Raw genomic sequence first — 120720 nt, forward strand, 5'->3', positions numbered from 1 at the left:
TTCCATCACTTACTCCAAATATGACACTGTGCTCTATACTATCAGCCAATGCAGTATCCATGGCAACTGTGATTGTTACAGTAACACTATCAGTAGTTGTAAGGATACCAGGAGGTACCAGTTGGACTTGTAGAACACGTTGATAGGGTCTTGCAACAGTAGGAAAGATTTCCAAATATTGAGGATGAAGGGAATGTGGTCCAGTAATGATTGAATGGTTCTGTATCCATTGAGGAGTCATCAGTTGATGGCAGGGTAGGATGGTTTCTTTCATGCACACCTGATAGAAAAGTATATGACTTTAATATCTTCTCCCCATGCAGTGATGGATCCAAGTATCCCACTTTGAGGAATTGTAACCACTACAATCTACCTTAAGTAGTGGCAAAATATGAGTAGTTTTGTCTTCAGCTTCATCTGGGTTTTAAGGTCAATAACTGAAATATTCTGGTACATATAGCCATAACTTCTACACACTCTTATAACTATTGTGGTATAATTTGTAAGTAAAGACTAAAGACAATGGTTGTATATGCATCTATAATGTGAGTGCATTAACCAATTAAATCTAGAATGTTTCATATATATATATATATATATAGGGAAGCAAGCTGTCCATGCATTATTGCTAATGCATAGCTACCACAATGACATATTGTTGTGCAAATATGATCACTTATGGCATGTTTGCATACCTTCTTAGAGACTGCTGTTTGAGCAAGCCAACACAGTTACTACAACCATTAACATGATGCAACAAGATTAGTACCACATATCTGGCCAGTGTTGCATTTATATAAATCTATATTAGGTAATAGTGATGAAAGGGGTAGTCCCACAACCCATTTGCACAATAACTTTAAAGATTCTTGGAGCTCATGAGCTTAATCACAATGGATAATTTATCAATAATATTGATCATTGTTGTTTGCCCTCCGGCAAAGATGAAATTAACTGCATTTATCAGACTATTATATACGGCTATGGTACAGTGTTGTTGAGTTGTGACAACGCCCACGCTAATAATATAGCAAGCATGTTCAAGGAGTTTGTGACAGAAAAACAGATAGAAGAAGTGAAGAAGAAGGGTCAAGAAGAGTGGGAGAAGGTTAGGTTATGTATACTTCAGTCAGTAGATTTTCATATAATGAATATACAATACAAATGGAAGTATGTACATGTATATGATATCTAATTGCATATACGTATTACCAGGTAGTATTGAAATGTTTGTTTGTTTGTTTGCAATTGCATGTGCCTGTGCCTGGTAAACCATATATTGACTTGTAAATAAGGTTGCCCATAGGAACGTGAAATTTTGCTATGTACGTACATTATATCTGATACGACCAGTACTATTGCTTGGCAGACATGGCATTTATGACACGAGTACATATATGCATGTGCAACAGCTTGGTGTAATTTTAAAGTGATAGGTTAACACAAGAGGAGTAATGATTAGTCCAACTTGAGAATCTGGAAAGATGTACACTCCTTAACTTCTTACAGATTTGGATATAGCTTCATAAATAAAATATCCAGGACTGTATGGTGTATGTTGGCATGGTGAGAAGTCAATGTAGCTATGTAGTTGGTTCTGTCAGAAACATGGAAGCCAAAAAGATGTGCTATCACTTACACTGTACCAAACATGGGATTTGACTATCAGCCAGTACAATACCCATGGCAACTATAATTGTTACAGTAACACTATCAGTAGTAGTTAGGATACCAGGAGGTATCAGTTGGACTTGGTCTCCAGTAGAAAAAAGGATCTAAAACAGTAAGAGAACATGTGATCCTGTGATTGTAGAATAGTTTTCTATCCATTGATCAGAGGAGTCGGTCAGGAAGAATGTTTTGTTTTTCATGTACCTAGATAAGTGTATGTAAATATGCTGCCATTACATATATACTAACTTCCATTAGCAATTTAGCAAATAGCAATTAATGTTCTAGCCAGTCCAGAAAGATCAAATCACCACAGGGTCTTCTGCTGCATTGGCTGAATTTTTATGTTAAGGGTTTACTGAGCATCCTGTATTCACAGCCTCCCTATAGTGGAATAGTACTGATGTCTCCTTACATACTAGTACTGACTGTATAATGTACACATTGGTGTAATACATGAAATGTGTTGACAATCTGCTATTGATGACTTATTGCTAAAATGCAACCATGCAGAAGCTTTATAGTAAAGTCCCTGCACTATATATTTATCATAAGTAAATGATTCTGAAAACTTAGTATGAAGAGTTCATAGTAGCCAGCGGCGGAGCAAGTAGTTAATATGAGGGGGGGCTGGGCTGACCCAGACTTATTTCTATAGTTTGGTAAGGTGAGACCAAAAAAGAAAAAGGTCACAACCAACTGACAAGAGCTTTCCACCTCACCAGCTACCATTTCTAACTGATCAACTACATAAAAATCCTTACATAGCTCGCCACACACTGACTACTTTATTAGAGTGACTGCTCTATTAGAGTATCTCGATCTTTATCACGGTTTTCAGCCCCACTCCAAGAAAGATAATTTCGGTGTGATATCATTCTGAGGGCTCAGCAGACCGAGGGGGGCTTCAGCCCCCTAGCCCCCCCCCCCCCCCCCCCCCCCCCCCCATGATAGTAGCTATTCATTTTTACACTTTTTAAGTAGTAATCTTAATTGTGTTATATGCCAGTGGTGCTAAATTATTTACTATAGTTACACATATGTATATTCACAAACTTTCAAGGATGTATGCAGCTACATGTAGCTTCTGAAGTAAATATTGGATTTTTATTTATAAAAATGCTCATACATAATTTATCAGAGAACATTTGCTTTAAGGGTTTGTTTGAAGTAGAGTATGTATGTTGATACATAGTGTCTTCAAGAACAGTAAGTTGAATCTCAGTAGCATACACAGTGCAACACATTTCATTTAGAGAAAAAAAGATGCATAGCTGATTATTGTCCAAACATGCTGCTACCCAACACAGAAACCAGCCTGATATCTTATGTGAATGTTATTAAAGAAACACAGAAGTACTAGTAGAGATAAAGCAGTTTAATACTTACTAAGAAGTAAAGAAGAAGGGTCAAGAAGATTTGCCATACTTACTTACTTTTATACCATGCAATGTTTTACATCAAATGATAACACTTACTAATTTTATTTTTACAATAGCTTAATTTAACCTGTGGTTACCACTTTTTTTTTTTTTTTTAAAGTTTCAACTCGGTACTTAGTAGTAGGCACTGACTTACCTTAGAAAATTGAAAGTTTTGAGTATGCTAGCATGCTGACATCAGTACAACTGGTGTGGTGATTGCAAACATAGACAGACTAGACACCATACTTATCTATGCCAATGTAATCTGAAAGACAATGCATCATCTCTCACCAAGAATATTAAATGCACATCAACTTTCATAATGCCCATATGTGTTACTCCTTCTTTCCTAGTAGCTATAAACAAGAGGAAGTGTTATATGTAGATAAATGAATTAATGAAGTTGAAATTTTGCTACCTTGGTTGTTCCACCATGAGTACTATTGCATTAGCGGCATTCTAACACATTCTGGTTAGTTTTTGTATACTGTATAGATGCTACTTCATTGAGCTTACATTCCCCATCCTGGTAGTACCCGCCTATTTCCCATTCCTGGTCTTGTTCCTCAACTTCCTACTACCAGTTTTACCCACCCTTGTTAAAGTTATTTGTCCACTTTACATGCAGATTGTTGACGTTCTACTTTCCCTTGCGGTAAACATGCTTGACTTGGCAAGCCAGATTAACTGAAATATCTTACTGGCACCATCCACATGCATGTCAAGTTACAATCCATGTGATATTTTAATTGTTTTGTCACAGACATAGCAGACAGCATACATGCCAACTTCTTGGTTCTATTTTTAAATTTTGGTTTACTGCTATACTCTATATATGGCTTACAGACAAGTTTATTAGGTAATGCAATAGATATATAGCACCAATGAAAAGCTGTATACTGTATTACAGGTAACCTGTAAGTATGCACAACTATTTTATGCATGTGCTTCTCCTTAGATGCATGTGACATGCATTTTGTAGCATTTGAGCTGCAGCTTTCTACACCATGATAGTAGCAGTAGTGGTAACTACGTGTGTTTTAATGTCCTTTCCTAGATATCTGGATATAGTGATTGTATTTGTTAATGCTGACAATAATTAATGTGCAGCAACATCATGCCAACATGCAGGCATACACTGATATATCATAAACCCTGTTATGATGATATGAAATGTACATGTAGTGTGTACTATGTCAGGAAAGGAACAAAAAATAGTATTAGTAAGTGTATGAAAATATAGCCACAAAAGTGTCTAATTAAACATTATTCCATGAATGTGCCACACTACACATTAATTATGTTGCTATTATTCCAGTTTAGTATTTACTGTGATATACTTGATGTGATATTGTTCGCGTGACTCATGACGATGCATCTCAAAGTACAAACTCTTGGTCATGTCTAGTTTACGTTGATAATTAGCAATATTAGTGTAACCTTCATCATGGCAGGATCCCCATTGTTCAGTTGGCCTGAATTGCATTTTGGCTTCACTGGAATATTTTCTTGAAGCCACTAAAGGGCCAATGACATGATTTACATTTTGAAAGAGTCCAGTACTGTTGTCTGCCTCAATGTGTTGACATGGTGATTAGTTGGTTTGATCAATAAGAAAGAAACCAACAAATGATTGCCCATCACTTATACCAAATACATGCAGGATCATGGTCTCTGCTATCAGCCAGTACAGTATCCATGGCAACTGTGATTGTTACAGTAACACTATCAGTAGCTGTTAGGATACCAGGAGGTATCAGTTGGACTTGTAGAGCAAGTTGCCAGAGGTCTCCAGTAGTAGGAAGAATCTCGAAGTACTGAGGGTGGAGAGCATATAGTCCAGTAATGGTAGAATAGTTTTGTATCCATTGAGGAGTCGTCAGTTGATGGTAGGGTAGGATGGCTTGCCTCACACATACCTAGGAATAATACATAAGTAAAACTTTCAAATACTATAGATTCCAACTTCTTGCATGCATGGCAATGCATATTAAGGTGCCATAGTATAGCTTAGCCTACAGAGGAGGATTTAGGGAAGGGGCCATGCCCTACACCTTCAGTAACTCCTTAACAGTCTTGCTGATTGTGCATACCTAACACTTATATATTCAAATCTGTTCTTGATAAATTGCTATCCATACAGGCACATAGCACAACGGGAACATCATCATATCACTGTGTAAAACTCACAGGATGAGTATGTAGCTAAACGTAGATAATTATACAATCAGTTATAGTCTTTGGGGAAGAGGTGAGCAGATAAATCAACATGGGAAACTAGGAGGACTAGAGACCCTCACATTAAAGATTTATAGAACAGCCATGTACTCTAATAAAACAGTCAAGAGTAGCATAATCATAGGCAACTATTTAACTGTTTACCAGTTTAAATATTCTAAACAGAGTTGCCAACTCCATTTACACCCTGAAATTTTCTGAAGGTGGAACTCATACAATTCGTGTTGTGTGATAATATTCATTGTCAAATCTAAGCAACTTAGTAATCGTCTCTTTAGAGCTAGGCATTCTACTGAACACTTTTGATACTACAACTACTCTTAGAAGGATGTAAGCTGCATAATTAATCTTTAGGTTGCCATTTTTGGTGAATAATACATTATTATTATGTGCCATACTTATTAATGATATTAAACCTATAGTAATACCAAGACTTTATATATTATAAAGCAAAAGAGCTCCCTTGCTTATATATATGAACTCTTGTTTATTATTATCCACACAAAAACAGCCAAGCTGTGAAAAAATGGTGCGGCCTTAAAAAGCCTGGGTGAAAAAAGTTGTGAAATCAAAGATGGCGGCCAAGAAATGGCTGCAATGATGTTAATGCTAATAAATTTTAACAATGCACACAGCCATTATTAAAACTTTTTAGCATTAACATCATTGCAGCCATTTCTTGGCCGCCACCTTTGATTTCACAACTTTTTTCACCCAGGCTTTTTAAGGCCGCACCATTTTTTCACAGCTTGGCTGTTTTTGTGTGGATTTCACTCTTTTTTGTACTTTATAAGGCCCCAAAACCAGCCTGTGGCTGACTTTGAGGTTTGTTTTCACTCACATTTCTTCTTTTCTATGTAGATACAATGATGATTATTGAAGACAGACTTATAAATGTATTTCATTGCATGATTTAATTCAATATTTGACAATGTTATTGTAATACTCTAATAGAGTGCACATTTTTTGAGGACTTCTAATAGAACATACATAGAATGTTCTAGAACAATCTAGTACTTCTATTGGTAGATCTATGAAATTACAAACGTTTGATTATGAGCAGATTTCAATTAGAAATTTCATTTATAAAGCAGAAATTAAGTGAAGTGATCAGCCAAGGTAGCAGTGGTTCAGTGGTTAAGGATGCAGGTGTTAGGTATGGAGGTCCCTGGTTCGAACTCTGGTAAGTTTTTTTTCGACATTTTTTGCACACCTTTTTACCCCGCGGTGACTGTTCTATTAGAGTATTTCGATCCCGCGATTTTACACATGCTTAGTTTTTGCTTTATAACTTTGTCGCTGTAACTCTATTACTATTCAAACTATCAAAAGGCACTGCTACGATGACCAGCCTATCTATACACCAATTTTCAAGCTATTTTTATACTTGGTTTACCCTGTATCCGTGACAGAACTTTGATCTTTTTTTACGTGAATAAACGCTCATAACTCCTTGAATATTACTCAGATTCAGAACAAACTTAGTACGTGAATCCGCAGTTACACGCTCTTCATTTGTGCCAAACGTGGCAATCGAGTTACACGTTTGCATTTTATAGTAATTTTTGCTAAGTGTGCGAAAAGGCTTTCTTGGCCTTGATATACAGCAAGTAATCTCCTATATAGTTATAAATAGCTGAGCACCCAATGATCAGCAAATACATGTAGGCACATATACCTTCTTATTGGCTAATACTTCATCAGGAAAGCAACTTATTCCCAGCATCACAGATACTACCACCACTAACATGATGCATGAACTTTATAGTTGTACAGCTTACTGCACAAACATGAGATTATGTATGAAATCATTGAAATGCTGCATGTGTATGGCATAGTCCCACACATCTCTGGTGGTTTCCCTGTAGCATCGCTACCAAGACCAAGTACTGACAATGGCCCTAACAATGACACCTTCACCTACCCCAGACAGCTGACATGGTTGAGAAAACTATATTGTCCACATGTCACCTGCTGATCTGTTCTCCATACAACCCACCAGGGTGAGCGAGATTATTGAGGATATGCCCCACACTGGAGCACCCTCTGTGGTCGAGAGCAATAACCAAATCCGGACCGATGACCTGCCACCCCCCACATCGGCAAATGTCACTGTAAATCTAACCACATTCTTAAACAAATTTCGTACAAACATGCTCCAAGCTCTGTACAATATTCACGATATCACAAATGACTGTCTATCTACACATCTGAACATCACTACACACAGAAACAATAACCAATGTCTGCAGATCATTTATTGACTTGATGGGTCCACCTGTATAGACCTACAAGTTGTCTATGACCCCCTCCATCAACTGGTCAATAGTCACTATTAAAAGAAAGTCAAGAACCACATTAAACTGATCTGTATAATAGTGTTTTAGATGTGCACAGACAACTGAACATATAATGAATTATTCCATAGAAAGAATTATAGACTTTCTAGTTAAATCAATAAGCTGGATGACCCTATACATGACACACAAATTCTCACCTGATACACCAAGTGAGACCACCTGTCTCCAGAATACTCTAAGAAGTAGCATCCCGGATGATAACACACAACACAGCCGCCTCACACCTGTACAGCACTCGCCATAACAGACACTTCACAAGACCCATTGGGTTGTACTCAACTATCCAATTTGTCTGACAGTACTGACACCATCAATGGTCCTAGGCATAATAGAAAATCACTGAGAGATCAATAACTCCACACTTTAATTTGCACATATATATATCTGTAAGAATATGTCTGCACAAATAATTCAAATGATCCCCAAATTGTTATGGGAACAGGTGATAGTGTAAAGGTCTAGGAACTGACTGTTCGTGGATAGGTCCCCCACTGTCATGTCCCTGCTGTAACTTCTCTAGATGGCCATCCTACTTCTGTAGATGGTGTCTAGTTTAGTGCAACCTGTCTCCATCAGAGGCCCTAATAATACAATGACAATAACAATGACAACACTAAGTACTTGGTCATCACATACCAACATGACCAAGTTCTCCATATTCTTATTCTTCTGGCCTCTAAACTTGTGGATAAATTTGTCAGCTATTCATCTAACCACATGTGTATGTTACATGTGTATGTTAACTGGCCAGGCTTATGAGCAAGTGAGGACTTCAAGCAATTGTCCCATCAAACCTACTCATTACCTAGTTACAACACTCTATATAGCTTCACTGGAACTTAATTTGCCTTTATAGACTCAGAACATAATTTCAAGAAAGCTATAGATCTAAAAAGTAAAACAAAACTAAGTACATAAAACTACTTACAGAATTGGATCATTTACAAATTACAGAATTGGACCGTTTATGAAACAGTTGAAATTAGTGTGCTAGAACACTACCGTCTGTCATGATCAAACCTTCCATCAGAAAAGCTGTACAGTACTTGTCAAGCATGCATGGTGATGTATATAGGGAGTTTGAATTTCAGCTTGTTACACTTTTACACTTTTCACTCTGGCTAACCTTTTGGTACAACCTTTCTTCTGTTATGTATTCTTTTCCTTTCTTAGTACCATTTCATGTAGCCTTTCTCTCTCTCTCTCTCTCTCTCTCTCTCTCTCTCTCTCTCTCTATATATATATATATATATATATATATATATATATATATAGGCAACTTTTTTTAAACACCAATATTTTCTCTCTTAGCATTTTGTACCTGCCATAGGCAATAATACTGAGAGCTTGATTTATTATTTGGTCTAGATACATGTATCATTCATACAATTATGCATTTTCCCAAGGCTGGCTTGTGATTGGCTTTGGGGCTCAGTACCTGTTGCCATTATTATAACAACACATTATAGTTATGTTACTTTATTTCTTCATAATATTTCTGTTCTGCAACATCAGAGAATAACAGCCTTATGTGCACATAATGTACTGTACAATAGATGAGTGTTCTATTAGAGTCATTATCTCAATTATGGAGATGACTGTTGCTACTTATCCATGTTGTATCTACTGCTGAAATATTAGCTGACTGTCCATCTGTCAGATTAACGGTGCATGTACACAAGCCAATATTTTCTCGACACACCCATCAATGGTCATATGAAACCAACAAGTGTATACAGTGGAACCTCTCTAATACAGACATTTTGGGACCCAGAAGTTTTGGCCACATTTTGTTGTAATATAGAGGTTTTCCTCTTTCAGAGGTACAAAGTGTAATGACCAGACCAAAATTTTTGTCCTTATTATGGACTTTTTTTTTCTATTGTGACCTTAATTTGGGGAGTTTGTTAAGAGAGGTTCCACTGTAATTATGAAGAATGCATAATCTATAGATTCTTATAAGCTGTTGAGGTTTGGATCACAATAACTCTATCTCATACTTTCCTTCCCCATTCTATCTATTAAAAGCAGCATTTTAGATTAGTCAGGTATACAATCACTTTAGGTGAATAATTTCTGACAGAGATATCCAAATCAACTATCAACGTCAACCTAAAGTCCCATCAGAATGGTATGCACATTCCGTATTAATTCTGTTGAGAATCAATCTAAATACATAATATGCATTCCAGCTGGTTCTTAAGGTAAGTGCATTACACCACTACTCTACCACCTGATACCATGAAGTTAATATTTCCTTGATTCGAATTACAAGGTGTACTTGTATTCTATTTGTAACCAATGAAATGCTAATGAAAGTCCAACACAATTATTACACTATGCAGTGACCATAGACAGGGCCGCCCAGAGAAATTAAGGGGCCCAGGGCAAAGAGTTAAAGTGGGGCCCCAGAGGCAAGGAGGTTTCCATTCTGAATCACAACTTCACCCAAGTTATAAGTTGAAAACCAAAAAAAAAAAAAAAAAAGTCACAACCTCTTGACAATGACATATCTCCTTATCTATATAGCTTGTTACACTGCTCCTCTGAAGAGTACTGTGACTGCTCTATTAGAGTATTTATATCTGACTGCTCTATTAGAGTATATCGATCTTTTAAACAGGTATTCAAGGGGCCCTTCATGGGACCTCCTGGGGTCCTTTTCAGGTCGGGTCCAGGGCAAAATGCCCCAGTTCCCCCCCCCTGTGGGCGGCCATAGAAGTGTAAACTACAGCTGTCTATAAAAAGCTGTGCTTTGTAGAGTGGTGTATTGTACTGCACTATTTTATTGAAGCTGCAACATGTTGGTTATTGGAGTATTTGTACTACTGGGAATGACTTCTTTTCCTGCTGGAGTGTGTGCAACCAAGAAGGTGAGCTTGATTATCTGTTATTGGCACATAGTTGGACCACACTGTAAAAAATGAAGTGTGCCAGTCACACTGCAAAAGTGTGTCTATTACGACATTTATTGGTGTGTCAGACACACTTCATTGTTTACAGTACAAAGTTGATGAGGTTATATTAGACTTTTATATACCACTTCTGTTGATATGTTATATATATATATATATATATATATATATATATATATATATATATATCTACACAAAAACAGACAAGCTATCAAAAAGGGTGCAGCCTTTGATAGCCTAAGTGAAAAAAGTTGTGAAATCAAAGGTGGTGGCAAAGAAATGTATAAATTTTAATATTGGCTATGTGCATTATTAACATTATTTTATTAGCATCATTGGAAATGGCTTCCACTTTTAATTTCACAACCTTTTCTTCCAGGCTATTGAAGGCCGCACCCTTTTTTAACAGCCGTTTCTTTGTACTTTGTTATTGCACTTGCTGTAGTTGATTTGTATGAATTTTTGCTGTTAGCACTGCATGTTGCCCTAGAGATGCACCCTTGTACAGCATTATAGTTGGCGTAATCCTTGAATAAAATTATTAATCATGTGTATAACTTTTGCAATTAGGTGTGTATAAAAGAAACCATTTTACCCTACTATCAACTGATGACACCTCAATGGATACAAGGTTATGCTACCATTAGTGGACCATATGAAGTTTTTCCACAGTATTTTGAGATCCTTAATACTACTGGAGATTGGTATCAAAATCATCTGCAAGTTCAGCTGGTACCTCCCGGAATCCTAAAAGCTGGTGACAGTGTTACTGTAACAATGATTATTGCCTTGGATACTGAACTGGCTGATAGTCAAGATCATGACATTGCATTTGGTATAAGTGATAACACATCTTTTGTTGGGTTTACACAATTTGATAGAGCTGTTGACCTTGGGGTATCACCATGTCGCAGTATAGAGGGAGACCGGGACAATGGAATTCTTCAAAATAGGGTTATATTAAATGGTCCTTTAGTAGCATCAAGTATGTTTTCTAGTGAGACCAAATTACAAATCAGACCAGCTGAACAATGGGGATCCTGCCACACAGAACACGATGAAGGATACACTAATATTGCTAATTATCAACGTATTCTAGATCTCAGCAATGGTTTGTTTCTTGAGATGTATAGGAATCAGCCTCACGAAGTATATCGCATCAAGTACATTGCAACAGATGTTGAACTGGATTAACAAAAACTATATCATTGTGCAATGATTATTTTGTAATTTTGGTCATGTATGCATGTATAGGCTATAGGATGTCATGCACAGAAGTTGAACATACATAACTATTGAGTATGGTATTATTACAGGATTGCGTTTTATCTTAAAAGAACTGTAAATAGTACTGCACAGATGTCACAGACCCTAGCTACTATAAAGTTGTAGACAGTTAGGGTTACAAAAACATGATCCTCTGCAGAAATTATGATTATACAGAACATATATATGCAAGCAAGATGCACAACACTTATGAGTACATCCAACTCAATAAACTTATTTCATAAAACTTATTTCACTTCGTGATCTGAGTGATGGGAGTGATCTAAGTGATCGGTTAATAAACTTAAATCTTAGAATAATTCTTCTATTTTGCATGGATCAATTTTTGGCAGAGTGGTCTTCTTCTCATGTATACTCTTCAAGCAACCAAGTACACTTGGCATTAAAATCAGTCAAGAATATCTGTCTATTAACACAATAGAAATATTTATGAACAGCTGTTTCACAGATCTGTATAACACAAATGAATTCCCAAGCTTCCTTGTCATATCTGAGTGCATTAACATACGGACTACTGTTCTATTAGTGCAACTTGTAATGTTACACAATTACAGAATACCTCATAGTTATGCTGCATACAACCTTAAGTGATCATATGCATTTTACCTATTCAAACACCAGATACCTAGTCCCATAGATATGTAGATAGGGTTTACAATGATTGCCAAGAGACAAGTTAGTTGTCACTGCATGTAAATGCAGTAATTACTGTCCAGCATACTTGAAGGTGCATGGTGGTTAGAAATTATCACTGTAAAAGTCACTGCAAATCAAGCCATATGTCCACCAAAAGAAAATTAATTGCTGCATCATGTGATCAAAATGATTGTTGTATGTGTTAAGGTCCATGACCTTGCAATAAGAAAATTCTGCTTTGTGAAGTTTATTATATTAAGGAAGACATTCACTAAAGCATGAAGACATGTAGCTAGTTTTGCTCTTTATGCAAGCAAAATGTGGATATGAAATGTACAGTCAACAAAGTCACATGCAAATTCAGAAAATTTGGATGCAAATAAAAAATACATGGAGATCTAAAGTAGCACAGTTGATGGACTGTGGGAATATATATTTAGGAAGGAGCCCTTTAAACATGTATAATGCACTCACTATAATTATGTTGGCTACTTTTGTTTTGTTTATTGACATTTTGTAGTTACATACCTTAGCAGTTAATCAGTTCCCCAACAGGAACTGTTCTCTTCCTTTGAATGCTCAACAATTAGCTATGTATAAATTTGACAATGAAGAATATGTTACCAACTTAATATAATTATATTATGTTTAAACCATGCAGGAGCAATAAATTTATGTACCAAGTACATGCAACTGTATGATTAGATGTGTAGTAAAGTCATTTGAATTCTATTTACACTTGTATCTATGTATATTCAATACATTTCTAGTCTGCTAAGCGGTTTGCAAACCTCACGCTTGGTACAAGAGTACAAGAAGCATAGCTACACTATGTAATGGAAAGTTTTGTTGTTAGAGAATACTTTGGCATGCACAACTATATGTATGGTGTTATAAAATCAGTGATTATGCATGAGGTTAAATATACATATACCACTTTCATACCTCACTTCAAAGTATAAATGCCATGCATATAGCACTGCACTCAGAAATGTATTAACGAGAAATGGAGGTAACATATGAAAATATAACGGGCATATTTTGGTATATAAAACCTCCACTTCTCAATAATGTTCCCAGAAATCATCAGAGTGGCCCAACTGTTAGTGCATATAAATATAACCGTGTTACAACTACTACATGCACATATGCATATTTCTCCAAATGTAGAAGATGATTGATTCATTCTATAATTTGTCATCATTCAAATGCCAAGCACTATATACTACTGATCAGAAAAGAACATATACTAAACAAAATTTACTGGAATTGCTTACAATGCTTAACTGTGTGTTTCAGATGCATTGTGGCAATTGTAAACCAACTATAGCCACTTATACATATAGTTCTTGAACTATGCACGTGGAGATTTCTTGTGAACTGAAGTTCAATGTATGCAGTGACCTACACATGTGGTAGTTACAAGCCATTTGTGTAGTATAACAATATACTGTCATTTAGTGCAGTCTTACTACAGATACTACAGAATTGAGAAAGTCACTGATGACACATTCTATAAAGATAAACATATGACTGACTGGCATATAGTGACTGCTGACATACCCGGCTACTTCAATGAGTATGCATGTAGTTGTTGTATAGCATTCACCCATTTCTTGTTCCCTTATTTTACTAGATATACCTATGCTGCATTTGGTAGGATTTACTGTAACAACAGAAGTATTAAACATTGTTATATCAAGGTGTATTACATGTAAACTTTTAATTTTTGTCTTTTAGGTTCATGGTTTTTCATTATGAATGATAGATATTTTTTAACAACACCTGGGGCAATATCTCCATGAGGAGACTTGTAATATACAAGTGAAATTAATATGTAGCTATGTCCGTGTCTTAAATTCACATGTCAGGTTTAAAGTTAGCCACTGTGGCTTCATGATAAATTACCATTCAAATCAGTCTGTAACTTGAAACTGTCTGGCATTACATGCACTATGCCTGTGGTGTTGCTGTACTATCTAGCGGAATTTCATATGTGTACATATTTAGTCAGCCATTCACAAATATCAGAGTTAGCACACATCACTGTGCAAGTCTATGTAGCTGTAGAGCTAACTGTATTTTGAGATGATGTAGTTCTAGTAAGCAGAGCTTAGACTGTGATTACAAGGCCTCCAGTCCTGTATGGCTTAAATTAGCTACACTACTACATATATGGCTTACAAATAATGAAATTAAGACTGTTGTCTGTATTGTCCTTTAATGTACTTGGCTGTGTATTTGAGTTAGTGCAATAACATGTTAGAAACTTGTGGCCAGATTAACTTGTAAGGTTCTAAAAGCATTCTTACAGTATGTATGGTTCATTATATTACAGGTTTCTATATGGAATTTGTAGATAGCTAATTTATACACAAAGTTTTGGGTTTCTTAACCTTGATAATCATGTTTATGAATATACTTGGTTGCTTAGTAAAGTTAGTGCAATAAACATTTGGCCATATTAGTTTGTGAGATTCAGAAGGAAATTTTTAGAGACTCTCTTCACTGCTGTTAACAGATTAAGTCATATACCAACTTTTAAATTACTTAACCTTAATTGTCATGTTTAGTTTTAGTCTGAGGTACTTTACTGTTCTAGAAAACAGCACATACGTTTGTCTTAACTAAATATGTCAGTCAACCGAGACTAACATAACTAGACTAATTTAATGCTATCATTCCTGTACTTGTGTGAGTGTTGTGATCTGTTACACAATGGGCAATATACACCCAAAGCAAAAAACCGAAATTGCAAAATACACAACTCAATTTTAATTAAATGAAAAGTTTGTAACTTTGTATATGTAAAATCTCTTCAAGTCATAAACCTTAGAAGACACTTACTTCACATCAAATCCTGAATTAGAAAATTATGTACAGTTGTATTCTGTGTCATGCTAAATATTAAACAAAAACATATTTTCCTCCTGCATGGTTAGCTACCCATTGTTTACTATAACATTAGTGTATCCAATATGTGATCCAGTCTGGGAAAAAAACCAGTCTTATCACCTATTTAAAAGCATCAAGAAATGCCAGTTTTAAGTATTTATAGTGTTATAGCTCGCCAATGGTTGAAGCTACATGTACTGAATTTTCACACGTTTTACACCAATTACTTACGTTATGGGCCATTCAGGTCTCAAAACTGGCTTAAATGAAAGGAAATTCACAGCACAGGTATTTATTCAACACCATGCACGGAGCTGTATAGCCACATACTAGTGTCTGAACATATTTTATGGCTACTATATCAAAGAAAGGTTCACATAAGTTCTAACTATATTATATAGTTATACAACGACCACGAGTGCTCTGCCTGATATAAACGCACGAGCCTGAGGGCCGTTAGGCCCGAAGGCAAGTGCGTTTATACAGGCAGAGCACGAATGCACGTTGTATAACTGTTATGTACCACTCACCTAATAGGTGGGGAGAGTCTCACAAGACAGCTGTAACACTTATAAAGGCCAGGTTTCTAACATCGATTGTGGGTAACCAAGCCAGACGTTGCGATGACGTTCCCCCTGCAGTACTGCAGCGAGTACTGCAGCCACCTGAGATAATGAAAGCTAGTACGCTATGGGTTATGCATTTGCTGTTCGACTCTCATCATGTAGTGCTCAGCATGCCAGCGTGCCATATAGACTAAGCACCAGACTAATCACCATAGTGATTCTCTCGAGTGAAAAAAAGCAGCTAAATAGACGGTTTAAGTAAACAAAACCTAACTACTAAACGATACTAGTCTAATTCTTGCTATTTACATTGGCTAAACTCGAATCTGGTGGCATGACAAAACTGGTTCCCACAATCGAACATAAAGGTTAGTATTATTTAGAATATATTTGTTTTATTGAGTCATTGTCGAAGTGGACTACTGTAGGCGGGGAAAGTTACGCGTGGGAAAAGTTTCGCGAATTGCACTCTACTTTTTATACCGGCGTAAAAGTTTCGCGATGCTGATTTTGCATACTGATTTATTACTGTACAACTAATACAAGCATGTAGAAGCTAACCGGCGTAAAAGTTTCGCGATAGCTACTGGCAATTGCAAAATTCGCGAAACTTTTCCCAAGCGTAACTTTCCCCGCCTACGGTACAGTTTAATCTGGGCTAAGATGGCACCAGACTAGTAAGGTGTATAAATACGTTTTATATGTAAATTAGAGTTGTGGCCACCCGCGTTGGCTTTTTCAATCGCCATTGGCTGCTTGAAAACATTATACGTATTGGTGACGTTATGGCCCACAATCGACCTTTACATGTCAGGCTATAAAAGAATTCGAGTGATCTGTGAAGTGTCTTTCCACATATTAGGTGAGGTGTCGTAGTGGTCTTCGCCACTGGTACTTGTGCTATGCTGCACAAAACTGCAGCCAGTGCAATATATCTTATAATGCACTCGTTGTGGTCTACAAAACCGCAACCAGTGCGTTATAAATTATAATGCACTTGCTGCGGTCTGCAGCAGTGAAATATGCAAATTATGGCACTGGCGGTGCCTTTGAACTGCCCACGCAGAGTGGTACATCATGAGCTATAACACTAATACTCACTATGTAAGGTTTTGAAAATGTAGAAGAAACCTATATCACCAAGAGACAGTTTTGATTGTGAGATTCAGTTTGTCTCAATTGAGAGTCACAGAATGCTCAATTGTAAGTCACAGGAGACCCACAATGTAAAGTACATCTAGCTCATATAAGTTTATATACTTTTTACTACAGTATTCAATACTAAGAAGCATTAAAACTGCAGTTTGTGGAATGCAGTAACAAGTTGTCAGCACACTTGGCAGTGTGACGTACAGATGTGGCACACTTGGCTGGATGTTGCACTACTACATCACATTTGTAGCACTAAGAATCCCTTTGATCTGAGGAGTGAAAGCGTTACATATGTCTTTATCTGGTAGTTCAAAGCATGACGGTTTCTGTAACAATAACTATTTTAACTATATATGCACTACATGTGGGTTATCCGTCTAACCACATTATGTGTCAACCTCTACAAATGTACATTTATTATGTTTATTGCAACTGGATAAACATGCAACCTCATAATTATGACCGTACATCAGCAAAAATACTTGTACCTGACAAATTCTTCATACCAGATTAGTAGTCATTTATCAAGTTTGGGTTCATGGCTTCATGCATATAGTTTGGTTTAATGTGAAGCTTGATAACTACCATAGCTCTAGGCATTTGAAATTTGACACTGATATGATTGTAATAGCCAGTATATTCTAAGACAACAGATTTTAGTTGTATACTACTTCAACTGACCTGTAACACTTTAAGAATGGTCTACACAATTCATTCATCCCCTTAACTTTACAAGAAGGTGTTTCAAGAAAGGTTATGCATGTAAAGTAACATTTTAATTTCAACATTAATGTTTTATGGTACAACAAAATAAATTGCATGTGCACATGCAGGAGCTAATTTATTAAAAGAGGATAGCCATGCATGAGGGTCCACTAGTTCAGCTACAGATGTAGACAACCTCTCTTGCTTTATACTTATTTTTATAATTCCTATACTCAATTTAAAGTCTTAATTTCCCTTGCACTTGCTGCATTCTAGAATTTACAGCTAGCTATACACATACTCAAAAATTTATGTATACACCTAAAGCTAATGTTTTATATAATGGAAAAGTAATTTATTTTCTGGAAGAAGTAGATGACCAAAATACTCTAATGCAGCAGTCAGGTAACTGACTATTATGCTCTAATAAAACAGTCACTCATTTGTAATTTGATTACCATGGATAAGCCTAACCTCTCTTCAACATCTCATCATGACTTGCATATTGCATGGTAGTGGTCTTAATCAATTATGATACTGGAATGGAAATTTTGAGGTCTTTTAAAGTGATGACATCATAGGCTGTTATTATAGCTAAATAAACTTTAGTGATGTTCTACAATGTGTAGCCATCACAAGTACAAGGAACATTTCTAGCACTTCAACATTTCTTACAAATTTTATATTAAATTCTTCTAATTGGTCAGCTAATCTTAAGAATCACAATGCTGCAAATCAGCAAAACGGAAAGGCAAGGCTTTTTCATAAGAAATATCACAGTAGCCATAAAGTGACATTTCTTTGTATTTCAATAGCCTATAAAACTAACAAGGTATTTGGTTACACATTGCACCAACTTTAACACAGGATAAGCCATTTTGTAAGAGGGTCAAGCTGGCAAGGTTTTCCCTACCATACAATGCACAGTAGGGAAAACTTTGCCATTTTTCATGTACAGTTAAGCATTGAATAACACTTACCTATATGAAATAAGTAGGAAAGAAAGACTACTAGTTTATTTCCATATCAGCCAAGCAGTGTTTGACCTTAAGGGTTCTAAAATCAAAGGTGGCCACAATGATGTTAACTTTCAACAATACAGCATCATGTCATTATTAAATTTTATTGACAATAACAGCATTGCAGACATTTCTTGGCTACCACATTTGATTCAAAACTTTTATAATTTTGCAGGCCAAACTCTTTTCTTTTTCACAGTTTGGCTGTTTTGGTATGGATATTATTTACAATAATTTTCAAAGTAAACAAGTAAACTACATCATCTTTTAAATCCACAATACTACAAGATGTAGCTAGTGATGGTGCACCATTGCAATTGGCTGTGAATTGCACTACCGATATGTAAAACGATGGCGCATAAAAAGAATGTTTAATTCTTACATAACGAAGACTCATTGTAACATCACCTTTAACCTCAAGACTTTGTAGCTATAAACATACATGATATGGTTTCTATTGTTTACAAGATCCATTCATATACGCTCTTAGCTACTGAGGTTGCATGAAAAAGCTAGGTATATCTACGGCAAAAAGATTTGAGTGGGCTGCACCAACATACATTGTTGTATACATATCAGTATAGTGTATAATATACACATGTTCTACTTTCACATCTCAGATCAAAGGAAAGCCAGTGCATATATTTCACACATGCCAGTGTAAACAGTGCACTAGTCTTGCTAAGACAGTGTGTATATCTCAAGATATTGCTATTATCACGTTTAACTCATTGTGGCCCTCAGGCAAGTGCGAATATACTAGTCAAAGCACTCATGCCCATTACATATTAGTCTTACATAATTGTAGGCCAGATTGTCCATATTCAGTTAGCCCTTGATTAAGCACTTCAATTATATATAGCCAGTATATAGTCATTATAAACATATTATAAGCATTCTCTGCTTGTATGTTAATGTAAAGTGGCCATGCACTATATATATATGTCGAAAGTCCTACACTTATACAGTTATATTCAACACCATTAATTTCCATTGAAATTCAAAATGATTGTTTCAATAGAGATGTCAAATGATTTATTGGGAGTGCTGCACTAGGGACCCATGCATGAAAGGGTTAAAGGCTTAAAGCCAATCTTATAACACTGCTGATTGCAGACAAACTCTCACGCCATCAACGTGGGTATCCACCACCAAAGGAGCCACAACAGCTTATATGTTAGAGTATCTTGATACACTTGTTGATGTTTTGGGTTATACTGATCATACTTGGGTTTCACTCTATGCTGCCATGATATCATTTCATACTACAGTTAATACTTTTTAAATAAGGAAGTTAGACAATCCTACATGTAAGCACCTGCACAGAATTTTGTAACTAACCAGGAGATCCTGACACTATCCTGCAAACATTCACTAGACTCTTCTAGTAATAACACTTAAAAGTGTTCTTCGAACAACACCATTATCTACACCAATGTCTTCATATGTGGCCAAGGACTTTTAGTACAAGTAAATTTGCATTCAACTTAGCTAATTTCAAATGACAATAGGTTTAATGTGTTGTTAAGCTCATGTTAGCTACTTTAGCTTCGTGCAGTAAGATGACAAACTTTTAAAGCCTGTGAACATGCTGTACCACCTGGCATAATAATATGTAAAATGTATGGTATATACTATTTGTATGGATCACAAATAATAAAATTAGGTCTGGTATCTAGCTATATCATCTTTTAAGGCTGCTTAGCAAGGTTAGTATATTAATGATGTTAAAAACTTAGTCTTGTAAGGTTCTAAAAGCATTCTTATAGTATTACGGGTTTCTTTTTTAAAAATTGTAGAGACTCTCTTCCATAACAGACAAGCTAAGTGATAAATACAGGAATTTTAAAATTATATTTACGAATTTAGCTACAGAAGAAATATCTGTTACTTTTGATATCACATCCTTACTGATTAGCATTGGACAGCTACATAATCATTATAAAACATGCCAGTCTGGAATGCTATTGACTGTTATGACCCAAACTAAATGCAAGCAAGAAAGTTAGTTAAAATGATGGTTTCAATATAGTTGTGAAACAAAAGTGGTGGCCAAGAAATGGCTATTGTTATTGCCAAGTATCAATAAATAAATGTAACAATATTGTGACTTGTCATGATTGATGACAACTAACATACTAACATTAATAATAATAATAATAATAATAATAATTATTGTCGTTTTTGGCTGCCAAATTTGCATGGCACCTTTTTGACAGCTTGGCTGCCTTGATTGACAGTAGATATAAATTTATCATACACAACACATGTATACATATGTTCCCAAGCTGGCTTATACAAACTGCAGTACATTACTTTAGTAATATTCAATTTGCTGCTGCTCTGCAACAAGATTTGCTGAATGCTATATTAGAGAATAACTGCCCTAATAGAGTCAACATCTCCCTGTGTGTGTACATAATGTACTGTACAATAGATGAATGGTCTATTTGAGTGTGCTTGAATGGTAGGAAAGTTTTGGAGATTACTATCTGCTTGCTGCTATAAGCTGTTGACAAAATAAAGGACATTCAAACCATCCATTAATAATTATTAATGGTCCATCCTATTCACTCACTCACCTAAACTCTGACATGAACATGTATAAAAGTGTCTGCAAGTGAAAGAAACAAAATTTCATATTGCTGAATCAAAAAACTAGTACATTTAACTGCTTTGGTCATAGTACGTAAACAATAACATATACTAAGAACATTATGACAACCTCTATACAAGTGACAAATGTGTTCATATGTTGCAGCTGAATTATGTGCAGCCTCAATTAAATTCCAAAAATGTTTTTGTCTCAGAATCTTATACCAGATTAGTATATCAACTGATTCACCAACAATGGGTTCATGCGCATAGTTTGATTAATGTGAAGCTAGCTAACCACCATGGCTCTAGGTGTGTTTAAGCATCAACATTGATGTGATCCTATACTGTATATCTGATTAGCCAGTTACTGCATATGTGAATTATGGTATGAGGAAACTTTGAGTGTCAATGTCTTTGAATAATCTAAAGCAATACACTTTTGGTCACATACGGCTTCAACCCTTTTAGAAAGGTTAACAAATTATTTCATGTTTTGTTCATCCCTTTAGCATTACAGAAAATTAGCTTGACCAAAAGGTAATTCAAAAAAAGTTAATGAGGAATGCATGTAAAATGAGATAAGACTTTGTACATGCATATACCTATAATCCACCCAATGTTCTCCAACAGCAACATGGCATGCTACGGAATGAATATGCACATGCAGATGTGTGTGTGTACGTGCGTGCGCATGCGTGTGTGTGTGTAGAGGCAGCATAGCCAAGTAGTTAGGGCATCAGCCTGGTATTTAAAAGGTTTCTGGTTTGATTCCCAGTTACACCAAAGGGGAACTGGTGGCCTGGTGTCAACTGGGGAAGCAGCCCACCCAGCTGTAACATCGATGCGTACTTGGTGTGAACTGGGGGAAGCAAATGCCAACTGTCCATGTCTCACATAGTGAATGAAGGTCCAGGTGGGACTTCAGGTGTCCAAGCCTTCACCTGTGAGACATGGTACAGCCTCCTGTGAGCTACTAGTCCTGCCCCAGAAGGATTTTTCTGCACTGGCTCCTAGCAACTGAATAGCACACAGGTGTCCCAGTGCTGGCTCACTGGGTAGGTGTGACTGTGCTAACACGATAGCTGAAGGCTTTGCTTTTGTGTGTGTGTGTGTGTGTGTGTGTGTGTGTGTGTGTGTGTGTGTGTGTGTGTGTGTGTGTGTGTGTGTGTGTGTGTGTGTGTGTGTGTGTGTGTGTGTGTGTGTGTGTGTGTGTGTGTGTGTGAGAGTGAGTGAGTGAGTGAGTGAGTGAGTGAGTGAGTGAGTGAGTGAGTGAGTGAGTGAGTGAGTGAGTGAGTGAGTGAGTGAGTGAGTGAGTGAGTGTGCATGTGTGTGTGTGTGTGTGTTTAATAATGCTCTCAATTGGTATAGTTTAGCCCAGGATTGCTTAAACTAGAAGGTTCTGGAGTTACTAGAGATCCTACTATGGTCACTGCTTGTGCACTGGTCGTGGCTATGCATAGAAGGACTATTAATTGCTCTAGAATTTAAATGCACTATTGTAAGTAGCTACCATGCTGGTCAACCTTGGCTCATCCACCAAAACAGTCTGAGTTCTACTGTGGATTTGGCAGAATTTTTTACCATAAAAGTGACCTCACCAGCACCAAAAATACTGTTGTTAAAGTTAACTACTTCAGTTCTTTGGATCCTGGATCCTGCCATTGTCTCACAAACTCACAACATGCTGAAAAGATGAAAAGATGCACCAAGAGGAGTTTCAAACAACCTTCATTGAAATACTTAGAATTTGATTCCTCTCAGAACTTCTATGTAGCAATTTATGCATCAATCCATCATTATGTGGTATGTATACCCTATACGTGTCAAACAAACATCGATTGCTAACTGTATTAGTAAGGTTAGGTAATCCTAAGGTTGCAGCACAGGTTGTTGTCAGACCTGGTCAATAACAACAATAACAATATAGTTTAGTGATTCCGATGTGGGTGGGAGTGAGTATAGGCAATATTGGCTACTCTTAGAAAAGATCACTTAATATCTGCAATTTAGCTAATTACCAAGTGAAAAGCCTGCGTGACTCACTGTGACTTCAATAATCAGCTCATTTATGATAGCTAAAAGAGTGGAGATCCGATGTGGGAAGGAAGGATAACAAAGGAGTGGCCACCATAATGAACAGGATATCCTAACATAGGAAGGTGTTAAGTACAAAATCAGCTTTTGTAATGTTGTAGAAAGTGTAGCTATTGCAGACACAAGGAAAGATCACTTCTAGCACTTCAAGATTTCTTATGAAAAAATCTTTTTGACAGATTAACAAATTATGATTCCTCAAATTACTCAGTTAATCTTAGAATCACAATAATATTATAGCAAATCTATTAAAAGGAAAGGTATGAATTTTCCATATCACAGTATGTAATGTTTCCTTGCATATTTTAATGGCCTTATATAGCTAGTAAGGTATTACACTTATGCTAATATAACATTGTGATTGGCCTCATTGCTAAGAGGGTCAAATTGGCAAGGTTTTTCCTATATTATACCATGCATGAATCATGGTTTTTGCCTACCAAGTCATATTCTCAAGGTGTATTTGAAGTCACTCTGTCATGTTTGTGTTAGCAGCACTTGTGCTCCTGGGAATAATCTGTCTTCCTGAAGGAGTCAACGCCACCAAGAAGGTAACATCGATAATATATAAACTTGCTCTGAACATAACATTTAACCCTATACTTGTATTGTCATCCATTAGGTATGTATAAAGCACACCATCTTACCCTACTATCAACTGATTACCCCTGTGTGGCTTCAGCAGTATGCTACCATCCTTGGACCATATGATGTTCTTCCTCAGTACCTGGAACTTCAGAATGGTACTGGAGTTAGCTGGCAACAAGCTCTAGAAGTTCAATTGGTACCTCCTGATGTCTTAACAGCCAATAGCAGTGTCACTGTTACAATCACTATTGCCATGGAGACTGAACTGGCAGACAGGACAGATCATGATTTCACATTTGGCATAAGTGATAACACATCTTATATTGGATTTATTCAGTTTGACAAGGACAATTACATAGATTATTCACCATGTCGACGACATGAGGGAGATAAGCTTAATAGACTTCTTCGAAATAGGATAGAAGATAATGCTCCCCTAGTAAATTCAAGGACTCTTTCTAGTGAGACCACACTGTGAATCATACCAGCTGAACAATGGGGATCCTGCCACACAGAACACGATGAGGGATACACTAAGATATCTAATTATGAACGTAGTCTAGACCTCAGTAATGGTTTTTTCCTTGAGATGTACCGTCATGAGGCTGATGAAATATATCACATTAAGTACATTGCAACTGATGTTGAACTGGATTAACAATATATAATACATGCATATTATATACATTATGCAGTGACCATTTTGCAACTTACACTATAATACATAGGTTAGGAATGTCATTGTACATGTACATTATGCTGATACATTCATTAAATTTTGATGTCAGATGTGTAACTATGTAAGTCAAGGCTCAGTCTAGCTCCTTTTGATCTTAAGAGACAATAAATTTAAAGCCTAAAGAATATCCATCACTTGGAAGATCCGTTTCCATCCATCATGGCACTTGGCTTGAAAGAAGGACCAAGAATTTTGATCAAAACGCAGCTGGTATGATTTTGTTTTTCAAAATATGAACAACATTAAGCCTTGAATCATTTTAAAGGCTTACAACTGATTTGCAACATGGCTCTTGGTGGAGTTTAAATAATGCAATGCATTCCATGCATGTTCTAACATTTTCATGCATGTCCTAACATTTTCATTTGTTATCTGTGTCTGTCCATAATACTTTAAACTCCACCAAGAGCCATGTAGCAAATCAGTTGATAATGGTGTGTGCATTTATCATGCCTTATATAGTTTGGATAGTGGTTTGTATGTACTTCAAAACCTCACTTGTCCTGTCTACTGGTTGAATAAGTATGGGACCCTAGCTTATGAGTAAAGCATGTAATGAGAAAACAATAGTATATCTGCATACATGCAGTAAATAAAGTAAAATACAGTATAGAAAATAGTTATTTAGAGATAAGACCAGTTTGCACTATGAAAGCCATATCAATATCTGCCACTTTAGCAGCTAAGAATGCCTGTATTGTACATATTGCTATGTTAAGATCCTCCAGTTCAACAACCTGTGAATATACATTGTAAGGTATGTAGTATAGCTACTAGTTACCCTAGCTACCTCTTGTGTTGGCATCCCTGCATCAGCAAACTCCATTGTCAATTTCTTGTTACCATCATCACTGGTGTTTCTCAGTTTTTGAAAGGTTTTGTGCCAAACAATGACCTGGAAAGAGTTATATACTCTATTAGAATGTATAGCTCTTTAAAGCACTATTGATAACCTGACTGCTCTATTAGAAATGTTTTAGTGCAACAACTTCCATCTTTCACTTCACTGTCACATATAGTACGTACACTGTACACTGTATAGCTACACTCTCACATTGTCATTTGGTCTTTGGATCAACAACCCATGATCATAGTCAACAATGAAATTGACATTTTGCCCTTTCCATGATGCTTGAAACCTTGCACTCTGAGATAGGCTTGTTAACACACATGAGCACACAATGGTGATTTCCTTACCTGTTGTTGCTTTGCAGTTAAAGCAGTTGCACATTGGATGCTGTTAGTCCATGTTACAATATCATCATGACGTTCTGCATTGTGTACATATGCTAACTTTTTCACCATGTACTGTCTTCTTACCAAATGAAATAATATGAGAATCACCAATCCCTGCTATCAGCTTAACACACTCAGGTCGTACAGTCTGTGCAGCCTACAAGACAACATACACTATAATACTTTAGGCACTAGAGCCTATTGTGCTTTTGATTTTGTTATTATCTTTGTCTTGCTCTGCTAATAATTTTTTATTTAGTAATAGTATGGAATTATTTTATCAACACTCAGTCATGTCAAATAGATACTTGGTTGATCTATTAGCTATACTTATTGTTCTATTAGAGTTGTTTGGTCTGCTCCTGTGATATGAATTAAGGAATGGATTTATTATAGTTTGGCATACAAAATGCTTTCAGTGAATACCTGTAGTAATTCAGTTGATATCTCAGTGAGTGCATATGACCTCTCTGGTCTCATCCATTCACTGACTGTGAGCTGTAAGATATTGTCACATATTGTAATGGTGTGTGCTACATACCGGTACTGTTGAAAACATTTCGATATGAGATCGTCTAAGTACAAGGAATTTCCTTTTCCAATTGCTCCACTGAGGATTAGCTGATAGTTGCTCTTGTACAAACCCCATGTGAATTATCTGTGATCATAATAAATTCCAGAATAGCACATTTACTCAAGTTACTTTACCTTTTCTTCACATTCAATCATACGACTGTTTTGAGCTTCCACCTTCATAAGTTTCCAAACGTTAACACAGCTACTATAGATAGTGTGTAGTTATTACCTCTTGTTGGTTTAGTAGTGAAATATTATTGTAAATGGAATCATACCACTCTTGCCTGTCTTCTTCTGACCCATCAAAATATAGCACAACACTTTGTCCATCCGCACTAACAACTTCAAAAGCATTTTGCCTGTATATATGGGATGTGGCCAAGTTAGGAATAATGCTAATATTAAATTATAGTACCTTTGCTCATTAGTTCCTGCTTTATACTTAGTTATTGATGCTGTTGTTAGTGGAATTTCATCATGGACAACCCACTCTGTATGGTTCTCCATATTAAGTGGTTTAATCTCTACACTCTGCAAACATATAGCTATTACAAGTGATGTACATACTTATGTGTATCTGCATGCTTATAAACAGTTTGAGCTACCACTCACATTTTTATCATCGCCATCATCATTGCCATCATCTTTACCACTGTCACCATCATCTGGCTCATCACGATCTTCTATATATTGAGGTGTTACTAGCTACCACACTTTCAGGACATACGTACTTATCTTTCTTTTTGCCAAATGTAATGTGATGTATTTCCCTCCATCGTGAATCATACCAGCCTGCCAAAAACACACAAATCATGGATCCATAAAGAAGTATATTGAACACATACCGCTTCTTGATGTGTCTTGCCTTGAAGTGATTTTCCATTCACAGATAAAATTAAATCATTTTCAAAGATCATTTTGGAATTGTCAGCTGCAATTAATATGCATTCAACTGAATGATGGTGTAGCTATATGAGTGTACCACAGTGAAACTTTGTTAGCCATCCATGGGACCAGTGATATAGGTGGCCCTATTACCATAAACCTCCGCAGCCTTAAAACAAAATGGCCTTACTACTTGTTGTAACAGAAATCTACAATTGACATAAACACTATGACTATAATAGCAGAGTTTAATTTATCACAGTAAATATACCAATTATTCTGGTGCATAATGACTTGAAAAAGCATGTTGGAATAATAGGTATAGACTTTTTTCGTAGTTAAATTATACACTTAGAAGTATATAACAACTTTTGCAATGATACGTTGAATGCCAACTCAGCTGGTCTCTATTGGGCAACATTGTATTAGTTTTACCAGTTTGGTCCTGCCGTATGTGACCACTGGATAATTAACAAAAAAAATATACTAAAACAGAAAATGCATCTAGACTTTCTGAACAACTTGCTCTCTATAACAAGGTGGACTCATTATTGAGGTGGCCACTAAGTAGGCCTGTGCTGGTTAATCATGCCAATTTGAATGTGCCCTGTTCCATGATAGATTCTGCATTCTGGAAACCTAAAGTTTCAATTTCTTAATGTTTCAAGTAGTGTGTAAAATCCAAAGGGGTTTCCTGAAACTCCTGGAAACCCCCCGGTACGCCCCTGAATTTAGGCAAGTAGTGTTAACATCAGAAAGAATTGAAGGTACAAAAGAGAAAGTACTTACTCTAATAGAACACAAGGGACAAATACACAGATAAACGAACATGCATTCAGTTGGCATGCCCATACCTGCCCTATACCAATCAAATGTGTTAGCTACTATTATAATTTTCCAACAGTGAATATGCATTGCTGTGAAGCAGAACCAGGAAGCTATGAACTTACTATAGCTATGCACAAAAAAAAGTATGCATCAAAAAGAAAACAGGTGGGATTCAGACTTGCAACCTATGCTGCAGTAACTGCAACAGCTTCAGGGAGGTGCCATACCAGCTGAATTGTTTGTCCTGTGGTTTGCAATGTAATGCAGCTGAAGTTTTCTCTATATCATGGCCTTCAACATGTTGTAGCAGACAAAGGAAAGTACGTAGACACTCACAATAAACTTTTTGAGATAGCCAGATGATGAGTATTTCATGTTGCATGTAAATCATGTTGATAGGTGCATAGACTGGTGAGTATAAGCATCATCAATATCTAACATTTGAAAAAGATGTTATGACAAGGTGCATTGAGAAGAAAAAAACTGTGATGGGCAGGAATATGAATTCAGGACCTTTGGGTTAACAGTTCTATGCACTAATACTAGGGTTGTTTGTTCATGGTTTAGGCATGCAGGGATGTAGCTCAAGTTTTCCTCAACACCAAAGCCTTCAATGCTCGACGAATGACAGCGGTTAGAAACTTCATTGAAAAGTGATATAATTCTTAGATGATGAGTGCTTTGTTTGACTCAGCAACTGCTTCGATACATGCATCAGCTTGTGAGGTAATTGTCTGATGTCAAAGGAATGTAGACAGACAGATAGCTTTTTAGCTTTATAGAAATGTTTGAATGATTTATTCTTTTAACATAGTGATTTCAATATAGCGACACAGACTGGTGTGTCTATTTTATAAGACTGGACCAGTTGGACTGAAAATTGCAGTTTTAAAGTCTATTATATGGATTGGATTTACAACTAACCAGAAATATCTATAATTAAATGGAGTTAGGTACAATATTTTACTAAATATATGACTTGCCGTGCTATATAGACAGTGAGATAGTTATAAAGCATCACTAGCGATGGTGTTTTCTCCCACTGACAAGATCTAATAATCTAATAGAGCAGTCAACTACTGTCACATCTTATAATCTCCTCTCCTCCCTTTAAGGTAAGACCAATGACACATGCCTTATTACATTCTCAAGAGATCGCCAATGACCTGGCACTCTCATACTCTATCCAATTATAAATGAGAAATCTGGAATTATCTTACATATTGCATCTTTTCATTATATTAGTATTAATGACTTGTCACAGTGACTAAAATCATAATCAAAATACTTTGGTGCTGCTAGCTCCTTAGCAAAAAAGTAAGGGTATGGCCATTTCAATACGTAAACTGCTGGTTACGTCAGATGATTGTTCTCCAATTCAAATAAAAGCATTGCTTTGCCAAGGCAATTTGTGTGCTAATGGCATTGGCATGCATTAATTGGCTAGCACCGAATTCTAGCACTAGAAAAATGATATTGGACCTGTATTTCACCAGACTCTTACTTTTTTGCGATGGGGTCCAGACTAGACCAAGACATGATGGCTTTGACAATGACTGGCAGACTGAGTAGCTATGACAACTATTTGGAGCAATGGACTGTCAGATATTTGATCATGTTGCTGTGTAAAAAACATTTTGTGCTCCTGTTGAGACTACTGTTGTCTACTGTCATTTTGGAAGAAAAAAATTTAATGTCATATTTTCACAAATATTTATTGAAATGCTAAAATGTCTGGGACTCTCATATTTGGGGTTTTGCGACTGTATGCTGTTATATAGCCTTACTCTGCCATGGTACTAAATGCATTACACTGAATAAAAAAATGTTGTTTGACCCAGAAAATTAAAGAGCCCTGTACATTGCAGCAAACCTGCACAGAGTTTTGTAACTAACCAGGAGATCCTTTCACTATCCTGCAAACATTCACTGGACTCTTCACGTCTACACCACCCTATAGGTACATGTGATAACACACAAAAGTATTTAGAAGTCAGTGTAGCTAGACCGCTGGAAACTTACTGCCACATGGACTCCAACAATTTCATCTTGTCCTTTTTGCAACAGGACTCTTCTTTCCTAAAAAGACAAGGAAAAACTGGAGTCATTTTGCTTATTTCTCAATACCTGTTCTATCTCAACATCTTCCCCAAGTCCCAGTTGTACATTCCTCTTGAGAATTTGCAAGACATCGTCATTCAGCGCTGCTTGTATCTCCTCTTTGGCTTCCAAGAATAGTAGTCCAACTTTATTCTGTAAAAGCAATCAGTATGATGATCACGATCATGTCCCAGCTCCGCCCCTCAAGCACCGGTCTCAACTGACTACGATAATCGCGTAGCTGCCGGTTATATATATTACTATGTGTGTGTAATGTATGTAGCTAAACTATTTATGTAGTACTCTTACGTGGAATGGCATTAGAACGGTTGTTTATCCAACATCAGCTATATCCTATTTTTTTCGAGCGAAATACTGGGCGTGACTACGTTTGAAGCAATGACATAACTTAGTAGTCGTGAAAATTGTATAAATGAATAAAATAAGTTACATGCTACAAGTTGTCATATACTGATAGCGAAAGTGCATCATCCAAAACTGGCATCTTCAAAGGCAATCCATCCATAGCTAATAACCAGTAGGATTCTGTCAATGTCTTTTTCTGCCATGAAACTAGATCTGGGCACCGCTCAAAGTGAAATCCTCCATGTTGTTGTAGAAGATCTCTGCATGCTTTACTCACTCTGATTTGCAATGCTAAACCTGATGCACATAAGTTTTGAGCTTCTTTCATTGTTGGACCAAACAACTTATACTTGGGAACTTGTCTAGAGCCTTCAGCTGTTTGCAGACCAACAATTCCCCCCAAACAATCACCAGCATGCAGAGCAACACGCATCTGAAGACGATAATCTGGTTTACTGGGTATTGTAACTTGTGTTGACATGCTCATCAACTGCAGAGCACCTACTGCTAGTATTGCAGCATTTTTAGAAATATTTGCTGTTTTCTTGGGAGTAACTGCAGCTCTATGAAGATCAGAAGAGTTAAGTTTTCCATGATGATATATTTCATGACCGTCAAATGCTTCGTCACCAGTTTCGTAACAACTATCGGTTAGTGATATCGGAGTTTTTGTATCGTATCTTCCAGACATCTGCCTACTCTGAGTTACTGTTTTATCATTTCTATCCTCGGTTCTGGTGATGCCACAAACAGCTGTGCAGCTATCAGAAGATCTCTCCATTAAGAAAACAGACTTGTTTGAGAAAGCGTCATCTATGATGGCATGAATATGATCCACTAAATTGATGACTTCGTGCGGCGGTAGATCAGAGACAAGAGATGAGAAGCCCACTACATCACAACAAGCAATTGCCACTGATGAAATGATCTGGCTGAATGATGCATTGTCCCCAGATAAACTGGATGATTGTCCACTAAGCAATGACAACGGCAGTTCACTGAACATCAAAGCAAGTGATCGGTTTTTCTCCTTTTCTAAATTCTCACTTGTAATTGAGAGCTCTTTCTCTGCCACCATTAGTCTTTCAGTTAGCTCATCGTTTTTAGCTTTAAGCTCTTTGATCTTGGCATCTGCAGTTTGTTCAAAGTGGTTCTGTTCTAGTGCAAACTCTTTTTCTTTCTCTAGTACAGTATCTCTTGTCCTTTCAAGTTGCCACTTCATTGCAGTAGAGGAGGGGCCGTGCTTCGACCGTGATGATACGCTGGAACCTGCTCCCATCTACTTGCAAATAGCCCAACCCCACGCCCAATCCATCAGTTCGACTTACTCGTAAAACGGCTCGATGAATCTACTATACGGAAACTAGCTAGTTATGCTCTTTATAAACAATCTGTAAATACGATAAAACTTAAGCGATGTTTTAGTCAACGTACAAACGATCTCTGTTTTGACGAGTTGCTAGGCAGCCATTATTGGAATTGCGCATGCGTAGAAAGTTCTCCTGAAAATAATGGCAGACCAACCGTAAGCATGTTGTCAGTAATCTTTACGAACTGTTTGTTGTAGGATGAATAATCACTTACTTTTCATCATAACGGTATTTTAAAGTACATCTTTTTGTTTTCGTAGAGCAGAGAAGCTTCCCACGGTTCCCGAAACGCTTCTTAAGAAACGGAAGAGGCAACAGGCTATTCGAGATGCTCAAGTGAAGGCCAGAACGGCATTGTATAAGGCAAGTGGAAGTGTGCGTGTTACAAAAAATTGTTGCTGTGTTTGTTGAAAGAAAAGAATATTTTTTGGAGATGTGCGTTTATTGGAATACCACGTGTTTTAGAAAAGGAAAGAATCTCGAAGAGTGATCTTCAAGCGTGCAGAGCAGTATGTCAAGGAATACCGCCAGAAGGAATCAGACGAAATAAGATTAAAGAGAACTGCCAAGAAACATGGGAACTTCTATGTGCCTGATGAACCCAAGCTAGCCTTTGTGATCAGAATTAAAGGGTATGATAGTAATAGCATGTTTAATATCATTACTACTTGTTTGTGTTTGTAGTATAAATGGTGTGAGTCCGAAGGTGCGCAAGGTGCTTCAGCTATTACGTCTACGCCAGATCAACAATGCTGTGTTTGTGAAGCTCAACAAAGCATCTATAAACATGCTGCGTATTGTTGAACCCTACATTGCTTGGGGGTGAGTACTATATAGTATTGTAGATACAATGGGACCTTTGAACTTTTTGACAACCTCTGTTCTTTGTTGAAGGTGAAATCTTGGAATGGGTCTTATGAGGTTCCGCTGTATTCAGTTGTCTGTGTTGATACCCCCAGTACTTAGTGTTTTATGTACATTTGATAGATGTGAAGTAAAAAGAATATAATGCTTCTTGTAATTTCACATGAAGGCTGTGTGTGGGTACATTGCTATTTCTTGGAGTGAAAGGTAATCTATGGTACCTTTCCTGCCATTGAAAACCAAATCCTGATTTGGGTACTGACCACTAAAATGTTCTAACTGCAAATGCCATGAAAAACGTAGTGTGTATGTGTGTGCTGAGTTTACTATTCTTGGAGTGAAAAGTACACTCTACCAATGAAAATTATTTCATGTACGGAATCCTAAGGGTTAACCACCCATTGCCTATAAGTACATGCATGCATACACAGCCATACTAATTTTTGTATAGAATTCACCTATTAATGTATTGTCCCACTACCAGTGTTGGGAGTAACACATTACATAATATTATTACTTTTGTGATAACTAAGTAATATAACGAAATACGCTAGAAAAACGGGTAATATAACTCGATTTACTTTACTTGCAAATGTAACGGGTTACCTAAGTAATATATTACTGTAATGAGTCTAATATTGCGTAATATTATTACTACAAGTGACGAAGTTACTAATCTCGTTAGTTAATTTCTACCTAGCCAAAACGAAGTAACGAAGCCTACTGAATGAAGCTTATTCACCAGCTTCTTACTTATAACCAAGATTTGCACATTGTCCAACAACGCAATCATGTCATGTGATAAAGTGGTAGTTTCACACGTGACAGTTTAAGGCTGTGGACACAAAGTAATATAATATGTAATATTATTATAGTTACTTTATTTTATGGGCAATATGTAACTGTAACTAAATAGTTCAGTTGCAAGTAATATGTAACTAGTTACTTTTACAAAGTAACTTGCCCAACACTGCCCACTACCCCAGGTATATAGACACACCTCAATGTCTAGTGCCCCCCAAACCTAGTGTGTCAAATCTCCAGGTGCAATTCAAGGATTTAGCAAGGTAGAAACTTGGGCACTTGGTGAAGTGTCCCATGGTGGGATGACAGTTTTGCATGTTAATTCTCCCTGTAAAACCCCACTTATGTCCAGGGGTAGTGGGAATATATATCAATAGGCACATAGCAACAAACACCAAATGTATGTAAACTTCTCTTGTATGGTTTTGCATGTAGTATAGACATACCAAGGTGATATTTTGCTTCCTTTACATGAACTGGGATGTGGTTGAGGTGATGTGAGACTTGTGGATTAATTGTCAAATTTGGTAGTACCGTATAGTAGGGATCATGATTGACCGTAGTCTCGCAATATCTTCCTTAGTAGTATTGGTTGACTTCAATGTAATTTGAAAAGTTACAAAATAAATTATTACAAAATTTGAACCAAGTACCCCTCCACGACTTTCCGAAGGTTGGCTGTTTGGCGCATACCCAGTTCCCTGAAAATGGTATGGGAAAACCATATACCTGCATGTCTGTCCACACACCCACATGAGCAAACAAGCTTTTGAACTACAGAAAATAAACCTTCATGTCATGAATATAGGCTGTGTGTATGTAAGTGATTATTGTTTCAGTGACCATCCACACTCCCTTCAAGTAAACTTACATTCACTATAGTACTTAGTCGGGGTGTTATATCAGGCATTTAATGACTGAAAATAATTTAGCAGGCTTTGTATTTTACCAGGAATGACGTATCCTTTGCAAACAAGTGTCAGACCATTACAATAAAAAGTGCTTAATCCTTTGACAACCAATGTCCAATACCAATATATTGGATGCCAACACGTGGACTTGTATAAACTCTTATAACTTCGTAGCCGCTCACACTAAAGAATTCACTAACACCACACTATTTACCATGAACTAAAATAATACCAAGCATCGCTTCAGTCAAAAACATCTCCACTATTAGATTGCTAGTTTTTCCATAATTACTCTACTCCCACTACTTTGATCTATATATCTCCATCATGCTTTGTGTATGCTAATATTGATGAGTTCGATACTCGTGATCAAAAAATCATTATTGTGATGCAATAATCACTACTTTATTAATATTGTGAGGTATTGGTAGATACTTATACGATATTAAAACAATAAGAAGTGTTATATCCCTACTGTGCTCAAGATACCACAAAGAAGAGCACAGTAGGGATATAATACTTATTGTTTTATTGTGATTTAATATTGTGCACTACTCCAGCTTGTTTCAGTACTTTTTATCAACATGCTATGGTCCCTGCTGTAGTTGAAAATTTGTGTACTTGTTAACAAAAAAAAAGTAAAATGAAATCATGACTGTCACGTATACTGCATCAAAAGAAAGAAATGGCGCCATGCGCCCCAGCTACCAATTATCGTCTGATAAGTGAAGTATTGATCATGCTTTCTTGTCAGCTATGTTCAAATCATTACACAGCATTACAAATAAAATAAAATAAAATAAATCAAGAATGGTTTGAAAAGCACCTCTGCAATCAAAGTAGCCACTATGAAAAATCTGTTATAAAGAGAAGCCATCATGTGCTACCTCCAGATTGACACCTTTCACTGTCAGCCAAGGTGAATGGGACACAAAGGAGGACACTGGTAAGTCCGTGAGGAATGCATTGTATGTACTGCGGTATGCCAAAAGGCACGTGTCCGGCTGAAGCGACATTGGACAGTGAAAAAATCAAGTCTGTAGCTTTAGCCATTATCGAGTTGCACGTGTCTGAAGGCATCAGTCAGTCAGTAGAAAATTCCGTTTAATATAATTTTAAAAAAGTTCCATAGCAGCTCGTTGAAAATCTTTCAGGTTGATCTAAAGGCTTGTTTGGGTTTAGTTTTACCTAACAAATTGTCATCAGGGAAAAATGAGCCTGGTTTTTGGGTGATGTTTTCATTGGGCCAGACCCACTCCACTCCTTTGTGGTCCCTACTACAGTGGAACCTCTCTTATCCGGGGGGTCTGGTACACACTACTGTCCGTATCTCAGAAATGTCCGTAACTAAGAATAACATGCTATTATGCTAAAATGACTAACTTAAATACAAGTAATGTTGTTATTGCTATCAGTTAGTGGTATGCAGTTTAGTGGGCAGAGGGGGAAGTCACTACAGAGCATTCATGGTCACTCCCCTGGGCTGTAAAAATCCACCTAGCAACCAAGTGGTAGTTATATTAGTAGAATAAACAAGTCACCAAACAGACAAACAGCAACCTTTAGGCTCCCTCCTTGTGTTTTCATCTAAACCAAACTTCATTATGGTCAATAAACTACAAGCCACATGACTAATTTGGGCTGTCCAGACAACAGAGGTTCCTGGATAATAGAGGTCTGGATAAGGGAGGTTCCACTGTATACAGTACTATCATCACTGTATGATTGCTTGAAATTTGATTGAAGATAATTACTTTTCAATTAAAGTATAATCACAGTAGCTATCATGACAGTGAATTTTCTATTATCGCTCAGCACTAGCTACATTCGAACTTGATTCTTCAGTGACAGAAGAATCTGGTGACCGGTGATCATAACTTTTGAAGCCTTTGAGTTTAGTCTTTTGAAGAAACCATTTGATTTAATAGAGATTCCCTTGTACTGACCAAAAATCAAAAAGCTAAGTAGGCTCATCATTCCTTCACCATTCCAAATTGCTGCATTAGTCATGCATGCCACATAAAGCCATAAGCACTGCTGTACATTTTAGGGGCTTTTATTTAATTCCTTAAATTAGCCACATGGTAGATAATAAAATGCTTGTCTCCACAAGGCTAACAAAGCGATGAAGAGGATGGATGACACTATTCTTTATCACTTACGAGCAGAGTACCCAGCCTTCCTGATCATTAGAATTGACAGTAATGGAGTTAGCAATGCTGCCCATCAGGAAAGTTGGGTCACACATCGTAAGATACTTTCATATCCTCACCAAGTAACTTGACCATTTGTGCTTCAACTAAGCTGAAAATGTGGACAATGTCACCAGATGTGATCGAGTGTGGGCAGCTGGAGACGAGGCTACTTCAAGCTTTACAGTAATTCATGCTTAAATAAACTTTCCAGCTGCTAAAATGAGTGTTGCTTAAAAGATCTTACTGGCATGACAAGATATACAGTTCATGTACAAAACCTGCTTACAGTCCAAATTTAGGACTGCAAAGAACTACAAGTTATTGAGTGCGTAGGTGGCTGGGGATGAGACTTGAGTTTTAAGACATTGATTTTGTTGTAATCTAATGCTTGTAATCCCCCCTCCCTGTCAGATTATTACACTGTACGGTATTGATTTTATACTGATAGACATGTTTTGAGGGTGCCTAGACAGTAGATACATTTAGACACACATACCCTAGTGTACTGTGTAGACAGAATTTTATAATTAAGTCTGCATGTACTTAACCAATCTACCTGGTTTCAAAGTGGTTGTGCAAATTTCCTGAAAAATCAGGAAGTACACTGTTGTTTCTTTGCTGCTGTTTCCACCACTTGTAGCAGGTAGAGTGTAGTAGGCTAGCTAGATATTCACTGCTTCACTGTATATTTCCACTGTTTCAACAAAACTTCAAAAAACAGGTACTAACTACTTTTTGCAATTGTTTAGCTCAAGCTGAGCAGTACTGAAACATAAAATCTATCACACATCTCTTTGGTTGTGTAACTGCTGTGACGAGAAGTTGGCTAATAGTACTGCTGCTGAAATATTAGCTGATGCCATTGTCACCTGTTGCAAACAATATTTCTCCAAATGTCCACAGACACGCTGTGTTCTTGTTCAGTACAGAACACAATAAACAATGTAAAAGGAATATCCACACCTTCAAACAGTACATTTCCTAATGCATTTCCAATCCATTAGGAATGCATAGCACTGCCTTATTTGGTTGACATGAACATAGTAATTTTATATGGATGTAACATTCAAAGACATTTATGTGATGTTTTGCTGTTTCCATCCTCTGTAGTTATCCTAACCTAAAGAGTGTACGAGAACTTGTTTACAAGCGTGGGTTTGGAAAAGTTAACCACCAACGGATTGCTCTATCAGATAATGCCATCATTGAAAAGAGCCTTGGTGATAAGGGCATCATTTGCATGGAGGATTTGATCCACGAAATCTACACTGTTGGAGAACACTTTAAGGAGGCAAATAATTTCCTCTGGCCGTTCAAACTAAGTAATGCTCGTGGTGGATATAGGAAGAAAACAAATCACTTTGTTGAAGGTGGTGATCATGGCAATCGAGAGGATTACATCAATGGCTTGATCAGACAAATGAACTAGTTGACATGGACAATTGTGTATGCAATTATTCACATGTCTGAAAATAATTTTGAAGTATTTCACTGTATAACAAATGTGTATTAGGGTTTATATGGGGTGGGTATGAGGGATGCAGAATACTACACTGGAACTTTTTCACATACACTTTGAGGAAATAGTGCAGTGAAGGTTTCCTACTACAAAGGGTAGGTTTTGTGTTTATGATCCTTTGAGAGTATCTGGTACAATGTAATGCAGAATTTATTTGTCAACAGATATACTACTGCGAGTAGCATGGTGACCAGATTTACAAAAAGGGGTCTTAATAGAATGTGTGCAAAAAGTGGGGGGAACTAAAGAAAACTCCCTGTCCATCACTACAAACATAAGTTTGGTACAAACCGTTACAACACTAGCTCTAGCCAATAACACTATTTACATAAGTCTCTAATAATACAGTATATTTCACTTTTTACATAAATAATTCATATACATAAATAATTCATATACATAAATAAATAAGAATCACTCTGATTATTGTGACTGAGATTTAACCATCTCGATACCATTTTCTTTACTATGTTCAAGTTCATTGATTTTATTACGGCTGCACAAAGTCACATCAAAGAACACCCACGTGCAGACAGCAAATATGGAGGATAAGATTCTAATGCCAAGCATTAAACCAAATATACGAAGACTCAAATCGTCATTGTTATATACCCAACAATTTCCCCTGTCCCCACATTCTTCTTGCCAGTACAAACATGATCCATCAAATAGTGCACCAACTATAATGGGTGCAGGAATACTACCCAGTACCCTGAAGAACACTGACTGTACCCCTAGAGCTAGACTTCTGTGTTCATCCTCAATGCATCTGTAAAACACATGGCAGTTGGTACACATTGTATTAGAGGCTTTTACTCACCTTAGAGTGACCACTACATTAGGGATCTGACCTGATAAACTCATGATCAGTCCCAAGGCAATCGTCGACAGGTAAGGGATTAGTGCCTTACAGCCTGTGTCACAGTATTCATTTTCTGCAGTAGACTGGCCAGGGATACATGTGCAGTTCTCAAATACTGGATCCTAAAGATTGTACACAGAGAATGTATACAACCGCTCCCTAGTAACAACAGACCATGGTTTTTCCTCTAGATTAAGATGTCATCAATGAAATATAAGACAAACAAGTTGGTGGGTGTAATAAGGTGACTGTTCTATTAGGGTATTATTTATAGTACTAAATACATGCCACTCAGAACATTTTACTCTCTGATAATGAATATAAGGTTATTTATTAGAATAGTGTATTTACTTGGTTAAATGCTGCAGCTACTATTAGCCTAGTGTCAAAAACAGTGTGGCTACTATTCAAGGACGGCCACTATTTGAGGTTGGCGTTTATAGCATAAGCAGGTCATAAAGTGATTTGGTAGCCACCACTGGGTCTGGAATTTCTTTTTCATGTTTTAGCTGACTCCCTGTATTCACAGGCTTTAAGCCTTCTTCACAGGTCCCCAGTGGGATATCATTCACAATGTACACTAAAAAGGAATTAGCAGATGAATGGTACGGCCTCAAGATACATGATGTAGAATAACTATTGCTCTTTTCCTTGCTGAGAACACTACTGAGTATACTTCAGGATAACCTACTTCACTTTCCTAACTGCAGAAACACCTTAGAACAATCAAGGTATATGGATTCAATTAGTAGCTATGGTGTTTATTCAAGGGTGGCATTTATGTTCTATCATTAAGGGCACAGTGTGGATTCAAACGTGTGAATAATTTTGACTGCTGTATTTTGGTGACTGTTCTATTAGAGTATAATCTTGATGTTTACCATATAGAGGGAAACAATGGCGGGGGTAAACTTTGGCGAATGGCAAGCTAAATTGCATTTGGCAAAATTAACCTTTGGCAAATTCAAGCTCAATCTAGCTATAAAGATGCTAATCTGAGGTGCTACAAGTAATTGGCGGGCTAAACTTTGGCGAATTTGTAGCAAATCGCCAAATTCACCAAAGTTTCCCTCTATACGGTATAACAGTACACAATTATTGATACCTGGGTTTGGGACAAGGTACCATTCATAGCTATGCTTCTGTTGAATAGTCTTGGAGATATAATGCTAGACAGTTGGATCAGCAAGAAATATGATTTGTATATCGTAGCAGCTACACAGCAACTAAATAACAGGTACTTAATATATAACATAGGCTATATTATACGAAGTTGGGACTTGACTCTGCGTGTTCACTATGAACAGGAACTTTACCAAGGTATAGAGTTTTCTTTACATTCTTATGTGTATGCAAAGAAGAAGGCCATTCCAATAAAGAAATGATGATGGTAAACTTTGTTTCCATTGCAAACAAGTGCCTTTAACTGAACTCCAATCAAAGATATTCAAACTACACACAGACAAATCCAATGGTGTTATGGGATTTATTGATCTAACTGTTTCCAAAGCAATAAATGCATGCGTCTTTAATGTAGCACCCATAATTTTTAGCAAAACAAAATTTTGTGAACAAGGTGAGTTTTTGCTCAGCCGGTCACATATACTACTAGCATACACCCTGGTGTTTAAACACTAGAAAAAGGAGATATATTAGGTTTGCACTTTTGCCTTTATTACAAACATTTCAGTCTATGTACTTACATCTTTTGACATGTGATCATCTTTATCACAGCCAGCTCGGCATGGTGAAAAATAAGTTATGTCATCAGATCCACACACTGGTTCAAACACAGACGACTTGCAGTCACAATCACTGTTACAAGAGTCGTTCAACCTCAAGTCCCCTGATGTGCTATTACAATTAAATAGATATTTTACAAGACATTTTGTAAACACACGCAACTACCTGTTGTGATAAGAAACAGTTATACCAGCAATATCATGAGTTGAACATCTCAGAAAGAAACCGGCAAGAAATATAATCGATGTCACATTGATAATAGCATAATACAGAGCCAATCTCTTTGTAGTTGGCTTAAAAAAGAACACTAAAAATGCACCTGTCAGTGGAACAAAAGAAACATGATACAGGAATTCATCATGAAGTTGCTCACCTAGCATAATGCCTAGCCCAGCTGCTGGTATTGCAATTGCTCCAAATATTAATCCACTGGATGATGCATTGACTCCAAATTGTGTCTCAATGTATTTAGGTGAAAATACAACTAGTCCAGACACTACAAATATTTGGGTTGAGTAAGCAAGAGTTATGAATAGAAACGGCATATGTGCCAATAATTTGAGAACATGGCGAGGAAGATCTTTTAGTTTCACCCGATAAACTAGGTCCTCCTTAGTTGCTTGTCTACTTAGCTGCTGTGACATCTGCTTAATCCGCTCTTGTTGTATAAAGTCTGTGTCTGAATACTTCTCAGGAAACATGAAAAATAGAATGCTTATTAATATGGAAATTGCTCCACAGATAATATATCCTATCCACCAAGCACCCACCCAACCTGGGTCTGATTCTTCAAGGGTGGTCTCTGTTGAAGGGTCGACATACAGTTTAAGAAAACCACCTCCAATTCCAAACCCCAGTGCTGGACCTATCACTGCTAAGGAATAGAATATACCAAGCCAAATGGGAGCACGTTTAGGATGAACAATATCATCAATATAAGATGTTCCTATTGTGAAGAGTGGAGCAGCTCCAATTCCAATTAGAATATTTGCCAATATAAAAATAAAATAAATGCTACTTGATTCTTTACTACAGTCAGGAGAGAAGTCATTCTCATCACCGCATGCCTCAAATGTCAGATTGGCATCTTTCCCAACATCATAATCACCAGCAATAAACTGTGGAAATGCAAACAATAGTGCTCCAATTCCCTGTATGAATACACCAGCTCCCAACCACTTGGGTTTATGGCTGGTGCCACCAAAATAACTGATGAACACTACCGTCACTAATACAGTCAAATCAAAGGTACTTGTCATCATTCCAAGTTGTGTGCTAGAAAATTCATATCGTGTTTCCAGTGATGATATAACTACTGACGTTAACCCTAAAAAAGAAATAATATAACTATAATCATGGTGTATAAATTAACTAACTAGCTAGTCTGGTGAGTACTGTCATGTGATACTTGCAACGCTGCCACACCAAGAGTTAATAAAGTAATAATTGATATGGTCAAATGATAAACATAACTACCAACTTTGGTCAAATTTGTATAGGTAATCACACACATTTGAGTGCAATTAGGGAATAATTGTACGAGTAACAGTCAAAATTGCACGAAGCGAAGCCGAGTGCAATTTTGGCTGTTACGAGTACAATTATTCCATAATTGCACGAAAATGCGTGTGATTGTCTACTAATCACATAGTGACCACCCTTCGTGGTTTGTAGTACACATCTATCCAGTTCTATGTGGCCATTAACTTCTACCAGGTGATTGCATCATCCTTCTTTGTATTACATCATTTGTTGTTGCACTTAAAAGGCTTCACGTGTCAGCAATTCTGATTGGCTACTCAAAATGACTACATATGTTTAATAGGCTTCTATTGTCAGCTTATTTGATTGGCTATTCATTATATCACTTTCTTGTTGCACTTAAAAGGCTTCTGTTATTCCGCTATTTTATTGGCTACTTTACAGTGCAATTACAGAAACAAGGCCATGCAATTTGGGATTAATTGCACTCCTACTATTGGGACTAATGTATGGCAAATTAAATCACTATGTGATTAGTACCTTTACTGGTGTGATTGGTGTTGATTACTGTTACTACACAAATATGAACACTGGATTCTGACAAAAATTGTTGTATTTTTACACTTACACATGATCACCATCATGTGATATTTGATTGGCACAGGAAAACTCATATTTTTCTTAGTGCCCTTTTGCTGCATTCTTGCTACAGCTGTATACTTTAACTTAACAGTGGGTAATATCACTTCACAAATTTGTTTACTTCCACTACAAATCAGGTGTGTTTAATGGAATATTGCGTCTATCTATTGTCACATGATTTTAGTTGTACCATGGCCATGAGGGATCTGCCTGATATATATGCCTAAGCCTGAAGGCATGGGGGCAAATCCTGAGTGGTCATGGTTAGGTGACAAGACAAACCTACATTCACTCCAATAGTTTTATAGTGCCAGTTTGGGACATTCACTAGTGTTCGTTTCAACCTACTCACAACTAAAAATGAACCAGTCTGGCAACTAGTGCTATACAACAACTTGTGGATTCAAGAGATATTTACCAGAGCATGGCAGTCAGAGTAAAAGTGAAAGTGGTAAAGCTCAATCCTAACACTGCTGAAGGAAGCTCACATTTTGAGATGCTATTTGAAGGTAGTTTTGGGCTGTAATGCTGTGCTAGCTAGCTGACAAGTGTTCAATGTTAGGGATAAACTGGACACTGACCATAAAGCACTTCAAAGAGAAATGCAATCAAAACTGAATATAACAGTGTTTACCATAAACAACAAAAGCTTGGTGTGACTAAAGTTTGGTGAATTTGGTGAATCGAGGAACTTTATTTGCAATTTTGCTAAATTTATATTGGCAACACGGTATATTCATAAAACCCTTATATCCGCCAACCAGTTTTGCATGCTGATTTGCCAAACTTAAGTTGCACCAAACTTTCATTATTTACTATTATTAGAGACGCTTAATAAGGACAGAGTGGACATGAAGCTATTCTGGGTGAAAGACAATGCTATTTCTATCAATTGTTGCCACTACACAAATGCCTAGTACTGCATGTTCAGTATTGAGTTTTTATTAAAGTGGTGAAGCCCTGGCCTCACTGGTCGCACCTACTCTATATGATCCCTTGCCAGATGCTCTTGCATAACATTCTCTGTTAAATTTCAGAAGTTCAAGATCCTACATTCAAATTTATTTATCGTATAGCAGGAAAGTTTAGTGGGAGGAAACTTTGGTGGTGAATTTGCTGTGATAGGATTTTGGCAAGAAAAGGTTTGGCGAATTTGCTATTAGCTAATATTGTACTGTTCAGTGGATTAGTTTGGCGAAGCACCAATCATTCACCAAAATTTCTTGCTATATGGTATGTGATAGTACTTTTAAATATTAAAATACACCAGTTTTGAGAAATCTGATACCTCTCTTTTGATGATCATTTGTGGCAGGTGGTGTCACTTTACTAATGATATAGAATGATGTCAGCAGGTAGCCACATTCACTCTGTCAGTTGAATAGCTTGCAAAATGATTAAATTTTAGCTCTTCATGTAGAGCATTTCTTTCCTAGTCAGACAAAAAACACTATGCGGGCGGGCGGCTATATTGTTAAAATATATTATTTAATATCAAGGATATTAAAGGGAGCCCATTAACTCCTAATTGCTTTTTTCTCTTAGATTCAGGAGAGCTAGATTCAAGGTTTGGTGTGATTTGAAATATTTTATTGGGATTCAACAAGATTCAAACCTCTAGAAGGTTAGATTCAAAGTGTTGCAGACCCCTCGTGCTTCCTACGCAGCCAGGAAGGCATTTGTCATGCTCGTGGTGACACATGCTATATAGCACTAGCCTGACTCTGTACCATCAACTTCAACAGTGCGAATTTTCCGAATGTTTCACACAAATTAATAGAGAATGGGACTTGTGTTCATTAATGTATCTCAAGTTTCACCAAGGCTACTTGAAGAGATCCACTGCTATAGTCTTTTCGCATTCACCTGAGCCCTCGTTTCTTGTTAATAACTTTTGTTACATGGGCCAGCTGCCCAAACATTTAGTAGCACTGTGAAGCCCCTTTAAACACCAGGTCGAAAAAGCGCTAAGAACAAGTGAGTTATGAGACTTTAAAAATATCCCATACATTTAGTATTGACGATTCAATGGAGTGAACATGTGTTCACCTCTTTGATATTACTATATTTGGCGGGGCTCAGGTAAATGCGTATGACTATAGTGTTACAGGGCCGGAGGAGGGAAATTGAGTTGGTCAGGCCATTGACTATAATGTTGAAATTGCTACTATATACATGCCAATGAGAGAGGAGCTGTTACGCAGTGTGCCAAGTGTGAAGCACGAGCATCCTAAGGGGGTCTGGGGGCATGCCTCCACAGGAAATTTTTGAAAATTAGACACTCAGATATACAATTTTAGTGATATTTCACTGCTAGCTAGCTATATAAATATGCTCAAGCCTATCTGTTGTTCTTCAGACTTTCTATACTATGTATAATTGTAGACCTGACATACAGGGGACACAGCATGAAACTTGCTGTATGGTTCATTTAGTTATAGCTAGCAATTAGAAGTTCAAGGGGGGTCTGGGGGTGCAACCCCCAGGAGCTGCAGAATTTTTGCAATTTAAAGGCTTGAAAATGCCTTAAAATTTAAAATTGATGCTAAATTTTAAAGTAAAACTAGCTAGCAACTTGCAACTTTCCCCCCAAATTTCACAGCAGCATGGCCCCCTTTAGCTAGGATATAATTACTATACAGTGAATTCACACAGCTACAATAAAAAGCTACATAGCTACAAAAATACAGTATACTACTATACTGGTTTGTATGAAGTGAACGGATCATCACGTAAATATACTGGTGGACCATCACGAGACCAATCAGTATTTGAAAATGGCGCGATGTGAGTGAGACTGAGAGTTTGTTCAGTATCTCGACAGGACAAATGGGTAGTTGAAGAGGAGTGATTTCTACTCAACATCTCATCCAGATGGCCACCATGTAATGTATGGGTGTACAGCTTCTTGCCGTGGAATAAGTCATCTGGTTTGTCACTGCCAGCCCTTCGCGCAGTAAAAGAAACCAAGAGAGACAAGCCAAGGAATGCTAATGATTATTTTATGAAGATTGAATTGTGATATAGATGTCTAAGTGTGCTGGTTTAGAATCAAAGAAGGCACCTGCCTTACACGTGATAAATGTCAACTGTCAGCACACGTGATACTGTACGTAGAACCCACAATCATTTCTGTACAAAACGATAAGAATGCTATGCTGTACTGTAAGGTAATTGGAGGTACTATACGTGTAGTTGCTTTAGTTAGGCTGAGAAACTAGGTAACTACTCGTGCCATGCATTTTCAATAACATCTGTAAAATGTACGTAGCTACATGTAGATCTGATCATCCAAAGATTGCATGAGAGTAATTTAGTTCGAGCTGGTCAGCTAGTTGGTTCAACTCCAGATTATTGGTCCGGCTCAGGCCTGACCAACCGGACCGTCTCCTCCGGCCTTGTGTTAGGAGCCATGCAGTAAATAACATAACATCTGAAACTCACATCAAAGTCCACCTATCCATTAATACACCATGACACTAGTCTTTATTCCAATGACATGACCACACAACTCCCTGCCAGTAGTAATATTTAGGTCACATGACTATCAAATGCAATAATAAGTTTCCATGCGGCTTTAAAATTACCATTCGGGCGGGTGACAGGAAACAAGGAATCTACAATCGGTGGCCTAAAGTTGACAAGGGACAAAACAGCCAGTTGATACATGTACTTTTGATCACTAAAACTGTCTTGATTTCGCTTAAAAAGAGCCTTGAAATCTTGAACATCAACCATAAAAGCCTAGCACAGTAGCTACATTCTCATGTTGCTAATAGTTTATAACTTCAAAGGTATTTGATTACTGATTATGTGGTCATCTTGATTGCTTGATTAACTGCAAAAAAATCCCACTGATTGCTTATACCTTGATCCTGGTTGCAAGTGTTTTACTGTGCAAGAAAGAAGTGACCACCCTTTAACTATACAGTGTATGAGCTACATAGTATTTACCAGATACAATGGTTCCTTCCACCAGACAGTAGATATTTAATACAATCAGAAAACAGAACGGTCTAGCGAAGATCTGCAAACAACGTGGCCGCCAACCAAATATCCCGAAACCTGTCTCAATAGAAGTGGCCTCATACTTATCACTATCTCTGTTCAACAGTTCTGCTCCGCCAGTAGAATTGTCAGTAGGCGACAAGTCACCAAGTGCCGCACTCATAGTTCGCTTGAAACAGAAAGAAAATGACGTAATCAAGTTACACCCACAATACCGTACACATTAGCGCGGGGGCGGCTGGACAAAAGATTCTGTATTCAGAGGTAGCTAAGCAGGGCGGCTTCATAGTATTTAATATATATATAGCTGGATTTATGCATCCATTTAGTAACACGTGCACAACTATTGCATTGCTATCTGAAAATGCTTTAAGTTTTGATGGCTAGCTATATTAAAGAGATTTTTAAGCCAGCCTTTAGCTATTAGCCAAGGGTATTTCTTTCGGTCATTTCACAAAAAAAAAATTGATTGGAAAATAATTTTATATTTTGCTGAACAGTTTTGATGATAATGTGTGTCTTAAGCAAGCTTTCTTTTTAATCTACAATAATTGTGCAGTATAATATAGTTGTGCAAAATTGGGCTCTCACAAATTGAATACCATGCATGCATTACTGCATGTAGCTGTTGTAATGGTAACCTATCTGATTGGTTGTGTAAACATGTATGTACTGAGTACTGTATTAATGTGTAGCTGCAGGGCGTAAACTGCATGTTCAAATATTTACAGATTATAACCTTTTATTGAGGAAAATTGTGAACACAAGCATGAGGAAGTCGGTTTGAATATGAGAGCATGCACTATTGATCAGCTGCGTGTGTGTATAATTTTAAATGAAAACAATTAGTCCTACTGTAAGGAGAGTAATTAACAGTTGAATATTAATAAACTACACTTAGCTGCAGTTATCAGGGCCTACAATTAGACTGTGCATACTTTTAAAAGTGAAATGGAAGGAGGGATGTAGCTATATATAGGCTGTATAAATTAACTGGAAACTCATGACCATGTAATTAGATGGTGGGTGGCTTCAAAACTGTAACATAATACTGATCTGCAATGAGCCAGATATGATTTCCTCAATAAAATTCATTCAATAGGATGACGTGCACAATCAACATTCCTTTATTGGCAGCCATGAATCTATTTTCATTTAGGTACACAATATACGTATAGGCTGAAGACTTTCTGTAATCCTCCTTACAGGTCAACTATTAGTTTCTTATCCTCAAATACTCAAAATAGTAGTGCGGACTTTATTTTATTAACTAGATAGCTGAACTTATAACTAGCTAAAATTACTCACAATGCAGTTTTCTTAGACTGCTCTAGCTAGTTACCAACTTTAAAGGGTGCTGAATGACTACACTCAGCCATCAGTGATGTAAAAGAAATCCTTGATGTGGTAAGAAAAATGGCAATGCAGGCAGGAATGATAAACTGACAATTAAATTTATCATTTGTAATTTTCTGCACAACCAAAATCAAAAATAATTATACTGCAATGACTTGTAACAGACTATAGGTATAGTGTACAGAATGTTGTATACATGGTAAAAATGTATAGTATGGAAAAATAATGAATAAGTCACATATCTGTGTCCTTCATAACAATTGGATTCACATCCTTCATTTCATTCTCATTTTCTTCATCTACTCCGATGCCACGATTACAAAGCGTCTTGTTGAAGAATCCCCAGGCTAGAAATCCAAATGCAACAGATATTATTCTAACAGCTACGGTTATAAGAAATAATCGCAGGCTAAGGTCCTCATTGTCTAGCACGTAGCAGTTCCCTCTGTCGCCACACTCCTCTTGCCAAAAAGCACAAGATGAATCAAATATAGCACCCATTACAATAGGACCGGGTATAGACCCAAAAATTCTCACAAACACTGACTGTATTCCCAAAGCTAGACTCCTCTGTTCATCTGCAATGCATCTGTCCAAGAGTGAGAACAATGTATAAGCACATTCACAATCATACACTTATTGTCATCAACTTAGCATGTAAGTACATATTATTTACCTACCTTAAAGTAATTATAAGGTTCGGAATTTGCGTTGCCATATTGGTGATTAGAGTAATTGCAACAACTATCAAAAATGGAGCAAGGACTTTACAGTTTTCATCACAAAATCCACGTCCAGCTCTTCCACTGGGAGAAGTACTACATGTACAATTCTCAAACCTTGGTTCCTATAAAATTCATAAGAACACAATCATAACATGCCTATATCGTGGCTATTGACATTGACTATCAGTGTCAGTAAGTATCACCATGCATGCCATTAATATAAACTGTTCCCACCCATCACTCAAAACAACTTAAGAGTCAAGCACACTAGTTGTATGGTTGTATTAGGTGAGTTTACATCTAGGTTCCTGCTTGGCTTGCATTTATTAATGTAGAGCTCCAGCGATAAAAAGAAACACAACGGTAGCTATTACAACATACGCAGCTAAGTGGGAAAATCCCTAAATTGGCACATTGCCTATGCTGTAATAGAATATAAACCTCACTACGTAGTATTATGAACTCTTGGTAATAACTACCATTACTCTTGTCTCTTTTTTAACCATGCGGGTGATAGATTGATAGTACTCACATCTCTATCACCATTCAAAAGGTACTTATCACAACCAGCTCGGCAGGGAGAGAAATAGGTGATCCCATCAGAACACACTGGTTCAAATATAGTTGATTTACAGTTACAATGACTGTTGCAAGTAGCATTAAGAGTCTGATCATCAAATAGTGTGCTAATTGTCAAAGGAAATCACACAAGTATTAATCTACATACCATTAACACAAATAATAATTTATAGTAAATTTGCACAAGGTGTTTCTAGAGTTCCATAAATGGAAATATCAAATACTTGGTGCTATCATCGTGCAATTGCAAAGTCACATCTGTAACCTAGTTGCTAAATTATGTAATTAGTTAGCATGTTTACATGTAGAGAATCTTTACAATTTTGAGGCTTTGAGATTGCTCTTTATTGTGTGGTACACTTGACTTCTTATGGCCTTTTCATAAAGCAAGCAATGCAGTTTGTGTAGCATTAGTGCTTACAATGTGGTCACACCAACATCCATTGCACGTGCATTTGAACATTGTGTAAACATCATTCTGTTCAGTTCTCTAATGACATGACAGTTCTACACTTTTTTAAGAATTCAATATTGTTTTGTGCTATTTGCTAGTGTGATTGTGCGACCTTTGAAGGTAGGCCTTGGATGCAAGTCATGCACTGTCAGCATTTAAAAGCAAGTCAACTGTACTCAATCGAGTGGTTTATAGGTTGACTAGTCTGAATATGTATTACCACATCCACATAGCCCATAAACAGACTAGTCTTAATAGATATGTGCAGGCAGTTACATGTGATAACCACACGAAGAATTTACCTATCAGGATAAGGCACAGTTACACCAGCAACGTCATATGTTGAACATCTTAAGAAGAACCCAAAGAGAAACACTGCTGATACCAAGTTAATCACAGTGTAGTAAAGCGTCAACCTCCTTGTGGGAGGCTTCAGAAAGAACACCAGCAGTGCACCTAAAATATACAGATATATAACGTATGCTCATAACACACATGAACCAACCTAATATAATTCCTGTTCCAGCAGAAAAGATTGAAACTGCTCCACTTACTAATCCAGCAGTGGAAGCTGTAAAGCCAAACTGTGCCTCTACATACTTGGGAAAGAACACCACAAGCCCAGCCACTACAAATATTTGTCCTGAAAATGCCAATACCATAAATAAAAATGGCAAGCGGGCCATTAAGTCAAGAAACTGTTTTGGAAGATCTTTCGGTTTAGGCCACTTATTTAAGTCCTCCTTTGTAACTTGTTTATTACGTTGGATAGACATCTGCTTAATTCTTTCTTGTTGTATATAATAAGTGTCTGGGTAAGTTTCAGGAAACATGAAAAAAGGAACTGACAGTACTAGAGACAGTACACCAAACAACACAAAGCCTATCCACCATGCTCCTACCCATCCAGTGTCGGTCTGTTCAAGAGTAGTTTCTGTCCAAGGATCAACATATATAGTGAGAAAAGCACCACCCAATCCAAAGCCTATTGTGGGCCCAACAACTACAAGAACTGTGAAAATACCAAGCCAGATGGGGGAACGATTAGGATGAACAATATCATCTATGTATGATATCCCGACTGTAAAAAGTGGTGAAGCTCCAAGTCCCAACAAAATCATTGCAATGATGAACAAAAAGTAAACATTGTTTGAATTATCATCACATTCCGGAGAGAAGTCTGAAGGATCACTGCATTCTTCCAAACTTAAATTTGCATGTTTTCCAATCTTGTAATCTTCAGTGACAAATTGAGGAAGTGAAAACACTAGTGCACCAATTCCTTGTATGAAACAACCAACTCCCAGCAATTTGGGCTTTTGTCGTTTTCCACCAAAATAGCTGATGAAAATTGCAACCAAGACAGTAACAAAATCAAAAGTGCTTGGTAACATTCCAAGTTGAGTACTAGAGAACTTGTATCGTTTCTCCAATGATGACAATGAGACAGGTATTAAACCTAATAGTTACATGTAACACATTGTAAAGGTTGTATAAACATGTATTTCTAATACATGATCACAAGACACTGATTACAACTCCTTGTTTATACATAGCACTTAAAGTTTCATTCATATAGCTACATAGTTGTCTGCAAAAATAACACTTCAATTTAGCCATAGACAGGACAGAGATTTTGTTGTGGAGGGGGGGTTGAGGGTGGCAATACATTTTAGGATAAAACAGTGTTTAAAGATCAGGTTGGCATAGCTGGATATTTGCATTATGAGTCAAGTTGGATATCTCCTTAGAATAGTTTTAAGATTATAATCTGTTCACGTTCACCTGAGCTCTCATTTCTTGTTAATAATTCTTGTTACAAGGGCCAGCTGCTCAAATAGCTGTGAAGCCCTTTAAACACCAGAACTGTTTAGCAAAAAAGCACTTTGATACGGGCAAGAACAAGTGAGTGCGTTATGAGGCTTTAAAAATATCCCATACATTTAGTATGGACAATTCAGGTGCGCAAACATGTTTACAACATGAAAGCATACTTGTTCCAGTACGGGAGTGAACGCATGTTCACCTCTTTAATATTGCTATATTTGGCGGGGGTCAGGTGAATGCGTACTGACTATAGACTCCCTATCCTGTGATTGAATCTAAAGGTTTTTTTGATAGCTAGCTATTCAAGTGTGTGATTTGAAATATGTGACTGGATATGCGAAAACCCGACATAATGGTGCATTTTTCAAATTCTTTATTATTGAATATTTATAATCTACTTAGCCGAGTGTATGCTCTGGCCAAGTTTCAGCCTTGTATGCCAACAAATTTTAGAGTTACAGCCCTACAAAATAGCAGCAACAGAAGGGTTGATTTGTACAGCAAGTATTGGGAAAATAAATTACAGTTGCTTACAAAAACGACTGTAACTTACACATGCAATGTAGTACAGAGTTGCAACTTACACCATCGTGTTTGCCATGAATAGGGGAGTCCATTACATGGTAGGTTTTTTCTCCTACCACCTTTCTTCACTACATACAGAGACGAAATCAGTGAAGAAAAATCGATCGTATATGATCGCTTCGACGTGATGTAAACAAACGCCCATAACTCATGTATCCTTTAGGCTACTACTACTACTACTACGAAACAAAGAGTTTCGAACTCCCCTTGAGTAGGCGAATAAGATGATATCCATGTTTTTATCATTACATGCTTTCTTCACAAAAAACAAAGCATAAAAAAATTTAACAAATTATTTTTCATCTATGTAAATATTTTACCCATTGCAATCAATAAATAGCCTATACTGAAAATTTAGGCTTGCGCTATTATGTCAGGCTTTCGCAGATCCGGTCACATATGTTAACGTCAGTTTTCTTACCTGTTTAATAGTTAAGTGTGTTGAGTATTAATTTTTGGAAGTAAAATGAGGCGGTACCATCATAACACACAATAGAAAGTTAACAATCTTTTATTAGAGTATAGGACTGTTTTATTAGAGTATTTCAACTTTTTGATGCATACTATCCAATTGTGACCATCTTTTATATTCTCAGCATTTACTGGGGATATACCACTCTAGTAAACTAAGAAACTTTAAGCAGTAAAGAGAAGGTTGAATACTCAGCATTTATGTATAGTTTTCAAGGAATGGATTACTGAAGTTTTAGCCACAGTTGGAATTATAGTGTAGGAAGGGCAAAAAATTGATTTGTACAGCGACTATACTGGATGAACTATTTTGCAGCCATAAGTTCTGTTTGTATTGATTTACAGAGTTGGAATTTATCTTACAGTATTTACCTTGGATTGGCAAATTAATCAAAGCATAGTTTTATTCTTGTAGTCACTTGTGCATACATGTATGAAGGTATTTACGTGAAGAAATAACCATCTTCTTTACATGTTTACTGCATTGTAAGCACAAATACACCTGACACCCATATTGTTGGGGCTACAGAAGATATTCAAACTCTTCATGAGCAGGCAAAAAAGATGGTGTATAGGTTTAATCAATTGGAACTTGCTTTCCTGAGTATTGGCTTGATTGAACATATTTTTTCTTTGTATAGCATGGTATAATTTCACCAGTTTTCTGAAAAGCATGCTTGTGCAAACTACACAGATTTTTACTTAGATGGTCACAACTGTCAAAGTAAAAACTTCTCTAAGACTTTCATTATACAAGACAGTCATTACTGTGCAGGTCTGTGACTTATTTTTCTATCTCGTTTTAAAACCAAAACAGCTCAAATTGGGCTTTCTTCATCATTGGAACATCATTCCAAACACGAAGCCATAAAATATCATGCTAAAAGGTTGAGATTTGCTCACATACAAGGTTTGTTGCTAATCAAACCTGTTAAGCCAGGAAGCTTAACCTGCACTTAAAGATTATGGTTTTCTTGTGATGATTGGTATGCATGGCCAAGTCATTGGGATGCGCTAACCATCAAGCCTCACAAAACTGAATTAGATAGAAGTTGGCTACAAAGAATGGTAAAACAGGTAGGTAAAAACAGAGGACCCAAGGACCACGAGGATCCAACTCTTCTTAATTCTATACACTTCACAATATTCTATACCTGTACTAGGTTCCTCTACAAGTAGTTTTACATGGCCAATCCCATCATGGTGTCTCATATACTAGTCTATTACAGGGTGTATGTCACCTATATTTCAGGGAAATAGCGATTACTAGTTAAGTAAGTTTCAGTCCAGCAGCTCGACAACCAGACCTCATACACTGTGATGTGTTTGCACAATGTTTCTAAACTTTAGTAGCTTGGCAACATATTAGACTAGTATGCTCATCGTGTAGCAGGAGAGTGACCTATAAATGGAGTCAGCTTCAGACACTTCTTCAAAGACGTTTACAATTTCTAATTAGAAACATCATGTGAGATATCATGACAGGGGAAAAAGTGGATTGGCCATGCAAGACTACTTGCGGAGGTATCTAGTACAATTGCGAAGTGTACAAAATTTCAAGAAGAGATGGATCCTTGTGGGTCCCTGGGCCTTGGTCCCCAGGTCCACTGTTTTTACCTACCCTGGTAATGGTAAAACAGCCTTGCTCAATGCTGAGGTTTATGAAATAATTTATTTGTAGGTGCCATACTGTCTGTATGTGGTTGTGGGAAGCTGCTAAGTGCAAACCAAAGCTGCTGACCACCATATGCCAACATCATTATATCATTTGACTACTGCAATGTAAACATTACATCATTTGACTACTGTGCACTATAGTGAGCCAATCACATATAAGTGGAAGGAAAGGTTAGGAATTTTGCAACCTAGTAGGGAATGTTATAAGTAACTAAAGAGTTCATAACCCGACGTAGGTATAAATTTAATACCTACTTTATAAATGTCAGTAAACCAGTGGCATGACCAATTAAATTTGTACATCAGGTGAATTAGTATATTTACTTTACTAGTTTGCAAAATTCCTTCCACTTATTGGTCTAGTTTATATGGTCAAGAATGTATAAAACTTGAAACAACTTCCCTTTCATATGTATATAAGTGCAAGTGACTATTTGTGTGGGCAGGCACCTCTAAAATAAATGGCTTCATAGTAGGACTTAATTCAGATTATTCTTTATGCATAAATTAAAATACTGCATGACGTTCTGCCCCAAAGGGCATGACAACAAGTTAAATCAATCGTTAAAGAGGGTGTGCCCCAAAATTACATAGTACATGCATATTTATGTGAACAATGCCTTCGAAGTTGTTAAGTGCAAACAAAATATTGGTGAAGCTATTAGGATTCAGACTGCAAATCAATGCTTCCAGGGTAGAACGAAGCCATGGTTACTGATTAAAGAAGAAAGCGTAACGAGATACAAAGGTAGCACTATACTTCAGACAGTATTCCTCTTGTGGAATTGCAAAAGGCATTAGTCTTGCATGGCCAGGCCACGTTTCAATGGGGTGTCACTCCCATAGCCTCTGTACTATGATCTGCAACCATGGTCAAAATAAAAGATCAATGAGCAAGGATGATTTTACACAATGGACAACAATCAAGCTGTTCCCTCAGCATGTGCGGGTAAAAAATTCATGAAACTATAGCAAAAATAAACAGAGCCAGGTTAGTTGTCAAGACAAATTTTTGGCAAAAGTCCATCAAAATCAAAAATCAATTCTGACCAGCTTTGACCATGGTCGCAAATTTATGTCACACAGTATCTACTGGAATGACACCCACTTGACTTTTTGTGCTTAACAACTAGAAATTACAAGCGCTTACTCCAAAATATCATACAGTATGGTTTTACTGTACAATAAGAATTGCAAAGGTTTGTACTTTCTTAATATATATATTCAGCTTCACAATACCTTCATGGTGTCTTTGCAGTATTGGTTAGGCGCAACCAGTACCTTCAGCATGATCTGAAAATATTGAGTATATATTCAATGTACTGACTGACTGACTGACTGCCTGACAGACTGCTGTCTTCAGACAAGTGGAACTTGATAAGGGTTAGGGATACGTGCTTGAGTTTTTTCGTTGTTTGATGTCAATTCAGCCTGACAGGTGCCTTTTGGCATACCACAATACGTTCAATGTATGTTTCATGGACTTACCTGTGTCCTTCTTTGTGTCCCATTTATAGTGCAAGGTGTCGATTGGTGGTAGCATCACATGATAGCTTCCCTACATTTGTGACAAGGATTGTCCAAGTTTTCTGTTGTGACTGGATTGATTGCGAGGTCCTTCTTGTAGTGTTTTTTGTTTGTGCTACTGTGTAACGGGATGAAAATAGCTGAAAACGAAACATACGTAATGGTCACTGCTTTCAGATGAAAACAATAATAAGCCGGCATCATTAGTTCTTCTAATGCAGTATGTGCAGATTCATCAGCTATAATAATGTTACAAAAAGGTAAACAAACAAGCACAAGGAAAAATTAGGGATCAAAAAATAAAAAGTAGTAAAACAAGGGAGATCTGCAGACTATACCAGTGCTGGATATTTAAGTCAGTTATGGGTATAGACTGGGGTTGGGCAAAAAATCATCAATATTGCCTAAGCAAGTGCTCACAATACCATTATCACATGTATTTTGCCTTCGCAATATTATCGCATAGACAATATTTATCGCATTTCGATATAATCATCACATTTATCATGTATTTTGTGTCTCTTCTAGGCCTCATATTTGATACAGTTCATGCATAATTATTGCTAACTATGTCAATTGGTTAACTTGTTAGCAAAGAAGTTGTGTTTGTAAACTAATTCTTAGTGAAAACAAGCAGTCGTATGGATTTTTCAAACTATGTGGTTGTGTTTCAATTTTCACATGCAATATTGCAATAATCGCATTAAAAGACTCATGCAATAATCGCATTAAATGACTCATGCAATACCGTATAGCAGAAACTTTTGGCGAATTTAGCGAGTATGCATGGAATCATCAAAATTTTACTCGCCATTTTTCTAAACACTGAAAGTGTAGTAGACGCTGTCCTCCATCAGTGAGTGAATATTGTTGAGTGGTTAGTCTTTCGCAAGTGTCCAATTGAATACAGTATGGTTTTAGAATAGGTAATAGCTCGGGCAGATGCAGAATTCAGCTGCCCATGCACATGCCTCGCCACTCACGTTCCAGTCTTGATTACTGACTTAGCGAGCTACCGGTAGTGCATGTTGTTTTTGTTATAGCTAGCTAGCTATTTACATAAGAACGTGTTGATTCGAATGAGAGGCCTTGAACTGTAGTACTTCGTCTGTAGACATCGCAGAGCTTCTTTTCCCACGCTGCATTCGCCAAAATATTATTCGCCAATTTCGGTCAATGATAAATTTACCAAAAATTTCTCCCACCAAAATTTTCCGCTATCAGTAATTGCATGTCACAAATTCAATATCACCCAATCCTAGACTATAGACTGAAGTAGGGATTAAATGTTCACTAGTATATCTTCAGGTGTAGGCAACCTACTTGTTTCATTACTTTTTAATACTTTGATCCCTAATTGAACTAAAAATTCTTAATTTTCCTTGTACTTGTATAATTTCAATCAATAGGAGAAAAAGTGGTTTGGCCATGCAAGACTACAAAAGGCATTTCTTTAATACAAACTACAATAGGCACATAGCTTCAGTTGTTTATCCTATAGCGTTATCTGAGCACAACAGTGAGTGAGTCAGTGAGCATTTTGGCTTTAAAAGCAGCCCCGCAATTTCTTATCTTTTGTTCTCTGCTTTCCACAATTATGCTACATGCACAGCTTAATAACACTTTTCCCGCAAACAAAGAAGTCCCAACCCCTTAAGAGCAGTTCTATACAGTTTAGCAGCTATTCATCTTGAAAGATGAACTTTTGGCTATCATCATATCTACGTGACAAGTATACAGCCTCATTTCTAGAGTAATATTCATTAAACTCACTGATGACTCTTGGAGGATTGCAGTATCCTCGGCTATTCATCCAACAATCCAATGTCTGGAAACAAAATACTTCTAAACTAATTAAATCTAAAACATGGGATTGATTCCTTCTGACTTATTCATTGAAATAAGTCAGAAGAATTAGTCCTTGTGCATATATAGTACTGCTGCTAAAGTAGGGATCGCCCCAATATTGAATGGCACCCGCCAATAATTCTGCCTCTAAAAATCACACTAGAAATGACCACAGTTACAATTAGTATGCTGGACAATATACATTTTTCTTATGTCATGAAAAAATTTATTCGCAATATGTATTATAGTCACAGTGTATATACCAATATTTGACATGCATGTTTATTGTCTTTTTTCAGGTGATTTGTCAAGTACATACTATACTGCACACATTACACAGAAACATGGCCACATAGTACACAAATAATTATAGCCTATAGCATCATATGCATTTTGTATAGCTAATTTTAAGCATGCCTGGTTTATTGAAATTGTTTCAAAAAACGTGTGTGTGTGTGTTTGTGTTTCTTTGTCTGGCCACACCGCACTTGTATGGTAATCAAGTTATGTACTAAAAGTAGCCAGTGTGAACACTCTGTAGACTCTATATTAAACTTATAGGCAGGTAAGCTGTGCTCTGAGTGTATATTTTGTGAAATACGGGTGAAACTGGTTTTGAATATGATGTGAACAGTCTTACTAGTGTGCTTTATGGGTGTTTTAGTGACTGAAAAACAACAGCGCAAGCCTTGTAGGTGTAAGAACCAAACAAATAAACATCTCTCACAATAGCTCAATAAAGTTTAAATGCCAGACTCAATAATGTACAGTGGTTACATGGTACATGATGTAATGTTATGTAGTTATATGATGTCATATAGTTACAATGATTGTGGGACACATGCATAAATGTTTAAAAGTTAATTACATTAGTTAGTTAATAGTTCTACATACTACATAGGTTACCAAAAATTGCATGTCTATTGTGCAATAGTCGTCACGTGAACTCCTGCAAGGTTTCCAGAAACTAGTTCAGCACGATCAAGATACTCTAATAGAGCAGTCACCCCGATAGAGCACTCACCCTAATACAACAGTCCAGCATGTGTTGAAACAAAGTATATTTGAATAACTGTTAAAACCACTGAAAATGTCTTAAATTCAATCTCATGGCACCTATTTTTCAAAAATTTCCAGGAGAGGGGGATGCCCAGACCATCCTAGAATTAGCATGCTTTGCATACATACTACTAGCAATGTAAATTTTGAGCACCCCCAACTCTAGCACCCTTCTGCCTCCTATGAAAGGAATAGTACTAACTGCATGGGCAGCTGGTTTATGTGCATCAACTTGTTTAAAAAAAACAAGTTACAATGCTCAAATCTTTATCTTAAATTCTTCATCTGCAGTGGCTCTTTGTGAACTACTGCTCGGCCTATTGGAGTCAATTGCCCGGAAAATTGACAACAATATCTGAAATTTGGCAGTCAAATTTCATATTTCAATCCAAATTTCAGTATATTCTCTATTTCAACGGTAAAATTTCATTATAAGGCCATCATTATTAATTTCCTTGTTTCCTGTCACCGCCCGCATCAATTTTTAGGCAGCCGCATCAAATTTTAATTATTATTTTGATTATAGATCACGTGAATGCACTATTTTATGGTAGAAGGAGGCACAGAGTGACCAAGTTTTAAGGTAAATGCATTAACTGTACATATAAACATAGCAGAAGGGTGGAAGTGCCTCCACTCTTGCTCAATAGGGTGCATGGGTGTACAGTCCCGGCAGCTTTCAAGATTGAGATACTCTAATAGAGCAGTCAGAGACTGAAATAAGAAGAGTCTAGTGTATAATTAATAATCACCTCCTGCCTGCATCAGTTTTTGTTCCATTGGTTGACGGGAAATAAGCAATATAATAATGATGGCCTAACGGTCATCAAGTGACAAGCAAGATCTTAAAATACGGAGGCTTAAGGCAGAAATTTCTTAGGCCACATGTGATGTTATGGAAGAACTTTACCTGGAAAACAAGCCTACAATTCTGAGACAGTTCATTGTGTGAATAAGTCTTACTAGTTAAAAACCTTACCTGTAAAGTGTTAGAAACCATTAAATTTCTACTATTATTCAATATACTGTTTGTATTAAAACGTAACTGCCTATGGCCTTAATCAGAGTTGGGGAAGTTACTTCATGAAAGTAATATACTACAAATTACATATTGCTTTTATATCAGTATAATATATTACAGTTACATATTACTTAGAATAAAGAGTAACTTAATAATATTATATTAAGTTACTAACTTAATAATATTAGCTACAAATATTAAGTTACTAATTTATAATCATGCTAAGTTACTTTTATATTAAGACAGCTAAGTTAAAGTTAACATATAAACCACATGCAGTCATGTGATGCACATCAGTCACGCGTATATGTAACACCTGAGCACCATTATAGATGAAAGGTTAATGGATTAAGGTGATTAATTAATAGTAGAATGGATAATTGGTAGTAAAATCCATTTATAATGCGTTACTTGTTCATCGTTACTAGTAGTATCATGCGTTACATTGCGGTAAAGTTACTTGTTACTTTTTGCTTCTAGTTACTCGTTACGTAACATTATTACTTTTTTCGTTACTAGTAATGAATTATAGTTTCCAAAAGTAACTTAAAGTTATATTACCGCATTTCCAAAAGTAACTCATTATATTACTCAGAATCGTGAATTGTAATATATATTACATAACGCGTTATATTACATAACGTGTTATCCCATCTCTGGCCTTAATTATGTTGAACAATTGTACACAGTTTTACCTTGTTTTGTTAAAATATGCTATAATTCATACAAAGTTGTGCATACCGTATAGCGGGTTATTGTAGCGTCTGAAATTTCCCACGAAATTAAAAGATAGCGGCAGAAAATTTAGCGATTGAATGGCAACGTTATTAAATTTAAATCTTGCTTTTAATTACGATACGCACAAAAATCCAATGTAGCATCACTTGTAACAAGCACAAATCAGTTTGGTTTCAACTAGCAGAAGTCGTGGTGCATGGCATCATACATGCGACTGTTGCATCACTTTGTCAGCTGTCGTTCGCATCCCCGGTTGTATCCATTGTTACACATAGTTCTGCAAGGGCTGGGAGAAAGATTTTAATAGAGAACTAGACCTTGCTAGCAGGTCTGCAGGCTACATCCCAATCATTTTTAGTTCGAGCCATTAGTTAGTTCAGGTCATGTGCACCTTTCCTTATCCGCACTTCTTGCTTTGACTCGCATTAACTGTTCACAGCATTATCCCTGGCTTTAGCTGGGCAAAAACGTATCTTTCCAGACTGCTTAGTGATGAAGCTGTGACCTTAGACTAAATGACACGATGACATTATTATCACGGTGCCAAAATTCTCACGAATTCAATTTTAGTAAATAGCCCCAAATGCTAAAATTAATTCCTTGCTATAAAAACCCACTATACAGTATATGATGCTATTAATACATTGCATGCAAGGTTATCACATTGCCTAATTGCCACATCCTGCTACAAATTATGACCTCACTCATGGATTATAAATAAAATTAATAGGCTAGTCAATACAGAAGAAACCTTTAAAATGCTGTATGACAGGAAATTTTGACAAAGGAAAAGACACTTTATCAGCTTAAATGTTGGCAGAAATCAAGAAATTATACATTTAAACAAGAATATTAGCACTTATAGGAATTAGACAAATTATTTCAACAATACCTAATCCTAATTTTAAATTTTTTATATATCTATTCTAGATGAAATTTTTTGGTACAGAGTGATTTCAAATTTCAATGAAATAAACATACCTCAAGTTTCAGTTTTAGCTACAGTACCTGTGAAGGAAATGGGGTCTAGCTAACAGGGGACCACAGGAACCTTGACAAAGACTTTCAAAAAATGAAATACCCAGTAAACTACTCCAAATATAGCTCAGCCATTGTCAAAGCCATTGTCAAAGCCATTGTCAAAGCCATCATCAAAGCCTTGCTAAAAAGTCTAGTCTTTTGTCGAGTCTAGTCGGCTTGTAACTAAGTGTGTTAATGGACGGAAATGAAGATAACCAAGTTTGTACGTGATTCCAGATTTCAGGAATCTAAATATTTAATGGCTTTCTCAAACAGTGTAGCTATGAGAGTCCCACAAGGGGTGCGACATCTTCGCAAACCTGTACGTTATTTGAAATCATTTCGTGATTTGAAACCTGATTTGTGATTTGAAACTTCACGCGTGATTCCTGGAGGAGACTGAGTGTGGCCCCGACTAGACATTGGGTGACCTGCAGTTCGATTCCTGGGGCTGGAGGGATTTTTTTCCTTACTTTGGCCCCTTTTCTGTTACACCTTTTCAGCTATAAGTCACTAAGTCTAAGTCCTTGAAATTAGGTTAGGTAATCCTAAGGCTGCAGCACATGTTGCTGCAGACCTTCAGTGCTGGTCACTGTAAAGCATTAATACAATACAATACAACAATGTTGTAGTGTGATTTGTGAGGTTATTACAGGGTTCAAAGACTAGTATTGTATCACTGTGAGGTTGTATTGTTTAGAAATATGTTTTTGAGACTAGTTTCAAACAGTTTAAATTATTTGCGTGGGCGAAATCGCTCGGATTTGTTGATTTGTAATTTGGTAGCTGAAGGGTGTACGTGATTTGTAGAGGTGCCATACTCCCCCCAGAGTCCCAGGTTGTTGGCCCTTTGATATCAACTATGGCCAAGGATAGAAAATGTTGGATGTGTAGTTTTATCAAAAGTGTAAATTGGGGAGGCCCAAATGCGGGACCTTGACTACTAAATCTTTCTGGCTACGCCCCTCGCTATGCCCTTGACCTTGTAACGACTGTGATCATGTCATAAAATATTACCTCTAGATTTACACTACCCGGTATTTTTGTCATGTTTTCGTGTTATTAATTACCAACTTCAATAACATGCCTTACACGACCTGTTTGGCATACAACATCATCAATATATAAAGGATCTATGATATACCTGATACAATAGCTCCTTCGGCCAATGTGAGAGAGTTAAGAACAAGCATGAACCAGTATGGCTTTGCGAAAAACTGCATACATCGCGGTCGACAGCAGAAAAGGCTGCACTCGTGGGCACCAGGTTTGGTACCGTCTGTTTGATCTATCTCTATCAGTTCGTCCTTGGTTGTTGTGTCCATGTTGTTCAATGTCTGGCGCGGCCGCCCCTTCGATAAGAAGTCACCAGCGCGCACTAGCTGCAGCTTATAAGCGCCAGTAGGGTCTGGCCGAGACTATAGTTACTGAGTAGATTAATGTGATAACGGTAAACCTCACCACTACATGTGGCGGTTGCTGCGGTGCGTTCACTAACAAGTCAAACAATTGTTAATAATTCTGTTAATCAATACAACAATCACCAGCACACTCAAGATTACAACAACTCATGATAATTACAATCACGCGACTCTTTATACTCTACGTTACATCACTATAAGAAGTCTGTTCATTACGTAATACCACATCTCCCCCTTAAGAGAAACGGCGGGGGGGACGAATCTCAGTCCCAGTTTGACTTCTAGTCATCATTCGGTGAGGCTCTTCTGGTTCTGACAGTTCTTCATGAAACCCAGCATTAGATTCTTGAGGAACAACTCTTAATTGGATTCTGTTCCTCTGAAGTTGACCTGAAGGAGTCTCTACAAGATAGGATCTGGGGGTTTCTGCTGAAGTAACCACTCTGCCCGAAACTGGACCATTATCAGAGTCTATCCAAACGGGAGTGTCATCGGGGATCATAGGTAAATCCTTGGTCCTATGACGTTTGTCAAAATTGTCCTTCTGTTTCAGCTTGTATGTGGCATCAGACTTCTGAAATTCTTCCAAATAGGTCCATTGAGGAATCAGCTTACAGTCTGCAGTAGGAACACAAGTTCGGATCTGTCTCCCCATACTCAATTCAGCTGGGCTCCTTCCACACCAGGGAAGAGGTGTTGACCTATAAGTAAGCATCGCCATGTATGGATCTTTACTGTTTTTCAGTAAATGTTTAACAGTTTGAACCATGCGTTCAGCTTGCCCATTACTTTGGGGATACTTGGGGCTGCTTGTGATGTGACAGAATCCATATTCATTTGCAAACTGAGTAAACTCTAGAGCTGAGAATTGTGGACCATTATCGCTGCGAACTACTTCCGGGATTCCATGATGTGAGAACACATTTTTGAGGTGGCTAATGACAGCTGCTGAGGTAGTTGTAGTCAACTTGGTTACTTCAGGGTACCTTGAAAAATAGTCTACTGTTAACAAGTACTTGGTACCTTCCAGTTCAAACAAATCTGTCCCTATAATTTGCCATGGATAATCTGGGAGTGTCGACTTGATCAGGGGTTCTCTCCTTTGTTGGGATTCTCTAGCACATGTGGGACACTGACGAACTATCTCAGCAGTATCCTTGGTAATCTCAGGCCACCAAACGGAGCACCTCACTCTGGCTCTACAGCGTTCGATCCCTTGATGCCCCTCGTGAATCTTTGCCAAGGTCTCCTTTCTTAAAGAAGAAGGAATAACAATACGCTGGTTATATAATAGCAAATTATTATGAAGCGAAAAGAAACTTTTCACCTTCCAAAATGCACTCAGGTCAACATCTGTAGGAGATTTGGCAGGCCAACCCTCTAGGCACCATCTTTTCACTGTCATGCACGTCGAGTCATCATCCTGAGCATCTTTGTACTGTTTCAAGCGATGCTCCCCAGCTGGTAGAGCTGCTACTACAGTATCAACAAACCATTCTACTTCTTCTTGAAGTTGATTGTCACAAAGTGGGGATGGTGCTCTTGATAAGGCATCAGCTGTAGTCAATAGCTTTCCAGGTACATGTGACACAGTGTAATTAAACCTGGCCATTCTGAGTCTAAAACGAAGAATTCTAGGAGGTAAATGGTCAAGGTTTTTGGCATTCAACAATGGGATGAGTGGCTTGTGATCTGATTCTATTAGAAAGTGAGTACCCAGTATGTAGTTTGCAAATTTGTCACATGCCCATGTAACTGCCAGGGCCTCTTTTTCTATCTGGGCGTAGCGACGTTCAGTCTCCGTCATGGAGCGGGATGCGTACGCCACTGGCTTCCAGACTTGGCCTGACTGTTGGAGGAGAACCGCACCCAACCCGTAGGAGGATGCATCAGCAGATACTTTGCTGCTGGCTTCAGGGTCATAGAGTGCCAGGACTGTTGGTTGTGTCAATTCAGTTTTAATTGCTATGAATGAATCTTCCTGTGTTGGGCCCCACACCCAAGCATGTGACGGACTCAGTAACTCACGTAATGGCTGACTAATTTGGGATAGCCGGGGAGAAAATTTCCCTAACTGGTTAGCCATTCCCAGGAACCTGCGTAGCTCAGTAACACTAGTAGGGGGTTTCATATTAGATACTGCTGCAATCTTCTCTGGGTCTGCTCTGATTCCTTGACTATCAACAAGGTGTCCCAGGAATTTCACAGATTTTTGGTTGAATTCACACTTAGTACGGTTCAGGGTGACATTAGCTGACTGTAGTTGCTGAAGTACTGCCAACAATCTAGAGTTGTGTTCTTGTGGGGTGGAACCAAACACAAGGATATCATCCATCTGGCATACTACCCCTTGCAGACCCTCAAGAATTCTCTTCATTCGTTTCTGAAATAGTTCTGGGGCACTTGTGATGCCAAAAGGCAATTTGTTAAAACAATACCGCCCAAATGGGGTTATGAATGTTGTAAGGTGGCGAGAATCTTTGGCAAGAGGAATTTGCCAAAACCCACTATTGGCATCGAGTTTGGAAAATATAGTGGCACCAGCTAACAAGGCTAAAGTTTCATCTACTTTGGGCATCGGGTGTACTTCTCTGAGAACACCTTCATTCAATTTCTTCAAATCGACACAAATTCTGATGGCCCCAGATTTTTTTGGAACCACCACCATCCCAGCACACCATGGTGTGGGCTCGTCAACCTTAGAAATAATACCACCAGACTCCATTCGAGTTAATTCTTCTTGGACTTTCTTACGAAGCGGTAGTGGTATGTTACGAGGGGTATGAAGAGAATGTGGCTGTGCATCATCCTTGAGTTTAATCAAATATTCATCCCCTAAAGTGCCTAAACCTCGGAAAACTGTGGGAAACTGGCTGTAAATGTCCTCAGCAACCATAGTATGAATTCTGCAAATGAGCTGCAGTGCTGTGATGGCTGGTAATCCTAAGAGGTTGTGTCTCAAGTCCTGTGCTACGAAGATTTCCTGTCTAGATGAAATCTCTTTGTTAGACAGAGCACCTGTAAATTGTCCCAGTACAGTCAACTTTTGGTTGGCAGGTCCTGACAATATCTTAGAGGGCTTCTTCAACTCTGTTTTTGGAAGTGCACGGTATGTTTCCTCTGATATGGCTGTTACTGCAGCACCAGTGTCTAGTTTGAACTGAACAACTTTGGTATCCAGAGTCACTGTAACATACCAAGACGATTCTGAACTGGTTGCCATGGCATCTAGGAATGCAGTATCAAGGGACAGTTCTTCAACAGGAGGTAGTTTCTCACTGGGTGTGGTATCTACAGATAATTCATCAGTGGGTGAAGTGTCAACTGAAAATGTTTGTTTCTTAGTCTTGGAAAAACAAAGTGAGCTGTAATGCCCTCTTCTGTTACATCTGTGGCATGTGGCACTGATAGCTGGGCGTCTGGATTCAGTGGAATGGAATGGTGGACTGGAATGGTGGAATGGACTGGACTGGAATGGAATGGTGGAATGGACTGGAATGGTGGAATGGACTGGACTGGAACAAACAATGGAATACCGATAGACTGACCATGGACTCCGACGCTTCTTGGATTATACACAGCTGTAGCGTCCCTGCGTCCTGAGCACAGTGAGGGCGCGAAGGGTTACTAAATCGCTTGGTCGCGGTGTCTAACTTATTTAGATTATGGTTTAAATCACGTACCAAGCGTCTGTTCATCATCTTCTGAATCGTGCTCCGACGTCGACATAGCTAGTCACTTTCTACATTATCCACTGTACATATCTATACGGATGTCGACTTGTAATAATTATAATCAATTAATTAAGAGCTAGCTAGATCACGTGCAGCTGAAATGCCAATTACATTTGATTTGTTGAATCGACTGTGTGATACATTACAACTGAACTGATGTACGAAAGTCCCAGCATAGATAATACGTGCTTATATTATCTATGACTCCAATCCATTAGGTGGCACTTATCTCTCAAACTCTTAGCGCATGTATTATTAATTATCGTTGGTTGTAGCTGAGCGTGCATTATTATAATTATATTGTGTACTGTGTAGGTATGATTATAATGCACAGGTGTAATTATAATTGTGTCCAAATCATTAAAAAACTCAGTGTAGCTATGCGGGAGCGTTAACAATGTTCTGGGGTACTGGTCTCGCGTGGCCAGACCCTTTCCGCACAGTCGCTTATCGATTGGAGATTATAAGTTTTGTATTGGCATCACGCTGACTTCTGCCATACGTACTGGTATATACCTACGTAGTCTATAATATCTATGGTGCTGAGTATAATCCCGGCAGCGTCGGAGTCCATGGCCAGTCTACCGGAATAGTCTACCGGAATTCCACCAGTCCATTCCACCATTCCAGTCCATTCCACCATTCCAGTCCATTCCACCATTCCAGTCCATTCCACCGTTCCAGTCCACCATTCCATTCCACTGAATCCAGACGCCCCTGATAGCTGGACACTTAACACCTTCTGGATGTCTACTGTGACCACACCTACTGCATGCTTGTGCAGATTGTTGTCTGTCTGGCAACATGCCTCCTCTGAGTTGTTGTGGGTGGGGTGTGGTTTTTCCACCAATGGCTCTCTTGTTGGAATACTTGGATACAGCATCCACTACTACAGGATCTTGCATGGTCCCTTCACCTTTTAACTGACGTTGCTGATCTTGTACAGCTTCGTTCAAACGTACTGCCTTCTTAGCTTTGTCGAGCGTTAGTTCCGGGTCGAGCTGAAGGCGTTTGGAAATGGCTTCATCTCTTATTCCAACAACAATTCTGTCACGGAGCATCTCTTCTGTTAAGTTTCCGTACTCACAAGTCTCTACTAAGGCATAAAGCTCGGAGATGTACTGCTCCACCGTTTCACCAGGTAATTGGTTGCGACGATTAAATTTGGCTCTTTCAAAAATTACGTTCCTTCTAACTTTGAAGAACCCGTCAAGTTTGGCCAGGACAGTGTCATATTTCTTTCGTTCTTCACTAGTAATTCGCGTGGAAGTTAGAACGTTGTCCGCATTTTCTCCCATCGTATACAACAGTGTGCTCACTTGTCGAGTTTCAGATTCTCCCGATAAACCAGACGCTTCTCTAAACTGTTCGAATCTTCTTTTCCATTTGGACCAGCTGTCTGGATTATTGAAGTCGAAAGGTTCCGGCGTTTTCAACTGAATGCCAGCCATCCCACTCCTGTCACCATGTGGCGGTTGCTGCGGTGCGTTCACTAACAAGTCAAACAATTGTTAATAATTCTGTTAATCAATACAACAATCACCAGCACACTCAAGATTACAACAACTCATGATAATTACAATCACGCGACTCTTTATACTCTACGTTACATCACTATAAGAAGTCTGTTCATTACGTAATACCACACTACACATAGCACCTCGCCATAGCACTATTGATCATAGAGTATCCTCCACAGTTGCAACATTACTGATATCCCATGCATGGTCGGGCCCGGCTACACTATCAATATAGCCTCAGGCTACTAAGAATTTTTACAAATGAAATGCATATGCCACTCTTCAGGTTCATATTAGTCTATACTATATAGCTAGGTGAACTACTCATGGCTGTCACTTCAGTATCCCTACACTGTACAGCTATTGATCAATGTGTTCCACTCAAGTTGAAGCAGTATGATTTAGACTGACTAAACCAAAATTTTCACTGAGTTACTCAAATATAGTGCACCCCCCAGACCCTCTGCTCCATATGCCTACTATCCTAGTGCATCCTCACTTGCCAATCCCTGGATCTACGCAGGAGCATATAATATAGTCTTAAAAGTTTAGGGATTCACTGAAGCTTTCAGTTCACAAATGCCAATAGTTGCCATCAATAACACTAACTATAGCTATAACTAATACAGCTGCATTTCAAATTATGTGAACTTTCACAAATGCTTTCATTTAAATGAGTCCTCACTTGTAAAGTATCCTCACTTTATCATCATTTTAAACATGAGAAACAATGGAAGTATGAGCAATGCCGTATTCAGGAAATTGAGATGGGTTCAGTCTTGTATCCCACTTGTATTTTCAAAATTTGGAAAAGACTTGCTTTCCTTGTCTCTCTTCAGAAGGAGACAGTTCAGTGATGTCATGGCCTGTGTTGTCATATGAGTCTTTATAAAACTATTGTCCCTGGTACTTGCTTTCTCCCTGTATGCAGCCAAATCGAAGTATTCTTGCTAAGAGTAGGAAGTGGTCGAGTTCTGTGCCTCTACAGTTGAATTGTATTTGTTGTTTGAACTTTTAGTTGTCGTCAGCTTCTTAAATACTTCAGGTGAGACCAGTGGGGAGTCAGCTCAGGGGTGAGTTGAGGTAAGTTCAGTGGCAATTTTCCATCTAAACAATAACTCTGCAGGGCTGAGAGAACTCCACAGAGTCAAAGAAGCAAAAGGAATGGCACAGAACCTGACTGGTGTTTTACTGCTGAAACAGTAGCTACCAGTTTCGATGAATTTAATTTGCTTTGAAATTGTCAAGAGAATTGTAGGGATGGCTTGATAGCTGGGTATAGTAATGCCATGTGAGGATCTGGAGATCCTTGGAGTAGTCCTTTAACCATCCTCACCATGCACTCTTTCTACCAAACCATTGCTCTGTGAGTATCGTGTAACATGATGGAAGCCATACTGAAATTAAACTGTGGTCCAATGTCAGTTACCAGTGTTGATGGGATGCCATGCCTCCCAAAAATAGATATGAGAGCATTGCTAAGATGTGCCCTTTGCCTGCTGAAGATGTACTGCCCCAAGACCACGTCTGTAAATACTGATTTTAGTTTGTGCCTAAGGTTTGTACATTATTAATATTGTACATGTGAGGTGTCGTTAGTTCTGTTTTCGGTTGATTAAAGGCTCTATCCTGGTCTGGACCCCAAGGCCAAACTTGGTTGGTACTACACAGTAAATTCAAATGGATCAATTTGACCTCCAAGGGTATATTTAAACTATAGAAATAATGACCATCTAAAGGTGGTTGTAACTAGGGTAGGGAATTTGAACTAAATAAGTCAAAATAACTAGGGAAGGTCAATATCAAATGGTACTACTGTTTAAGTAGGGAGGTGCCTCTCAGCAACAGCAAGGTTGATGGCTGGAGGCACACGGGACACTTGGATCTAGAACAATCCCCTGATACACATTACTGAAGAGCGCAGCAAGGAGAACCCCAAACTACAGCGAAGCCTGCCCATAACCGCATAATACGGGGAACTCCACTTCTCCCTGAGCAAATGGGCAAGATGTTTATAAGTGATGGTATCTGCGACTAATACAAGTTACATTGTAGCTAGCTGTGCCACAACAAAAAACTAAACAAACTAGTATTTTTAAAAAATTGTTAATTTAAAAATGAAGTAGGGATCTATGCAATAAAATGTAGTGAAACTAGAGATGAATGATGGTGTTACAGCATAGCTCCGTGGGAAAGTCTCTACTTAGGCACATTAGCTATTATTATTTGTTCAATGCCAAGGTAGAGACTTCCCACTGAGCTGTGCTGTAACACCATCATTCATCTCTTGTTTCACTACTTTTTATTGCATATGCATAGATCCCTACTTCATTTCTAAATTAACAATTTAAAAAAAAAATACAAGTAACTGTTCACTTAGGATGTTAAGTGTGTATTGTCAAGTCTACTATGGTAAAGATTTAGATGGCCAGCTACATGGTTATTTTTACAGTACACTCACTACATTGGCCATTATAACAATTGTGTTCATCCTACAATCAAAAGTGAACATGGAGAACATAGGTTTTATATACAATTTGAAAATTCTATGTCATAGATAGATTAATGTATGTCATTACTAGTGATGACTGACTCGTTAATTACTGTAAACAAACAAAAATATTTTGTGACATGGGTTAATCTTACCACAGATGGTTAAAATGACCATGATGGCAAGATTATTTCAAACACTTGGCTAGAGGCTGAAGAGACTATAGAGTAATATGACTATATCTTACAAAGTTTAAACAAACAAGTACATTCTTGGGTCATTACTACCAAAAATCAGTCATTTGAATTGAAGGTAAAACAACCCAAAAATTTGGGTCGTTTGTACCCATTTGAATTTACAGTGTGTGTAGTGTATTCAATGGAGCAGAGAATTCAGCTGTGTTAGGATCTAGTGAACTTTCCAAGTTGGTTGATAACTCCCATAAACCTCCATAGTTCAGTAACATTAATTTTGTAGGAAGAGGCATTTCTTTGATGGCTGACAGCTTCTCAGGATCAGCAGATACCAGATTTGTTGATAATGTGACCAAGGAAGGTTTTCCCACACTCACACTTTGCTGGGTTTAAGGTTATTCCAGCATCATGAATTCTAAGCGGCACAGCTCATAGTCAAGTGTCATGTTCAGTATTGTCACCACCAAGTACTAATATGTCATCAAAATGTCTGGGCAGATGTTCTAAAATATGCTCATCTGCTTCTGAAAAAAAGCAACAACTCAATATCCCAAAGGGGAGTTAATTAAAATAACGCCCAAAACATGTTAAAGGTGATAAGATCTTAGCTAATCACACCTGCCAAAAGCCACTACTGACATATCCAACTTGAATGCACTCTCCCTCCTTGAAGCTGAGCTAAGGTGTCTTTTCAATGTGGAATGGGATGTATTTTCTAAGCACGTTCTGGCTTTAGGTCTAGGCATGTGCAAACCCTCCAGAATTTTTCTGGACTACTACGTAGCATGCTCTCACACCAAGCATGCTCTCACACCAATTGGTTGGCTGATCAACTTTACTTATAACTCCTGTGGCCTCCATCTGTTTGAGCTCTTGCTCAACCTTATGTCAATGGGGAATTGGTATCCGGCGGGCTGAGAACAGTGCATATGGCTTAGCATGTTGTTTGGTTTTTATTTTATATTCAGCATTCATTGTTCCAGTAGCCCTTGAAATAGTTCTAGGAATTGGGAAATAATACTGCTGGTATTGTCACCAATAGCATCGACCATTGTAAGGATATTTAAAGTCATGATAACTGGGAGACCCAACAAATCTGGTTCAGTGTTTTACAACATACCCACATCTGGTGTTTTATTGTTCTTTTTTTGTACTATAATTTGGTCCAACACATCCAGAGGCTATCTACTTGATCCTCAGAGTATCTTCGTTGGCTGGGCTGACCGATGGCATCAATATACCTCCTTGGAAATTGCAGTGACTTCCGCTTCTGTATCAACCTTAAATACCATTGCATTGTTAGTCACCATTGCTCAGATGTACCAGGCTGTGACGGACTGTTCAAACTTGTTACTTATGGCATCAAGGTATAGTTGGATGTCTCAGTTTGGGCATTGTCCTCAGGATTAGGAGTGTCCTCAGATACCATTGCCACTGTTTTAGAGAAGCATATCTTGCTAAAATTCCGTGATAATTGCAGGTTGTACCTTTAGCAGGACAGTGGTCTCTACCATGATTTTTACCACATCTGGAGCACAGTGACACTTTTGTCTTGGTGTGAATAGGTGTACTTGTAGGTTTTTGTTTGACAAGCTCCAGTGTACATTCTTCCTTTTTTAAAAATGATTGTTGCTCTTCAACTGCCTCTCTTTGGCAAACGAGTTTCTTGGCTTTTTCTAGAGTTAATGATTCGTCTATATAGAGTGGAGTTGCTCTGACAAAAACTTCTATTGCAGATGCCAACTGCTAGTGGTCTTGTATCATCCCTTCGTGTTCTATCAGACTGCAGAGACTAGTGATGTATTGTTCAATGGATTCCCCCTCAGCTTGCACTTCCAGACACTACTTGAAACTGTTCAAAACGTCTATGCCACTTGGACCATTCATCTGGAGAACTGAAGTTAAATGGCAGCAGAGGCTGGAGAGATACATTGTACATAGAGGATCCCATTTCTGACACCATGTAACATGTGATCACAATTAATTGACTCAATAGCACATGCGTGCAATGTGAGATATAATTAGAATACAACTACAGAATGTGTCAGCATGATACAACTTAGCAGTGCATATGTACATGTGTGAGTCAAACAGTTCAGTCTATACAACACAAAGCTTGTGTAGGAAATAACTAAGATTACTATTTGTCTCAGTTTTAGTAGCAGAGTTTATTTAATAGCAGTCATTTCTTCACCATGTTTTTCCTGCTCTTTTACTTTGTCACGGTTACAGAAGGTGACATCAAAAAATATCCAAGCACAAAATGCAAATATCACAGATACAATTCTCACTCCAAGAGACACACCAAACAATCCAAGACTCAAATCATCATTATCATACACCCAACAGTTTCCCCTGTCCCCACATTCTTCTTGCCAGTACAAACATGATCCATCAAATAGTGCACCAAATATGATGGGACCAGGAATACTACCCAACACACGGAAGAACACAGAGTGCACTCCCAAGGCTAGAGTTCTTTGTTCATCTGATGTACATCTACAGAGATATAATATATACACAATACATTACACCATGAAAGGCAAAATGTACTAGTTGTGATCATTGTGTATGACAATTGTATGTGTCTAACTGTAAAAATTGAATGCAGAAAAATAATTGGTGAATAAATCCAAACCCATCTCTTATATTAGATATTCTCTTTGCTCTAGATGCTACAGGCCTTGAATTCATAGCTAATATGTACTTCATGACCTCATTAGGCCACTATATTATGTGATAGTATTATAGATTAGAGATCATGAATTCGAAGGTTTGGACTTTCCTGGCCAAAAAAATCTTTTCCTTCATTACAGTTTGGTTAGGCATAACCAAGCCCATAAATGTCTTCAAAGTGACCCCAAATTCCTCCAAAAGTTTGTGAAATTTTTAAATTTTTAAAAGTTTTCTTTTATATAGAATTTTCTGTTGACTAACTGACTGACTGACCAACTGATGCCTTCAGCCAAGCATAACCAGACTTTGGATAAGGCTAGCTACAGACTTGATTTCTTCACTATTCAACATTGTTCCAGCCCAAGACGTGCCTTTTCACTAACCGCAGCAGCTACAATGCATGCATCATAGACTTACTTTTGTCCTCCTTTGTGTCCCAGTTTTTCGTTCTTTTCTCTGAAAGATGTTGATTCGCAGTAGCGAGATATGGCTTCCCTGTGGCTGCCTATCACACTTATCACCTATATTTTCTGTAGCGACTGATTTACACTTCTTGTACTGTTCTTCATGTGTAACACTGTGTAATGGGCAGAACATTGCTGAAAATGAAGTGTAATACAGGTTCACTATTTTATTAAAAACGAAAAATTGGAACTTTAAGTTGGATTAGGGATTAAAGAAAAAAAAGTAGTGGAACAAGGGAATAGCTAAAAGTAGTGAAACAAGAGAGGTTGCCTACTGTATACCTATGATACCTATTTCAATCATGGTTATAGACCGAATTAGGGATTAAATATCCACTAGTGTATCTGCAGGTATAGGCACCATGAATGAATTAGGGATTAACCCTTAAACCAGAAAACTGGATTTAAACTTAAGCTTGCCTTGTACAAAGCGCTGTAACTTTTGAAGCATCTGTCCTATGGCTATGCAATTTATGTCATTCTACTCGTGATGTAACAAGGATTAAAATGATACCTAGGGGTTTACCTTAACACTAACTGGTGAGACTAAAACTAGCTGTGTAAGTAACTTTCGGTAAGGAAACATGCAAATTCTTTACATACTTTTATAAAATGATTCATAATTCAATAGTGGTTGCTCCTATCACCTTGCAACAAGTTCCGTTTGATTCACAATTAAATTTTCCATCAGACCAAGTAAACATGTGGTTAGAATTTTGAAGCATGGAGATGCAACTCACTGTTGTTCATTGCTTCATAACAAGTAAGCCGCTGTAGTTACAGTGTTCATTTAACCTTCAAGTAGCCCAGTGAACAGACTTTTAATCAATGTGTTGTTGTATATAGGCTACAAGAATTATATAAGTTATCCCACCTAACGTCACTATGTGTGCCCATATTAGTAAACATGCATATTGTGTAAACATGTATTTTCCCAAAAGTTCTTTGCAAATTTAAGGGTTAAATGTCCACTAGTATATCTGCAGGTATACAGTAGGAAACCTATCTTGTTTCACTACTTTTAGCTATTTCCAACTTAACTTTCCTGAATTTTCCTTCTACTGTTGACCGTATGAGCCATTCAGTAATACATATGATACATACTTACAGTAAACAAACAATGTCTGCAGCAAAGCATAACTCAACAATGGATAAGGCTACAGGCTTGATTCTTCCCTGTTTGACATTGCTTTGTCCTAAGATGTGCCTTTTCGTCAACCGCAGTACATACAATACATGCATCATGGCAGTCATACAATGTATGCATCATGGACTTGCCTTTGCCCTCCTTTGTGTTCCAGTTCTCTTTGCTGACAATGCAAGGTGTCAATTTGCGATAGCGCAATGCGGCTTCCTGTGGCTGTGTTGGCTATTATGCTTATCGCCAGTATTTTCTGTAGCAACTGGATTGATTGCAAGGTTGCTTCTTGTACTGTTCTTTGTTTGTAACACTTTGTAATGGGCGGAGCATAGTTGAAAACAAAGTGTAATGGCCACCTCCCTTTCCATTGCATAAATTGCTGGATTGTTAGGGTGCACATTCTGACACAAAATTACTTTTATGGCATTCCTGGTGCCATTCTTTCTTTTAAAGTGGTATGCGCTGGTTCATTTGTCATAATTGTGTTATTAAAAAGTAAACAAACAAGTAGAAGGAAAAATTAGGAATATTAAGGAAAAAAAGTAGTGAAACAAGGGAATAGCTAAAAAATGGTGATCGAAACAAGGAAGGTTGCCTATACCTGCAGATAGACTAGTGGACATTTAATCCCTAATTCAGTCATGGTTATAGACTGAAGCTTATATAGGGATTAAATGTCCACTAGTATATCGCCAGGTAGGTATAGGCTACCTTCTTTGTGTTTCACCACATTTTAGATATTTCCTTGTTTCATTACTTTATTTCTTTGATCCATATCCAACTTAAAATTCCTAATTTTTCCTTCTACTTGTATATATAGATTTCAGCTGCATGTTACTGTGAAACAAGTTGATGCTGTGCTACTAGTTAAATTACCAGTCACCCATGTAGATAACACTATCCCTACATGTATATAATTTAGTTAATGCTCTGCTATTATTAAGTAAATATTGCAATTTAGTGTATTTCATAATTATTTTGCAATTCAGTAATTAAGTTGCCATCCACTGTTAAGGAAGCATAACCCATAACCGCACTAACTTGTGCAGCTTCGTACATTGTTGTATATTTCCCAGACAAGTTTTTGTGTGAGACACATTAGTGCATCTGTGGATCACTGGTAAGAAATCTGCTTAGATTTCTGCCAGTTTCATCTCATTAGAGAGTTCACATACATGCACTGACACCCCCCAATGTGATAGAATCACAATGGCTTACCCATCTGATACAGTAGCTAAAGGCATAGAATCTATACTATATACCACTCAAGCTATACAATTTAATAGCACCCAAGAATTTCCTAAGACAGAAATTGGAAAGTTGTTAGAAATTTATCTAGAAATTAGAAGCAATTTTCTACTCTATATTTCAAAATATCATCAACGTATTTTGCATGTGAAGGACTAGTCAGAAGGACCCCTTGCTTCATTTCAGTTTGCATAAGTACAGGACATGCCTCCTTCACCTCAAAGGAATTCATTATTCCCGGTAGCCTACAAGGCTAGATTTTCAGTTGTTCTATGCCCATACAGCTCACTGTGAAAGGCAATTCACATTGTCTTCAGGAATCCATTTCACCTGTATTTCAAGCTGGCACAAATAAACATCTCAAAATGAAAGCTTACCTATAATACTGGTACTGTATAGCCTTCATACAGGCTGCTTTTAACATAAAAAAACTTATTGCTCACATGGGCAGAAAGATACAGAAACACAAATTTCCCAAAAGAATTACAATAATTAGACACATGATCCACAACTGGTCAAATATTACTTCTGATCGCACAAAGACTATGATATTTCACATGGTATTTCACAAACCTTAATACGATCACTGGGTTAGGAATTTGAGTTGCCAAGGTGATAATAAATCCCAGTGTAATTGCAATCACAAAGGGTGCAAGCATCTCACAGTTATCATCACAATATTCTTCTTCTGCAGTATCAGCACCACCACATGTGCAATTCTCAAATCTTGGCTCCTTCAATTAATACATACAAACTGATAAATCCTAATTCTACTATTAATTAAGAATTATCAATAGATAAAATCAAGAGTACATAATAAAAATAGGGAGGGAGAGTGTCTAACTAGGACACCAGCAAAAGCTTTACTTTATTCAACACCTATCAACAGCACTCAACACCTATCAACAGCACTCAACACCTATCAACAGCACTCAACACCTATCAACAGCACTCAATACCTATCAACAGCACTCAACACCTATCAACAGCACTCAACGCCTATCAACAGATCTCTATCATCAGTAAAAGTGTTTATTTGTTCAAAGATCATTGTCTTTTATAATACACAGTGATTTTGTACAGGCTGCATTGGCAGTTAGACACTCTCCCTCCCTAGATTTATTATGTACTCTTGATAAAATACACAGGTAGAATAACATTAATGAGCAACAAAATCATACAGCTTGCTAGAGCCATATAGTTGGTTCCACTTTGTAATGCATAAGTGCAAGGTTGTATGTATATATATAGTAACGTAACAGCTGTTGTCACCAGTATACATGCACTGTATGTGCATGCTAGTGTATAGTGTACACAACATGTGTGCATAGATGCAGTGTGTGTGAATGTGTGTGTCTCAGTCAATGTTAAAACTCATGCTGCACTCACATCTCTATCACCATTCAAAAAGTACTCATCACAACCAGCTTGGCAGGGGGAGAAATAGGTAATCCCATCAGAACACACTGGTTCAAATATAGTTGATTTACAGTCACAATGACTGTTGCAAGTAGCATTAAGAGTCTAATCATCAAATAGTGTACTATATAGATCATATAAAAATATGTACACATCATCACACATTACATTCTACTACCTGTTGGGATAAGGAACTGTTACACCAGCTATGTCATGTGTTGAACACCTCAAGAAGAATGAAACCATGAATAAAGTTCCTATAGAACTCAACACAGCAAAATAGAAAGTTAGCGTTTTAGTCTTTGGTTTTATGAAGAACACCAGAAGAGCACCTAGAGTTAAATAGATAGTTAGTGTCAAATAACAAATAGCTTACCCAACATGATTCCTACTATGGCAGATGGTATACCAATTGCTCCAGTTATTAAGCCACTAGTAGAAGCAGTGAGACCAAATTGTGTCTCAAAATATTTAGGAATAAATGAAGAAATCCCAGCTGCTACTAATGTTTCAAGAGCATATGATATTGACACACACATAAATGGCACATTGACCAGCAAGCCAACCAACTGACGTGGAAGTTCTTTAAGGTGAAATTTAATGTTTAGGTCTTCTTTGCTTATTTCTCTTTTATATTTAATAGACATTTGCTTAATTCGTTCTTCTTGTATAAAATCAGTGTCTGGATACTTCTCAGGAAACATAAAGAAAGGAATACTTATCAATAACGAGATTATTCCAAAAATAATAAAGCCTATCCACCAAGCACCCACCCAACCTGGATCGGATTCTTCAAGGGTGGTCTCTCTCCAAGGGTCAACATAAGCTGAAAGAAAACTGCCTCCAATTACAAATCCCAATGTTGGCCCTATCACTGCACAAGTATAGAATATACCAAGCCAAATGGGAGCACGTTTAGGATGAACAATATCATCAATGTAAGAAACTCCTATTGTGAAGAGTGGAGCACTTCCAAGAGCAATCACAATGATTGAAAGAATAAATAAAAAGTATATATTGTCTGACTCCCCACACTCTGGGGAGAAGTCATTCTCATCTCTGCATTCCTCAAGTGTCAGATTGGCATTCTTCCCAACATCATAATCACCAGTAATAAACTGTGGCAATGCAAACAATAGTGCTCCAATTCCCTGTATGAATACACCAGCTCCCAACCACTTGGGCTTGTGGCTGTTCCCACCAAAATAACTGATGAGCACTACTGTCACTACTATAGTAATGTCAAAAGTAGCTGGTATCATTCCAAGCTGGACACCAGAAAACTTGTATCTTGTCTCCAGTGATGAAAGGACAATAGAAATCATTCCTAAAGTAAATGATACCTTTGTGTACATATGTCATCACACACACACACAGGGCTGAGTAATATTATCGTTTTATTGATATATCGCGATATTTTGTTATTAACTATTGTGATACCACGACTGTACATTATTGTCATTAAAATTCCATTTGTTATGCAGTACTAGGTTAAGAATCCTTGTTAGTGATAAGCTGGTTACCACTGCAGAGAGGTGTGAACACCATAACATAACCTCAAAGCATGTGTTACAATAACTGTTACTGTAAACAAGGATGATGGTGGCTAGTTTGGTACTACCTTTAAAGACTTCCTGCAGGAATTCTGAGCAATGCACTACATAGGCGGTGGAATAGGGGGGGCTATGGGACTGAAGCCCCTTATCGCTCTGCTGAAGAATGATATCATGCTGAAATTATCCTCCTTGGAGTGGGGCTGAAAACCGTGATAAATATTGATATACTCTAATATAATGCTCAAATACCCTAATAGAGCAGTCAAGGCCTTCATAACAGTGTTCCTAAAAGAAGTTAAAAAAAGCAAAACGAAAAAGTTACCTACAGCGGGAATCGAACCAGCTGCCTTTTACTTTAAGGTTGGTATCTTATCACTGTATCAGGTGTTTCCAGGTGGCTATAGGCTGTTTTGTACTGCTTATAAATGCTATATGTTCATTAACCCTGTAGTCAACAACAAAAAGCTTTGCCAAAAAGTGTTTTAAATAGTTTTAACTAAAAGTTGGTGTTTTAGTTAAAATGCTTTAAATTGTACCTATAAAATTAATTTTGGTGAACTCTGAGTCATTGTGAAAGCTAAAATGGCTACAGCTTCTGGTGGGCTGCAGACCCCCTGCTGCCAGAGACTCTATACTCTGGTCAGTCCCCCCTCATATCATCTACTTCCTCCGCCACATCAGCTATGATTGACTTATTTGTAAGTATCGCGAACTATTCAGTATTGTGAATAGCGACTTTAGTATCAATCGTGATACTAAAATGGCAGTATCGCTCAGCCCTAATACACACATACATACATTAGTATATTTAAAATAAAAATGAAGCGATAAAAAGTAGTGAAACAAGAGATGAATGATGGTATTACAGCATAGGGAAAATCCTTACATTGGCATGTTTTATAATAAATAAATCATTTTGTTCAGTGCCAAAGTAGGGATTTTCCCACCGAGCTATGCTGTAATACCATCATGCATCTCTTGTTTCACTACTTTTTATTGCTTGGACCCCTACTTCATTTTCAATAATATACTAGTTTGTTTAGTATTTTTGCTATAGTGTACAGTGTGGCTTTTCTATTAGGGTAATTGCTGTATTAGAGTATCTCAAGCCTACCAGGGGACATGTCACCATTAATTTTTTCCATAATTATTGTCATTGTGCTACCATTATGAATGCAGCTAGACCAATAATAAGGGGTGTGGTCATTGTGATCGAATAAATATATTAAGAAGTATGGTCCCCTACACTTGATCGTTATTAATCAACCAAGATCGTTATAGCCAATGTCTTGAATCTATCGTGAAGTTGCAGGTATCTACTGAGCATAACTGCTTTAAATAATTTTGTGGCATTGGTCAAGTTGATATGGAAAATTAATGCTTCAATATGGTTTCATTACATCAAGAAGATGAACCTGATTGAAAATAAAAGGAAAGACAAGGCACAGAGGACACACACTCATCGGAATCCCAAAATGCACATGCCACTGCATGGTGAGTTTGTTAATATTGTGGTATAAAATGGTGGCTGTGCGCTGCTTTGTTTAGCCTCCAGCCTTGTAACTGTGGTCAGGCAGGGAGGCAAGCAGGCTGGCAGACAAAAGTTCAAGCCTTGGTTATTAGTTTTAAATTCTATATCTGGCCGGCTGTAAATGTTTTCTTGTTTTTAATGCTGTATTTATGTTAGATGGACTAATGATGTTCCGTAAAGGTGATTTTTGTCACGTAAGATGTCTATAGGATGGTAGCATTTTAGGTAGTGCGCGTCACTTTTGGAGGGATCCCTACTTAAACAGTACTACCGTACTGATACATACATACATACACATATACATACTAGTCCAGACCAATTTGTTTCTTTTGTGTGTGTGGGTGAGGAAAAAAGTGGTCTGGTACACTTGCATTAAGAATTACATGCATTCCCAATGGTGGGTGCTGATTGGTGAAGCCATTCTCTTCTTACACTTTGACTGTTGTCAAACAATATGGTAATATTGTTTAGTAGGGTTCCCCCTAAAGGGATAGGCACAGCTAAAAATGCTGCAACTATAAAAATGTCATACGTGATGAAAATCACCTTTACAGAAAAGTTGAACATCTAATACAGCATTAAAAACAAGACAACACTTAGCATAAATAATTGATTATCATAAAAAACAAACTTCGAAGCACTAATGGAAGTAATCACCTTATTACTGTACATCAAGCCAAAAATTAATCAGTTTCATCATCATTAATCTATTATTGTCCGCCCAATACATTGCCATAGATCTATTATTGATGGGTTTAGAAACTTTTCCCTCTAACTTTCTGTGGAATTTATAGATTTACAAAAGATTTTTATATAATGTGGGGATATCCTTGAAGAGCCAATGGCTCAGGTTTGGTGCAGTACCATCATTCTGTAATTACGTTACAGGTTTTTGTGGTTGGCGAAACCCACCAAACTGCTCGCAATAACTTGGTAACTAGTACCTAGGACTAGTAGAGAAAATACTTTTTTAACACTTACCAGTAAAGAACACCACATATTTTGCTGCTTGTTTAATCCGTATACTACTATTCTCATTATATGTATTACCATTCAAGTTATGCATGCCTCAATATTATTGATAATAGATATGCATTGATAATTGGTTGCTCATAACACTACAGGCAGCCAGATACAGAATACAGTCTTTGGTCCACCTGCCTGCCTGACTAAGGTTAGATACCAAATAAAGCAGCATACAGCCACCATTTTCTGCCACAACAACAAACTCATAAGTGGAATGTGCCTTCAACAAATGTCTGCCTTCTGTGCTTTGACATTCCTTATATCTTTAATTAAATGGTCTTCTTCATGCCAGGAAACTACACCAAGGCGTTAACTTTCCATATTGACACATATTATTTAGATGCCACAAAATTATTTGAGGCACTTAATAGACTGTACCATCACTGCATGGTAGCATTGGGTAGCAGTAAGCTGGGCTTATAAAATGGCTCCATTCTGTCTAATCTTCTTGTCAACTAGCTGAACACTCGTACTACACAAAACTCATACTACTTGTATGGAGATAAACATAAAGCAGCTGATTGTTGCTTCAGAATGCCATAAATATGGGAAGAAAGAACACCTTGCCCGTGTATGTAAAAAATAAATGTAAACCCTTACCGAAAGGACTGATAATGGCAGTTGTTGTTTTACTAGCAGTGCGTTGGCTGAATTACAAGGCAAAATCACATCCACCATTTCAAAACTGCAGCTTGTCACCCATCTTCTAATGGTTGCCATGCAAACCATCAAGGCAGGAATGAAGAATATTGACCAGCTCAGTATACACTAAAAATGTGACATTTTCTGTTTCATTACAGACTGACACCGCACACAACAATGGGTGTAGCTCCAGCAGAGCTAATGTTGAAACAACAGCCTTGCTTATAGTGCTAGTTTAAAAGACAAAGCTTCACAACAACAGCAGAGACAGAAGATACATGATAGCACCATGAGACAACACATGTTTTAAAAAGATGACTTAGTAATGGCTTTAAGACAATATGGTTACCAGGAACCGGTGGTGAACAATCATACAAAATCACGCTAACAGACGAATCATCCTACAGAGTGCCCATTTTCAGTAAGGCTAAAATATGGCAGCTTTGGCTACTTGTATGGCTTCACTGGGATATATAAAGTTAGCCATGCTCCATGGAATGTATTGTAACATTATGGATTTTCAGAAACTTCTAGAACCACTCTATTAATTGATCCTTGTTGGATAGTGCTGATGAAGTTAATATGCAGCAATATTGATGACCTATTAATTATGACATTATTTGTGCACCAGTTGTGTTTAGCAGTCAAGATGAGAGAGCTCTTTGTGATGAATTAATGTTTAAATGATTCCTGGCCTTGTAGTTGTTAACAAGCACTGCATTGCTTCACCAACTAGTTTTCATGTATGATAGCAACATAGTGATGTACCACTGTGTACTTGACATAATTATTGTGATCACATAGCTGTACAAGTATGCACATATATCAGAAGCCATACATTGCTGACCACAGCATGCTATCAAGAGTTAATAATATAGCACAAAGTCATTCAAAACAATACACTGGTGTTTGTGTTATAACTCTGATTATTATTATTAGCTGACTACTTAACAGCTACTATACATGATGACTGACTTAAAATACGTGCATATTTGGCACTGTGTAGCTAATATCAAGCACCACCAGCGATATGTGATAGCGACATAGCATTGATAGTGATGTTGTTCTTAAACTAACCATCAGGTCTCTTATAGTTTAGCGATTGTATTTTCTTTCTACTATTGTTTTTAGTAACATTACTTAGTGATCTGGACCTTGTCTTCCCTGCTTTCTAGATTACACACACACAATTAATGATGCCATATGTAAGTGATCATCATATTATACTGCTGCATATTAATATCATAATCATACTTCGGGGTATGAACCATATACCAACACAGAGTGTCTTTAAAGAGCACTCCTTCAAGATTATAAAGCTTCATAGCAATTATTATTATTATAATTTAATATGTGCACAACATACATACACTCAGGAGTTGATTAGGCAAATGGCCTTTGATTGTGTCCATATCCAATGTTGCTCCAAAATTTGTTTAATTCAAATTTGAAATTGATTGTGCTGAAGTAACATATTGTTCCATGGTGATAGCTGAAGAAGTTTAGTCTGATGGGATATGGTGGCTCTAGGTTCGAATTACTTTTCTACTGTGCATACTGTGTATTACACCCTAGTAACATGTGTATAAATAATAGTTATACGGGCACAATGTGGAGTCTGAAATTTATAAACCTGAAGGCCCGGGCTGTAGCGCACGAGCGAAGCGAGGGCGCTACTAAGGGCCTGAGGGTTTATAAATTTCATAGACTCCACATTGTGCCTGTGTAACTGCTTTAGACTCTATTTAACATTACACTCAGATTACTTACCTCATACACGGCTGTTTCTGCTGTAGGCTTGGCAAAAGCGGCTGGTTTTCTTGCAATAATACTAGCACCATGGCAACTATACGTCCTCACATGACAAAATAATCGCGCTCGTTAGATCACTGCACGTGAACAATGCATAGCGATTGGATAAACCTAGATTTTGAGCATATGTTATATTGTGCCTGAAGGCGTGGAGTATATTAGAAAACAAGATGGAGGATATGAGATTTATTATCCACCCAAAACAGCCTAAATAGTGTCTAAAGACTAAAACACAGTGGAAAACATAGTTTCGTGGTTAAAATAAAGCACATCACAGAAGCCATAACTTTAATCGCAAACTATAAATGTAATGGTCCACATGATGATTGATACTGATGACATCCCTATCCCATTCTCTTAGCAGCCACCTCCTAGTGGAAGTGCTCCAATCAAACTTCACTGTTCACAGAGGAATTGTAAGCCTTCAGAGATACAGAGGAACCATAAGCCTCCAGGGGAGGAATGCAGTAGCCAGAAGCCCTATGTTAACTTGTTTTTGTAATTGAATTAAACATGCTGTTTAGGGTTTCTTTTATAAGTATAAATATAGTGCATTGTGCGTGTTGTTGTGTAGTTAAGTGTTATCCTTATAAATGTGTGCTACATATATAACTGGGCAGATATGACAGTGCCAGTAGCAGCAGTATTCCAGCAGGAGGGCTACTAAAGGGACATTGCTTCAAGGAATTGTCAAATTCCCACCTAATCTCCACCCTGTCTGTATTGGGGGAGTAGGGTTTTAATTAACAGTGATAGGTAAGTAACATAAACCACAAGGGGTAGTCACTACCAATACATAGGTATGTTGATAGTATACACCAGTCACCTAGCCTCAAGATGGTATTGGTTCCCCTAATTCCAGAGTCATACCGCCCCACTCTGCTTAGCTTCAAGTTAAGTTATCCCAGCTAAGAGATTTTGTTGAGACACACAGCACCCATGCTAGCATGCAGCAGAAGCGTTACTACAATGGACATGCTGTTTCAAGAACATTTTGCTGTAGATGATCCTCTTTGGCTTTTCATTCCTACAGTAGGCAAGATGGGAAGGAAAATGGACTCTAGTCAGTGAAAAGCCCCATTATATATACCAGATGGCAACAGAAATTAAACAGTACATGTCAACAAGCTGAGAGCAAGACTACAAGCTGCTACTACTTTCGATCCTGCTTCTCCAAAATGACTGGGTTCCACCTTCAGTAGATTCAGTAGAGCATCATTTTATTGAGTATGATCCACCTGGACCTGAGCACCATTATCCTACCCGATAGAAGACTGTCCTTGAAGAATGAACTAAAGCTAGGAGGGACAGATGTAATGATGAGTAATATTTTGTATTGGCTTGTAAGCACACACACATTGCTGATGTAATTACACATGAATATATTTGTATATGATGTCACTTAAAAGTCTTGCATTTTTCAGTTATTTGGTGGCATTACACTGAGTACTACACATATACAAGACATATAAAATTTGCACATTATTCACTACCTCAGTGTAGTTTAACAAAAATAATTTGCCTACCACCAGCAATGATACAAGCACTGTTATGTTAACATGGCTAATTCATCTGTATATCACATCAAGGCCGGCTCTGGAGGGGGGGCAAGTAGGCCATGGCCCACCCAACATTTTCCTAACTACAGTTAACTTGACTCAGTAGTATGTTATAGCAATACAATTACGCATGCAAGTCTGCTGCTTTTTTAGCACTCGAACTTACCAAAACTTCTTGTAAACCATACTAAACACTAGTCTGTGCTGGGTTAGAGGACTTAGATACTGTGCTACAAGTCTACCAGTCTCTCAAACACGGAATGTTACAGAAAAGTCTTGGCAGGGGCATGCATCAAAATATTTGTGGGTGCCTTATTGTCTATGTGGTACAATTTAGGCCACACCACTATTACAGTAACGGTACTGTGATCATTATTCATCCAGCTACTGGCTAATAAGCTTAGATTTATACATGCAGCTGTTAACAGAGTTGGGGATAGTGCGTTACATTTACTTTTACAGCAACGAATATTATAACGCGTTACATGACAAAGTAGCAAGTAACATGTAACGGATATTACATCCGGAAATTGTAACGAATGTAACGCATTACTTCCTTTTAAGGCGCATTGTATCCGGGCATGTGATTGAGTGCATTTTGGGTCCAGACAAGACTGAAGATAACATTAAAGGCATGGACAAAGAATGATAGTGTATGGGGAGTGCCCTTGAGGCCAAGATACAACAACAAAGTATGTATTTGTGGCTGAACTACACCCGAAACATGTGTCTCCCTCATGTCACTTGTAGTTGTAGGGTGGTAGCTTGTATTTAGAAGGTTGGACTTACTTTATAGTTTGTAACAACAAATGTATTATTACTAGTTACAGCCCTCAGAGTAGCGAGTAATAATAGTACTTCAACACACTACCTACCACCAACCATGGACGGCCCACCCAACCTTATTTGGCCAGAGCTGGCCCTGGACATAAAATTCAGTCAGTTTTATACCTGGAATTATATTGAGCCTCTCAGCAGTCTGCATATTCACTAAAGATTTTCCAGGTCCTTGGTTTATAATGCAACGGGTGCACAGTGTTCAGTAGCCAGAGAAATGCTTTCCAATGACATATCTAACAAGCAGGTAAGGTTGCATTAACTCATACCATCCATTAATCAGTGAGACTACATCATACAGTTATGTGTCTCTATAATTCAAGATAAGACACTGAAAACCCTGAGTGTTTAGGTTGGTACACAAAGTAATGATCATACAGCTAATCACATTTTAGTGGTTAAAAAGATGTTTGAGAGTCCAATCCAGTGAATGGCCGGTTACACGTACACCCCTCAAAAAAAAAAAAAAAAAAAAAAGCAGTCTGCCGGGCCACTCAAGACTAACTACAAGTTGGTATGCACGGATCACATAAACACATGTTGCTTAATTGTAGCCATTTTGTTGCGATCAGTTTTGTTGATCGCAAGTTTGAACGAGAAAGCAAAACATTCACGGAGTTACAACACCAGTACGACAATATTTCCTTACCATTCACAATAGCTCCCTCCACTATGCAATAGATATTCAGTAGGATCAAGAAGATAATTGGCTTCGCGAAGATTTGCAAACAACGAGATCGACAAGGACCTAACCCACAGCCGAGAGTAGTCTGATCGTGATCGCCTTCATCACTTTGCGAACTACGACACAAAGTCGCTGAGCTATCCTCTCTGTCGTCACTTCTATCCACCATGTCGCAGGAATAAGTAGCTACGTATACGGGCCCGTAACGTAAGATTCTTTGTTATGTTTATATTATAGATTAGACACACCCCGGTTGACCGCGACTACGTTTATTTATTTATTAATGGATAAAACAAATGCATTAGGCCTGAGGCCTTAGCTTTCACAGTATCCATATGCTATTACAGACCAATAATTGTCTAATCTAGATTTAAAAGAGTTACTTATGGGTGCTGAGATTACCGAACTAGGTAAATCATTCCACTGATCAATTATTCAATGGCTGAAAAAGTTCTGTCTTATTATAAGTCTGGCTCTTTGTTTGTAAAGTTTTTAGATGGTGTCCTCTATTACTGCAGGTGGTGTTCAAGATAAAAAGACTCTTAAGATCGACTCTAATAGTGATTGTTTAATATCTTGTAGACTTCTATCACCCCTTTGTCTACGACAATATAGAGAGTACAGCCCAAGAAGTTTTAGTCGATTCTGATATGGTATACTGGATAGACCATGTACCAGTTTGGTGGCACGACGCTGAACATTTTCCAGTAATTAACTCAATATCCTTGAGAGACCAAACTTGAACACAAAATTCTAACTCAGGGCGAATATAAGTACGATACAAAATCTTGAAAGAACTACAAGACAAAACTCGAAAGAGCATTTTATTCTATCAAGAGTTTGCTTGGCCTTAGCAGCTATTTGTTGACAATGAAAAGAGGGTTTCAAATCTGATGAAATCCACACACCCAAATCCATTACCTTTTCAGTATAAGGAACCATAACACGCTTGCCACTTTTAATGCCAACAATAAAATATAGTTATTTTCTGAAGTCGTATGTAAGTTGATACACATTGCCTTACATTTATCAATACTCAAAGACAGTAACAAATGTAGAGACCATTCCATGGTAATATAAAGATCCTTCTGTAGCTTAACAACATCTTCAGAACATTTGACTACTCTGTAAAGCTTGGTATCATCTGCAAACTGCTCAATAGATGAATCATATGCATGTTGAGTGAAATATCATTCACATTATAACAAAAAAGTAAGGGTCCTAATACAGATAGTCCTTGAGGTACTCTGCTCTTAACAGTTATCTGGCCATTACACCGTTATATATAGCTCCCTGTTAGCTGTGTAAAAGAAAACTTCTTAATCATGTCAAGATTTTCCCAGTAATTCCATAAGACTTTAATTTCCTTAACAAATGAATGTGTGGGACCGAGTCAAATGATTTACGATAATCCAAATATAAAATGTCAACTTTCCAACCTTCATCTACAGCAAGAGTCCAATCATTGTATGACTTAATAAGGTTTGTAAAACAAGATTTACCATGACAAAACCTGTTGCGCATGTGCAATGAATAACCAGTGGATTTTCGCATTGATTTTGAATTGAGTGATTTCATTGGCTATTTGCTGCACATGCGCTACGTACTCATGGACAACCACCCTATACCTATGGTATAATCTATGGTATTACGGCATTCCTATAGAAGAACCGGCCATATTAACTAGTGTTGTTCTAGTTCTCGGGTTCTAAGGTACTAGAACTAAAAAGTACTTTTAGTACAGTAGTTAGTTTATTTTTAGTACACTAAAACTAAATCAAAATTATGAGCTGTTTTTCATTCAAAAACATGATTTGTTGACCTTTAAAAGGTTTCAGGCTGACAGAGTGGATAAAGCAAAAGGTGACTAAACACCAAACAACTCGCAAACTAGAGGAATAAAATCACCTTCATAGTTGTTATCGGTTTCTAAATAATGGTTATCTTTAGCCAGCAGCAGCCATACCAGCCTGAGAAGCAGCAGAGGAAACAATAGAAGACTGTGAGTCGAGGCCAAGGCTGAGTTGATACTGTGTGCAGGTGTGGTTTAACTGGCTTCTATCCCACACTTCGAAGCACATGACCTTCAAACAACATGACAGTTGAAATAGAGGTGTTAATTGTTATAACACATCTTTGAGTTGTTTATCATTTGTGACTGGATTTGCGAAAAGGTACCTTTTTCACACACAAAATTTGACCCATTTTTTTGAACTTTGTGACTTCATAATTTTGTATCATTGCATATACTGTCTGAAATTTTCCATGAGTATGCTACAGTATCCTGCTATATTTTGGTACAAAAAGCAGCTTACTAAGTATAAGGAGTCATATGTTATAACATTTTGTCGCATGCACATGTAAAATGTGTGGAAAAGGTAATCCAGTCACATTTTTGTTGTGCTTTTAATTAGTCTTTTTTGCTGTGCTTTTGGTTTTAGGATTACTATGGCTTCATGTTGAACTGAACGTGTAAATCAATTTGTCTTTGATATTCATGATACTTACCTACCAGGGTTTGACTACTTAACTACCATATACTCCTAGTTTTTTTACTTTGATGTAAGGCTTCAGTCAGTTCAGTGGATAGTAATAAGTCAAGCTTTCTTGAGCTGCACATGATGTAAGGATCAGTGACAGTCATGAGTTCAGCTATGAGCCATGAATGACATACAAAGGACCAAGTGAATTAAATTATTCTTAGCAGGCTACATAGCTAAATGTGCTCATGGGTTAAATTGGTGCTCCAGATGCAACTTTTCATACATTCAGTGACTGTTCTAATTGACTGACTGTTCTAATTGACTGACTGCTCTACTAGAGTTTATAGAAATTTTTTTGGTGGGGTGGGGTGGGCACGTGCCCTCTGTCCCCCCCTCTGGATCCACCATTGTAACTAGTACATTAATTCAACCATGAAATATAGCACATGCAATCTGTTGAGTTTTGAACCATTAAAACATCTAAGGTCTCTCAGTGGTTGGGGGCTATGCCTCCAGCCTCAATGTTGCTATTGAAAACCCCCAGTTGTGTATGCTTCAATGAGCGTGTATGCGATTATCAGGACACAGGTGATCACTGAGTGCCGAACAGTTCTATTTATGCTGTATTCATGTATGTTGTGCACATTATCATTGAATTACTATAGTGTGTGTTGTCCTCACTGCTGGTATGTGAAACATTTGTTACAGTTGTACTTACCATTATATATATATATATATATAATATGTATTAGATCTATACAAAAGGGATCAAAACAGTTACTACATCAGTAGCATGCAATGATCACATTTTCTGTTAATGCCTTAAACAGCAAACTAGTAGCAACAAATGCAGTGATACTTACATTGTCATAAGCAATTGATTCATGATGATGTTATGAACTTTGTAGATTCTGAACTTTGTTTGTTACAACTGATGGTAGCTAAATAATCTACTTACAGTTATAAAAAATGACAAAACAAAAGTAATTTTAATCATCCGACTTCATTTTATAACGATTACAGAGAATCACACTGAAGAATAGCCAAGCACAAAATGCAAATGTCAAAGATAAAGTCATGATACCAGCACACACTATAAACATCCAAACACTTAGTACCTCATTGTCATATACCCAACAATTTCCCCTATCCCCACAATCTTCTTGCCAGTACAAACATGATGCATCAAATAGTGCACCAATTATTAAAGGACCAGGAATGTTGCCCAGTGCTCGGATAAACATAGACTGCAGCCCTAATGCCAATGTTCTTTGCTCATCTGAGACACATCTAGATAAAAACACAACATCATTGATAGTTAATGCTTGCAATGTTACTACAGTCTTGTGTGCTACAGAAAAATCAATTGATGAATGTAGCAGCCATCCAGTTCAAGCCACTACAGACATACAATAATTCATGCTGTGAATTTTTATATGTGAGGATTGCTTTCTATATATATCCCCATGAAGGTGGAATGAATTACAAACAGGGCTGCCCAGAGAATTTAAGGGGCCCAGGGCAAAGAGTTAAAGTGGGGGCCCAGGGGCAAGGAGAGTTCCACTCTGAATCACAACTTCAGCCTAGCTGTAAGTCGAAGACCAAAAACAAAAAAAAAAAGGTCTGACAATGACAATAGCTGCCCCTCATGACAATAGCTGCCCTCACCAACTATACATCTCCTTATTTATAACTACATACATAGCTTGCTACACTACTCCTCTGAAGAATACTGTGACTGCTGTATTAGAGGTATTGAAGGTGCCCTTGATCTCTTAGGCTGGGGCCCAAGGCAAAATCCCCCTGTGGGCGATTCTGCTTACAAATGTAGCACTTCTATAGACGTGTTTAACGAAGAGGTGTGGTCATAAAAATGCACCACATGCGCAAATTACCAGCCATTTTTTGTAGAGTAAAAGAAATGCAATGTCAACCAGCATATCAATCAAGAAACAATAAAAATGGGTAGTTTGAGGATTAAAAGTAAAACCATTAAATAATAAACTCAGGCATGGTAAAATAAGTTACCTTAAGTAAGTTTTTATTAAGTAATTAAATTTTGCGTTTATAAACTAGCTGTACAAAAAGTCACCCAGTTATTCTTTTCCAGCAGATCTCAAGTATTGATAAAGTAAGACTACAAGGTTTGTATTTTGGGTAGTGATTACCTGATGTAGTATTACAGTGCGCAGAAGCACTTTGAAAATGTTTGCCCTACAACTAATTTTTTCCGCTACAGATTGTGTTACACTATGATGTAATATAGTGCCACTCCTTATTGTTAAACCTGTCTATAGCTATCTATGAGAATACTGATACAGCACCATAAGATCAAGAAACTCTAACAAAGCAATTGGCTTTACTCTATAGAAAGAACATCCATTCAGAAGAAGATAGTAAGAATTTAGGGAAGAGGTGTGCTGGATTTTTCATAAAATCTTGCCTATATGCATTTGCACGACAACTATTCCACATATAATTATTCTACTACTCCTCTTAACTTAACATTACAATTCATATTAGGGCCATATATTGTTCAACCATAGCAACTGAGCAGAAGGTCCAAAGTGGAGAACAGGCCCTCTCCATTTCCAAACCAAAGAAAATATTTGATAAAACAATTAAGATATAGACTAATAGGAGAGTTAAATACTCTAATAGAACAGTCATCGCATGCTAGTGTGTCCCATATACAATGTTTTTAGGAGAGCAAGTATGCCCATGGCATGGTACTGCAATGCAAAGTTTTAGAGCCTGGCTGTCTTTTATACTGTAATGCAATATACTTCATGGCCACAGACTACTTATGGAAACCACCATACACTGTGACTAATCCCTACAACTCATATTGAGTAATTTCTACCACAAAAACTACATATTTATCAAATTTTCAGTATTAAATTGTATACAGTGTCTATAGCTTCTTGGGGGGCTGCACCTCCAAACTCAATAGTCACATGCAAGGGCAGCTCCAAGTAGTTCACGACCAGCTTGATATCAAGCAATAAAACTGACGTATACAGGCTTAAGTATGGATAAGCTTTACTACAATCCTGGTTGCAGGAGAGATCTCCAGCCATTCATACTTTATGTAGCCATTATAACCTATGCGTGCATTGAGCTATTTCAATGAGCCGGTATATAAATGTGACATTTATTCAATTTATTACGGTACTTCCTTTTGTATATAAAATCATCAGTTTATTGAATTTTTATGCTCAAAAGTGCCACCAGTGTCCACAGACCCTGTATTTGTGATTCATGGCTACATTTAGAAACCCCTTTTGAAAAAATCCTGGCTATGTCTCTGTACTATAGAATATATACAGTTTACACATACAAAAATATATAAACACAGTACACAGGTATACTATACTGCTTTTCCACACACACATTACCACACAAACCTTAGAGTGATCACTACATTAGGAACTTGAGCTGACATGATCGTTAACAGTACTAGGATGATCACAAGTAGGAAAGGAGCAAGCATTATGCAGTGTTCATTGCAGTATCCTTCTTCCACACTAGCACCTGAACTACATGTGCAATTTTCAAACCTTGGTTCCTGAAGATTCATACATTAAGAAATATGATTTCAGGAATCAAAGGAAGTTATAAGATCTCATAGACTACACTGAACAATCAAGATATATAGATACACTAGCATAAATCCATTTTCCACTCATTTTAGTTATCTGCAAAAGTAGACAACAACATTAATTTGTTATGCTGTTCCTATTAGCTTATATTATATGTAAGGACTTTATGATGTCAGCTTTCATGTTTACATTAACAGACAAAGTAGAAGCGGCCACTTGTTAGAAAGGCCACCTCTTCAAGCTGAGTATATACCATTGGTGCTAAGGTAATTTGATTGGTAATTTTGTTAAGTTCCGCAGCATCTATAAATCTTTAAAATCAGTACTAAACATGAAAACTCAATTTTCTATTTCCATAGACATAGTATATCACACATAGTCACTTACTGCTCTATCACCATGTAAATAGTACTTGTCACAGCCAGCTCGGCAGGGAGAGAAATAGGTGATCCCATCAGAACACACTGGTTCAAATATAGTTGATTTACAGTCACAATGACTGTTGCAAGTAGCATTAAGAGTCTGATCATCAAATAGTGTACTATACAGATCATAAAGGAATTTTTAGCTACAGATCATCACACATTATACAGTCTATATACTACCTGTTGGGATAAAAATCTGTCACACCAGCTATGTCATGTGTTGGACATGACAAAAAGAATGCACCCAAAAACAGAACAGCCAACATAGTTATAAACGTATAATACAATATCAATCTCCTTGTTTCAGGTTTCAAGAAGAACACCAGTAGAGCACCTACAAGTACACATATGGAACAATATAATGCCTGTCATTCAAAGAAATACAATGTACACATAGGAGCACTTAATCTGCAAATTCTAGTGTTATATATATGCATTAACTACCTAGCATCATCCCCACTCCAGCAGATGGTATTGCAACTGCTCCACTTATCAAACTACTTATAGAATCAGAGAAACCAAACTGTGTTTCCAAGTATTTAGGAGAAAAGGCAACAAGGCCTGTTGCTATTAAATTCTGAAGAGAAATTGCAACTGTTACACATAAATATGGTACATTTGCTAGTAGGTCAAACAACTGACGTGGAAGTTCTCTGATATGAAATTTAATGTTTAGGTCTTCTTTATTTAATGCTCTTTTACGCTGAATAGACATTTGCTTGATTCGTTCTTCCTGTATAAAATCTGTATTTGGATATTTCTTGGGAAACATAAAAAAAGGAATGCTTATTAATATTGAGATCACTCCACAAAGAATATATCCCATCCACCAAGCACCAACCCAACCAGGGTCCGACTCTTCAAGGGTGGTCTCTTTCCAAGGGTCAACATAAATATTTAGAAAAGCACCTCCAATTCCAAACCCCAATGCCGGCCCTGTGATTGCCAAAGTATAGAAGATGCCAAGCCAAATGGGAGCACGTTTAGGATGAACAATATCATCAATATAAGATGTTCCTATTGTAAAAAGTGATGCTGATCCTGTTCCTGTCACAATACTTGCAAGAATAAACATAAAATAGATATTGTCTGATTTTCTACACTCTGGAGAAAAGTCATTCTTGTCTTTGCATGCCTCAAATGTCAGATTGGCATTCTTTCCAACATCATAATCACCAGTAATAAATTGTGGTGATGCAAATAAAAGTGCTCCAATTCCCTGTATGAACACACTAGCTCCCAACCACTTAGGTTTATGACTGGTCCCACCAAAATAACTAATAAAAATTACTGTCACTAATACAGCAATGTCAAAAGCACTTGATATCATTCCAAGTTGTGTACTAGAAAATCCATACCGAGTTTCCAGTGATGACAATACAACAGAAGTTAACCCTAAAACCAGTAATAGATCACATTAGTTCTATACCATTTACCACCGTCTGATTAGGTATCATAGCCACAAAAAGCAGGGAAACAATGAAGGTTGCTTACACACCTACAGATACACTAGTGGACATTTTTCAGTCTATGTATATACCCATGACTAACTGAATCCACTAGTATATTTTCAGATGTAGGCGACCTCCCTTGTTTCACTACTTTTATGGCTATGATCCTTAATCAGACTAATTTTTCTATCTGTTTGTCTACTTTTTTTTATGATGAACCCACACATACCGTATCAAAAGGAAGAAGGACACCAGACATGCCATTAAATTAATTTCTAAACGTGCACCCCAACTATCAATTTTTGCTGAAAAGCAAAGTGCCATTGCTTTCAGCTATGTTCAGCCCATTACACAGCATTACAAACAAGGAACATTACATAAAGGACCTCTGCAATCAATCCACTCACAATGGAAAACTCAGATGATTCCACTTAATACGTAGGGAAGCCATCACACTGTGCTACCACGAATTGACACCTTTCAAAGATACTGTAAATGGGACACAAAGGAGGACATCTTTAGCCTTAGTGGTTGTTGAGTTACTCTTGTCTGAAGGAAACAGGCAGGCAGGCAGGCAGGCAGGCAGGCAGGCAGGCAGGCAGGCAGGCAGGCAGGCAGGCAGGCAGGCAGGCAGGCAGGCAGGCAGGCAGGCAGGCAGGCAGGCAGGCAGGCAGGCAGGCAGGCAGTTAGTCAGTCAGTCAGAAATTCTGCTAAATAATATTTTCATAGTAACTTATCAGAAGCATTTTTGGCCGCTGTGTAGATGCCTTTGGGCTTGCTTATACCTCACTAATATTGCACAGGTGCCATGAAGCTATTGTGAGGCTGTTTTTTTGGGGGTGATATTTTTGGCCAGAAAAGCCTAAACCTTCATGATTCCTTCTATACAGTACTATTGTACTGTATGATAAGATGATATATTATAAATCTTCGCATAGGTACATGAAGCCACTGAGTATATGCACAATTTATTACACTCATACAGTAGTTAACAAAATGTACATGAGGAAAATGTGGAGAAGTATGGGAGTTTTATACATGCATCTGATCAGATTCATGCATGGACAGTTTATTGTTAGGTTATTTGCACACTTAATGCATCCTTGCCGTATTATAGTCAGAAATCAGCCCTTATAGGTAGTGCATGCCTTAGTTTAGCTAGTAAAACTCTTTAAGTTTAGGATGGCAGTTTTTTGTAAAAGGTAATCTAAAATAACAACATTAAAGTCAATGCTTTATCCATTGATTATGACAATCTATTGCGGCAAGTATCATACAAGCACAACCACTTTAAAGAAGCTTGTGTTCAACCAATTTATAAACGCTTTATTATAAATAAGGCTACCAACTATTCAACTCCGCAGGTAACTTACATACCTAAACTTACTACATATACAGTTTCCATCTCCCTCATAATAAGGATCAATGATCAAGTCTGTTTGATGGTGTGCCCACAAAGTTCCAAACTGCTTCTTTGTCATTGACCCAATGACAAAGGAAAAGGCAGTTAGCTAAAAGACACATGGGTGGATCCAGATTTTTAAAAAAGAGGCTGACTCTGGAGCATGGTAATTGTGGCCTTAGTCTAGCTATGTACCCATTGTATCACATAGCAAACAATCACTCTCCATGCAGCAATGCTTCACTTTAAATCTCACCAGTTGATCTTTAGAAATGCAACTGAAGTCATTAAAAGAAACATCAAAATGATAATAATTTTGGATGTGCTCAAGTTTCAAGTAATTTTGTCGTAAAGAAAATGATTGTTTGCCAGTCCACAATTATAGTGTTGTAATAAATACTTTATTAACTGATAAATTGATTTTGGTTTAACCGACGCTCATCAAGTAACATCAAACATTCTCTTCCATAAAGCAGAGGCAGATCCAGGGATATCTGAGGTTTATATTCAGGCAATCAAAATTATAATTATATTATGCACTAGGTATCAAAAGTTCAAACTACAATACTCTAATAGAGCAGTCACATTGTGTATTTTTAAAACTGTAAATATAGCTAGTTCTTTAGTTTCTCAGAGTATAAAACCTGAAATTTCCTGGGGGAATGCCCCCAGACCCCCATCCATGTCCTTCAAACATATATAGTTCCACCTCTTTGGTCTGCTGATACTGTGCCAGCAGACACAAGCACAAGCAGCCCATAACAATAAACTTTTTTGGTGAAAGCGTTTTTCTCAGATTCTCAGAATAAAATTTCTCCTGGGGATGCATGCCCCCAGACCCTCTCTAGATTCAGGGTTAAGTAAAATTTGGAAACCGACTTATCGTCAAGGGTGGCTCCAGGAATTTTGGTGAGAGCTCTCATGAAAATTCCTGAAGCCGCCCTTGAAAGGGGTTCCATGAAACCCTTTTATATCCCTCCCATGGATCCACTCTTGAAATTCTATAATAAGACATCATGAGTACTAGTGTGCACAATAATATGTAGAGGTGGGCATAATTAAGACTGAAATCATAGATATTAGAATATCTATGTTGAAATCCACACCCAGTCATGTGACTGAGAATTAGAATCTTGGTCGAGATCTTGGTACAGAATGTTTTGTTTGTTTCAGTTCAATTCAACAATGGACAACTGCCCATATCAGGTAACTAAGTACAACAGAATACGTATCCCAGTATATTGCATGTTGAATATTTAGACAAGCAGTACTTAGTGTGCACTATAGCTATAGCTTTATAACTAGACTAGTAGCAGGGGCGGATCCAGGGGGGGGGCTTTGGGGGCTGAAGCCCCCCCCCCCCCCCCCCCCCCCCTTCATATTTAGGCTTTACTTGATCAATATGCTGAGTATTATAATGAAATTTTGTCTTAGCATAATTATATGATCACTAATAATACAAATACTCATAAAACCACCTTATAAACGTCTTTCCAAGGTATTATCAGTGGATTTATGCTAAAATTTATGCAACAAGGACCCGAATCAGCATTGGAGGTTTACAAGATCGAGATACTCTAATAGAGCAGTCAGCTAACTACTCTAATAGAACATTCACTGGAAACATGTAGTTGGTTCTGTTATGGAATTTTTCCAAATCTGCCAGCACCTATACATGCAATGAAATGAATTGGTCTGTTTAAAGGACTTCATTCATCTACTTGTGTAGTTAATATGTATGACAATACTTAATTCAGGTTCACAATTTCCATTGAAAATGCTCTCAGATTCAATCTTGTAAATTTCAAAATTTTCCACTTTCAACATTATTATTCTAACATGTACCTATTCAGTGTTGTGCAATTGTGAGAGGGGTGCATCATGTACTTGGTTGTCTGTACCTACCCAAACTTTTCCATTAGCAAAATGCTTCAGAGAGCCATACCTATAATCTAAAGGCAGTATTCTATATTATAAGAGTGAAAAGCCGTCTGTCTGTCTGTCTGTCTGCATTCCATTTGATGTCACGCATTGTACTCTCGAACCGCTGCGCGTTTGGAAGCGTCTTTGGCGTCATGGAAGCGCTGATTATTGAGCTCAACAATGACGCTTTCGAAAAGTTCGTGCGAGCTATCGTTAGTCGTCTAGGGGCCGTTGAAGGCAGGTGTGTAGATTAAAATTCGCTTGAATTCTTTCTATAAACCGCATGCAAACCGCAAGTAAACACCTATCTCAGTCCATTTATACAAGTCTTTATAATACTAAAATATTGCTGTAACAATGTGGTGAAGTAGATAGGTTAATGGTTTAGGTGCCTGCCTTACGTGCGCGAGGCTGTGGGTTCGAGTCCAGCTGGTGTTAATTTTTTTTTTTCGTTTTGGGCACCTTTTCAGTACACCTTTTTTCGCACTGTACCGCATGTGTTTTTGCCAACTGTACACACGTGATATTTCTAATTCAAATTCATTTGATGTGCTGTGTAAGCATGCCCGAGCATGCCGCCTAAGCGAAAACGATCGTCTACTTTTTGTGCGTTTCAAGCAAAGAGACGCAAGCAGAACCAAAGATTGGATCCAGAGAAGAGACGGGAAGAAGCAGAACGATAAATACTGCGCCGCCAGGAGGCTTCAACTGGAGCTACCACCTCATCCAGTGCGTGTGAACTGGACTCACAACAGAGACGACGACAACGTGACGCAGAAGCCCATCGTGTGGCCCGCCAGGACGAAGAAAGAAGATCACAGGAACGGATCCACGATGCAGCTGCCGTCGACTTGCGCGTGCGGACCCGGCCAGAGGACAACAGCGTGATACAGCTGCCCGTCGACTTGCGCGTGAAGACCCAGTAACAAGGAGGGAGGAGCAACAACAAGATACAGCTTCCCATAAACAAGCTCGAGCTGATCCACTCTACAGAGCTCTGGAGCAGCAGGCTAACACAGCACGCAGACAACAGGTACGTGCAAGCACACACCCAAGCTTTAGGGGGCTTAACTATCAGCCACACAACTTCTTCAACACTACAGATGTAGGCACACTTAGTGTAGAATGCACACACTGCGGCGCATTAAAATTTCCCCAGGAGACCGAATCCCTTTGTTGCTTGAAGGGTAATGTCCAGTTAGAGGCATTTCCACAGCCCCAGTCATTCTTGAGACACCTGTATGAAGGTACAAACACAGCAGGTAAACATTTTCTAGCTAGCATACGTAAGTATAATAGTGCATTTCAAATGAGAAGCTTTGGCTGTAACGAGATAACTATGGCTGGCTTCAATCCTTCTTTTAGAGTACAGGGTCAAGTCTATCATCGTATAGGTAGTTTAGTTCCATCAACAGGTGAGTCTCCTAAATTTTCCCAAATTTATTTTATCGACAACCAGCAAACTGAAGTAGCTACAAGATGTGGGATAGTTGATGGGTTAAGGCTTGACATAGTTAGGGGTATTACTGAGCTTTTGCATGACGATAATCACTATGTTCAACTTATTAAGGTAGCTAAAGAAATATTTGAGCAGCATGATGAGCCAGCATATATTAGGGTAGTGATTAATGAGAACAAACGGCCTGTAGGAGAGCATGCTAGGAGGTACAATAGCCTGATGTGTGACGAGGTAGGAGTGCTAATGCCTAATGATAATGTAAATAATAGGGACATAGTTTTGCACTATAGGGATGGGTCTTTGCAGCGCATTTCTGAACTTCATAGGGGGTATGATCCTTTACAGTATCCTTTACTCTTTTCTTTATGGCACCGATGGATGGCACATCAACCTGAAATTGGCTAATGGTAGGAAATTGACAGCCATGGTGTATTACCGCCTACCGTCGTCATTTACTGGTGGACCACGCTACATGCATGAGCGTCAGCAGGATGCAATGACCTACGTTAGGAAGTATGGCCACCCCGACCTCTTTATCACCATGACCACCAATCCTAATTGGCCAGAGATTAGGAACAATCTACTACCAGGTCAAGAGCCTCTGGACAGTCCAGACTTAATGGCCCGTGTGTTTAGGCTTAAGGTGAAGAAATTGTTAGAGATGCTCACAAAGGAGATGATTTTTGGGAAACCACGGGCTTGGCTCTACTCAACAGAATGGCAAAAGGGAATGATAATCCAATGGGAGGCAAGTGCATGCTACTGTGTGGTGACTTCAGGCAGATTCTACCTGTCATTCAAGGTGGCACTAGAGGTAACATTGTTGATGCTTGCCTCAAGCGATCTCATCTGTGGGACAGTGTGGTGGTTAAACAACTACACACTAACATGAGAGTGCACCTGTGTGGGAAGTTTCCTATTGACACTCTACCTGATATTGTCCAGCTACCTGACACCATGGGAACCTTTGTGGATAGCAAGGAGGAACTGGTTTCCAGGGTGTATCCAGATTTGCTCTCTAACTTTAGGGACTTGGCTTGGCTTTCTGAACGCTGCATTCTTGCTCCTCTTAACAAGACCACTCATTCCATCAACATGACTCTGGTGGAGCAGTTACCTGGTGACTGCTGTGACTACAGGTCCTTGGACACCATACCTGATGAATCTCAGGCTGTTCACTTTCCAACAGAATTCTTGAACTCTTTAGAGGTATCTGGACTACCTCAGCATCTTCTCTTACTTAAAGTAGGCGCTCCTATTATTATTCTACGCTCTCTAGATCCTCCAAGGGTTACTAATGGCACTAGGTGTGTAGTTACTAAACTGTCGGCTAACACAGTAGAGGCCAAGATTTCTCATGGTAGATATGCAGGACACGATATTATAATACCACGCATTCCTCTCATTCCGAGTAACTCGGTTTTGCCTTTTGAATTTAGACGGCTTCAATTTCCAATTACACTTTGCTTTGCCATTACCATTAACAAAAGCCAGGGCCAAACTTTTAAGGGTGTAGGATTAGATTTGACGGACGAAAGCTTCACACGGCATGCTTTATGTGGCACTATCTAGGGTAGGTTCAGCAGATAGATTGACACTTTTAGTTAGAGAGGATTGCAAAACACGTAATGTAGTCTATAGTGAGGTTTTTAGATAGGCAAACACATGCACTTTAGTTAGGTTTGTCTGCTGCTACTGCTGCTTTGTGATGTTGTGGATCAGCACCTGTGGATGGTGGTAAGGAAGGTATTATGGTAAAAAAAATGTTTTAGATGGTTGCTTTGTATATTTATTTATGTGTGAAACTATTATCTTTTCTATTCTTTTGTCTTTATGCATATCCTGGATGGTTTGCTCGGAGGAGGGATGACTGCAGCTACACAGTGAAATGACACGGTCCCGTGGCAGACTGTTCTTCACAACGTGGGGCACGTTGTGAAAATGGGAGCTATTTATAGACTTTGCAGCAATGATTTGAACTCTTTCTACACATGCATACAAAGCAGAGTGGAGCATTTTCCGGTTTTTCCTGTGCAGCAAAACAAAAGAAAAGGCTGGCAGGTTTTTTCCATGAGCTGTCTTGGGCTGGATGACTCAAAAATTTTTGTTTTCATTTATTATTATTATTTCTTGCTAGCCCCCACTCTGTGCCCATGCTGTTATATTTTATAAAGCCGTTATATTTTGTCATAACAGAATCGTTGTAGTGCAGATTATAGTAATTCATGGTATGTTTGGTTGATGGTAGAATTTGAGCAACTTAAGTCACAAAATATTCCAATAAGAGTGCACTTCTCCACAATTATTGCATTCATGCAATCCTTACACCACATTGTTTCCTTAGTCTTTTATAAAGTATGTCTAATAGTATATTACCAACTGTAATTTCATTTAATTTCCATGTCATTGTACATACTGCCCTGCACGATAGGGCAGGTACTACAGCTAGTATAAAATATCTACAGGCAGAAAATATTATGAATTTTATGTGGAAATGTCTCCAAATTGCAGTGTTTTAGCATCTATTTTTCAAAATTTTCCTGGGGGGGGCATGCCCCCAGACCCCCCTAGTTCCAGCATGCTTTGCATGCTGGGAAGTGTGCTTCGCTACCTCTACCCAAGAGATTAGTACCTTGAATTAGCCCCCCCATTTTATAAATCCTAGATCCGCCCCTGAGTAGTGCTATTAACTATTATCTAATAACTGTGTATCTCTCACACCAGATGAAATGGTTCCTTCTACCAAACAGTAGATATTCAGTATCATCAGAAAACAGACGGGCTTAGCGAAAATCTGACAACAGCGAGGTCTGCACAAAAGGTCACTGTCATGACAGCGGTGTGTCGTAGAGGCCGTGTTAGCAGTCAATAGAGCAGTAGCTTCGCTTAAATCAGTGCCGCTATTCTCGCTAACTGTCTTTTCCTGAATGATAGTAGGATGTACTTCCGACTGATGCTGTAAGCTCATCTGGTCGCCTGAGGCCTCGCCTATATATAATTCCCGTTACTGATGCGCTAATCCGGCAGCGTCCGCCCCTTTGCATGTAGCGCCAAACTAGATATTTCAGTATTTATTTATTTAAAGACTTTAGCTACAGTGTAAAAAGCAGTGACAGAAAAAAGGTTGGAGCTATACAATGAAATAAACTAACTATATTATGTAAAAATTATACTGATGGAATACTGGCATCCTGTGCTAGTATCCAAAAATTACATTAATACTTAACCCGGCTCAGTAAAATTACAATTAAAGTCAAGTTAAAAGTTATAGTAACATAACTACTTAGCTTACAATAAAGTAGAATGACAAGTTGTGATTGGGAGAGGACTAGATGTGATTAAAGTTTATGGAGAAGTGGTTGATACAGGAACTACATGGACAGAGGTAATGGAGTTGATCATAAACGTGTGTATATATGTACGTGTGTCAAATAATACTTTCTGGGCACAGCAGAGACAGCATTGGCACACCTCTAACTGTATCATGTAAAATGCGCACATAATTTTTAGCCATGCAGTTGTATATCATGTAATGTATACACATTTAAGTAGTTTTGAAAGGTACATATGGAGATGGAGTGCCGCTGATTGGTGACTTTCATAGCTCAAGTGACTATGTACGAACCACCCAGGCAAGAACTTTAACAAAGTATGAATACATATCAGATAAAAGATAATGAATATATTAGTTATATTTGCATGTGTTGACAGCGTTTTTATATATGTACCACAAGGAAGCCGGCTGCAGGTCTGTGCATGAGCTTCCAAAGGGAGCACATAAATGGTGGCTAAGAGCAGACAGAATGCTATAGCTTGTAACTAGCAATGTAATTATTTTTACTATATGGCATAATGCAAACATTAATATTAAAGCTGCAGCTTTGGAATAACCTATTACTGAAATTGGGACAAACGACAAGCAGATTAGTAAAAGCAACAAGCTGGACACTTGGAACACAAACCTTGTTCATATACAATGATATAGAGATACTCTAATAGGACATTCATGCACAGTAATATATAGAGCTTAGATATCCTAACATAGCAGACACACATTCTTTTGCTTGAGTATAATTTTGGAAAAAATGGATCATAAAATTTGAGCTAATTATATATAGGTGACTACTGAGGTGAGGAAAAGAAAAATAAGCTCAACCCTATATCATGCACTGACTAATGGTTACTGATTGTGGTTTGCAAACACCCTTGTTAAGTAAGGTGCACAAACTTTGGTACAGCTATTTTTGCTTTATTAGAAAAAAAGAATCTTGGGGTTTAATTGGCTAAATAAATGTAGCCTATATTCTGGACTGTTGTGAGCCTCGATTATCTGAACCACCCACATTAATTTATAGGAATAAAGAATTCTGTTAGTGTACAAAATCACATTTATACACATTGTATTTAACACTTCCACATGCAAATTGACATTCACTACTCTTATAGAGCAGTCATTTTAGCTACTATTGTTGATTTAACACTATACTATACATACATAATATTATGAACATTTCTACACATCCTAGATATTTATAGCAGATTTTTGTACAGTGTAACTCCATCAATTCCATTTCCCTTTCTTTGACCCATTTTCTGTTTCATGTTATTAGCTAGCTTAAGTAGCCAGCAAAATTTGCACATCCAGTCAACAAGCTGTTATAATCTTATTTGATTACAATCACATAAGTTAAAGACAATTTTGTTGTCGGCAACCTGGTTTATTAATTCTGTTGTCCACACTAAATTACTAATGAATTAAGCGTTTGAAATTGAAATACAAATATGTACAACAAATCGAGTCAGTGAACAATTAATTTATTGGATCTATTTTGTCCTCTTCATTTTGCTTTGGTGGAAGTGGTTTCTTGCTTTTATTGCATAAGGTGGCGTCAAAAAATATCCAAGCACAAAATGCAAACAGAACAGATAAAACTCTGACAACAACCCCCAAACTGAATAACCTGTAAGTCAAATCATCATTGTCATAAACATAACACTTTCCCTTGTCTCCACATTCTTCTTGCCAGTACAAACATGATGAATCAAACACTGCACCAACCACAATAGGACCAGGTATACTCCCTATAACTCTCACTAACACTGAATGTACTCCTAATGCTAATGTTCTCTGCTCATCTGAAATACACCTACAAAAAGGCACACAAAGATTTAATGGACTTTTACTCCATTGAAGCCATACATCAAAGACAACACAGAGAGTATGCACTAGTTAAGCCCCAGCATGCAGTGGAGTTAGAATCTTTTTAAATTAACATGTTCCTTAGCTTCTAGTTAACTTTAATGTGGTATTCCTTAAACATTTCAAATATTAGAATTTAAATATATACACTGTATATTAATTTTAGAGAATTTTATTCTCGACACCTTGATTGCTACTTAATACCGCATAGAGTTATGTCATGGTAGAACATAACTCTAAAAAACAAATCAACTTTTATAGGTTTGTAGACTGAGATGTCTTCTTACAGTTTCTTGTATTCAACTAATTTTTATCTCCTACTTTATACCTGCATGTGCATTAAGCACTTTCAAATATTCGTAATATGAGCACAACAGCTGCTGTATATGTGTTCTGGTTTTTGTACAGATTGAAGAAAAACACTAGCAAGCAATTGTCAAACATTCTAAGCACAATTTGGCTTGCATATAGCCCAACAAACTGCTTGCAGAAACTTACCAGAAGTCAGTAAACTATCAAAGTACAAACCATCAAAAAATTTGATCACAGGATAATTACAATACTTTATCAAGCAGTCATTCTTATTCAAACATTCAACTGGAGAAACTATTGTAAAAGTGAAAGGTAGTTTTCCAGGTGTGCACATCTCTGCAACTATAATGCCCATAAATTTCGGTGCAAAAAATGGTATAAACCAACCTGGTATAGTCCTGGTATAGTAAATTTCTTTATAAACTGTACATTTTGTATTGGGAATTTTAGGGCAATGTAATAAATGGAGTAATAACCCACAACAGGTAGGGACCAGAATCCGAAAAATCAACTTTTATAAATCAATCCCCTATTGTGGGATGTTCATCGTAGTATTTCATTGCTAGATCCACCATGAAACCGGAGGCACGATTGTTGTCTTCACAGAAATATCGCTTTCATTATTTCACAAAACACAAAATTTATTTTAAATATTTCTCGGTGATGAGCATCAAAATTGTGCTTCCTAGCTATATCCAGTGTTTTTGTAGCCATACTAGCCATCAATTATTGACTAGAGCGATAGAAAAAGATGCAGCTGGATGTTTGACACCAGTGGTTGTGAATTATTTCATCCACAACCTCCATATGTCATCAAAGCTTTATACCACTGGAAGTAGCAAATTTGACTTCACCTTTCATGCTCCACAGTAGCTTTAAATCTTTACTAGATCACCCTACAATACCATCAAGTTGTAAAATATCCAAAAAAACAACAAACAAACAAAAAAAAAACAAGAAAACATAGAACAAACAAAAACTTTAATTTTTTGAATCAAGCTAGGTGGAGTTCCTGGCGAGCTGCTAGATGTGCTGCACCATATGAAATCACAAAAATACTGACTGCCACACTACTGCCAAACGTTTCGGACCATTCTAAACAAAATTACGTATGTGACCAGTGAGGCAACAGAATTGCTTAAAAAGACTTTAGAGTCAATGAGAGAATCTCGTATAGTGAAGCATGAAAATTTTGACGCTTTTACCCAGATGGTGGGAAGTCTCAGATCCTTTCAAGACTAACAGCATAGACAGACTATGCATCAAACCTTATCACATCACTAAGTTAGCCTTTTTTCTCTTGGCTGGTAGTGAAAATTTTTGTTTCGTTTCCAGATTTTTTTTTTTTTCATTTGCTTATTGCTGTGTGTACAATAACTCTATATAAGATCTGGCTAAGTAGCAAGTTTGATCCGGTCCTTTGTGTGGAGCACAAAATTATCAATATAAATTTTTGTGTTTCGCGAGATACTAAAAGCAATTATTTCAGGGAAGACAACAGTTGTGTCTCCAGTTTCATGATGGATCTAGGATGAACATCACACAATGGTAGGGAGATCAATTTGTAAAGGTTGAATTTTTGGATTGCAGACCTACAACAGGTGATAGATGCCACAGATTTTGGACCAGACTTGGAGAGTGCATGGAACAGCAATTCAAATGAGCTTTAGTAGAAGGAAATCTATGTATGTAATTTCAAGGTTGAAAGTCACTTTCTTTTGGTATTGAGAATCGAATGGCAGAAATTGGAAGGAGTGAATGTCCTAATGGCATCCTGACATCAATAAGCCCAGTAATCCTAGCTACAAATGAAATAAAAATGCTTTGAACTAGCTCTGCAGGTTAGTTAGTACAATTCATAATGTTGCCATAACTAAGCAAAATGATGATGTCTGTTTTTGCAGCAAACTTCTTCATTGAAAACCACAAAATTTGGCTAAAGGTTGGCTTAGAGACTTGCAAAACATGACATTAAAAACAGCTCAGCTGTGGTCTTTGCAACTCGGCTGTGGTCTTTGCAACTCAGCTGTTTTAGTTTATATAGAACATACATGCATTAATTGATACAAACCTTATAACAATAACTGTAGTAGGAATTTGAATTATAGTGATTGCTGTTAGCATCAATCCAAACACAATCAGAAAGGGGATCAACATTTTGCAGTGTTCATTACAGTATTCTTCTTTTGCACGTGCTATTGGACTAGAACTGCATGTGCAGTTTTCAAACCTTGGTTCCTATATTGCAAATAAACACATGGTTCTTATTGTGAATGTCAGTATCATACAGTGCAACAGTAGGCATCATGGAGGTTTGCACTTTCAAACATTAACCAGAGACCATAAACCAGCCTCACGGTACCTTCATGGTACCTTGGCATATAATTGGGCCCAAAAGTGCCTTCAGTGTGACCCCAATAGATTGCTACTAATACTTTTATTCGGTTCTGCTGACTAATTGACTGACTAACTGACTGACTGACTGACTGACTGACTGACTGACTGACTGGTGCCTTCAGACCAGTGTAACTCAATAACGGCTAAGGCTACAGGCTTGATTTTTCACTACTAGAAACTGCTTCAGCCCAACCGGTACAATTTGGCATACTGCAGCATGTACAGTGCACACCTCATAGCAGTGACTAGCATCATGTAATTGATTTGTTTCTAAACAGTTACTTGACTTCAATAATGATTGAACTGAACCTTTCATCATTTTACCGGCTATTCATGCAATGAAACTGCACAGAAATAAATGTGATACAGTCTGGGAAAACCGGTCTTATCACCTATTTAAAAATACCGAGAAACGCTGGTTTTAAGTATTTGGTGTGTTATAGCTCGCCAATGATTGAAGCTATGTGTACCAAATTTTCACACGTTTTACACCAATTCCTTACCTTCCAGAGCATCCACTGTGCAAGTAGCCAACAACTAAGTTTCCTACCATTTTTTAGATAGTTTTTAAACTGCATTTGACTGTATTAGGCGAGCTTCAAAAGGGGAGGGAGGTGGGACCCAGAAGGGGGCAAGAGGTGTTCAAAAAATTGAAAAGGAAGGCATAGGGATGAATTAGGCCAAGTTATGGGCCATTCAGGTATCAAAACTGGCTAAAATGAAAGGAAATTCATAGCAGAGATATTTATTCAACACCACGGAGCTGTACAGCCACATACAACCATCCCCAAGTTGACCAGAGTTCTATTAAGGCCCCACACCGTACGTACGGATCGCCACTGGGCTTGGGAAAAGCAGCCAGCAAAACCAGACCACTCAAGTATATCTGATTTTGATTGTGGAATTAGATAGTTTATTCATGTAGCTTTGTGTCCTGGGTGAAAAATCGAATCTGATGGCATGGGCGATAAGACCAGTTTTCCCAGACTGGGTCACAAATTACTAAATCAGCCATGTTGTCAAAACCTTCAGCTCTTAAATGTTTATAGTGTAGTTATACAGACATGCATACAATGTCATATGTAAGTCAGCATTTCTACTCACATCTCTATCACCATGTAAATAGTACTTGTCACAGCCAGCTCGGCAGGGAGAGAAATAGGTGGTCCCATCAGAACACACTGGTTCAAATATAGTTGATTTACAGTTACAATGACTGTTGCAAGTTGCATTAAGAGTCTGATCATCAAATAGTGTACTATACAGATCATAGAAAACATGTATACATCATCACACAATATAGTCTACTACCTGTTGGGATAAGGGACTGTTACACCAGCTATGTCATGTGTTGAACACCTCAAGAAGAATGAACCCAAGAAAGCCACTGATAACAGGTTAATCACTGCATAGTAAAAAGTCAATTTCTTGATAGGTGGTTTCTTCAAGTAAACTAGCACGGCACCTACACATATGAATATACATATTAGACCCAGTCTTACAAAACCAGTGATATAGACTTTCCAATAAGCACAACATAACTTGCTTTGTGAAAAAGGTAGCACCTTGAAAACTTGGTCAGCCTATAAAATTATTTCAACTTTCAAGTGTAACTAGATACATGCAAAGTTATAAGTTGTCAAACTTGGGATATCTGGAAAGGCTACAAAGACTGGTTTTGTCAGACCTATGTAAGTGCTAAGCATTCTTATACAAACAGTTTACTATACCTGACATTATTCCAATTGTAGCAGACGTGATACCAACTGCTCCAGCTGTTAAAGCTCCAGAGGATGCTTTTAGACCAAATAGTGCTTCCATATACTTGGGAAAAAATGAGAACATGCCAGCAGCAGAGAATATCAAAAGAGCATGTGATGTCATCACAGACATGTATGTTACATTTTTCAATAAATTAAGTATCTGCTTTGGAAATTCCTTAATGCTAAATTGAACAGCTAAATCTTTTTTCTTTAAACCTTCCTTCTTTGCTTGTTCAAGTCTTGCTTTCTGTACAAAATCAGTATCAGAGAACTTCTTAGGGAAAAAAAAGAAAGGGATACTTATTATTAACGATACCATTCCAAATAAGATATATGCTATCCACCAAGCACCAACCCAACCTGGATCTGATTCATCAAGGGTGGTATCTCTCCAAGGATCAACATAAATTTTTAGTAGTACACCACCAATTCCAAATCCTAAAGTTGGTCCTATTACTGCCACTGTGTAGAAGACACCGAGACAGATGGACACATACTTATGATGAAAAATGTCATCAATGAAAGATGTTCCTATTGGAAACAGTGGAGCACCACCAATTCCTATCACAACTTTTGCAATAATAAACAAATAATAGACGTGGTCTGATTCTTCATCACAATCTGGTGAAAAGTCATCCTTATCTCTACATGCTTCATATGACAGATTGGCATTTTTTCCTTTATTGTAATCACCAGTAAAAAACTGTGGACTAGCAAACAGCAATGATCCAATTCCCAGAATACATGCACCAGCTCCTAACCACCTGGGCTTGTGGCTATTAGTAGCAAAGTAACTGATGAAACTTACTGTCACTAGTACAGTAAAGTCAAAAGTACTTGACAACATTCCAAGTTGTAAACTAGAAAACTCATAACGTGTTTCTAGTGATGTTAACACAACTGGCGTTAATCCTAAATCAAGGAAAAAAGAACAGCATCATGCAAGCAGATTAAGCTGAATTATACTAACAAATAGTACACCAGATTAAATCAAAGCCCTAGTAAATTAGATGACATGTACAATTTAAACATATCATAGCTATTCTGAATACAGTGTAGGACCTCCATTATCCGAACACCTGTGTGCCAGGTAAAACATAAAAGCAAGAGTCCATCAAGACACACGATAGTGTGTCGTGCGGCCCAAGAAGCTGACACGCCACACTGTGAGTATATTGACAGGAAGAAAGAAAACGTCATTTTCACACCTTTGTATCTCGGTGATACCTTATCCGATTGGAACCAAATCAGCTGCAGAGTTGCCCGCCAACTAGGGGAGTCCACATTCCAAATTTGAAGGAAATCACTCAAGCCATTTCCGAGATACAAGCAGCCAAAGTTTCGGTTGTTTTTCTTCGTTTTTTTCTTCTTCGTCTTTTCGCACACTTGCAAAAATTGCTATAAAACGCAAACGTGTACTCCGATCACCTTGAAATGTGGCACACAGAAAGGGAGTCCAAAGGCAAATCCTAGTATCAAATTTGGTGCAAATCCGATGAATGGTTCAGGATTTATTACCGATTATTCGCGTAAAACAAGATCGATTTGTTGTCACGCCTACAGGGTAAACTGCTTCATGGAATGAGTTGAAAATTACAAAATTACTATGTAGATGGAGTAACCATCGTAGGAGTGCCTTTTGGTGGTTTGAAAGGAATCGAGATAAAGACCATGGAGATATGACACAAAACTCAACCTGTGTCACAATTACGCGATCAAATTTTATGAATAAAAAAATTAGTTAGGTTTACAGTTACACCTTGGAAATGTTGCTTTGCAGATTAACGACAATGAATACTCCATCTTGGCCAATGCACGGAAGCAGCTATCTGTTTTACCATCTGCTCGTTCCCTGTATTTAAAAGCTAAAACTCAGCTTACACAGTACAATAAATCTCAATGTGAAATCACTTGCAGACACTCACTGTTCAATCCAAGTTTGGTTGCTCTGCTGAATTGGAAAGCTCCTGCAAGACTTGGAATAGGCTACTGGCTGGGTTTCATCCTGGCCAACTATCATTTCTCTTACGAGCCGCTTCTGATACACTCCCCACTGCTATAAATCTGCGGAGGTGGTCAGTACAATGTGATTCAAAGTGTTTATTATGCGATTCCTCCCGACCCACAACAGCTCATATCTTGAATGGTTGCCTTGTTGCATTAAATCAGTAGCGCTACACCTATCGTCATAACCAGGTGCTTTCTGCTCTAGCCACTATGCTTACTAATGCTTTTGCTGACTGTCCATCTATTCAAGTGTTTGCTGACTTGAATAACCATCGAGCCTGTGAAGCTCCTCAAGCTACCATTCCAACTTCGATTCTGATAACTCCATATCGCCCTGATATTGTTGTGTACAATTCGCAAGTCCATTCTGTTGCTATGTTGGAATTGACCTGTCCACTAGACTCTGCCCATCATCTGGAATCAGCACGGAATAGAAAGCAATTGAAAGTTGAATATTTACAATTACTGGCAGAATTTGACAGATTAAGTATCTCCGGTTATTATGAAACTATTGAAATTTCAGCACTTGGCCAATACCAACCAGCCTCCATTAGAAACTACCTGAACTTCATCAAATTTTCCAACCCTACCATAACTATCCCCAAATCTACTGTAAGGAAATGTTTAGATGATGCTGCCTACCAAAGTATTCTAGCCTCTGAGAGGATATTTTTGGCTAGGAATAATAAAGAGTGGCTGGATGTGACTAGTATTAGTTAATTTATATAGCTTCTTTTTATTGTATTTTTATATTCACACCCTTGCCATGCCCACGCAGGTTCTTCCGTAGGACCATACACGTGGTCGCATGTGACCGAGGACTATCACACTTTCTGTAATTTATGTACTTTCGTCACTTCATAATTGATGGTTTTCTCTCTTAATTTTTATGCCTACCAGGCAAACCGCTTAGAGCAATGAGCTGAAAATCGGTATATAGCTGGACTAATCATCATAGAAAGTACTTGCAGTAGTACAGAAGAATCGGATTGCAAACCACTGAGTTATGATTCGAAAGCCAACTCCATTGTAGCAAATGCGAGATCGAGATACTCTAATAGAACAGTCACCCTAATAGAGCATTCAGCTAATTTATGACTTACTTTATTATAGAATTCTATTACATTGCAAGTTTATTCTGTAGGGAGTTCAGCTGCAAACAGTTAATCTTATAGACAGTTCAGCTAGAAGCAAGTCACCCTGTAGAGAGTTCAGCTACAAATATATTGTTGTAGAGATTCAGAACATTACAAGTCACACTGTAGAGAGTTCAGCTACAAACAAGTCACTCTGTAGAGAATTCTGCTACAAACAAGTCACTCTGTAGAGAATTCTGCTACAAACAAGTCACCATGTAGAGAGTTCAGCAACCAAAAAACCACCCTGTAAAGAGTTCAGCTATACAAACAAGTTGCTCTGTAGAGAGATCAGCTAGAAACAAGAGAGAGCTCAGCTAGAAGAAATCACCCTGTAGAGATCTCAGCTACAAAGAAACCCTGTAGAGAAATCAACTACAACAAATCACCCTGCAAAGTGTTCAGCTATAAACATATCACCGTGTAGATTCAGGTACAAACAAATCACCCTGTAGAGAGTTCAGCTACAAAAAAAATCACCCTGCAGAGAGTTCAGCTACAAAGAAACCATCCTGTAGAGAGTTCAGCTACAAACAAGTTACCCTACAGTGAGATCAGTTTGAAACAAGAGATTTCAGCTACAAACAAATCACCTGGTAGAGAGTTCGGCTATGAACAGATCACCCTGTGGAGAGTTCAGCTATACAAGTCACCCTGTAGAGAGAACAGCTGGAAGCAAGTCACCTTGTAGAGAGTTCAGCTACAAAGAAACCATCCTGTAGAGAGTTCAGCTACAAACAAATCACCCTGTAGATAGTTCAGCTACAACAAATCACTCTGTAGAGAGTTCAGCTAGATAAAAGTCACCCTAGAGAGATCTGGTCACCCTATAGAGAGATCAGCTAGAAGAAGTTACCTTGTAGAGAGGTCAGCTACAAAGAACCCACTCTGTAGAGAGTTCAGCTAGAAACAAGTTACCCTATAGAGAGATCAGCTAGAAACAAGTCACCCTGTAGAAATTTCAGCTACAAACAGATCGTCCTGTAGATAGTTCAGCTAGATAAAAGTCACCCTGTAGAGAGATCAGCTAGAAGAAGTCACCTTGTAGAGAGATCAGATAGAAACAAGTCACCTTGTAGAGAGTTCAGTTACAAAGAAACTATCCTGTAGAGAGTTCAGCTGCAAACAAATCACCATGTAGAGAGTTCAGCTACAAACAAATCATGCTGTACAGAGTTCAGCTACAAACAAATCACCCTGTAGAGAGTTCAGCTAGAAACAAATCAACCTGTAGAGAGATCAGCTAGAAACAAATCACTATGTAGAGAGTTCAGCTACAAACAAATCACCCTGTAGAGAGATCAGCTACAAACAAATCACCCTGTAGAGAGATCAGCTAGAAACTATACACAATACAGGGACTTCGGCTACAAGCAAATCACCCTGTAGAGAGTTCAGCTACAAACAAATCACCCTGTAGGGAGATCAGCTACAAACAAAACACCTTGTAGAGATTTTAGCAACAAACAAATCACCCTGTAGAGAGTTCAGCTAGAAACAAATTACCTTGAAGAAGAGTTCAGCTACAAAAAATCTCCCTGAAGAGAGATCAGCTAGAAACAAATCATCCTGTAGAGAGTTCAGCTGCAAACAAATCACCATGTAGAGAGTTCAGCTGCAAACAAGTCATCCTGTACAGAGTTCAGCTACAAACAAATCACCCTGTAGAGAGTTCAGCTAGAAACAAATCAACCTGTAGAAAGATCAGCTAGAAACAAATCACCCTGTAGAGAGTTCAGCTAGAAACAAATCAACCTGTAGAGAGTTCAGCTAGAAACAAATCATCCTGTAGAAAGTTCGGCTACAAACAAATCATCCTGCAGAGAGTTCAGCTGCAAACAAATCACCATGTAGAGAGTTCAGCTGCAAGCAAATCACCCTGTAGACAGTTCAGCTACAAACAAATCGCACTGTAGAGAGATCAGCAGAAACAAATCACCCTGTAGAGAGTTCAGCTATAAACAAATCACCATGTAGAGAGTTCAGCTACAAACAAATCACTGTGTAGAGAGTTCAGCTGCAAACAAGTCATCCTGTACAGAGTTCAGCTACAAACAAATCACCCTGTAGAGAGTTCAGCTAGAAACAAACCAACCTGTAGAAAGATCAGCTAGAAACAAATCACCCTGTAGAGAGTTCAGCTAGAAACAAATCAACCTGTAGAGAGTTCAGCTAGAAACAAATCATCCTGTAGAGAGTTCAGCTACAAACAAATCATCCTGCAGAGAGTTCAGCTGCAAACAAATCACCATGTAGAGAGTTCAGCTGCAAGCAAATCACCCTGTAGACAGTTCAGCTACAAACAAATCGCACTGTAGAGAGATCAGCAGAAACAAATCACCCTGTAGAGAGTTCAGCTATAAACAAATCACCATGTAGAGAGTTCAGCTACAAACAAATCACTGTGTAGAGAGTTCAGCTGCAAACAAGTCATCCTGTACAGAGTTCAGCTACAAACAAATCACCCTGTAGAGAGTTCAGCTAGAAACAAATCAACCTGTAGAAAGATCAGCTAGAAACAAATCACCCTGTAGAGAGTTCAGCTAGAAACAAATCAACCTGTAGAGAGTTCAGCTAGAAACAAATCATCCTGTAGAGAGTTCAGCTACAAACAAATCATCCTGCAGAGAGTTCAGCTGCAAACAAATCACCATGTAGAGAGTTCAGCTGCAAGCAAATCACCCTGTAGACAGTTCAGCTACAAACAAATCGCACTGTAGAGAGATCAGCAGAAACAAATCACCCTGTAGAGAGTTCAGCTATAAACAAATCACCATGTAGAGAGTTCAGCTACAAACAAATCACTGTGTAGAGAGTTCAGATACATTTCAAGCCCCTCAGTAGAGAGATCAGCTGCAAACAAGTTTTCCAGTAGGGAATAATAGACATGTAATAAATATATGTATATAATTTGTATAATTGCTGATAAAATCAAAAACAGTTGAAGTATTAATGTCTTATTATTCTTCCCGTGGTGGTAAAGAAAAAGGATAGGTAAAAAAGCCCCAAAGCCAGCTGGCTTTGGGGTATACAAATACAAAAAGAAGTGATATCTAATCAAAAACAGCCAAGCTGTAAAAAAGGTGCTGCCCCTAAAAATGCTATAGTGAAAAATGATGTGAAATCCAAGGGGGTGGCCAAGAAATGGCTGTGATGGTAGGCTAATGGGAAAAGGCCATGGTGAAAGAAGATGTGAAATCCAAAGGTGGCGGCCAAGAAATGGCTGTGATGGTAAGTTAATGGTAAAAAAATTAATAACGACAATTCAGGTGAATTTGGTGCCGAATCCTAGTGGAAGAGGCAACACAAATTCACCTGAATTGTCGTTATTAAAATTTTTACCATTAACCTACCATCACAACCATTTCTTGGCTGCCACCTTTGGATTTCACATCTTCTTTCACCATGGCCTTTCCCCATTAACCTACCATCACAGCCATTTCTTGGCTGCCCCCTTGGATTTCACATCATTTTTCACCATGGCATTTTTAGGGGCAGCACCTTTTTTACAGCTTGGCTGTTTTTGATTAGATAATATATATATATACTGAGGAGAGTGTCCTACTCTCATATACCCCTGTAGAAGGGTGTACCGTGAGGTTATAATGTAACGACAAGATGTTGTGGTTTGTGACATATGGGCAACCGTAAAAGTGCGAGAATCATTAGCACTATTTCACACTCGTGACGCTCAGGATAGCTGTATTCACGAATGGCCTAGCAAGAAACGCCTACGAAGCTATCTTAACCCATGAAGGAACGATTGTAGTTCGGTGAGAAACGCTTAGAGCTGGAGTTAATTTGGTTGCTAGCGACGTTGTTAGGCACGCGTTCAATCGATACCATGTTCAACTAATGACATCTTTAATTATACAAAGAAAAACAGACAAACTCAGAAATACTACATCATAACTTCATGATACTCCCTTCTACAGGGGTATACAAGAGTAGGACACTCTCCTCAGTATACATATATATGTATTATGAACTCTTGATAAAAGTATTCAGATAAGTGAATTTGTTTGGATAAATGAAGCAAATTCATTTATACACAGAGTTCTGTTTAATAAATCATACACTTACTTTAATAGAACATTCACTTAATGATGAAATACTCTAATAAAGCAGTGACCTATACTATTCAGATAATCAAGTCAGGCAAACAATTACAGAGGTAGACGTTCATGCATTCATGTAAAAAAGTACATCTACCAGTATGAACCAAGCCACGCCCACTTATAGTAAACATGTTTTGTTGTCTGTAGACTTGGAATTATGATCAACTTATTTGTTTTATTTAATATGCTAGTGGAGTACCCAAAATGTAACCCTTGGCGCATGCCTCAATTTTAAATAAACCAGATATCTGAGTCAGCCAGTTTCAACCTTGGTGTACACACACACACCACACACACACACACACACACACACACACACACACACACACACACACACACACACACACACACACACACACACACACACACACACACACACACACACACACACACACACACACACACACACACACACACACACACACACACACACACACACACACACACACACACACACACACACACACACACACACACACACACACACACACACACACAAACACACACTACGTTACCGTTTACGATGGTCCCTTCTATGAAGCAGTAGATATTTAGCACAACCAAAATACAGACCGGTCTTGCAAAGATCTGCAAACATTGTGGTTGACAGCCAAAAATTCCACAGCTTGTCTCAGCGTCTTTAGTAGACAAGAGGGGGGATCGGGATCCCAGGAGGGGTACCGCTTCACTATCTTCTGTATTCTCGTTCTCCGGCATGGCAGTGTAGTCCAGTTGCCCCTTTTCCACAGAACAGCTGTTATCTACTTTATCTACTTTGCTTAATATCTAAGAGCATTCTCAGAGCGATCTAAAACCATTAGCAGCATTCGAAGTGCTCCAATGATTTAGCATACACCGGGGACCGGAAGCACGCAGAAGCCAAGGGCCTTATCCACAATGACGTCACGAGCAACAAGATGGCCGCGTTATTTGGGGTACTAATGTACAGGCGCCTATGGAGAAATTGTTTTGATCCATCATATTTCATTCGTGAAGCGAGATACCGAGGAGTAACCAACAGGTATGGATATAAAGTAACAAAAACTATTGCAAACAAGCGTTATCTCGAAAATTTTCCGGCATGCGATACAAATCATTTGTTGTCCTGTCTTGTAACCGTACCTGTTGCTTAGAGCTCGATATCTTCTTCCCTGGCTGAAATATGATCCATCAAAAGAATTTCTCCATAGGCGCCTGTACATTAGTACCCCAAATAACGCGGCCATCTTGTACTCGTGACGTCATTGTGGATAAAGCCCATAGTCCTGTACTGAACAGTGTAACTATCTGCTATAAGTGGGATCAAAGTCAAATCAGTCGAGCCATGATCAAGGGTCAAGAAGTCCTAGAAAGTTTGATCAAGCTAGAAAATAGTCAAGCGGCAATCAAGGCCCATTTTCAGGAATCAAGCCTTTAACCATCTTGTAGTAGGTTTTAATCAATACACTATATAGCTACCTACATGCATATGTATGCCATTCATGATCAGTAGCAGATTTTTGATTCTAAAAGGGAGTTTCTGAAACTCCCGGCTTTGGAGATTAATATAATCATGACTAGACCTATATGCATAATGGGTTACATCTGTAATATGGCCTCCAGTGATGCACGCAACATTAGTCTCTGAGGTGCACGAGTCTGCTGAAATAAGAGCTGCATGTTTGTATCACTACATACTATTGGCACATTTCTGCATGGTAATTTCAACCTGCTCATTGATGTATCTGCTTTTTGATCGGCATGATGTGCCCTACTAGCATGTGATACTCACATGGCTATCTGCAACAACACATAAATTAATTGTAGCTATATAGCAAGGAAAATCACCAGCCGAAGTAAAATTTCTGATTCCTATATACATTTAGCTAGGTAGCTAGTCTCGCATGGCCAGATTGCTTTTTTCTCTTTGTCATTGGGTACATGGCCAATGACAAAGAAGTTTGGCAATGTGAGACTATAAAGTAATATATGTAACATAATGATCACAAGCGGTGATCCCCTTGAGGACTTTTCATGCTACAACACTATAAGCTAAGTAATTAGACAGGTTGTCTGCGTGCAGATTACACTATGCCCTTATGGTTAATGATGATATTCATGCTACTGATAATCAGATGGTAATGGTTGTTAATTAGCTGTTTTTATGGGCTGTTGGATATTCATCTTCACTCCCAATAGAGGTAGCCATGTATTTTGATAATTTATTTACGGTGACCACAAACCAGGCCTATAGTCCACTTGCTTGATTAGCAGCTTTGACTACAAGTTACTTTTAGTGGGGATTAAACTTGTGGAGCCCTACAATTGGTTGTTGGTAAAATAGGACGCGCAGATATCGGTTTAGCCAAAAAGGTATGAATTGGTACAACTCTCTCTAATATGTTATTCCAGAGTTGTACAGTAGCTAGCTCTTTTGAGTATTTATAAAAGGTTGTAGTTTTGAGCTAGTTGCTAGTCAGCAGTTGTCAGAGATTTTTATGCTTATGACAATATAATTGCATAACAAATTAAACTGTCCCCTGATTACTAATAAGCAAAGTTGCCAATGTTTTCCTGTAGCATATCCCTACATACAGAAGAATGATGCATGAAGCCAGCCTGGATTCCTACCTGAAATGTAGGGAATCCCTATTTAATATTTAAATGAGTACTTTTAAGTAGATCCTACAACAATGATAACATTGCTATTCAATGCTGGAAACAGTCATTTGTCCAGGTAGTGGATTTGAAAATGCCTTGCTTGGCTACCACCATGACAGATCTAGAAATTATGCTACTGCATGCAGCTTCTACTTTGAGAATAGAGATCTCAAATGGGGATCACATGAACTTGTGAGGTGCCACCTGTAGTGGAATTGCTGGCTACTGAGAGGGTCAGGTAGCTATGCATGCATCATTTTGGATATTATCCGTAGCACTTT

General features: G+C 37.8%; 9 protein-coding genes across 12 annotated transcripts; 2 read left to right on the forward strand and 7 right to left on the reverse strand.

Moving 5' to 3' along the window:
* The first annotated feature begins 10475 nt into the window (after window positions 1-10475).
* Window positions 10476-11925, forward strand: LOC136249394 (uncharacterized). The gene is made up of 2 exons (XM_066041378.1): window positions 10476-10566; window positions 11179-11925. Exons 1-2 carry the CDS (start codon window positions 10495-10497, stop codon window positions 11800-11802), a joined length of 696 nt encoding a protein of 231 aa, XP_065897450.1. The 5' UTR covers window positions 10476-10494; the 3' UTR covers window positions 11803-11925.
* Window positions 11926-25424: 13499 nt separating this feature from the next.
* Window positions 25425-30898, reverse strand: LOC136249852 (gamma-2-syntrophin-like). 2 transcript variants are annotated; one of them, XM_066041978.1, is made up of 17 exons: window positions 30822-30898; window positions 30540-30665; window positions 30435-30491; window positions 30309-30366; window positions 27545-27630; window positions 27431-27491; window positions 27312-27382; window positions 27115-27221; window positions 26929-27058; window positions 26832-26873; window positions 26665-26781; window positions 26550-26621; window positions 26208-26280; window positions 26085-26158; window positions 25942-26034; window positions 25678-25782; window positions 25425-25624 (listed from the first exon to the last, which is right to left on the reverse strand). In XM_066041978.1, the coding sequence occupies exons 1-17, from the start codon at window positions 30831-30833 to the stop codon at window positions 25508-25510; spliced, it is 1401 nt and encodes a 466-aa protein (XP_065898050.1). In that variant the 5' UTR covers window positions 30834-30898; the 3' UTR covers window positions 25425-25507. The 2 variants fall into 2 exon arrangements, with proteins under 2 accessions (XP_065898050.1, XP_065898049.1); XM_066041977.1 differs by having other exon boundaries at window positions 27115-27230.
* Window positions 30899-30921: 23 nt separating this feature from the next.
* Window positions 30922-32375, reverse strand: LOC136249853 (speract receptor-like). The gene has a single exon (XM_066041979.1). The coding sequence runs from the start codon at window positions 32155-32157 to the stop codon at window positions 30967-30969; it is 1191 nt and encodes a 396-aa protein (XP_065898051.1). The 5' UTR covers window positions 32158-32375; the 3' UTR covers window positions 30922-30966.
* Window positions 32271-38525, forward strand: LOC136249854 (large ribosomal subunit protein uL30-like). The gene is made up of 5 exons (XM_066041980.1): window positions 32271-32403; window positions 32509-32611; window positions 32714-32880; window positions 32933-33070; window positions 38133-38525. Exons 1-5 carry the CDS (start codon window positions 32390-32392, stop codon window positions 38449-38451), a joined length of 741 nt encoding a protein of 246 aa, XP_065898052.1. The 5' UTR covers window positions 32271-32389; the 3' UTR covers window positions 38452-38525.
* Window positions 38526-38874: 349 nt separating this feature from the next.
* Window positions 38875-47472, reverse strand: LOC136249850 (solute carrier organic anion transporter family member 4A1-like). The gene is made up of 6 exons (XM_066041973.1): window positions 47225-47472; window positions 41520-42473; window positions 41312-41465; window positions 41107-41257; window positions 39362-39525; window positions 38875-39310 (listed from the first exon to the last, which is right to left on the reverse strand). Exons 1-6 carry the CDS (start codon window positions 47439-47441, stop codon window positions 38965-38967), a joined length of 1986 nt encoding a protein of 661 aa, XP_065898045.1. The 5' UTR covers window positions 47442-47472; the 3' UTR covers window positions 38875-38964.
* A 1292-nt stretch (window positions 47473-48764) lies between these two features.
* LOC136249851 (solute carrier organic anion transporter family member 4C1-like) lies at window positions 48765-69352 on the reverse strand. 3 transcript variants are annotated; one of them, XM_066041976.1, is made up of 7 exons: window positions 69340-69352; window positions 58253-58307; window positions 50898-51851; window positions 50695-50848; window positions 49892-50045; window positions 49315-49481; window positions 48765-49223 (listed from the first exon to the last, which is right to left on the reverse strand). In XM_066041976.1, exons 2-7 carry the CDS (start codon window positions 58290-58292, stop codon window positions 48869-48871), a joined length of 1824 nt encoding a protein of 607 aa, XP_065898048.1. In that variant the 5' UTR covers window positions 58293-58307; window positions 69340-69352; the 3' UTR covers window positions 48765-48868. The 3 variants fall into 3 exon arrangements, with proteins under 3 accessions (XP_065898048.1, XP_065898047.1, XP_065898046.1); XM_066041975.1 differs by lacking the exon at window positions 69340-69352 and adding an exon at window positions 63310-63443; XM_066041974.1 differs by lacking the exons at window positions 58253-58307; window positions 69340-69352 and adding an exon at window positions 63310-63545.
* Window positions 69353-73503: 4151 nt separating this feature from the next.
* On the reverse strand, window positions 73504-88334 carry LOC136248373 (solute carrier organic anion transporter family member 4C1-like). The gene is made up of 6 exons (XM_066040157.1): window positions 88086-88334; window positions 78850-79800; window positions 78651-78805; window positions 78444-78578; window positions 77628-77788; window positions 73504-74024 (listed from the first exon to the last, which is right to left on the reverse strand). The coding sequence occupies exons 1-6, from the start codon at window positions 88288-88290 to the stop codon at window positions 73694-73696; spliced, it is 1938 nt and encodes a 645-aa protein (XP_065896229.1). The 5' UTR covers window positions 88291-88334; the 3' UTR covers window positions 73504-73693.
* Window positions 88335-91503: 3169 nt separating this feature from the next.
* LOC136249856 (solute carrier organic anion transporter family member 4C1-like) lies at window positions 91504-103869 on the reverse strand. The gene is made up of 6 exons (XM_066041981.1): window positions 103588-103869; window positions 95076-96026; window positions 94812-94965; window positions 94594-94747; window positions 94012-94172; window positions 91504-91894 (listed from the first exon to the last, which is right to left on the reverse strand). The coding sequence occupies exons 1-6, from the start codon at window positions 103832-103834 to the stop codon at window positions 91594-91596; spliced, it is 1968 nt and encodes a 655-aa protein (XP_065898053.1). The 5' UTR covers window positions 103835-103869; the 3' UTR covers window positions 91504-91593.
* Window positions 103870-105606: 1737 nt separating this feature from the next.
* Window positions 105607-118656, reverse strand: LOC136249857 (solute carrier organic anion transporter family member 4C1-like). Its single transcript, XM_066041982.1, has 6 exons — window positions 118315-118656; window positions 110506-111450; window positions 110087-110240; window positions 109880-110033; window positions 108450-108616; window positions 105607-106013 (listed from the first exon to the last, which is right to left on the reverse strand). The coding sequence occupies exons 1-6, from the start codon at window positions 118514-118516 to the stop codon at window positions 105677-105679; spliced, it is 1959 nt and encodes a 652-aa protein (XP_065898054.1). The 5' UTR covers window positions 118517-118656; the 3' UTR covers window positions 105607-105676.
* Between the last annotated feature and the right edge of the window lie 2064 nt (window positions 118657-120720).

The sequence above is a fragment of the Dysidea avara genome, chromosome 3, assembly GCF_963678975.1.
Source record: "Dysidea avara chromosome 3, odDysAvar1.4, whole genome shotgun sequence".
NCBI lineage: Eukaryota > Metazoa > Porifera > Demospongiae > Dictyoceratida > Dysideidae > Dysidea > Dysidea avara.

Excerpts from the sequence above, each read along its gene's own strand:
- LOC136248373 (XM_066040157.1), bottom strand. The coding sequence starts at position 88,290 with ATGGTGGATAGAAGTGACGACAGAGAGGATAGCTCAGCGACTTTGTGT. Across the intron at positions 79,801-88,085 it reads GGAGGGAGCTATTGTGAATG|GAATGATTTCTATTGTCCTT; the intron begins GTAAGGAAATAT and ends CATTTACTTTAG. Across the intron at positions 74,025-77,627 it reads AACCCAGTGATCGTATTAAG|ATGTACATCAGATGAACAAA; the intron begins GTTTGTGAAATA and ends ATATCTCTGTAG.
- LOC136249854 (XM_066041980.1), top strand. Across the intron at positions 32,881-32,932 it reads TTTGTGATCAGAATTAAAGG|TATAAATGGTGTGAGTCCGA; the intron begins GTATGATAGTAA and ends TTGTGTTTGTAG. Across the intron at positions 33,071-38,132 it reads GAACCCTACATTGCTTGGGG|TTATCCTAACCTAAAGAGTG; the intron begins GTGAGTACTATA and ends CATCCTCTGTAG.
- LOC136249394 (XM_066041378.1), top strand. The coding sequence starts at position 10,495 with ATGTTGGTTATTGGAGTATTTGTACTACTGGGAATGACTTCTTTTCCT. Across the intron at positions 10,567-11,178 it reads GAGTGTGTGCAACCAAGAAG|GTGTGTATAAAAGAAACCAT; the intron begins GTGAGCTTGATT and ends TTTTGCAATTAG.
- LOC136249852 (XM_066041977.1), bottom strand. Across the intron at positions 30,367-30,434 it reads TTGTTGGAGTCCATGTGGCA|GGTGGTGTAGACGTGAAGAG; the intron begins GTAAGTTTCCAG and ends ATGTACCTATAG. Across the intron at positions 26,159-26,207 it reads TTCTCATATTATTTCATTTG|AACGTCATGATGATATTGTA; the intron begins GTAAGAAGACAG and ends TACACAATGCAG.
- LOC136249851 (XM_066041974.1), bottom strand. The coding sequence starts at position 63,490 with ATGGACACAACAACCAAGGACGAACTGATAGAGATAGATCAAACAGAC. Across the intron at positions 50,849-50,897 it reads TGGAACAGGAATTATATTAG|GTGCACTGCTGGTGTTCTTT; the intron begins GTTGGTTCATGT and ends TGTATATTTTAG. Across the intron at positions 49,482-49,891 it reads TTTTGAATGGTGATAGAGAT|GAACCAAGGTTTGAGAATTG; the intron begins GTGAGTACTATC and ends TGAATTTTATAG.
- LOC136249850 (XM_066041973.1), bottom strand. The coding sequence starts at position 47,441 with ATGAGTGCGGCACTTGGTGACTTGTCGCCTACTGACAATTCTACTGGC. Across the intron at positions 42,474-47,224 it reads GGAAGGAACCATTGTATCTG|GGTTAACGTCAGTAGTTATA; the intron begins GTAAATACTATG and ends TTTCTTTTTTAG. Across the intron at positions 39,526-41,106 it reads ATGATCACATGTCAAAAGAT|GATCCAGTATTTGAGAACTG; the intron begins GTAAGTACATAG and ends TACAATCTTTAG.
- LOC136249857 (XM_066041982.1), bottom strand. The coding sequence starts at position 118,516 with ATGCCGGAGAACGAGAATACAGAAGATAGTGAAGCGGTACCCCTCCTG. Across the intron at positions 111,451-118,314 it reads AGAAGGGACCATCGTAAACG|GATTAACGCCAGTTGTGTTA; the intron begins GTAACGTAGTGT and ends TCCTTGATTTAG. Across the intron at positions 106,014-108,449 it reads ACTACAGTTATTGTTATAAG|GTGTATTTCAGATGAGCAGA; the intron begins GTTTGTATCAAT and ends GCCTTTTTGTAG.
- LOC136249853 (XM_066041979.1), bottom strand. The coding sequence starts at position 32,157 with ATGGGAGCAGGTTCCAGCGTATCATCACGGTCGAAGCACGGCCCCTCC.
- LOC136249856 (XM_066041981.1), bottom strand. The coding sequence starts at position 103,834 with ATGAGCTTACAGCATCAGTCGGAAGTACATCCTACTATCATTCAGGAA. Across the intron at positions 94,966-95,075 it reads TGGAGTGGGGATGATGCTAG|GTGCTCTACTGGTGTTCTTC; the intron begins GTAGTTAATGCA and ends GTGTACTTGTAG. Across the intron at positions 91,895-94,011 it reads AATGTAGTGATCACTCTAAG|ATGTGTCTCAGATGAGCAAA; the intron begins GTTTGTGTGGTA and ends GTTTTTATCTAG.